At 48.1% G+C, this 142407-nt stretch overlaps 4 protein-coding genes across 4 annotated transcripts in view; 2 read left to right on the top strand and 2 right to left on the bottom strand.

Annotated features, from left to right (window-relative positions):
- The window catches only part of Znf282 (zinc finger protein 282), a 27249-nt gene extending 19532 nt beyond the window's left edge, over positions 1-7717 (bottom strand). Inside the window, exons 1-2 of the mRNA XM_052173603.1 lie at positions 6799-7717; positions 4247-4666 (exon numbers count right to left, since the gene is read on the bottom strand). Coding sequence (XP_052029563.1) covers positions 4247-4666; positions 6799-6963 — 585 coding nt within the window. The 5' untranslated portion in view covers positions 6964-7717. The remainder of the gene's footprint in view (positions 1-4246; positions 4667-6798) is intronic.
- A 2950-nt stretch (positions 7718-10667) lies between these two features.
- Znf398 (zinc finger protein 398) lies at positions 10668-41900 on the bottom strand. Its single transcript, XM_052173604.1, has 6 exons — positions 41638-41900; positions 36897-37292; positions 24270-24396; positions 23809-23922; positions 20349-20462; positions 10668-17828 (listed from the first exon to the last, which is right to left on the bottom strand). The coding sequence occupies exons 1-6, from the start codon at positions 41659-41661 to the stop codon at positions 16672-16674; spliced, it is 1932 nt and encodes a 643-aa protein (XP_052029564.1). The 5' UTR covers positions 41662-41900; the 3' UTR covers positions 10668-16671.
- Positions 41901-45755: 3855 nt separating this feature from the next.
- On the top strand, positions 45756-62166 carry Znf786 (zinc finger protein 786). The gene is made up of 5 exons (XM_052172852.1): positions 45756-45813; positions 49116-49375; positions 52253-52379; positions 54104-54259; positions 59736-62166. The coding sequence occupies exons 1-5, from the start codon at positions 45756-45758 to the stop codon at positions 61763-61765; spliced, it is 2631 nt and encodes an 876-aa protein (XP_052028812.1). The 3' UTR covers positions 61766-62166.
- A 5066-nt stretch (positions 62167-67232) lies between these two features.
- Positions 67233-85844, top strand: Pdia4 (protein disulfide isomerase family A member 4). The gene is made up of 10 exons (XM_052173602.1): positions 67233-67536; positions 72363-72546; positions 73650-73855; positions 75443-75581; positions 77991-78196; positions 78307-78465; positions 79925-80076; positions 82463-82619; positions 83323-83556; positions 85078-85844. Exons 1-10 carry the CDS (start codon positions 67449-67451, stop codon positions 85491-85493), a joined length of 1941 nt encoding a protein of 646 aa, XP_052029562.1. The 5' UTR covers positions 67233-67448; the 3' UTR covers positions 85494-85844.
- The last annotated feature ends 56563 nt before the right edge of the window (positions 85845-142407 follow it).

The raw sequence follows: 142407 nt of genomic DNA, 5'->3' as shown, positions 1-142407 counted from the left end.
GAACCCCATGGAAGTAGGGGATTGACAGAGAAGCAGGCAGATAACCAGAGAAGGAGCTTCCTGGGGAGTGTCCCTGTGGTAGGAGCACCTGGTGATGCTGGAGAACAGCGGGAGGCCAGACAGCTGGCAGGTACCCAGCAAAGGGGAGTATGATGGGGATGGGGTTAAGAATGTGGCAGACTTGGACGTTTATTCAGAACGGGCCGGGGGCGGGGCGGGGGGGGGGGGGGGAGTCCCGCAGAGGGCTGGTGCAATGGTTTAGTCACCTGCCACCAACACTGACAGCCTTAGTTCCAGCCCTGGGACCCCCATGAAAGAAGGTCAGAATCAATTCCCACAGGCTGTCCTCTGACCTCCACAGGCTGACCTCTGACCTCCACAGGCTGTCCTCTGACCTCCACAGGCTGTCCTCTGACCTCCACAGACATGCCTTGGCACATATACCTCCTCCCTCTAAATAAAATCTAATTTTAAAAGTTAACACGCGATTGCATGAAAATAAGAAGAAAAAGAAGAGAAGCCATTTGGGAGATTTAGATGGTATGGTATGATACTTTTTTTTTTTTTATCTCTGGGGTCGCCTTGAATTTACTATGTAGCCTAGGATAACCTTCAAATTCAGATTCTCCACCTCCCCTTCCAAGTGCTGTGATTAAAGGCATGTGCTGCCACGCCAAATTTTATGAGGTGCTAGGGATCAGTTTGTGCATGTTAGCGAGCACTCTCCTAACTGAGCCCCATCCTGAGGCCATAAACGAGGTATTTGCATCCATGTCACAGTGGCTATTATTTTAGGAATACACTGTAATGTGGGGCCCACCCAAGGGTGAGAACAGGAGACCAGTTGAGTGACTGAAACTATAATCAGGTAAGATGAGACTGGCTGGAAGCGAGCGATGGAGCTGGTCAGACCGCGGAGGTGCGCCAGAGGTGGGATGTGAGGAAGGCGGTAGCTGGGTGGCGCCCAGGACTTTGGTCTGAGTGACTGAAAGGATGGAATTGTCATCAGCAGAACAAGCTTCAGACAAAAGACCCAGTGTAGTGACAATTTTGGAATTTCTATTTCTTTAGAAAACACAAAAAATATTTATATAAGAATACGTTGTTTTCATTTTAATCCTGGGTATGGGAAGGTGGGGCCGCTGACTGTAATTTGTCTCATGCTCTAGCAGAGAGTTTCTGTGATTGTGTTTAGAATTTTGGGGACATAGGGTATATGGATGCTAGGGCCCCGAGAAGTGGTGGGTTGTTGGTTGTGGATTAATTGTTGTTTTTGTTTGCAGGTTGTTAAGTAGTCATGCCCAAGAAGAAATTCAATATCCTGATGGCAAAGATCAAACTTGCTCAGGAAACTCGATGCCTCTAATCAGCAGTAAATAGTCTAACAATAATATCACCCCCTGTCTATGCCTTGACTTTATTCAGGGATCTCTTTCCTTTCTTCTCTATCCTTTTTTTCTCTCTTATCTAGTTGGGGGGCGGTTAAAAGAGTGGAAGAAATGGGGTGAAAGAAAGAAAAACCCAGCAAGTGGCAAAAGAGCAGCTACAAGCCAGTGTTCAGGCTGGTCACGTTAAGTTCAGGGAGCTGCGTTAGCAGGAAGAACTGTGACTCTGACATCCAAGATGAAAACTGTGTGGGACATAGGACAGGGTGCATTTGGGAAGAGACTGCAGCGGCAGCCGTGGGTCTGGAGGACTCAGGAGTGAAGGGGTGCAGATGAGCACAGACTCTCAGGCTGGGCCAGGACCTCTCTGCAGAGACTCAGAGAATAAAAGGAGGAGGCAAAGCCAGCCAAGCAGACCGAGGAACTGCGGCTACCAGGAGAGGGAAAGAAGCGAGAGTGGGGTCTGGAAGCCACACGCAAGGTCTCCAGGGAAGGAGTGGTCCCCGCTGCCGGTGACGGAATGAAGAGGTGGCAGGCGACTAACAGCCACACACTGTGGACATAATGAGGACCAACAGGACCAACAGGGGAGAAGAATGGGGAGAAAAAGTCTGAGGGAGTTCGCTCCAGAGAGTTTTTCAGTTACCAATTTACTGGACTCCTAAGGATAGATGAGCCTGCTTACTGGGAACAGACGGTCGGGAGAGCCCAGTTTCTCCACCACACGAAGTACACAGAAGAATGAGACGTGAAGGGAGAGCCTACAGATTTCAAAAAGTTCCAGGCTGGCAAGATGGCTTAGCAGGTAAAAATGTAGTTTAACCCAGAACCTACAGTACAAGGAGAGACCCAAGTCCTGAAAACTGTTATCCAACCGTGTATGACTTTTAAAATTTTGATTCAAACAAACAAAAATGGAAAAAAGGAATCGATTGAAAAATCTGAACATTGGGGCTGGAGAGATGGCTCAGCAGTTAAGAGCTTAGAAGTCCTGAATTCAATTCCCAGCAACCACATGGTGGCTCACAACCATCTGTAATGGGATCCTTCTGGTATGTCAGTGTACTCAAATACATAAAATAAATAAATCTAAAAAGAAAGTTTGTTTTTTTTTTAAAGATAATCTGAATATCATGGTGGAGGAGACAGAGACAGGGTAATGTGGTACTTGTCATACTTTAAAATATATCCTTACATTTTTAGAGTGAAAACTGAAATATTTATGAGAAAGATGATGATGATATACTAAAATATTTACGGGTAAGATGCTGTGGGGATGGGGATGGGGATGATGATGATGATGATGATGAGGTCTCACTTGGTAGCTGTGGATGACCTGAACTCACTATGGAGACCAGACTGATCTCAAACTCAGAGATTTGCCTTTCTCTGCCCCATAAAGGCTGGAATAAATTGCATGCACCACCACATCCAGAATGAATAAAAATTACTGATGCCTAGGATTCAAAATAAAAACAAAAATTGAGAAATGAGTAGAAAAAACAGGATCAGGCAGGCATCTGATTGTTGAAGGTCATGATGGGCACTCAGGGATATATTACAATAGCCTATCTACTTGGGTGTGTATTGAAGAGCCTATATTGAAAAGACAGGGAGGGGGCTGGAGAGATGGCTCAGTGGTTAAGAGCACTGACTGCTCTTCCAGAGGTCCTAAGTTCAATTCCCAGCTCACAACCATCTACAATGGGATCTGTTTGTCTCTTCTGGTGTGTCCAAAGATAGCTTATTGGATCCAACAAATATATATAACTCTTTCAAGGCATTTTTTCCATGTTATGATGGTGAGAATGAGAATGAGGTGGAAGGAGGTGTGAGGTCCAGTACAGTGTTCATAGGATGGCGGTGGAGGAGACAGCTAAGGAAGAGGAAGGGCTAGCACAGACACTCTTGTGGGGGCAGACTCTTTGTACACCAAGACTGCAGACCAAGGAACACATTTCTACACTTCTGTTTATGGAAGCATCTTTCTGTTTGCTACATTTATTTGTGTACATATGCATATTAGAGGACAACTTGTGAGAGTCAGTTCTGGATGCTAGAAATACAACCCAGGTCCTCTAGGAGACTAGTGCTCCTAACCATTCAACCATTTCTCCAGGCTGCTTTCTGCTTTATTGAAACAATGCCTCATTCTGCAGACCTGGGCTGGCCATGAACTCATTGTGTAGCTCAGACTGCTGTTGAACACTACAGCCTCTGCTGCTGTGGTGTTTAGATTCCAGGTGTGAGCCACCACACCCAACTCCCAAAGCCTCCATTCTCTTATAGACTCAGGGCCATCAACTTGAGAATGCTGCATTGATGAACCAGGAAAAGGGTGGAAGTAGGAATAGATCTAAATCCTAGAAGCACCAGACTGAAATCGGTGATCAGAACTTGAAAATTCTTCTAGGTAGCTTGGTTCAGACAAGCACATGCATTGTCAAGTGAATAAAACCAAGCATTAAGAACCACAGTTGTTAAGAGCACTGACTGCTCTTCCAGAGGTCCTGAGTTCAAATCCCAGTGTAGCTCACATTTGTAATGGGATCTGGTGCCCTCTTCTGGTGAGTCTGAAGACAATGACTGTACTCATACAGCAAGTAAATCTTAAAACCACAGACAGACACTTAGGGAAGCTAGAGGGCAGCAAGATCAAAGACTCCAAGACAAGACAGGCACACGGGCCAGCTCTGCTGGGTTAAACGGGCAGGACCAAGTTAAGGGTCTAAGACAGGTTTGACGAAGCCACCGAGACAACGTGGAACTGGTGAAGTCTGCAGTGCTCCACAAGATGAAATTAAGGATTTGTTCGCCTGTGTCAGTCCTCACCTAGCTCTGCCTCCTATCTCACCACATACCTTGGGGGCCTCGCCCTTGCTGCCAGGGGGCAGCCGCAGGACCCAGAAGTTCCGGTTGCGTAGCAGGTTTTCCAGGTTCTCCAGGCGCCGCTGCAGCAGCCCGTACTCCTGCAGCAGGGTCCCCAGCACGGCCCACTTGCTCTCCATGTGGTTACCGAACTCCACGGCCGTCTTCTCGCAGTCAGCCAGCTTCTTCTCCGCGGTGCCTGTGCGTCCCTCCAGGTTCAGCAGCTGGCTAGCCTGGGCATCCACCTTCCTCTCTACAGCCTGGATGGCAGCCACCACGGTCCAGAGTGAGATCTCTGCTGTGGGCAACTGGGGCTCACGCATCATGCGGTCAGGAAACACAGGGGCCCTGTCTGGAAAGGGCGGGAACTGAAAAGGCATCGGCCTCCTGGTGTCCATGTCCCATTCCTGAGCCTGTGTGCAGGTGAAGAGAGTGACAGCTCAGGGTAAGAATACGTGTGCGAGAGAAGGCAACCTAACAATGGGACAACCAGGCAAGTACTATGCAGTATCTTTCTTCTACCAAGCCTCTGCCTCTGGCTAGGCTCATTAAAGACTCAGTGATAGCTGGAGCAGTCACCCACCCATCCGACTAACCACTCTTCCATTTCCTTCCTAGGAGCGTCCGGCCGGTGACTAGTTCACCGCTATCAAGTCTCGGTCACGCCCCCCACCAACATGGCACAGACCCCGTCTCTGAACAGAACAGCTGCTTTCTTCATAGACTACACTGGATGGCAAACTTCCCATTTGGCTCTCATTCTTTGTTTCAAGGTAGGAATTTCCGTGTAAGCTGACTGAAGTTAATCTTCTGAGCAATCTCTCTTGCAGGTTGGGGCAAGAATGATTATCTCTGCTTTAAAGATGATGAAATTGGGGAACAAAGCAGCAGCTGGTCATTCTGTGCCACCGCCCTGCCCTGCCGACTGGCAGGGTTCTAAGTGCCACAGGTAACACAAACACTTCACAAACATGCAATCACTGCCATTTCTAGTAGGCCTACCGGAGCACCTCGGCTGGACGGTGCACCAGGAATTGTTAAAATCCACACACAGCTACTTTTTCATAACTGTGCAAACTGAAAATAGGTTTACTAGACAATATCATTTTTTAGACAGGAAGAGGGACATTCTTCACCCCTGTGAGGGCTACAACAAAAAGCTCACGGCTCCCTTCCCTGCTTCCTGATGAGCACCCCTCCCCCCCATGGCCCAGAGCCTCCCTCTTCCTCTTCCTCTTCCTCTTCCATTAGGTATAGGCTGGGTGCTGAGCTCTAAAAAAGTGGAGGGTGGCCAGGGTGTGCTGGATGACAGCATGGGCCGGAAGACATGTCCCTTTCTTTTGGTTCTCTCTGCCTCTGCCGAAGGGGCCCTCCAGTTGGGAAAAGTGCAATCCTATTGCTTTGAAGTGAACTGGACTGGCCTTTGAACTATTCTCTCAAACTTGGAGAAGCTGTGACAGCCAGAAGACTACGACAGCGTCTAAGAATTCCTCTCCACGCGGGAGTGAGAACAGCAGGGCCCTAGGAATGCCAGCCCTTGCTGGGCCCTGGTGGCTGGATGGCTGTCAGTGCCATCCGTTGGGCTGACTGGGCTTACGGAGGCTTCACTGGGCCTTGTCCAGAGAAGGGGATAAAACTGACAATGGAAGTTTAGGAAGTCTGAGGCTGGTTGCATTTCCGCAGGTTTGAAGACCCACAGTTGGTCATTTTGCTCAAAAACAACCAACCATCTCCATGTTGACTTATCAAGTCTTAAGTCCTGATTGAGAATCAGGTGGCAACACAGGGGTGCCTTCTTTAGAACCCGGTCCCCGGGCAGCTCAGTGTCCCTTCCGAGACAGTGATGTTAAGCCACTCTAACCATTCCCCTTGTGTTTTATACCCAAGGCCGTGCCAGTTAAGTCCTAGGCACCCTGATATCGTGTACGGAGCCTAAGGAAACAACTGGAGCCTTCTCTCTCACCCCCAGGACCCCAAGACAACGCTCGGGGATGCGGTTTGGGCGTAGTCAGTTGTCTTAGGCTGCTCTGGCGATTCCAATATGCAGGCAAGTTTGCCAACCCAAGATGACAAAGTCCCCTCCCAGTCCCTTCCCTGGCTCATCCGTTCTACAGAGGAAAAGTGGGCTGCTCTTTATAGTCGGAGGAAGACAGCAATAAAACAGCTTTAAACCCTTTTATTAAACTGGCTACAGTGTAAACACGGTTAAACTGTTCCCTCTGTGGGCCAGGAATAGGCCTGCCGCAAACCCAGGCGGGTCTGACGCCAGGAGGAACCGGAGTCCCCGCTCAGTGAAGCGGCCGCCACCGCGCTAGGTCCCGGGCAACAGCCCTGGCTTCCGCATCCTGCGGGCCCTGGGACCCGGCGGCACCGGCCCGGACAGCTGCACCGTGGCAGCGCGGCAGGGCCTGGCACTCGGGGCCTGCAGCAGGCCCGCTCCGCGGTCCGCCCGGGGCCCCGGCAGCCGCGAGGCTCCCCGAGGCCCGGCCCCGCCCCGCCCCCACGGCAGCGGCGCGGCCATGGCGCCCGCGGGCGCTGCACCCACCTGCATGGGCGGCATTCCCTCGGCCATTTCCGCGCGCAGCGCCGGTTCCTGGTGGCAGACCTCCTCCGGGGGCAGAGCCTGGGCCCAGCTCCAGCTCCCGCTGTCCAGCCCCAAACCCTGGATGCCCAGCTGCTGAGGCTGCGGCCGTGTTGACACAAACTGCATCCTGGGAGTGCTGTTCCCCGCTCGGGCCGGCCAGGGAGAAGAAGAACGTTTTCCAGGCGCCTTCCCCCTTGCCGGGGCCGGACAGCTCCATCTACAGCCCGTAGGAGCAAACAGTCCCCTTCGGTGGCGCTCCCCGCCCTTCGCAGCCGGCGCGCCAGCCAATGGCCTCGGAGCTCCTGCCCGCCTGCAGGGCTGGCCGGGGCCACTCCAGGCTGGGGGCCACCGCCTCCCCCAAAGAACTGTGACGGCCACCGCAGGCCTCTAGGTCTGGCTGGGGGTGTCGATCTGCACGTCCCAAGCCATGCTGCGGCCTGGGCTGTGGGTTTGCTTTCAGTTACTTCTATGAATGCATTGGACATCCCAGGAGAAAATGGTGCCTCTCCCTTGCAAAAATTTTACCGAAATGTTTACTGAACACCTACTATGTGTCAGATTTTGATTAGGCAGAAGGTGGTTTTTTGTGGTTGCATACTCTTGGGTTTAAACTGCAACATCACCACTGGCTGTGTGTGTGTGTTTTTTTAATCATTTACTGTCTCTGAACCTATGTTCTATGTAAACAGGAGTGGGGGTGTTATGTTTGCTAGTCTTATTTTAATGTTGAAAATTAGGAACTAATGCCTGGCACATAGTAGGCTCCCAGATACTACTAACCTTTTTGCCACATGTGGTGTTGCACACTTTTTATTCCTAGCACTTGAAAGGTAGAGGTAGGTGGAATTTAGGGCCAGCCTGGTCTCCATAGTTAGTTCCAGGCCAGTCTTAAAAAAAAAAAAAAGGTAATTACCCACCAAAGATAAATTAGTTATCTGTAGTATATTGTCCACTTTGTCTTCCTAAATAACCTTGTCTGGGACTGAGCTCTCCATGATTTATCAGCTTGTGGAAGGAAAGTCAGACCTGGTGGAAACCATGAGTTCTACTACACTTAAAACTGAGAGCAGTATGAGGCTATGGGGAGGGGTGGGGTGCCAGGGGAGCTACCTTCAGAAGGACAGTTACCCAGTGCTTTGTTAGATATGCTGCCAGGATATATAAACGAGTATTTCATAGACTCATCCTCCAGAAGTCAGTGATTTCCTTGTTTCCTAGATGCAGGTTGTGCGTGCCTGCCAGTGCACATATCTCATTGTAAATATCATGTCCACTATTAGCAGAGGAGCTGAGTATGCCCAGCCTGGAAAACTCCAGGCAAATACTTTTCTACTAGCAATCCTCACCTGAGAAGACGGTTTCTGACCTATGGGATATCAACTCTGTTTCTTCTTTTCTAAAGATGGGAAACAGGCCTAAATGAGTCCCAGGCATTTAAGCTTTCTCCTCAGGATAAAACGAATACTATGTCCCTTCTTAGGTAGGTAGTGAGTCATAGCACTGTTCCTTTTCATACAGCAAGACACCAACACAGTGTGTCTAACACAGTTTCCTCTGCAGGCGGACGTTCATACAGCCATTCACACCTTTACTGTGCAGCAGCCTCTGCTTAGGATGGGGTTCCAGTTCAGTTTTATATGAATAAAAAACTCAACTTAAACAGGTTCACATGCACATTTTCATCATATTAGCATCATTTTATCACCACTAAGCCTACCAACTACAGGGAACAAAAAGCTATACAAGCAGAAGGGTGTGGGGTGACTAAGGTACACTTGTGGAAGAAAAACAAGGGCGTAATGGGGGAGGTGCTGGTGCTACCTTGGTTATGGATCCTAGAATAGGTGCTCCAATGACCAAGGGACTGAGGAGGCTGAGATAACCCAAGCTTCAAGATAGCCTGCACTGGAAGTGTCCAGTCATTTGATCAAACAGTCTCTAGCAACCACTGGTTAACTATGAGCTCCCTGAGGAGCAAAATGGACAACTGGTTAAAGTATCAGAGCTAATGTACACTTTTTGCAAGAGATAGATTCAGGCCTGGCCCTTGATTTGTCAGGTGGGCATTGACTCTTTTTCCATCTTCTCTCCTAAGAATTCTACAGCTAGTGCTCTGGACAGTGTATTTGAAATAATGGATGCAGGGGAGGACAAGAAAGGGGTCTCATACATTTTAGAACATTTATCTACCATTTCCCAAAGCTCTCTAAACCTCCCATATTATATATAAATAGGGGGTATGCTGCCTTCTTTAGTATTGAAAACTTATAAAATTAATGTCTGGCACACAGTAGGCACTCAGAAAAGGCAATTACTCTTACCCCTTTGCCAACATAGGAGTATATGCCTTTGATCCCAGCACGCTGCAGACAGAGATAGGTGGAGATTTATTTGATAAAATAAATGTTTAGGCTTACTCTCAGCTAAGTAAAGACGATAACATGTCTATCTTGATATCACCCTATGCATAACTTAACAAGTATGCTCTCCACATGTGATATCAAACACCTATAATCTCAGCACTCTGGAAGCCAAGGCAGGAAGATCAAGAGATCAAGCTAGCCTTGAGGCAGTGTCAAAAAACAGAAAAACCAACTAACCAACCAATCCAAAAAAGGCTATGGACTGCCAATGTAACCAGTGGGATTAAGAAACAAGGGCCACGTTCCTTCTGCTGGGATGTGCATGGCTGGAATCAAATTATGGCTTCTTACTATGGAGTCAAAGACCCTTTATTATTCTCTAATCCCCACTCTCTGCTCCAGGAAAGCAGGCTAACTTAGGCTATTTCCAGTTCAATAACTAACTTTCTTGTTCCATGATCTTCTAATTCTCATGGGCACTAGGCTTGAGACTTGAGAGAACTTGGAAAAAAAATCCATTCTCTGTTACAGAGCAATGAAACCATTCTAGAATGGGCCCTGGCTTTTAAATATCTCTTAAGGCCTCCAGATTATTCTCATGTTTGGCCAAGAACAAACTAGTGCAATAGTCATTTGGACATCTCCTTGTCCTTACCCCACAAGATCATAACCCTAAATCCTATAGGCTAATAACATAAGGATGGTTTAATTATCCTTAGTAACTGTTTATTCACTGAAGTTGGTTAGTAAATATTGCAATTCTTGTGCTATTTTTAAGTTAAAAACTAGTAGCCAGTTAAGCACTAATGGGTATATATTAGTTACTGAACATACTTAATTTTGAATTGTTTGGTTTAGTTAAACAAAACCACATCTCTAGGAATGTACCTGACACCTTTCTGACCTGTCATCCTCCATAGGTTTACTTATATTTATGAATATTAGATGAGGTATATAATGTGGTAGTGAGGGCCTATAATCCCAGCACTTAGGAGGTGAAGACAGGAAAATCAGGAGTTCAAAGTCATCCTTGGCTATATGTCAAGTTCACAACCATGCTGGGCTAATGAGACTGTCTTTAAAAAAGTTTTCTTGCTGGGTGGTGGTGGTGGAAGCAGCAGAGGCAAGAAGATCTTTGAGTTCGAGTCCAGCCTCTTCTTCTACACAGTGAGTTTCAGGACAACTAGAGCTACTCAGAGAAAAGCTGTTTTGAGAAACAAATCAAAACAACAAAAAACCAAACCAAACCAACAACTAAAATTTTGTTTGCAAAAATTGCAGTCCTGGAGCCCTTGTCACAGGCAGTTGTGAGCTCCCAACATGGGTGCTAGGCAAAACTCTGGTCCTCTACAAGAGCAACAGTGCTCTCAACTATTAAAGAAATGTCTCCAGCCCCATTTTTAGGACAATTTCAAGATTTTACTATAAATACTGCTTTGCTAATAAGCACACACCCACATAGTTCACTGAGGTTTATCAAGCCCTTTATTTGGAATGTAACCTGACTGATTTGAGAACCTAGGAATGCCCTGCTTTTGAGGCTGTACTATCTGCCCTCCTGGGTGGTCTTAGACATGATATGGAGGGACAGTTAACTTATCAAAGGTGACCAAGCCATCATATGTCTATGACTGTGGTCAATTCTTTAAAAAGGAGAGGCTTGGGGACTAAGTTGTAGAGTGTTTGCCTAACATGTACAAAGCTCAGGTTGATCCCTATCACTCCATAAAGCCAGGCAGAGGCAGGAGGATCAGAGTTCAAAGTAACCTAGGCTATATATCATGTTTGAAGTCAGCCTGGGATCCATGAAACCCTGTCTCAAAAAAGCAAAAATAAAAAAGGAGGAGGTGTCAAGTGGGGGAACTCATCTGTAATTCCATCACTAAGGAAGCAGAGACAAAAGTGTGAGTTTGAGGCAATCTTGGTTACACAAGTGAGACTCTGTTTTCAATAAACAACAAACAAAAATGGGAGGAGGGTCAGAAAAGAATATCAACTCTCCAGCCCTTGAGTTGAAGTGACAAGTGACTTCTTTTACAAGATAAGCAGAATCTTCTAGGTTCTTTGAACAAGGATACTAAGCTTTGGCCTTATGGTAATGCTTGTGAAGAAGAAACCTTGATGGACATTAAACAGAATCTGTCCTTTCTGGCAGCACTAAAACACTGTATTGTTCCCATTCCTGAACAGCAAGTCCACAGGCCCTGGTGCAGAGGCCAGAGGAATTTTACTGCTGACTGTAGCTGCCTGAACTAAGATGAGCATGGGAAGAGGAACTGGGCTAGATTTCCCATTACAGAATCTAAATTAAGAAAAACTTGGAAATATTTAAAAGAATATTTTAAGAAATTCTTTGTTTTACCCACAGAACCACAGAGACTGACAGCCAGGGAGCCTATGTGGGTCTGACCCAGGCCCTCTGCATATGTTATGGTTGTGTTCCCTGGTCTTCCTGTGGGACTCCTAAAAGTAGGAGCAGGGGCTGTCTTCTGACTCTTTTGACTGCTTTTGGGACCCTTTTCCTCCTACTGGTTTCTTCTTCCAATCTTAATACCAGGGGTGGTGTTCAGTTGCCCTATAACTTGATATGCCATGTTATCCATGGGAGGCCTGCCCTTTTTTGGAAGAGTGAATGGGAGCAGGGTGCAGGAAGGCTGCTGGCAGGGTAGGAGGGAGGGGGAACTGTGTTCAGAATGTAATATAAAAGAGAAGAATTTAAAAAAAATTCTTTAAGCTGGGCATTGTGGTACACAGCTTTAATTCCAGCAACTGGGAGGCAGGGGCATTCAGATTTCTGTGTGTTCAAGGCCAGCCTGGTCTACAGAATGAGTTCCAGGACCATTAGAGCTACTTAGTAGACTTTGTCTTGAAAAAATAAACAAGAATAACCAATTTTTTTTTTAATTCAGTGGCTTAGAGGACTTGTTCTTACAGAGGACCCAGGTTCAATTTCCAGCACCCACGTGGTGGCTCACAACTATCCATAATTCCAATTCTACAGGATCTAAAACCCTCTCAGACCTCTACAGGCTTCAGGCATGTATATGGTGCACCTACATACATGCAAGCAAAATACTGACACATGCAATCTAAAAAACTTAAAAGAGAAGTAGGAGAAGAAAGAAAAATCAGTAGAAAATCAGCGCCATAGGGAATTGTGGCATCAGAAACTTATGGGGAGGGTGTAGTAAATCAGTAAGAGATCATACTAAATATATACAAAAGAAGCTAGTGAACTGCTGGATCAGCTAGCAGTAATGTATTTCTGTGAAACAATTGTTTGTTTTTTTATAAAGATTTTGTTTTTATGTGTATGGGTGTTTGTTTTTTTATAAAGATTTTGTTTTTATGTGTTTTGCCTACAAGTATATATGTGTACCACATGCATGTCTAGTGGCTGCAGAGGCTAGAGGAGAGCATCCGATCTCTTAAATAGCCATGTGGGTGCTGGGAACTGAATACAGGTTCTCTGACAAAAGCAGCAAGTGCTCTTAGCACTGAGCCATCTCTTTAGCGCCTCCTCATCTCCTCCCACTTTTAAAAACAAGGCTTTCTTATGTAGGCTCTACTGGCCTTGAATTCTCAGCAATCCTCCTGTCCCAGCTTCTTAAGTAACAGAATAACAGGTGTGAGCCATCACACTTGGCCAAACCTTGGTTCTTAACACTTCCCACTTCCAGTTCAGCCTGGCTGTGTGACTGACTACCTTTCACATTGGCTCTTCTTTAAAATGTTATGCTGTAGGTTTTAAAGCTCTGAGAAGCCTTAATAACAAAATTTACCTTTCAGAAGGTAAAATATTATATTACTTGAGACTTGAATCTAAGTCTAGCATCAGAAGCCCTGCCTCTTTGCTACAGAGAACCAGAGTGAAGAGTCAAAAATATCAACTCAGACAGACACATATATGTACATAACAACATCAGATCATCATCTGAAAATGTTTCCTTGCTACCCAGGCAACTCCAGAGGCTGCTTTGTTGTCTAAGAAGCTAAAGCATAAAAGGAGGGAAGGAATGCCCCGTCTCTCTCAAGAATTATGACATAAACTTAGGTCTTTCATTCCATTGAAATAGATAAAGGAACTTAGGTACTTTTTTTTTTTCAGTGAGACTTTTTTGGGACTGAGATAGAATTTGTTATTGTTTCATAAGCCACAGGGCCTGGCTGAGATAAGTATCATCTCAAGAGAAGCCTGGGGGAGTCCCTACCAGAAACTTTATGGAGTTTACTAATGAGGAAGTAATGGAGAGCATGGCTCTCTAGAGTTCATGCCTAAGGTGTTTCCATTATCCAATTTGCAGTAGAAAGGGATCAATCATGTTTCACTTTCTAAACAATTAACCAATTTACATTTATTTTCATATCTGTGGCTGAACTTCAGGCTCATTCAATGTCCACAATCAAAAAGAATCTAGCAAGCAGTAAATTTGGTTGGTGCCAACTCCTGCATACACTCTGAGCAAGTCTTTATGCCACCACATAGGGGGCAGGTGAACAGGACTCTTCTCTACAGGGCTCCTTCTTCTCTACAGGGACTGGTCATGAGCACTACGCCCCAGGTGCCGCTTTAATTACAGGACTAAATGTATAGTTTCTCTCAAGGCACCAGGTGGCAAAGAGATTCTATTTGCTGAAAACTTTTGTTAGATGGTAGAGTTTCCAATGAGCCACTTCTGAATCTTTGACAACAAATGGGTTCTACCTGATAGAAGATTGGCTAATGGAAAAAAATAACTATACAATAGCTGAAGTCCCTGCTTTCAGTCAGACTAGTGATTAGGATCCCACATGTTTATGGGTTTTTTTGTTTGTTTTGGGGATGGCCCAGCACATTCCTTTTCACTTGGTTTTATGGCTTTTGTTTCTGCTTTTCAAGATAGGTTTCTCTGTGTAGCCCTGGCTGTCTGTCCTGGAGCTCCCTCTACACACCAGGCTGAGCTTGGATTCAGAGATCCTCCTGTTTCTGCCTCCTGTGAGCACTGGCATTAAAGGTGTGCAGCACCAACACCCAGCTGGCTGTGTGGCTCTTGTTCAGTTGTTATTTGAACTATAATCCACTTTGGCCAGTTTAGATCCCTGCTGGCTATGTCCCCTTACAGATCAGACATTAGGCTACATCTGCAGCACTCTTGCACACAGGTCTCCAACTATTAACTGTGTATATTTGGTAAATCTGTTGGGTTCAGATGAATTTTAGATGTTATCTAGTTCTCCATCACAGGTTCAGTAGGTAACACTTCCTCAGCTCTAGCAAATGCTTTCCTCATCTGTGGATGATGCTTTGACTTTTTCCGGTCCCTAAGGGTCATTAATGAACCTGGAAACCTGATTTGGGGGATTTGGTTCTTCATCCCAATTTAGTATGGCTCTACTATCAGCTGGCACCATCCATGGGGCTTTCATTGCCTACATGCTGAAAGTCATGACAGCAGACCAGGTCTCACACTGACTTCTTGTGTCTCTCAGGATCCTTGCTGCTATTAATGTCACAAAACAGAGTTTTATGTGTGTAATTATTCTGAAGACCAACATCTTCAGACAGAACTTTGCCAGGAGCACATTAATTAGGCAAACACCATTTCATACAACTGTGATTGTATTCGCTATGCAGATTGAAGGTTGGGTCTAGTGATAAGGGGAAGCACTCCTCACATCCAGAAAGTATCACGGCTAAGCAATTCCACATCTCATTCTAGACATTATACAAGACTCTGAGGTAAAGGGGGGCGTGGGAACAAAAGCTTTCTGCCCCATGTGTAGGCTTCTACATTCTCTGTCTACTTCTGGACCTAGTAAGGGAAGAACAACAAGGCAGGCTAATTCCCACCAAGTTTCTACATAAGTTCCTGCTTTGGTTTTTCTGTCTCATTTAGATTCGTCTGGTCAGAAGCAGCCCCCCTCCCCCAAAAAAAGGACAGGATTTTGGCAGAGAATTGTATCACAAGATTTTTCTTTCTTTTTAAGATTTCTAGAGGCTTACCTTTTAACAGCCTCATCTTGGGGATAAAAATGTGAGAGTTGAAAAAAGAAGACAGACACCTGGCTGCCCAGACACTTAGGGATGGAACTAGGTTCAGATGCTCTCAAATGACTAAGAAAGCCTAAGAAAAGAACATAAGGTATCCATGACCCTTCAGTGTACAACAGGTGGCTGGGCATGACAGCATGCTTTTAATCCTAGCACTCTAGATGCAAGAGACAGGTAGATCTCTGAGTTCCGAGACAGCCAGGACCCCACAGTGAAACCCTGTCTGAAAAAAATAGCACAACAAGTAAGACAGATATGATACTTAGCTCTTGGTGACTGAGAGAGGTCTCTTGTCTCCTCAACTGCCAATGAAGCAGGAGCAGACAAGGTAGAAATCCTATCCTTAAGAACATCACACTACCAATGGAACAAAAGCCCTGACCTCAGCCGCACTTTCTGAAGTGCTTGATGCCTTGAAAAAGTGCTGTGATCTTTGCTGCTGAGGACTGTAAAGAAAATTGGTTGGGAATTGTGGTACACCCAGAACAGGAGGCAGAGTCAGGCAGATTTCTGTAAGTTCAAGGCCAGCCTGGTCTACAAAGCAAAAGTTCCAGGCCAGTATACACAATGAGACCCAGTCTCAAAAGACAGAAAAAGAGAATCAAACACCAGAAATGGAAAAACAAGATTACTGGCTTGGAAAAGAGAAGGGATGAGTTGATAAAACTTTTTAGGCCATGCGATCACTGTTGTGCGTAGGATCTCTGGGATCTTTAGCTCCTAAATAAACCTGGAGAGAAAACTCTCCTAATTTCCTAACCAGGGCTGTGGTGAAGTTCTCTACTCTTTTAACAGCTGCCACAAGACTCCGAACATTTCAAATTAAGCTAGTAAAGCTAAGCTGTTCCCTTAAATAAGCTATCAAAGTCAGAGTTCTTGTTCACCAACATTAAACAAAAATGTATTAGCAGACAGAATCTGGGCCTAGGAATGCAGCCTCAGTCATCACGTTTCGGGAAAGGTGACTTCACTGGTATGAACAGAGCTTAGCTGGCTTCAGACACATGGCAACACAACAAGTGGCTAAAGCACATCCTCCAACACTCATCTCACCACTGAGCAATTAGAGAAAGGCTCTGCGCATTCTCATGCCTCTTGATGGCTTCAAGGTTTGGAGCTTTTGCCATGCACCTGTCTTTACCTAGAGGCAGTCTACTTTCACTCTGCAACTCTGACAGGATGATCAGAAGCCATATCTTCTTTTGTAACTCTGCTTTTGTGGTATCTGACAAGACAGGGGTGCTGGATTCTCTTCCAGTTTTCAAAAGATGGTATTCTTGTACTGCTGTGGATTTCCAAAGCACAAGCATGTCTTTAGGTAAGTGTAGATCTCAAATTCCTTTATGTAACAGATATAATTACTATATGTTTCTGAACTTGTGGGCTTTCTCCTGGACTTTCTACTCTGCTGTGAACATAAATAACCAAAAGGCCTCAGATCTACAAAACCACCCCTCCACTCCCTTCCCCATACCACTGACTAGATTCTAGACCTTCAGTGCTAACACCTAGGCCAGAGGTTTCCAGGGCAGTTAAGAGTGGACCAGGTGGGTCTGGTGGCTGTACAGAAGGGTCCCTATCACCCGCACAGCCTCCACTGTGACCGGTCCGTAGGTGGTCCTTGAGCGTCTGCTTGTAGCGGAAGCTCCTTCCGCACACTGCACAGGGGTATGGCCGCTCGCCTGTGTGGATGCGCTGGTGCTTCATGAGGTGGTGTTTGCGGATGAAGCTCTTGCCACAGTGCGGACACTGGAAAGGCCGCTCACCTGTGTGCAGCCTCCGGTGGTTTAACAAGTGTTCCTTACGCATGAAGCTCTTACTACAGTCTGTGCACGGGTAGGGACGCTCGCCTGTGTGGATCATCTGGTGACGAATCAACGCAGAGTGGCCATTGAAGTCAATCCCACACTGAGGACAGGAGAAGGGGCGCTCTTGTGCGTGTCCCCGCTGATGAAGCAGGAGACTGATCTTAAGACTGAAGCTACGACCACACTGTGGGCAACGGAAGGGCCTCTCAGTAGCATGAGCTCGCCGATGGCTGGTGAGTCGAGCCTGGTCTGCGAAGCGCTTGGGACAATCAGGACAGAGGAAAGGGCGCTCAGTGCTGTTGTGGACACGAAGGTGGTATGTGAGTCGTGAGGGGTGCGTGAATGTCCGCGCACAGTGAGGGCAGGTGGGTGGTGTTTCATTGGCATGATCCTGGGAGGTGCTACCGATATCTGCTTGTGGGGCGAAGTGCTTAGGACACTGGGCACAGGTTAAGGGGTGATCAGCAGTGTGGCTACACTGATGTGTCATTAACATGTCTTGACTGAGGCTCTTGCCACAATGGTGGCATGAGAACAGCTGCTCTCCACCTGGAGGTGGGAGTGGGTAGCTTCCTAACTGAGTAAAGGTCACTTGTCCCTCTGAAGCTTCAGGCAGGTCAGTGGCTGTTCGTCCAAAAGGTGCCATGGGTGTACACTGCTGGCTTTTGAAAGCTATATCTGAAAATGCATCCTTGGCTGCTGCTGGTGGTGGCACAGAGAAGGCTACTGGAACTTCAGGACACAAGGAAGCTCTAGCAAGGTCTTCAGCTTTGATGACAAGTTCTTCATCTGAAAGAAGGGGCTCAGAGTTACATCTCAACAGCCATCTCACCAGTACCTCTCACATTCCTGCCCAGCTCTTCCAGGTTGTTCTAAGCATTTAACTGGTCAGATAGGCCTGGGGAAGGGCTCTCATTACTAATAAGGCACACGTAGGCTGTGTGGTAAATCATTACAAATAAAGAGTGTACTTTGATGTTCTATTTTGAAAAGGGATAGCTTTGGCAACAATCTTCCCCACATTATTTTCTTTGCTTCACCTCTACTCAGCAGCTTTCTCTGTTGCTTGTGTGTCAGGGCCTAACATCAACTGTTCACTCCTAGTCTGCATCTTATGAGATACACCCTTCCTTGAAGTAGCTTGACTTCAAGGAAGTTTTCCCAAAAATACGACCACATTGCCATCTCTGCATCTTTGGTCATTCTGTTCTACTTTTCCAGGGAGTTCCTCATCTCCCTCCCTAAATCATAGTCAAAGCAAACTAGTCAATATTTTAGGCCCGTTCTGTCCTCACACTCTTTTAGGGGGTGGGATCAGGGAACGGGTGAGAGGGGGTTTTACAACTCAGTGTAGCCTAGAACTTACTGTAGAGCTCAGTCTAACCTTGAACTCAAGTACTAGAACTACAGGTTAGACATCCATGGTTATACATTATCTAAATACTTAAACTAAAACTGACACTTTTTTCCAAACCTCAAATGTTTTAAGTCATCCATCTAACGCACTGTGGCACCTAAAAATAGACATGCCTAGATTGGTATGTATGTCTGTGGTGTAAATTTTCTAAAGAGCAGAAACTGTGGTATTTCTCAGGTGCACTTCCCAGAATCTAAAGAAACAGAGGCACAGAAAGAACATACTAAAAACAAACAAACACCCCCAAGAATCTATTAAGCTATATAAACAACTGAATTCCTTCTGATCTTCATATTCTCTTTTGTAAAAGGAATTATTTTGAAGATAAATGTAAGCAGTGAATTAATCTGGCAGCTAAATTTCTTAACCATCTAATTCTCCAATAACCACAGAGAGGCTAAGATTTATTAAAATTGCCTTGAGCCAAATCCTAAACAATTGTTATCCATTCTAAACCTCCAGGCCGGCCAGGCTTCCTCCCAGATTATATTCCTATCTTACTTGAAAGAGTTCGTCCTTACTTGATTCCACTCTTTCTTCTGATGCTTTTCTCCACTTTCCTCCTGGCTCCTTCCCTTTTCTCTTTCTACACCCCTCCTAGAACCGGAAGTCCCACCTATTCTCTCTCTACAGCTCTGTATTGGCTTGGTGGCTTTTATTGGCAAGGCAGAGAATGAATGAGGAGCAATGTTTATACAACTTGAGACAGGTGCTTCTAAGAATAAATATAACAAAGCTAGGTTCAGATTGAAACTACTTAAGAGGGCAGAGAAATCAGCATTTGAATAACACAAGGGTAAACTTTACTTATAAATCACAGTTTTTACCTTGTGGGAGGGGACATGCGCATCCCATATGACAACCTGTAGGAGTTGGTTCTCTCTTTTCCACCACGAGAGTCTTGGGAAATCAGATTAGATGGTCATGCTTGACAACAGGTGCCTTTATCACTAGCGTCATCTCATTGGCCAAGATTCTCTTTTATAATTCAAGAGGTAAATCACAGTTGACCCCAAATCTCATTTATAGAAGGAAACATTTGTTTCTTTGCCTGCTGCCTGCTGTTACTTTATCCTTTTTTTTTTTGAGGGGCTCTTAATATTTCCATTTGCATGCTTTTAAATGGGCAATTTATTTCTGTTGCCTGTCTCTATGTCACTCCATTCTAAATAGTTGATGACTAAGGCATAGAGAGCCTTGCTGAATAACCCTGAATGGCCTAAAACTTACTAGGTAGACCAGACAATCCTCTTGCCTAAGGCAATCCTCTAGTTTAGGGTAATCCTACTTCTTCCCCCATGAGTACTGGGATTTCATGCCATCATCACACCTGGCTCTGTGATCTTCAAATGCTTTGTTTTTCTAATTCCCATATTTTTTATTCATTTATACACACTTATTTTTTTCCCTGACAATCTTATTTTTCTTTTTTAAATATGGTACTAGAGGTTGATGGGGCTTTGTGAATGTAACCACCCTTTTCTCACTGATATACCCAGTCCCAACAGTCCTAATTTAGAGTACGCTTTCTAGGCTGGTGCGATGACTCAGTGGGTAGATGCACTTGCTGTCAAGCCTGACAACCTGTGTTTAACTTCTAGGACCCACATAGTAGAAGAAGAGAACCAACTCCTACCAGCTATTCTCGGACCTGTGTATGTGCCTCCACACACACTAATAAATTAATATATTTTTAAAAATGTGTTTCCCACTTAAAATTTATCTTGGTGGCCTTTTGGTTTCATTTCTAATTTGGCTAACTGTATCTTTCTTTTCTTCCAGTCTGTTCCTCATCTTTCTAGCACCTTTTAGCTGCTAAAAAGCTGAAGCTGCTCTTCAGTCTCCCCTTGTATGATCTGGATCTGAGTATCTCTGTTTTCTCTGCTACTCACCAGCATAGGTACCTTTGTACAGATCACTCTCTTTAGACTCCTGGGGGACTCCAACCTGAGGCTCTTCCTCTTGTTTAATCCAAGACAGAATATCTGAAGTTGAAAGGCCAGGCTCTATTTGTGGAGAAAAAGAGAGAGTAGTCTTCAGGGACTTGAATTAGATGGTGAGACTGTGGAGAGCTGGCTCAATGGTTAAGACACTTATTGCACGTGCAGAGAACCTGGGTTTGATTCCTCGTACACAACCATCTGTAATTGCAGTTCCAACAGTCTCTTCTGACCTTCTTGGGCATGCAGTGCACATACATGCAGGCAAAACATTCATACACAGTCTGGAGAGATGGCTCAGCGGTTAAGAGCACTGACTGCTCTTCCAAAGGTCCTGAGTTCAATTCCCAGAAACCACATGGTGGCTCACAACCATATGTAATAAGATCTAATGCCCTCTTCTGGTGTGTCTGAAGACAGCTAAGGTGTACTCATATACATAAAATAAATCTTTAAAAAAATTCACACACATAAAATAATAAATACATCTTTTTAAAAGGTAATATAACTATGCTCATTTATTGAACATAAGATTATTGATTTTTTAAATTTTTCTTCTTTTTCTTTTTTGTTTTTGTTTTTGCTAAGTACCTCTAGCTGGCTCTGAATTCACAGAGATCCACCTGCCTTTGCTTCTGAAGTGCTAGGATTAAAGGCATGCACCACCACATCTATTTACTGCTACTTCTTTATTTTTTTTCCTTTAGAGATATGATCTCATGTAACCCAGATTGGCCTCAAACTTGTGTGGCGAACACTGAATTCCTAATTTTCCTGTCCCTGCATTACCTGTATTGCTGAGAAGAGAAGCTTGTGCCATCATGCCTGAGAAACATGATAATAAAAATCATATTTCTGATGAATAAAATTTCATTCATTTGTGACCTCTTTACAACCATCAGCCCCAATACAATTTTATTTATCTGTGTGTGCATGTGGACCTTAGAGCAAAACCTGTAGGGGCTGAATCTCTGATCTCACTGTTTAGAGGAGGAGGAAGAAGAGAGGAAGAAAAAAGAAAGGAGAGAGAAAGAGAGAGAGAAGATAGAGATTGAGATTATATGATGAAACCCTTTTGGTGGGCAGAGTACTTTCAAAAAGAATCCTTAAGTCCTAAAGAGGATTTACATCTCTCCCAAGGTTCTGAAAACAGTGACCTGTGTCATTCAACAAGAAAATGTAAGGATCAAAATAATGGTACCTTCAAAATAATTGGCCCTTAGGAAGGCTGCTAATTGCTCATCAGTTATTATTGCTTTTAGATCTTTTCAGTGGACAAGGCTACAAAAATACACCATTTAGAAAAAGAAAAGCATTTTGATTTCATTTTAATATTTTGGATTCATATTTGTTTTTGTTTTTTGGATTTGTTTTTTTTTGTTTTTGTTTTTCCCAAGACAGGGTTTCTCTGTATAGCCCTGGCTGTCCTGGAACTCACTCTGTAGACCAGGCTGGCCTCAAACTCAGAAATCCGCCTGCCTCTGCCTCCCAGAGTGCTGGGATTACAGGAGTGCGCCACCACCGCCCAGCTTGGATTCATATTTAAGATTACCAGGTGTGATAATTAGCCTTGTCAATTTGACAAAACCTAGGAAAAGTATTTTTCCTTTATTTTTTATTATTATATTCAACACAATATATATTTTTCTACCAAGTATAAAAATGATGGACATGTTATTAAATGAACAGAAAAAGATAAAGTCTTTTTGTTTGTTTTATTTTTAGTAAAAATAAAAATCTTGGCTCTTACTGAGGTACAAACCAAAAGTAAGAACAATTTTTAGACATTGGAGTTCACTGTAATAAGGCTGTACTTCAATGTCCCTCACATCACCAAAGGATTTTTACCTCTATAGTAGCTAAGAGCTGACAATTCTGCTTTGTCAAGGAATGAATTGTAGGCACAATTATTTGGATACAGATTTCCTGCTATGGTCAAAGCTATTTGACTTGAGTGATTGTCATCATTCTCAGCCCACAGGGAACAGGTTACATTCATTTAAGAAATGGTGTATGTATTAAGATAGTCTATCCATGAAGTCATTCATCAACTGTTTTAATGAACAATGGTTCTGCTTGGAGGATAGCACAGACATTAGATGGAGGTAAGATTCTAGTTTATTGGCTGTGATGATTTTGAAAAGCATTCATCTCAGGAAAAGAGTAAGGTCATCTTCTCAAAGGTCATCTTCTTCAAAGTTGATATAATAATTATAAATATGAAGCAAAACATTCAGTCTCACTCTTTGTTGTTTTCTTACAAGCCACCTCCCAAATTAACTGTCTATGTTTCTTTTGGCTGTATAAATAATTTTGAAACATGTAACTGTTCTGAAAACCATAGTATAGTTTGATATAAAAATATCAAATAAACAATCCTACTAATAGAGAGGCTGAGATAGGAGAAGCATGATTTCAAGACCATTATGTGGTACACAGCAAGACATTGTCACATACAAACAGGAAAGTCTTAATGAGGGAATGTCTACATTGAATTAGCCTGTGGTCATGCTGAACTGTGTGAAGTGAATTAGCCAAGCTGAGCATATGAAAGCAATCCTGTGCGCCTGCATGCATTCCTTCCTTTCTCTCCGCTCTTGACTCTGGATGTCATGACCAGCCAGTTTAAGCTCCACTCAGCAGCCTCTCCACAGTGATGAACTACTGCCCGAAACTGAAGCTAAAATAAACACTTTCTCCCCTAACTTGTATTTTGACAGGACATCTTATCATAGCAGTAGAAATGAAACTAGAACAAGTGGTGAGTAGTATTCCCCACTGAAAGGAACCAGGGCTCCTTCCCATTGTCAGGAGAAGGAAAATTCAGTACAAGCCAAAACCACTCACCCTAAGAGGAGCTGCTGGCAGGAATAAAGATCTGGAAAACTCTTCTTTATATACACAACAGTTTCCCTAATGACAAAAGTATCTTACTATGCCTTAACTGCTAAAAGTATGTTTTATTCTGGCTACCTGTTTTCCTTTTGGGAATCTGGAATTTGAGTATCTGTGTGATAACTCCAAGAAAACCCTAGGCACTGGGTGTCTAATGAGGTTCTATAATAGCATTTGGTATGTGTTGTCACATTCAGTGCTGGGGAATTAACAGTGCCTTGTAAGATTCCACAGTGAAGGGACTCTGGGAAACTTGTCTCTGCCTTCCTCCATGTATCTTTTGATGATGTCCATTTGCTTTAATAAATCTTAGCTGTGGGCTGGAGAGATGGCTCAGTTGTTAAGAGCACTGACTACTTTTCTTGAGGTCCTGAGTTCAATTCCCAGCAACCACATGGTGGCTCACAACCCTCTGTGGTGGGATCTATTGTTCTTCTGGTGTGTCTGAAGACAGCTACAGTGTATTCATATGAATAAATCTTTCTTAAAAGTATACAAAACCCCTTCTCTTATTTACCTTCACTGGGGTCTGCAGGGATTTCACTTGCTTCTGGTCTTGGCTGGTCATCTGTACTGTGCTCTCCTTCTGGTTGAATCTGAGATAAAACATCAGGTTGATTCATGGCATAATCTAGAAGAGGAAAATGGAAAGCAGGCATGACAAAGAGATAAATAATATGACAACTGCCATCTCGGCAGCTGAATGTTTGAGGCCCACAGTCAGGGAGTTCTTTTAGATCCTGTATCACTTCTTCCCATCTACCCAGCTCCAACTATTTACAACAGTCACTCAAGAAAGCAGGTGAAAGAAACGTAATGCATAGGAAATGCACATAGTAGGTTAGCTCTGTCCTTCTTCAGCTTGAAATCAGATTCTGCAGTGTATGAGAACAGCGAGAATGAGGACACCAAAACCGAAGTGTCTGAGCCCTCTTGGGACTGTGGCACCTCATTCAAAAGGTGCTCACTCGGCCTCACCCATGGAGATGAGAGACTCGTAGTTGCCCTTCATGATATTCTTGTAAAGCTCCTTTTGCCATTCTTCTAATTTTTCCCACTCTGGGGTGGAGAAGTAGATGGAGACATCATCAAATGCCACAGGCACCTACAATTATAATCACACGGGTTAGTTAGTCCCTCCCAGGCATTCGGTCACCCAGTAAATCCTCTCCTCCACTCACTAGCTATTTTACTTAGTTTTTACAACCTAAAGGAAGGTCAGTAAACATTCTCGGGCCAGTGAGATGACCCAGTGAGTAAAGGCACTTGCCATCCGGCCTTGTAACCCGAGTTCAACTGCCACAACCCATGGTAAAGGGAGAAGTAAGTGCCTTCTCCTAGGTATCCCTGTGCCTTTACACATGTGCTGTGGTGTATTAGCACCAGATATGCACACACAAAAAACATATAAAATTTAAAAAATACCTAAAAAAATATTCTAAGCTAGGCATAGTAACATCTACTTTTAATCCCAGAATTTGGGAAGCAGAGACAGGAGGATCTCTGAGTTCAAGGCCATCTTGGTCTACAGAGTGAGTTCCAGGACAGTCAGGGCTACAGAGAAAACCTGTCTTGAACAAACAAAACACAAAAATTTAAAATAGTTCATATTGCTTTTCTTTGAGTTTTTAAATACTATTTTTATTGAGAATTTCATACAATGTATTTTAATCACATTTCTCCCCCCTCCTCAGAGACCCATCCCTACCTTCCTACACACACAGCTTGTGTTTGCTCTCCTCATCTTCCTCTCAAAGCATCTAATTTGTGTTGCTCAAATATTCTTGGGGATGGAGCCTACCTTGGAAGCATAGTTGACCTACCAAGAGTCATTCTCTTTCTTTTAATATTCTACTTGTCAATAACAAAACCCTAAAACCCTGATACAAACACAAAATAATATGAACCAGAACCCTTCCTGAAGCCCTTTTGGCTGTCTTGTAAACAGTGTAAAAGCATTTCAGTGCTACACATTAAAACTTCAAGCTATACTATCATGTCACCTGTTTTGATCTTCCGTTTCTCAAAAACACCATTCCTTAGAATATCTGATTTCTCTAGTTTTGTGTTTGTCTCCAATTCTTCTAATCTTTTGCCAAGGAGATTTTCCCTTGATGCAGTTTCTCCTGCATATGGAAAACAGGTACATTCCATGCCTCATGACTAAAAGCCAATTAAGACTATTTTAGAATAGTATAAGTTGAACTAAAATTAAATTATAATCTATGTATCTTAAGTCTCTTTGAAGGTTTGCATATTCTTTCTTGCTGTTGCTTTTACAAACATCAATTTTATTCCATATTTGTCTTGTTTTTAGTAACTATGTAAAATCTTTCTTTTCCTTTTCCTAAGTGTTACGTGGTTCAAAATGCCAAGTCTTGATCATAATCTTCACCTTTTTGATGTCTTATCTGAATTAGCTTATATAAACACATGTTTATCCAGTAACTGTACTTTACTTGTATATTCTTGGACTAGGGTGTAGGCTCAGTTGGCAGAGTATTTACCTAGCATGTATAAAACACTGGTTTCACTCCCAGAACTACATAAAACAGTTATGGTAATATACTCTTGTAATCCCAGCACTAAGGACGGAGAAGCAGAAAATTCAAGACCCTCCTATCTAATAATTTGGAGGTCAGTCTGTTGCATGTGAATATCTCAAAAAAGAATACACATATCTTTTTTAGGTGGGTGGGTGGGGACAGGACTTCTGTTTAGCCCTTGTGTCCTAGAATTCACTCTGTAGACCAGGCTAGCCTTGAACTTAGAGATCCACCTGCCTCTGCCTCCTGAATGCTGGGATTAAAGGCGAGCGCCACCACTGCCAGGCTTCACATTTTCTTTTATACAGCTCACCCCTGGATAATACAACTCTATCTTTTACATAATTGTTGTACTTGGTTGACTCATTTGCAAAATCAAGTTTCTTCAGTGGGTGAAGGAGCTGTGGTAGGATTCCCATTAGGTTTTTGCTTCTGTTCTTATATACTAGATCTAGAAATAGAGAAGCTTTGATGTCAGCACCAGTCCCCACAACCACAGAAATTCTTGCCATTTTCAAGAGCTTGGAGAAGGAGCTCAGAAAGTCCCCTTCTCAAGACTATCTGGAATTATGTCTGTAACAGTGTCTAGCTACATAGTTTAGGCTGGCTTCTAATTCTCCATCCTCATTCATTAGCCTTTCAAATACTAGGATCACAGGCATTTGCTTTTCACTTGCCTAGGATTTTGATTTCTGAATATGTTCACCTAATCTTTTCCTTTGCATGTCTTCCAAAGACAACCACTTTATCTTACTTTCTGTTCTCCACTCAGAATTCTCATATGGGAAAGAAGATCCAGGATATGCCACTTGCTAACTTTATAGTCTTAAATGAAATGTTTCATCTATTTTTTGTTTTCCAAAACAGAGTAGCTCTGGTTGTTGTGGAACTCACTCTGTAGACCAGGCTGACCTTGAACTCATAGAGATCTTCCTGCCTCTGCCTCGAGTGCTGGGATTATAAGAGTGCACTACCACACATGGCTCTGAATTCGTTTTTAAGATTTATATTTTTATTTATGTGTATGTGCACATGAACACAGGTGCCGTTGGAGGCCAGGAGAGGGTGTGAGATCCAGAAGCAGAAGTCACAGGTGATTGTGAGTCACATTGTGTGGGTGCTGGGAACTGATTTCACCTTGGGTCCTCTGAGAGGCAGCAAGTGCTCTTGAGCTAGAGGTCTCTCCAGGCCTCTAGCTCTTTTTTTATGACTCTTTCACTTTCTCCTTCAGGCTCTTCAGTTCATGAACAGATTGTCTCTTCTAGCCACTGCAGCTCACCACACCTTGTCTTCAGCTTGACTACACACTTCTCTGATGCATTTTCTTTGAACCACTGTAGCTGTTTTTCTTTGGTGTTTTTACAACTTCTGATTACATGTTTTCAGTTTGGCTTCTTAGATTTTAGTATCCCTGTTTCACCCTCCTCCACTGTTTCCTTCAATATTTGAGTTTAGCAATTCATTCTCTAACTAAAAAAAAAAAGATGTCATGTAAATCTACAAACTATTTGCTGTTTTGGATCAGAATTTTCATTTTTTTCCATTATCAATGTGTTTTCCATTTTCTGTATTTCAATGTTTGCAATGTGTTGATGTCTAACTAACACTCTGAAGTTCCTCTCTGGCTAACTCCTATGCCACCTGAAAAAATCAACAATTGTCTTCACACTGATCTTTCTCAGATTGCTTCCAGACATCATGCTCCATTTTCATTTTCTCTAAATCGACTAAGTCGACAAATTAAAGTTTTTATTTCTTTTGGGGGTGGGGTGGAGAGAGAGTCATGGGTGATGGTAACCAAACTCTTAACAGTTTAGTTGCAGTCCTAGCCTTTAACACCTGAATCATCTCCCCAGCACTCAAATTTGTTCTCATTTGTAAATTTGCCACAATTTCTGATGAATGTCTTTTGTAGCACTTGCTTTGCATACTAATTCATAATCTGTTTTTCTTTTCAGAAATGAGGGTTTTATTATACTTCTAAGGCTTCTCTCAGACTTCTGAACTGAGGTGCTCAGAACTGCCCTAAGAATGCTGTATAGTACTCATTAGCTGATTTGAGAACTTCATTATCTGACTGTCCACTTCATCCCAAATCTTACTCCTCTCTTTCCAGTTCATGTTGAGATCTCATTACCTCCATTTTTTTGTATCTAGTTTGAATTTTTTTTTAATTTGGTTTTTTTCGAGGCAGGGTTTCTCTGTGTAGCCCTGGCTGTCCTGGAACTCACTCTTGACCAGGCTTGAACTCAGAATCCGCCTGGCAGAAATCTGCCTCCCAGAGTGCTGGGATTATAGGCATGCGCCACCACTGCCTGGCTCTAGTTTGAATTTTTTAAAAGTTCATTGAACTTTTAGTCAATGGAATTCTTGTCCAATTTTATGTGATTTACTGACTTAAAAGATATTTTGTCTGACATTCCTAACTTTTGTTTCTTGTGATACCTGGTGTTAACCCCTAGGGTACATGCTACACAATTGCTGTACCACTGAGCTACATTCCAATACTGTTTTGTAGCCTTTTTTCTCCCAAGCCTTTAATTTAGATGAGATTTTTAGTCATTAGCGAACACACTCATTATTCTCACAGTCTTTGAAGGACTGTTTGGATTGTTTTTTATAGATGGAATATTTGTAGCCTAGTCTGATCTAGAATTTGCTTTGTAGCCAAGGACGGGCTTATGTTGATGTCCCTGCCTCTACCTTCTGAGGGTTAGACTGTAGGCTCGCTCCACCAAGCCCAGCCTCTTTGGACATTTTCTACTTGAGCAGCAGAATTCTTTTTCAGCTCTTAATTCTGACACTTCCACCTCTGGACATTCTAGTTTCTAGAAGACTTAACAAGTTATTCCATTCTATTTTATTATCTATTTACTTTGCAATTGAGACAGACTCTCATATAGCGCAGACTGGCCTTAAACGCGTGGTCCCCCACCTTCAGCTCTCAAGTGCTAGAATGACAGGTATATGTCACCATGCCCAGATGACTGGAATTTTCACTGTCTTTGGGTTTTGTTTTGCTGCATTACAAGCCCACTGCTGACCTCAGGCTCTTATATGTGCTAGCTAAGGTACTCTACCTCTGAGCTACATCTAGTCACTGGTGTCAAGATTCTAATATAAGAAACATAAGCGTGAGCTGAGAAGATGGCTCAGTGGTTGAGAGCACTGACTGCTCTTCCAGAAGTCCTGAGTTCAGTTCCCAGAAACCGCATGGTGGCTCACAGCCATCTGTAATGGGACCTGATGCCCTCTTCTGATGTGTCTGAAGGCAGCTACAGTGTACTTATATAAGTAAAAATAAATCTTAAAAAGAAAGAAAGAGAGAGAGAGAGAAGGGAGGGAAGGAGGGAGGGAGGAAGGGACGAAGGGAAGGAGCAAGGGAGGGAGGGAGGGAGGAAGGGAAGGAGCAAGGGAGGGAGGGAGGGAGGAAGGGAAGGAGCAAGGGAGGGAGGGTGAGAGGGAGGGTGGGAGGGAGGGAGGCTCATAAGTGCTCAGAGAACTCATCATATTTAGTTCTGTGCTCTCTTTTGCATTTCTACACCCAGATTCCAAAACTACAGACTCTCACTAGAGCTTCTAATTCTTGTGGTTTGGGGTTTATAACAACTTCAGTTTTTATGGAGTAAGTATCTTGCAGCATCATTTCTTCTAAGACTTTAGTTTTACACTAATTCCCCGAGCTCTTCAAGCAAAACTGAGTATTTTCTTGGTGACTTTGCTTTCACCAGTAGGCATTTGAGTTCATTTTATAGAGCTGTGTGTATACTCATCCTATATCCACTTTCGGAATCTGATAGTAGTTTTTTTTTTTTTTTTTGGATTTGGTTTTTCCGAACAGGGTTTCTCTGTGTAGCCCTGGCTGTCTGGAACTCACTCTGTAGACCAGGCTGGCCTAGAACTCAGAAATCCACCTGCCTCTGCCTCCCAGAGTACTGGGATTACAGGTGTGTGCCACCACTGCCTGGCCTGATAGTAGTTTTATTTTACTCTTTGACAGATGATTACATTTCATTTCATTTCTTTTTTTTATTTTTATTTTTATTTTATTTTTGAGAACAGGTCTCATTATGTAACCCTGCCTGGCCTGGAACTTGCTATGAACTCATTGAGAGTACTGGGATTAAATGCCTGCACCAGCCACTTGATACCATTAGAACTCTTAAGAATTTGTCAACACACTCTCTCTTCCAGGAGGAAAATTATAAGGAAAGTGAGGTGACAGTCATGAAAAAAAAATTCTGGTTTTCTTATTTTTCAGGTTTTTTTCCCCAGAAGTTTTTCCCATTTCCTTCTTACTAAGACAGAACCCACAGCAGGCCAAATTGTGCCAGATTCACACAGGCTTGCCACAAGGTAGGGAAGGACACTCACATCCACTCAACCCATCTCACCAATCAGTGGGGGCTCAGCAAGGAGGCACGAGGTTAAATGATATGGTCCTATCCTGGGAAAACTGGTTCAGCCCACCATACCTGCCAGGACTCCCAACAAATAGGAGATAAAGCAAGCAAGCAAGGAGCAGAGTAGGGAGGAAGCAGAGCAGCACTATGGAGAAAGGTAGAAGAGGTAGAATAGAAAAACAAACACACAAAAACAAAAAACAAAAAAAAAAAAAACAAACAAAAAAAACTGAAGTACCAGGCTGGAGAGTGGTTCAGCGGTTAAGAGCACTGACTGCTCTTCTGAAGGTCCTGAGTTCAATTCCCAGCAACCACATAGTGGCTCACAACAATCTGTAATGGGATCTGATGCCCTCTTCTGGGGTGTCTGAAGACAGCTACAGTACTTACATAGTAAGTAAATAAATCTTTAAAAACAACAAAACCAACTATCAAAGGAACCAGAGAGGTGAGGAGGAGCAGCAAAGGGAGCCTCACAGCAACAGGAGGCAGAATTCTGAGAGCCAGGCTGCTGCCCCAGGTGGGATCCCTAGGGAGTTCTGAAGGAAGAGAAGACGCCCTTGAAGAAAAGCCCCTTCCTTCTTAGTAGACCAGCTCCCACAGGAAGCACTACCTCAGACTACTGTTCTTCCCCCCTCAACTTCCTTATTCAATAATGTTTTATTTGTTTTATTTATTATTTCAAATACAGACTGATTATATAACCTGGCTGGCCTGGAACTCACTGCACATCTTAAGTTGGCCTGGAATTCGTTATCCTCCTGTCCCGGCCTCCAGAGTATTGGGATTACAGGTCTATGTCACCACTCTTGACATCATTAAGTAAATATTAGTATCTATTTAACTGCCAAGTATTATCTGACATAATAGAAAAGATACCGGAAGATGGTTTTAGGGAACAAGGAATTAACCTGTGGAGCTCTGCGCTTTGGGACCATTGCTTATAGTCACCCAGAGTAGAAACAATTACAAAGCAGTTCTGAATATCCATACATACAAAGTTCCCCCTAAGTACCAAAATTAAAGTATGATTTTTGTTCAAAAAAGCATATGATCATAGGAAGTGGTAATAGAGACAGGAGATTTTACAAACAGATTTCTAATAGAGGTGGGATGACCCTAAAAGAGATGGAATTTGGGTTTAGTCTCTGAGTTTGAGGCTGGCCTATAGAGCGAATTGCAGGCCAGCCAATGATACATAATGATATCCTGTGTCAATAAACCAAAGACAGAGAGAATGAAGCAATGTCTCAAAAATCTCTTAAGGAAGAAGTATTTTCACAAAAATCACAGAACTAGCCAGGCAGTGGTGGCACACGCCTTTAATCCCAGCACTTGGGAGGCAGAGGCAGGTGGATTTCTGAGTCTGAGGCCAGCCTGGTCTACAGAGCGAGTTCCATGACAGCCAGGGCTACACAGAAAAACCCTGTCTTGAAAAACCAAAAAAAAAAAAAAATTTTTTTCATAGAACTAGCTAAAAAAAACCAATCTCATATTAAATTACTGTTACTCCGCATTTTTGTTGTTTCATTGTATTTTGGTATTTTTTTAGATATGGTTTTACCATGTAGCTCAGGCTAGTCTTATACTCACAGCAATCCTTCTGCCTCAGTCTCCTAAGCACTGAGATTACATGTATATAATGCTGTGTTTGACACTCCCACATTAAATTAAAGAGATTTCCTATATGAAGTATATGAAGTATGCTTCCTATGAATCTTACGCTACCACTGCCTGGCTGCATCTTTTCTTAGTAAGTTTGAGGATGTACCCAGGAAACAAATGAGTAAAACAGTGCACTGGTGCTAGAACACACTGCGTGCCATAGAGGAATGAGTAGAGGTAGTACTAGCACAAGACACGCACAGTAGACTAAGAAAGCAATGAATCCGGATTAGATTTAAGATCTGAAAAGAATCCAGAATATGAATCCAGTTCAGAAAAGGACCCCAAGAAAGAAGTCTTGGAGAAAACAGAGCCAGCCGGTGGTGGCACACGCCTTTAATTCCGTCTCTTGGGAGGCAGAGGCAGGCGGATTTCTGAGTTTGAGGCCAGCCTGGTCTACAGAGTGAGTTCCAGGACAGCCAGGGCTACACAGAGAAACCCTGTCTCAAAAACAAACAAACAAACAAACAAACAAACAGAATATGAAGTAACAAAATACACCACACTTTCAGACTTGAGAATACAGTAAAAGTATTTAGCAAAAAAGGAACATCTCTACTAAAGACACAAGAACTATGACTTTGAGCCCTTAGAGAAATGGTTGCAAGGGGAAGAGGTAGCCCAGTGGTTAGAGCACTGGCTGCTCTTCCAGAGGACCTAAGTTTGATTCCCAGCACCTATACAGCAGCTTGCAATTATTTATAACTCCAGTCCCTGGGGATCTAATACCCTCTTCTGGTCCCCTTCTGGTCCCCAACAGTCACCAAGCACAGTGTACAAACATATATACAGGCAAAACAACTGTACACAAAATAATAATAATAATAGAAACAATCTTCACACAGATGTTCTCAAACCTTTTAGTCTCAGCATCTTTAACCTCTTAAAAAGTTTACAGACTTAAGATTAAGAGAATGGAGCTGGATTCCTGGAACAAAATGATAGCGCAGTGAGAGAAATAATGAGTCTCTGCCTTAAAAACAAGGTGGAAAGAGAGAACTGACACCTGAAAAGTTGTCTTCTGACCTCTACACATGGGCTGTGGCAAATGTGTGCCCCATGCGACAAAATGTAATTAAAAAAAAACACTCATTAAAAATAAATAAATAAATAAATAAATAAGACCTTCATTAAGAGCAGGGCCTAGTACATATGAGGCAAGCACTTTACCAACAGAACCATATCTCCCAATCCAAATTTTCACTATGTTTTGATTAGAACTAAACACATTTTAATTTCATAATGAAATATCTAAAAGAAATTACATTATTTTATATATACTTTTGGAATTTAAGACAGTTTAAATGTTACGTATTTCTCTAGGCATTACACTAACTTAACTTCTAAATTAAAACTAAATTAACTGCTGTCCTATTAACAAAAACTAAATTTTAGTGATTACCAAAGACATTCGAAGGGCCCAACATATGCAAATAAAATACAAGTAGGGAATACTGTATCAAGATCCAGTTCTGCCTGTTTCAGCCTCCCAAGTGCTAGGATTAAAAGGCACACCATCATGTCCAGCCTTTTCACTTTTTTTTTCCTGAGGTAGTCTCACATAGCCCAGGCTAGCATCACACTTGCTGTATACATAAGGATGACCTGATCTTCTCTCCGTCTTTTGAATGTTGGAATTGCATGTATGTGTTGTCATATTCAGTTTTATATAGTGCCACAGCTTCATGCATGTTAGGCAACCTGTGGCAACTGAGCTATGTTTTTGTCCAGTTTGTGTGTGTGTATGTGTGTGTCTGTGTGTTGGTATTTCTGTGTAGCTATGCTATGATTGGCCTGTTATTTATTAGTAGATCAGGCTGTCCCTGATCATGTATAAAATCTCTCACCTGAGCCTACTGAATGCTGGGATTACAGATATGCGCTACCATGCCTGACTTTGGTTAAACTTCAAGCCTTCATTTCTTTGTAAAATAGTGAATCGTTATCAGATCTCACCTTAAAGGATTATTATACTAAGTGAAAATATAAAAACTCCATCAGAGCATTTAATACTTAATGAGATTCTAGCTAATACTCATGAAGAAAAGTATTTGAAGTTCCCTTTGCTCTGACACCTCGGATAGCCTTGTATGGTTTACTAAAGTCAGTAATGGTCACATCCCCATCTCAGACACCAGGATGTTAGGATTTTTTTTAATTTTTTTATTTTTTGGTTTTTCAAGACAGGGTTTCTTTGTGTAGCCCTGGCTGTCCTGGAACTCACTCTGTAGACTAGGCTGGCCTTAAACTTAGAAATCCACCTGCCTTTGCCTCCCAAGTGCTGGGATTAAAGGCGTGCGCCACCACTGCCCCGCAGTTTTTTAATTTGTTTATTTATTTATTTTATACATATGAGTACACCACCATTGCTATCTTCAGAGACAACAGAAGAGGGCACCAGACCCCATTACAGATGGTTGTGAGCCACCATGTGATTGCTGGGAATTGAACTCACGACCTCTGAAAGAGCAGTGCTCTTAATGGCTGAGCCATTTCTCCAGCAGGATTTTATAAAAATAAAACATCATACTCTAAGTAAAAACAACATGAATAATATATATTATATAAAATTAATCATGTAAAGTTATATATCTCTCTATATAATGCCATTTATGCTTATAATATACACATCTGTTACAGTATTAATAAATTCTCCCGAGAAAGATAAGGAGAAAACCAATGCGTGCTCCTGAGTAGTCTGAGAGTGTACTCTAAGCGTCTACCCTCATCTTAAACAACTGTTTCTATATGTATATAGTTACTTCACCTGCATGTACCATAGTCATGCCTTGTACCTGTGGGGACCACAGCGGATCCCCTGTAACTGTAGGGAGCTTCCATGTAAACGCTGGGAACAGAACCTGGGTCCTTGGAAACGCAGCCAGTGCTCTCCAGCCCCTTACTTTTAATAGTTCTATACTTACACCTAAGGAAGAAAGAAAAAACAAAGAAACTCTACTCCTATTATTCCTTTTCTCAGTTTCTATTTACTCTGTCTTCTGTCTTCTATCTCTATCTTGCCAGTCAAACAAATCAGGTCAAGATCTCCTCTGACAGCCATGTTGCCAATCATGTTCACTGTTATCTTTCTAGACCTCCCTGGTGTGGTAACTGGCAAATCACAACTCTACTTGAAATGCTGTTTTCCACCTTAGCCCTGTGGCACCTCCGACTTTCCAGTCTGTATTCCTGCTACCTCAGCAGGATACCCTGCTGAGGGTCCTCCGCTCACTCCTCCTCCTTCCTCTGAAGCGTGATCTCATTCTCCACGCTCACTGAGCCATCTCCATCTCATAGCCAACAATACAATTCCCATGCCAGTGCCTCGTACCCTTCCTTCATCTTCTTGAACCTCATACTGCTGAGGGTAACTACTCATTCCTTCTACCGCCCGACGTACCATGACTAAGAAAGATGCTGCAGAGGCTCCTCCATTTTATATTCTTGCTGAAGCCATTCTAAGTTTAACTAGCATCTGGTCTCCTTGATGAAGAATCCCATAGAAAACAACCCAACTTTATTCTAGGAACCAAAGGTCAAAATGTCCTAGCTAACTTATTTTCACTTTCCTAACACTGCCTGTCTGCCAGGAGCCCCTCCACTTATTTCAGCATCTGTTAAAACTGCTTGCTACAAACTGGGTACTTCTGCAGAGCTCTCTTGCAGCTGCAGAGCCAAGATGCCAGGATATAGTTTCTGCCTCTAAAAACGCCCTGTGTTCTGGACAGGGGAGGGGGGCATGGGGTTCTTAGGGAGACCTTCTCAGGCATCCATTTGGAAACAAGAACACTACAAAGCACCCAACTTTACCTTTATTTAAGTATTTAAATTTGTTTTTATGTGTTACAATTTTTTTTCTTCAGGAAAATATGTAAAACAAACAAAAATTTATTCAAGAAATACTTGATTCCAGGTATGGTGCCCTATGCCTGTAATCCCATTACTTGAGAGGCTGAGGAAAGATTCTAAGTTGTGGACAGATGTAGGCTACATATCAAAATTCTATGCCCCCTATGTAGATGGATGGATGGATAGATGGATAGATAGACAGACAGACAGACAGACAGATAGATAGATAGATAGATAGATAGATAGAGAAGAGAGAGAGAGAGCTTTGGTTTTTTTGAGACTGAGTCTCTCTCTATATTTCTGGCTATCCCAGAATTACTACATAGACCAGGCTGTCCTTTAACTCACAAAGATGCTTCTTTGCTTCCAGAGTGCTAGGAATAAAGGCATGCCTACCCCTACACACAAATAATTTTTAAAAGAATTTTTAAAAGTCTGTGTCTATGAAAAAAAATATGAGTGAACAAGTATGTTTGGAAACTAGACATATTACTGCCAACAGTGATCATCGAAACTTCCTGTTCTCTATACTAGTTCCTTCAGAAGACAGAGCACTAGCATCTCAGCATGCTTGTTCTATGACAGCCTAGGCTCACAGATGACCCTGGCCCAACATAGGCTTCCCTCTAACTTTCCACCAAAATTGTCAACGAAATTCAAATTAAGTGACTTAAATGATATTGAACTCAGTTTTTTTTCACCGAGATTGTAGCAGTTTGACAAAGAAAGAAGTGACTCCTACACATGTAAAAGAGAAAGAAATCAAGAGAAAAAAATTCATTTGCCAGAGAGCCAACTATGGATTAGCGAGAGTTTTCTCACTGGATGCTTGACACTGTAAATGTGTACTGAGCCACTGGTATCCCATGCCTGTAATCCCATGCTTGGGAGGTAGAGGCAGAAAATCAGCAGTTCAAGGCCAGCCTGGGTTACATTACTATCTCAAAAAAAAAAAAAAAAAAAAAGGAAAGAAAGGTATCATTAACACCGTATAGTTCTCAAGAGACAAACACAAAACACCTTCACAGTTCCACTAATCTAAGAAATTTTAAGAGGAAATAAAAATATCTAAGTAACTGACGGCCTCTTACTGCACGTGTCTGAGCTAGTGGTACTGCTGCAACCTCAAGTAGGGGTATTACCTTTGGGATATCTCCTTTAATACCCGGGGGCAGCCGCAGGATCCAGAAGTTCCTGTTTCTCAACAAGTTCTCCAGGTTGTCCAGCCGCCGCTGCAGCAGCCCGTACTCCTGCAGCAGGGTCCCCAGCACGGCCCACTTGCCATCCAGCTGGCTCCCAAGCTCTGTCACTGTCTTTTCACAGCCTGCTAGTTTCTTCTCTGCTGTCCCTGTCCTGCCTTCTAGGTGGAGGAGTCGACGGCTGTGGACCTCCACCTTCCTCTCTATGGCCTGCACAGCAGCCACCACTGTCCACAGGGAAATGGCTGCAGTCTGCAGATGTGCCTCATTTGCTGCTGGAGGTGTAGGAAGAGGAAGGGGCTGCAGGGATGTAAGGCATTCCGAGTCCCATTCAGAAGTCTACGTGCAATGGAGAGATGGGGCAAGACATTGCGAATTAGAAGGAATCCAGACTCTAAACTACAACCAAATAAGAACTACATAACTCCCAGGCAGTGGTGGCACAAGTTCTAATTCCAGTATTTTGTGAGGCAGAGGCAGGTAGAACTCAGTGAGTTCCAGGTCATCTGCTCTATAGAGCAAGAGCCCAGGCTACTGGAAGAAACTGTTGGGGACATGCACACGCACACACAGAACTACCTAACTGTCCAGCTGATACTAACCAAAATAGCTTTAGTACATTTACAGTGCCTATGTCCACCCTTGTGGCTCTAAAGCCTATTGCCTTCAAAAGCCAAGGAACTGTTTTGATGGTTCAAGGATGGATTGGGAAAGATAATGACTAATAAATTGTCTTTTTAAGGCTAATCTGGCCCATTTCTTCTAATATAAGGCCCAGAAGTTAAGGTTGCTTATTGCCTTCTCTATCTCTGGAAAAGGCAAATGTACACAAGAATTCTCTTTTCGCTGATCTCAGGGCTCTCTGACAAATCTCCTATAAATGGATACACTAGCCCTGTCTATCATTCAGTTTATACACTACAACTGAACCACAATTTAACAAGTCCTGTCTGGAGAAAATATGACAACTATTTTCAAGTATTTAAGGGTTATGAAACGGAAGATAGAGCAGGTTTGTTTAATCTTATACTCCAAGGACAGACTAGAAAAATACATGGAAAATTTCAGACTGGTAACAATGTTTGAATTAGATTCTTTCCAAGAAAGTCACAGGCTGTTTGTTCCTTACTGAATGTTCTTTGAAACAAAGAGTATCATAAAAGGAAGAAATCTGTACAACAAATGGGAGGTTGGACTAAGCCTCATTCTCTGAACCTGATAAACCACTCTGGCAGAGCCTTCTATGTCCACCTCATGCACTGTCTTAGTCTCGCTTCATCCGGTCTCCAACCATTTATTATTCCATTTGCTCCTGGCCTACCACCTGCACATGGCTTTGCTTTCTTCCCTGCTTGTCCACTTCAGCACTTTCAACCCCATTTCACTCCTGTCTCTAAGCCTCGCTTGCTCAGCTGACTTCCTAATTTGAATGAGCTGAACCTTTCACATTTTGTTTGCTTTTACAAACAGTAAGGCAAACCTAAAAAGAAACTCACACAACCATGTGAGATGTTGTCATCATACACCAATGGTCAGTGCTCAGTAGGGGCACTTGACACTACCTAGTACCCTCCAGGATTCTACAAACTCCCAAACTAATGTACAACAATAACTAGAAAAGACTGGGCAATCAGCCAGTGAGATGGCTTAGCAGATAAAGGCACTTGCAGCAAATAAAGCCTGATTTCTGAACTCAGTCTCTGGGAACCAAATGGCAGAAGAAGAGAATCAACTCCCCCAAGTTGTCCTCTGCATTGAGGAAACTGAGTCAAGAGAATTGCTATGTTTCAGTACAGTTTGGCTTTAGAGTAAGTACCAAGCCAGCAAGGGCTACCATAGCAAGACCTTAACCCCAAGTCCTGATCCACATCCCACCCCCCAGTCTAGTTAAAATACATATTTTCATTTAGTAGGTGTGAAACAGACGGTGTACTTTAAGCGAGCTCTTAGGTCATGGTTGCTGCATCTACTGACTTGTGGAGCACACAAACTAATCCAGACAGCATCCTTACGCTGCAGAGATGACTTGATATCTTACTGTAAGTAAGCTGAAGAAAGCCAAGTGGTAGTGGCACACACTGTTATTCCCAGCACCAGGAGGGCAGAGACAGAGGAATCTCTGTAAGTTCAAGGTCAGTCTGGTCTACAGAGAGAGTTCCAGGACAATCAGGGATACACAGAAAAACCCTGTCTCCAGAAGAAATAAAAAAAAGAAATTTGAAGTAATTAGACCTAAACTCTTTTTCTTCATACTTCTTTCCACATCAAACTTATCAGTAATAATACATGCTTTCTTTCTCAGAGAAAGACGTTTCATCTTATTTAAAGCCAGTCTTTCCACTTGAACTCTGAATACCAATCCCCTAACTTATAAGGTACATTAAAAAGCAAAACAAAAGCAAAACAAAAAGCAGCTGGTGTGGTGGCACATGCCTTTGAATCTAGCACTTGCAGAGACAGAAATACTTCTGTGAGTTCAAGCCAGCCTGATCTACATATTGGTCAGTTAGGGGTACATAGATGAGACTCTGTCTCAAAAAGACCAGTAGAAGTAGTGGTAGTAGTGGTGGTAGTGGTGGTAGGTAGGTAGGTAGTAGTGGTAGTAGCAGTAGTAGTAGTTAGTAGTAGTTGTTAGTAGTAGTAGTAGTTAGTAGTAGCAGCAGCAGCAAAAAATTGTCAACAGTAGTAAAAAATTGTCAATGAAGTACTCAACAGAAATTAGGCACCCACACCACCAGCCAAATCCCAAGGCTCAGTGAACACTGAAGAAGGGCAGGAAGATTCTGAGATCCAGGGTTGAACTGGATCACAATAGTTTCTTCTGGACATGACAGGACTACTACACTCATGAACTCATATCAGCTTTGGCTGCCTGCACGAAATCAAGCTAGTCAACACTATAGCGTTGAAATGGAGGGTCATGAGCTCCTACTCATAACTGCAGAGTTACGGACAACTGATAGCTTCCAGGGAAGGGAAAGTCCAATTTTTATGAGTGTGGCCCCTGGTAATTCAACCCCACTCCAGTGGTTGGCCTACACCAGGGAGTAGATGAGAAGCACAAATTGGACCTCATGGGTCATTTTTAAAAAAGGAAACAAAACTGGGGGGCACTATGAGGGAGGAGGGAGAGAATCTGGGAGGAGTTAGGAACGGTAGGGTGAAATGATCAAAATACATTCTACCAAATTTTCAAAGAATGAAAATATTTTAAAATCATTTAGATTTATTTATGTATATCGGTATCTTGCCTTCATGTACATATGTGACAACATGTACATGCCTGGCGCCCTCAAGGGTCAAAAGATACTTTGGAACTGAAGTTATGGATTGTTGTTAGCCACCCTGTGAATGTTAGGAACCAACCCAGGGCCCTCTGCAAGAGCAACTGGTACTTTTAACTGCTGAGCCATCTCTCCATCCCCTAAAAATATTTCTTAAAATTAAAAATATCAGAATTTCCAAATTCTTCTTCATAAAACAGACTTGCCCTGGTCAGTACCACAGCCACTGATTCCATGAGATTATTGAGGGCTTTAAATGTGGTCAGTTCAATTGAAATGTGCTGTGTATAAAATCTCATCAATAGTTTTATAATATTACTATTAAAATATTTTCATATATTAGGCTAAATAATATTTCACTGAATTCACTCTAATTTCCTCTTTCTTTTTACCTTTTTTCTTTCTCTCTCTCTTTTCTTTCTTTTTTTTTTTAAGACACAGACTCTGGCTATTTGGCCAATCATATACTAAAATTTCTGATCCTCCTCTCTCAAACTCCTGTGTGAAGCACCATGCCACCATCACAGTTTAACCTAAACACGGCTACTAGAGAACTAAAAGTATGTGCATAGTTTTCAGCACATACCTACAGCATACACGATGGGCTCTATCTTTTTTAAGGGTTGGGGGGGCGGGCTTGGGAAATTAAACTTCAAGGGTAATGGTGGTATTCCCCTACTCTATGCCCACCGCTCCCTTGGTTTCTTCTTTCTTTCTCACTTCCTATCTCCTCCTCAGCAGACCCGCCTGACTTCTGACTTATTAAAAAGTCTCTTTGAGCTGACCAGAGGCTTCTTAGGTGGCAAACAAAAGCAATACTTTCCAGTCGGAACGCTCTGTTAAACGGCCATGCCCACTTCGTTAATGGCTGTGTGCAGGGACGGTGCCGGCTGCCCCGGTTGTCCCGGCGGCCCTGGCATCTGTCTGGTGCATGCACGGCTGGGCCCACTGCAGGCCTGCAGCACACAAGCACACGCACGAGTGGCCAAGCCCACGCTCCGCCGGCCTGGCAAGGTCCCCGCAGGGCGCGCGACGCTCCCCGTCCTCCCGCGGTCCGTAAGGACTCCCCTTGGCTTCCCCCTGCGCCGCCTCGCAGGCGACGGTCCCACCGCACCTAGCAACGCCAGCTCTTGCAGCCGGGCGGAATGGCTGGCGGGCTTCTAAAACGCCTGGAGCCCGCTTCCCCGATCTGCGGGCTGACACGACGCACCGCGGCGCGGGTAGGTTAGAAACACCAGACCCGGTCCCCCGGCGTCGCCCGGCGCTGCGGTCCGCGGCGGCCCTTCAGGGCAAGCGACAGCCGCGGACCCACGCGGGCGACAAGGCCCGCGGCCGTCCCCAGCCCCCGCGCCTCCCCCGAGGCCCGGGTGACAGAGACGCCCGTGCATCCGCGTCCTTACCGGAGCGGCGGTCGCCTCAGCCATGGCCCTCCGCTGCCCGGTCCCGTCGCGGGAGTCGCCACCACACGCAGGCCCGGCTGCTCAATGCTCTCCGCAGACGGCGAAAAGCGGTCTCGCGTTGCTCGCTCTGACAGGACTCGCGCGGCAATCCGGCTTCCGGGGGCGCTGGGACGCGGCGGAGCGGAGGAACTGGCAGCCGACGCCGAACCGGCTGCAGCCGCCCCTCAGCTGGCGCTTTGTGGGCAGTGAGTACTGCAGGCGCTCTGCCGGCCTAGACGCGCCCCCCTCCGGTAGGTCCTCCCGGGCCAGCGCGCCCCCTGGCGGCCCCCGCGTCCGGAGCGCCTTCCCGGAGGTCAGCGTCTGGGAGAGAGTTTCGGGGAATGCAGACCCAACCTACTCGGTTTTCCCATCCTTCTGAGGTCTTCTCAGAGGCTAGGCAGTTTAAGGCTGGGCAGGTTAAGGCCCAGGGAGCGGTGTCTAGGCGGGACGATAGTGCAATCTACCACCAAAGGAGAAATGAGTGAGCTAGGTGGCAGTGATGGAGTTGTATCATTCGTAGAAATTACAAATATGGCTTGTATTGGCACCAGAGATTCGGATTATTTGGGTTATTGCCTCTCTTGGGCTTGGATGAGAAGTGGAATTTTTATTAAGATTTGTTTCTTTTAATTTTATATTTATAAGTGTTTGCCTATGATTGGATGTCTAGTGCCTATAGAGGCCAGAATAGGATGAAGGATAGCCTAGAACTGGAGCTACAGACAGTCGTGAGGCAAACCCAGATCCTCTGCCGAGCTCGCTCACCAGCTCTGAGAAGTGGACTATTCGATCCAACAAAAAAAAGCTTGTGGTTAGATCTACTGGATCTGGACTGAGGACCAAGGGAAGACAGAGGTGTGTGTTTAACAGCCTGTGTGGCAGAAAGATAATTACACGACCATAACTTTCCATCATTTCTCTTCTTTCAAACATGAACCAAAGTTCATACTTTATTTCAGTAAATGAATCCATATGCAATGTCCTCAACAGTAGAGTGTCTATAGTTCCCCAAAGAATAGGGATCATCCTGTTGGGCCACTACCTGTTGAGTGTACTGTGATGTTTTATAGTACACACAAAGCAATACCTTATGTGTACTTTGACTCTACCAGAGCATGAGCTGTGGTCAGATGGTGCCTAGTTGGGAGTTAAAATTAGCCTTCTCTAAACTAGAACACCACTATAATAGAATGAACTTGGAAAAGAAGAAATGAGGAAAGAGAGAGAGATACTGACCTCAGGAAAATAATAAATGATTTTATTAGTAAAAGACATAATTTTAACATGTGATCTTCTGCCTGGCAGTGGTGGCGCCCATCTTCAGTCCCAGCACTTGGGAGGCAGATGCAGGTGGATCACTATAAGTTTGAGGCCAGCCTGGTCTACAGAGTAAGTTTCTGGACAGCCAAGGCTACACAGAGAAACCCTGTCTCAAAAAAAAAAAAAAAAAAAAAGAAAAAAAAGAAAAAAATAAAAGAAAGAAAGAAAGAAAAGAAAGGAAGAAAAGAAAAGAAAAAAGAAAAAGAAAAGAAAAGAACAAAGCCTGATATGATGGCACTTGCCTTTAATCCATGCACTAAGAAGCAGAGGCAGGAAGATTTCCGTAAGTTTAAGGCTGTCCTAGATGACATAGCAAGTTCCAGGCCATTTAGAGCAGTGGAAGAGTAACTTCCAACCTCACTGTTTCCCTGTTAATTGTTATATGCTTCTATGGCCACTAAATGTGAGCATTTGTATTGCTAAGCAATCCTTGACTTATTTTAATTTTTTGAGGCATGTAGCCCAGACGTAGTGGAGGATGTTGGAAAACTCCTGATCCTCCAGCCTCTACCTCCCAAAGGTTGGATAAGTAAGACACATTCGCTCTTTCTTTCATTTTTGTTTGTTTGTTTGTTTGTTTGTTTTTGTTTTTCCAGACAGGGTTTCTCTGTGTAGCCCTGGCTGTCCTGGAACTCACTCTGTAAACCAGGCTGGCCTCAAACCCAGAAATCTGCCTGCCTCTGCCTCCCAGAGTGCTGGGATTAAAGGCATGAGCCACCATGCCCAGCAAGTAAGACACTTTCAACTGAGTTTCAACAAGTATCAGGACTAGTTCTGTGTGTTCAAAATAATGATACTATCCTGGAGCTGTTAAATGTTTCTTCCTCTAAAACAGTGATGTAGAGAGAATGTCTTGTGTGTTGTATGGATACATCACCTGTCAATTAAAAAGCCTATGGTCTTAAATAGGAGGGAGAACATCCAGGAGGCAGGAAGGACTCTGGGCATGATTTTCCCAGGAAGATGTGATAAGGGATGGATGGTACCCAAGCACAGGTAACCAGGTAACCAGCCCCATAGCAACTGCCAGTCATCCGTAACTTCGGGACTGGAATATTCAGTGGCCTCTTCTGGCCTCCACCTCCTGCACTCACATGATTCACATAAACTTAGAAAACCACACACACACACACACACACACACACACACACACAAGTAAAAAGTAAATCTGAAAAGAGACAAATGAGGTGGCTCAGTGGTTAACAGCACTCGTTGCTTTCATAGAGGCCTTGGGTTCTGTCTCCAGCATCTACAGGATCGTAACAGCCATCTGTACCTCCAGTTCCAGGGGATCTGACGACCTCTTCCGGCCTCCAGGGACACTTCATTGCACATGTATACAGACATATAGGCAGGCAAAACCAAGACACATGAAACAAAACTGAGTAAATCTTTTTAAAGGAACCTTAAATATAGCCTCGTGTCACAACACATAATTGTAGTGCAGGGTTGTCATCTCAGAGAAGTGAAAGCACGTGCTCCCCCTGTCCCCCACCCCCACCCCACCCCCGGTGGTTTGCATTGGTTTTTGTGCCAGCTAGAAACCTGAAACAACAGAATGACCCACAGAGGAGGATGGTTGCTTAAACTGGTAAACTTAATATCAGCTTTTCTCTTTACTGAAATAAAGGTCTGAGATGATTTTGGTTCATGCAGGTTTGAAAAAAGAGAAATGCTGGAAAATGGTAATGTTGCTTACCAACATAAAGGAAATAAAATATTGATAAATACCATTCTAGTATCAGTTCCTTGGTTCTGTTATTACTACATAAATACAGTGTAACCTCTGGAGGAAACTTGGTTCAGTGTACCATCTTTGTAACTCCTGTGAATCTGTCCTTATTCCAAAAGAAATAGGATTTTAAAAATTAACACACAAGGTAAGTACTGAGCCCTGTCTTGCAGGCAATGATTATTTCCCTGAATAAGGTATCTCCCTTCAGATGGAACAGATGTTCCAAGACGAGCAGTCAATTACTCTCCTTGCTTTATATGTGTCATTCTTTTATTATGTTGTTTGTTGTGTGGGACATGTTTTCTTCACACCTTTTACCTAGTTGTTCTAATTTTATGTATGTAGATGTTTTGGCTGCATGCATGTATGCACTTCCTGGGCACGCCTGGTACCTTTGGAGGCCAGAAGAGGGCCCTCAGAACTGAAGTTACAGACAGTTGCTAGACGCCATATGGGTCGTGGGAACCAGGCCCAGATCCTCTGCAAAAGCAATGCCGAAGTTACTTTTCTATTGCTGTAATAAAACTCAATGACCAAGGCAGTTTATAGAAAAAAGTGTTTATTTGCGGCTTATGATTTCAGAGGGTAGAGTCTATACCACCATGGCAGAGAGCATGGCAGCAGGTGGGCAGCGGGCAAGCATGGTGCTGGAGCAGGCGGGCAGGGGGCAAGCATGGCGCTGGAGCAGGCGGGCAGGGGGCAAGCATGGCGCTGGAGCAGGCGGGCAGGGGGCAAGCATGGCGCTGGAGCAGGCGGGCAGGGGGCAAGCATGGCGCTGGAGCAGGCGGGCAGGGGGCAAGCATGGCGCTGGAGCAGGCGGGCAGGGGGCAAGCATGGCGCTGGAGCAGGCGGGCAGGGGGCAAGCATGGCGCTGGAGCAGGCGGGCAGGGGGCAAGCATGGCGCTGGAGCAGGCGGGCGGGGGCAAGCATGGCGCTGGAGCAGGCGGGCAGGGGGCAAGCATGGCGCTGGAGCAGGCGGGCAGGGGGCAAGCATGGCGCTGGAGCAGGCGGGCAGGGGGCAAGCATGGCGCTGGAGCAGGCGGGCAGCGGGCAAGCATGGCGCTGGAGCAGGCGGGCAGCGGGCAAGCATGGCGCTGGAGCAGAGGCTGAGAACCTATATCTAGGTCTACAGAGAATGGCCAGCATCTTTTGAAACCTCAAAGCCTGCTTTTAGTGGCAGGCTTTCTTCAACGAGTCTACACCTCCGAATCCTTCCCAAATCGTTCCATTATCCGGGTTCAAACATTCAAACAAATGTACTTAGGAGGGCCATTCTCATCCAAACCACCACAAGCCACAAGTGCTCTTACCCACTCTCCATCTCTCCATCTCCCAATACTCCATTTTTTTGTTGTTGATTTGTTTTTATATTTTTGAAACGGGGTCTCTCTGTATAGCCTTGGCTGGCCTGGAACTCACTATGTAGACCAGGCTAGCTTCAAACTCATAGGGACCCATCCTTCTCTGCCTCCCACGTGCTGGGATCAGGGTGTGCACCACCACCCCCAGCTTTTACCTAGCAATTCTCCCCCCCCCCCTTACCTAGCAATTCTTCCCCCCACCCCTTACCTAGCAATTCTCCCCCCTCCTTACCTAGCAATTCTTCCCCCCCTTACCTAGCAATTCTCCCCCCCCCTTACCTAGCAATTCTTCCTCCCACCCCTTACCTAGCAATTCTCCCCCCCTTACCTAGCAATTCTTCCCCCCACCCCTTACCTAGCAATTCTTCCCCCCCCCTTACCTAGCAATTCTAACTATGAGAAAAGCGAAGTGGGATGAGGTGAGTGATAACGAATTCAGTGCTGAGCCAGGTGTGGTGGCCACGCCTTTAAGCCCAGCACCCAGAATGCAGAGGCAGGTGAATCTCTATGAGTTTAAGACCATCCTGGTCTTAATAGTGAGTTCCAGGCCAGCCAAAGCTGTATCAAGTGACTTGTCTTGGGGTGGGGGCAGGAGAGAGTTGCAGCATGATCTAATTGTCCCTTTAAGTGTGTTCTTTTTATTTCTTCAACTAATACTTTGATGCCTGCCCATGTTGCCAGAATAAGACTAATTTTCTACTTGAGGAGTAGATTAAAGAGAAATTTGGGGAAATTATACCTCGCTGCCTCTCAAACTCATTACTTCATTCTTGTACTATTAAGGCCACTTTTGCCAGGCGGTGGTGGCACACGCCTGTAATCCCAGCACTCTGGGAGGCAGAGGCAGACGGATTTCTGAGTTCGAGGCCATCCTGGTCTACAGCGTGAGTGAGTTCCAGGACAGCCAGGGCTACACAGAGAAACCCTGTCTGGAAAAACCAAATCCCCCCCCCCCACCAAAAGCCACTTTGAATGGTAAAAATTTAATAAGTAATCTTAGTCTAGCCTGAAGGTTTTATTCCTGTTTGTGGATTTATACTTCATTTTCTCAGAATTATGAATAATAATCAACAACTTGAAATCAGAAAGAAAGGAATTCTCGACAAAGAGAAGGAACAATATAAGGTCAATTGTGAAAACAGTTTTTAGGGACTGGAGACATGGCTCAGTGGTTAAGAGCACAAACTCCTCTTGCAAACTGAGTTCAATTCCCAGCACGATATCATCGGGAAACTTGCCTGTAACTTCAGGTGATCTGATATCCCTCTGACCTCCCTAGAATAGCTGTAGCCATTTGTTCCCTGCCTGCCAGCTACTTCATATTGTTGCTGTAACCTGCCTGCCAGTCATTGGCACAGAGAAGTCCACATACCCTGTTTTGTTCTCTTTGAATGTTCTGTGTGAAGTTTTCTAATCTTAAGAAACTCCACAAAGCTTTATATAGAACTCATCAAATAAGCCAGAGGCCAATATGAACTGTTAGGTCTGAACTATCTTGAGTCAGAGCTGACCATCGGGCAGCACTTCCTGCACCTGCCTATGAACTCATTGTGGGTTTTGTGGCTGACACTGAAGAATGCTACTAATAAGCCAAAAAGTTATGGCTGTAATACTCATGCTGTTATCCCAATGTTCTGAAATTCACCACCCGCCCCCACCCCCTTACCTCACTCGGGACCACTCAGCGTAAAGTTTAGCTGTTAGTGCTTTGCCTAGTGAGCCACCTGCTCCCCTCCCTGCTCTTTAAACTTTTGAACCTGGTTTTCCCTATAAGAAGCCCACCCTGAGAGCAGACTAGGACGGCAATTAGTTTCTCCTTCTCGTGGTCCTGGACGTCCAGTGTTATGGTGTGTGTTCAATAAACTATTCTTGCTTAACTGAAATTGGTGTAAAATTGGTTTATGTGACAATTTCCTGAATCCCAACAGTATGTAGACATACAGGTAGTAAACAACTCTATACATAAAATCCTTAAAAATAAAAAATAAAATTAAAAAACAAGAACATAGTAGCACATGCCTTTAATCACTAAGGAAGAATTTAAGGCTAGCCTGCGATACATCGTTAAGAACAGCCAGAGCTGTATAGTGAGACCCTGTCTTAAGAAGGAAAAAAGAAATCAGTTTTACTATACATTTAAATTCATTTTAACGGTGGGTTTTAGGTGGGGTGGGTGCTGGAGGGTGATGACCTGTGGGAGTCAGAGAACACACTGTAGAATGGTTTTTCTTTTTCATCTCTACACGAATCCCTGGAATCAAACTGAAGTTGTCGGGCAATAACAGCAAGTGTTTTTCCACAGAGCTAACTCACTGGTCCCCAGTATATTTTCTAAAAGAAACTGTTAAATTAGGAATACATAAGTGTTCATGTGCCAATTAGGTACGTGTACACTCTGACATAACTACTCAGGGACTATTTTAATTTCTCTATTTACTCTCTGCCCATGCCTTTTCTTTATGATACTTGAGTCAGACCCATAACACACCCGGAAACAATTTGAAGTTAACTGTCTGGGGATACTAGCTGTCTTCCATTTTTGCTTCTTTCTTTCTTACTCTCTTCCTGGGTTTCTCCCGCGTCCCTTCTTTATCTTTTTCTAACCCCTGTGTATTTCCCTTAGAGTCTACGGCTGAGATGCTCTGGGTACTCTGTCCGCACACCTCGGGTCCACGTGTGACCTGCGGAGGAAGCCCGGGGCATGAGCGGTCACCTTTATTTCCTAGGGCTTCTCCAGTCACGGGAGGGAACTCCACGCATGCTCAGGTCAGTGGAGTGCTCTCAACGTGGATGGACAGGATTTGTGGAAAAATACACGCCTCTGGCCCTGACCATCTGGTCCCTTGGTGGCAACCTGTTCCAAGGGGAGCCCTTTTTCTGGTCATTTTCTTGCCAGTCTTAGTCCCCACCTCCCCGTCTTGACTCCAGAGCCCACTGCAAAGATGGACACTGTGCACCCAGTGCTTGTCTCGGCCGTTCTGCAGGTCTCGGCCTTCTCTCCACTCTTGTGTTCTTTGTCACAGTAGAGAAAAGTGGGCTGTGGCCACGCGAGGCTCCGCGGCTGAGCCGTGCTGCTCCTCCTGACGGCAGGGGGCGCTGTGGGGCGGGACGACGGCCGCGTTCCCGGGCGACGGGGCCCAGCGGTGGCTTTGGGGCGATTGGGAGCGGCGACCCGGGGTCGGTGCGGAGCGAGTGCCCGCTTTGTCGCCCAGGAACGCGGGCGTCGCCGGAGCCAAGGCTCAGGCTAGGCGCGTCCGCGCTGGCCATGGCCGGACCCGCTCGGGTAAGGGCCCCGCGCAGACAGGGCTCAGGCGGGGCTGCAGCCGGACCGCGGGCGGCGGGGGCGGCGGGACCCCAACAAAGCCGCGTCCCCCGGTCGCCTGCGCCGCCGGCAGCAGCGGCCTCGTAGCCCTTTCGGGCCCGCAGGGCAAACGCCCTCGGGGGTGGCGCTCATCAGGTTTGCAGCGATGTCACGCGGGTTTACGGTGTCATAATTTAGCCGCACGCAGACCGACGCTCATTGCGTCCCCGTTGAGTGTGTGTTTACGCTAGGAGGGTAAAAACGGAGAGTAAAATCTGCTCCGAGCACCCGCTGTTTGAATATTTCTTGTTTTGTTGAAATCAGGGAGGGCGTAAAGGTTTTTTATTATGCTGGCCTTATTGCTCTACTAAACATTCTTGATTATTAAATAAGACTGAGATAAAACAGCTTGTACTTTCTCAACAAATGTACAGGTTTTTCAGGATTAAGTATGTAGAAGACAGCACATTACTCATTTATAAGCAGAATTTTGAGTGGAAGATGACCTTGCCTATAGATGGAAAAATAAGCATAAAATATTCTTTCAGTTGATATATAAAATCCTTCTCAGTTTCACGAAATGACAGATATGTGTGAATGTATTCAAGGTAGGTAATAGGGCTCATTTGCAATAGTTCTTCGTAATCCAGAGGTTATGGTATGAATCCACCCTCAGTGGATGCCTAAAATGGAGTGTAGGAGGAATTCTAACGTAATTCTTTACCATCTTACTCAAGCTCGTCCCAGTCCACTATTGCTGTGGGGCCCTTGCAGTTCAAATTATGATGGCAAAACTCGCATGAATTTGTTGTTGTTGCCGTTATCATCCTTGCAGTTTCAGAGGTTGAAGGTTTATTCTTACTACAAATTTTTATGCTAAAAAATCCTTAGCATAGGATTTTTTTTTTTAAGGTAGGAAAGTGGGAAAGTTTTACTTTACTCCTAAGGGAGACCTTTGGCAGCTGGACCCAGCACCCGGGATGCAGAAGCAGCAGGATTGGGCCAATCAGTCCTGGCGAGCAAGACATTGTTTCAAAAACCAAAACCAATTACAACCTTACAGTTTCTCTTTGATATCTTTATCTGAATCGCCCGGATTCATACTCTTGCATTTTGGTGGCATAATTAAGAAAAGTAAGTGTGTGCTCACACACACTTGATAGAGTAGGTACTTCTGTGTGGGGACGAGGGTGTGCTTTCTTAGCTGATGACCACTAGATGCCAGTAACACACCTCCTGAAATTGTTACAGTCCCGGGCTTTGTCTAATGTCCTAGGGAGTGCTCATTGTCCTGAATGAGAACCTTTAACCTAGTGTTAGAAGAAACTGCATGTAAGCAGATATAACATTTTATTTTGTCTTTCCTTAATACATCAGTAATTCGTGGGTTTTGTTTTGTTTTCTGTCTTTTGAGACAGGATTTCTCTACATAGCCCTGGCTGTCCTGGAACTCATTTTGTAGACCAGGCTGGCCTCGACTCCAGACATCAGCCTGCTGCTGCCTCCTGAGTGCTGGGAACAGAGAGAGGCATTTGTTATTACACCCGGGACAAGATTGTTTTAAAATAAATGTTATAACACAAACTTGCATTAACTTAAAATATTGGCTTTCTGATGTAAATATCAGCGAATCAATAGACTTTTAAAAATTCAATTCTAAGTACCATCTTGACTTTAACAAAAAACATGAGTATAAACTTAAAAATTGAAATAATACATATTTTCATAGCCATAGAAAACAAAGCCATACCAATATCAAATGAAGCTAAACTCATTAAAAGATCAGTATGATGTGTGATTATAGTCATATAAAGAGAGTAGTTTCAATTAACGGATATTAATTTGCATAATTGTAATTTTGAGCATCAGGAAGTATCTGTTTTTCTAGTCAGCCATGATAAGCACAAATACTTAACAGTTTTGAGCTAGGGATGTCACTCAAGGGTAGAGAAGTTGCCTAGTGTGCACAAAGTACAAGGTCCTGGGCTCAGGCTCACATAGAGAATCAATCTCTCTCTCTCTCTCTCTCTCTCTCTCTCTCTCTCTCTCTCTCTCTCTCTCCACTCATTTAGACTCTATTCTACAGCAATAAAAGTGCTAATACATAAACACAGCAGAGCATTGTTTGTAATGAAGGTAGCCAAGCACGACAGCACTGGAGAGACAGGGGGGTAGATCTCTGGGAGACCTAGGCCAGTCCCGGTCTACATAGCCTGTGAGAACCTGCCTTACAATAAATAACATTTACTGAGAGAAAAAGAAGCAGTGTACATGTGGCCCACTAGAGGGCTCTGTCTCTGTGGAATATAATGTAATAATGCAGTTTGCCACATTGTATGTTTACTCCCTTGTATTGATCTGAATAAATGACCATGACATACTAAGTGAATGAAGGTTCGCACTGATTTGGTTTTATTTTTGTAGTGAATATTCCACCCATACATACAGATATTCAGTTTGAGACGAATAGAAGATGGGTGTGATGGGGATAGCTGGGCCTCAGCTTAGATTTAGGGGAAACAAATTACCTTATTATTGAATTAAAATTTTTTTCTTCATTTTTACTTTATGCATGTAGATGTTTGTCTGCATGTGTGTCTGTATATCACATGTGTACAGAGCCTCTGGAAAGCAGAAAAGGGGACTAGATTCTCTAGGACTAGAGTCACTGGTAGTCGTGATTCCCGTGTGAGCCCTGGGCATGCTGAGCCATCTCTCCAGCCCACAGACTACTTTTGCAGAAGACTCTGCTGAGTTAAAAACAGCTGTCCACTGTGTGAGTCTCAAATTGCTGCTGAGAATGAACTGCGGTCTTTTGCTGCCTCCATGACGGTGTGTGTCTAATGTCTTTTACTTCAGTTCCCGCTGACTTTTGAGGATGTAGCCATTTTCTTCTCTGAGCAGGAGTGGCAGCACTTAGAGGTGTGGCAGAAGGAACTTTACAAGCAAGTCATGAGAACCAATTATGAGACTCTTGTCTCTCTAGGTAAGGAGCTTTCCACGTCTGTGCCGATGCTTGCAACGGGATCTTCTGAGAGGCCCGCCCCCAGGCACTTGATACTCCTGTTAGGTAGCAAGATTGCTTAGATACTAACCCAGAAGGGTCCTTTCCTCTCTTTGTTGTTAATTCTGATGTATACATTACCGGTTTTTACTTAGAGGTAGACCTCACAGCAAAGTATTTAAGACAATGTGTAATATCAGGCAGAGGTAGCTAAGATGAATGTTAAAACGTTTCCCATCACAGCTTACTCTGAGATGGCCTGATTTTCCACTGTGGAGCACACCTGCCTTGTGCCCATGAGCACCTGTGTGCCTCATCCTAGAGGTTGGCCTCCTTGCAGCTTCTCAGTGGGGTTAAAGGTCACAAGGAACGGATGGTCTCCCGCAGGGTGATTCTGGAAGAGCGCACATGGAGGTGGTAGAACGCCTGGCTCCGGTTAGGATAATGGATTTTCCCCTTCTTTACTTCTTTCTCCTCCTCCCTCTCTCTTTTCCCTCCCTCCCACCCTCCCCTTCTTGTGTGTGATTCCAGAGATGACACCCAGGTCTCTGTACGTGCCCCAAGAGCTGCACCGCTGACATACACACACAGCTCCGCCTCAGTTCCTGTTTATTGGATTTCCGTTGCTGATTTATAGTTTGTTTTTGTTTGTTTGTTTGTTTGTTTTTTGAGACAAGGTTTCATTGTATAGCTGAAGCTGCCCTGGAACTCACTATATAGACCACCCTGGCCTTGATCTCACAAAGATCTGCTTGTCTTGAGTGCAGAGGTTAAAGGTATGTACCAACCAGCCAGTTGTGGTGGTGGTGTACCCTGGTAGAATATACTGACGAGGCAGAGGCAGGAGGATTATGAGTTTGAGAGTAGCCTGTGCTATACATTTGTGGGCCACAGTGGTACACACTTTTTAATCCTAGAACTTAGGAGCCAGAGGCAAGTGGATCCCTGTGAGTTTTTAGGCCAGCCTGGTCTACATAGAGAAGTCCAGGACATGCAAGGCTACAAAGAGACCCTGCTTCAAAGGGGGTGTTCACCCTTATACCTGCTTAGTTTTTCTTATCAAATGAATTTTTAAAATGAATCTGGAGCTAGAGAGATGACTCAGTAGGTGAGAGGTAAAGCACTTGTCTTGTCAGCATGAAAGCCTGAGTTTGCACACCCAGAGTACACATGAAAAGATTAGGGCAGTGCTCACATCTGTTGTCTCAATGGGCAGGGTCAAAGGTCCAGACAGGTGGGCCCCTGGAAGAGCCTGACCTGCATGGCAAAGACTCAGGCCAATGACAGATCCTGTCACAAAATTTAAAAGATGGACGATGTCCTGAGAACCAATATCCCAGGCTGTTCGTTGACCTCCATAGCATGACATGCACCCCCCCCCCCCCCCCCGCAAGTGTTCACATGAAAATGTGTGCATAAAAATGTTTGGAGAAGCATAAAATGAACAGCTCCTGATTGATTCTGGGTTTTGTTTTTTTAGTTTACGTATATAAGTGGTTTGGTGTATGTGTGTCTGTGCAACACATGTGTGCCTGGAACCCAAGGAGGCAAGAAGAGAGTGTTATATCCCCTGCAACTGTAGTTACAGGTGATTGTGATCCAGGGTATGGATACTAGGAATTAAACTGTCATCCTCTGGAAAAATTTAAAAATGATATGCTTTAGAACACTCAAGCCAAATTACCCCCTCTGGCTTTTCTGTACAGATAATGGATTGCCCAAACCAGAACTGATATCCTGGATTGAACTTGGCAGAGAGCTCTTCTGCAGCTGGGGAGACAACCAGACACTAGACAAAGGAATTCGCTGCGCTAAGGACGGTGTGCAGGTTCATCCAGTTACTGAGGAACAGTCCCTGCAGAGTGAGTATTAGGAATGCACTTGGATGCACACCTGCAACCTCTGCACTTGGGAGGGGGTGCAGGAGGACGGTGGGAAGCTCACAGTCACCCTCACTGGCACAGTGAGTTCCAGGCCAGCCTGAACTGTATGAGACCTGTCTCAGAGGGAGGGGGGAGGGGGGAGAGAAGGAGAGAGGAGAAAAAGAGAGAAAAGAATTCACTGGCTTAACCTAAACACATCACATTTGGATTTCTTTCTTTGTTCTCCCTTCTCTGATCTTTCCTGATTGGCTGACCTGAGGCTTGGTGTTGCATATATTTAAGAGAGGGGCTGTAAAGTGTAGTAGTTAGGTGTGAGAACTCTGAAGCCTAAGTCTGAGTTCCTAAGGAGAGATCATTTTGTAGGGGACGGCCATAGTTTCTTTTCTACTGTTGTGTTAAAAACCCCATGACCAAGACAGGCATGGGGGGCGTGGCTTATGGCTGCAGGGGTTAAGAGGTTAGAGTCCATGCCCATCGTCAGGGAGTGTGGTAACAGGCAGGCAAGCACATCGCTAGAGCAGTAGCGGAGAACTCACCTCTCAGTCCACAAGCAGAGGCAGAGAGAGCCGACTGGGAATTGCATACACTTTTGAAATCTCAAGGTTCATCCCCAGTGACACACATCTTCCAGTAAAGCCACACTTTCTAATCCTTGCCAAACAGTTCTACCAACTGGCGACCAAGTATTTAAACACATGAGTCTATGGGGCCAGTCTCATTCAAAGCACCACAGTGACTTTGGGCAGAATATTTAGACTCTTGGTGTATAAAATGCAGCAAATACAAGAACCTACAACATCGTGTTAGGAAGGAATAATGTGTATAGTGCTGAAGTGGACATTGATGGAAGCTGGTCTCTGTAATGAAGGAGAAAGAACACGGCCAGGCTTGGCTTTCCCTGTCTTTGTAACTGTCTTACTCAGGGTTCCTATTCCTCCACAGACATCATGGCCAAGAGGCAAGTTGGGGAGGAAAGGGTTTATTGAGCTTACACTTCCACACAGCTGTTCGTTACCAAAGGAAGTCAGGACTGGAACTCAAGCAGGTCTTCAAGGAAGTAGAAGCTGATGCAGAAGCCATGGAGGGATGTTTCTTACTGGTTTGCTTCCCCTGGCTTGCTCAGCCTGCTCTCTTATCGAACCTAAGAGCACCAGCCCAAAGGTGGTACCACCCACAGTGGGCCCTCCCACCCTTGATCACTAATTGAGAAAATATCTTACAGCTGGATCTCATGGAGGCACTTCCTCAACTGAAACTCTTTTATGTGATAATTCCATCCTATGTCAAGTTGACACCCAAAACCAGCCAGTACAATTGACCCCTTGTCAACTTGACACACAAACACATCACTATTAAGCCTCAACGCTTACTTTCTTATTCATCCCCAAGATCTAAATAACTTTAAAAATTCCACAGTCTTTGCAAATTCTTACATATTAAAATTTCAATCCTTTTAAAATATCCAATCTCTTCTAAAATCCAAAGTCTTTTTACAATTAAAAGTCTCTTAACTGTGGGCTCCACTAAAATACTTTCTTCCTTCAAGAGGGAAAAATATCAAGTCACATTCACAATCAGAATCAAAATCAAACTCCAACTGTCCAATGTCTGGGATCCACTCAAGAATTCTGGATTCTTCTAAGGGCTTGGGTCACTGCTCCAGCTCTGCCCTTATGTAGCACACACCTAGGCTCCAGATGCCTGTACTCCACTGCTGCTGCTGTTATTGGTGGTCATCTCATGGTACTGGCATCTTTAAAACACTGTTGTCTTCCACTGTAACTAGGCTTCAATAGCCTCTCCTAGGCTCTCTTCATGGTGCCCAGCCTCAGCTCCTTTGCATGACCCCTTCAGTCCTGCACCTTCACCAATGGCCTTCCATGGCCTCTCACAGCTGCTCTTCAGGACCCCTTCAGGCCTTCAAAACCAGTACCATCTGGGTGACTCTTACACGTTATCAAGTTCTGCTGCAGCAGAGGTACACTCTGGAACACAGCTTTTTTGTGCTCTCAGAAAACACTTCCCAGAAGATGTCACCTCAATGATGTTGGTCTCTTCTTTCTTTCTTTATTATATGTGAATACACTGTAGCTGTCTTCAGACACTCTAGAGGAGGGAGACAGATCTCATTACGAATGGTCATGAGCCACCATGTGATTGCTGGGATTATGAACTCAGGACCTTCGGAAGAGCAGTCAGTGCTCTTAACCACTGAGCCAGCTCTCCAGCCCATGCTGATCTCTTCTTAATCACCACTGATTCTTAGCTCCAGCTAAGCAGCATTAATAGTCCCAGAAATGCAAAAGTTTTGCTGGAGTAGTTTTGGTATCTTATTAATTATAGCTGATTCTTCAGCTCCAGCTAACCAAAACCACAGAATCTTCACAATCAAAACAACATGGCCCTGATAAGAGTCTTTAATCTTCCATCTGAAATTTCAGAAGCCAGGCCTCCATCTTCTGCATTGTTCTCAACGTTATCTCCCAAGCTCCTTTAGAACATCCCACAGAGCTCTTAACACTGAATAGATCTTCTAGCTCAAAGTTCCAAGGTCCTCCCCAAAACATGGTCAGGTTGTCACAGGAATACCCCACTATGATGGTATCAAATTGTCTTAGTCAGGGTTTCTATTCCTGTACAAACATGACCAAGAAGCAAGTTGGGGAGGAAAGGGTTTATTCTGCTTACACTTCCACACAGCTGTTCATCACCAAAGGAAGTCAGGACTGGAACTCAAGCAGGTCTTCCAGGAAGTAGAAGCTGATGCAGAGGCCATGGAGGGATGTTTCTTACTGGTTTGCTTCCTCTGCCTTGCTCAGTTTGCTTTCTTATAGAACCCAAGACTACCAGCCCAGAGATGGTACCACCCACAATGCCCCCCAACACTAGTTGAGAAAATGCCCCACAGTTGGATTTCATGGAGGCACTTCCCCAACTGAAGCTCTTTTCTCTGTGATAACTCCATCCTGAGTCAAGTTGACACACAAAACCAGCCAGTACAGTGACCAAAGCAGTCTTTGAGTTGTGAGCCCCTATGTCAAAAGAGAAGTCACATACTACCAATATACATGGTACAATATAGCCATTCCTATTCCAGAAATGAGGGGTCTAGCAAGAAAATAGATTACCAAAGGAAGATCCATATCCAGCAGGGCAAACAGTTGACCTACACATCCAGGTCTGTCCTCTAGGGCTGTGATAGAATCATCTGGTTCCTCTGGCCTTGGGCAGCCCCGCCCCTTACAGTACACATGAACTCCCTCTCTCCTGGACCCGCTCCAGTTTGTTTCTGTGGCTTTCCTGAGTCCTGTCATCTCTAACACTCAGGGGTCTGCACTACAACCTAGGCTTACCTCCCCGGCTTCATACCATGACCTCTGAGAGTCTCTTCGCAGGAAATCAGGCCCTGCCACACACTGCCTGACCTCAGTCGCTGTCTAGAACGGTGGTGCCAGCCTTCATTACTCCTCCACTCTTGTATCATCCATGCTTGTAAACCCAGTACCACATGAAGAACACTGCCAACCTGAGATGTAGCCTGTCTCCTCTAGATCACGTTTACCACGGTGTCTGTGCTGACCGCATTTCCGGTGGCATTCGCAGTAGGATGGCCTGCTATGTCATTCTGTGGTTTCACTTGTCTGAAATGCCATACTCTTACACATTCCTTCCACAAACCAGATGCAATGGCCTAAGAACCACGTGGTCAGGTTTACTCCAGCCATGATCCCAGTCCTCTGTTCCAGTTTTCTGTGTTAGTTACTTTTCTCATTGTGACCAAATACATGACAAGAAGCAATTAAGAAATGGAGGGTTGGGGCTGGAGAGGTGGCTCAGCGATTAAAAGCACTGAGTGCTCTTCCAGAGGTCCTGAGTTCAATTCCCAGCAACCACATGGTGGCTCACAACCATCTCTTAACGGGATTCGATACCCTCTTCTGTTGTGTCTGAAGACAGCTACAGTGTACTCATAAACATAAAATAAATAAATCTTAAAAAAAAAAAAAGAAAAAAAAGAAAAGAAATGGAGGGTTTATTTGACTCATTGTTTGCAGAGATACAGTCCATCATGTGGGGAAGGCCATGGCGGCAGGAGTGATAGGTAGATAATCACATTGTTCTTCCAGTCAGGAAACAGAAACCAACAAAGGCTTGTGCTCAGTGCTCTTTGCACCCCTCCCCCACTTTCCTTTTTATTCATTCTGGGACCCCATCTGATAAAATCATGACATCCACATTCAGGGTGAGTCTTCCTTGGTTAAATCATAGAATTTGCTATATTTCTAGATTATGGCATTTGTTAGGGCTCTGTTAGGGTACTTTTGCTACCATCACATTATGGCTCCAAGGAGAATGTTTTCATAAAATGGGATGTTTGATATTCCTGCAGCTGTAATACTGTTCAACAGTTATGGAGGATACAGTAAGGCCGGTACCTTATTAACTTATTCACAATCCTCTTTATGCATTTTCGTTTTTCCATTTTTATTTAGTTTTTTAATTTATTTTGTTAGACCGAGTATGGTAGTGTATGCTTTTAATTCCAACCCTTGGGAAGCAGAGACAAGCAGATCTCTCGAATTTGAATGTAGCCTGGCCTACATAGCAAGTGCCAGGACAGCCTGGACTACATAGAGAAACTCTGTCTCAAAAAACAAAGAACCACTAATAATTTATTTTAGTATTTATGTGCATTGTGTATATGCCTGTGTGAATTTATGTGCTCCGCGTGGCTTCAGTGCCCATAAAGATCAGAAGATGGAGTTGAATCCCCTGGAATTAGGGCCATCATGTGGGTGCTAAAAACAGGACCTGGGTCCTCTACAAGAGCAGTCAGTACTCTTTGTGTGTGTGTGTGTGTGTGTGTGTGTGTGTGTGTGTGTTTGGATTTGGTTTTTTCGAGACAGGGTTTCTCTGTGTAGCCCTGGCTGTCCTGGAGCTCACTCTGTAGACCGGGCTGGCCTCAAACTCAGAAATCTGCCTGCCTCTGCCTCCCTCGCAGAGTGCTGGGATTAAAGGCGTGCGCCACCACCGCCTGGCTCAGCAGTCAGTACTCTTAAACCACCTATCTGTCTCTTCTGCCCCATTTCCCTGTTTTTATAGGATAAAGAGTCCTAAACCAGAAGCAATTAGCATGGCAAGGTTTCCATGGTGGGCAGGTGGGACTCATACCTGCGAAGTCTGTTTCCCGCCCTTAGACCTGGCCTTCGAGACTGACATTTTCATCTTTTCACTTTCATTGTAACATAGGCCTGCTCAGTTTAGTTTGTATCAGTGGTTCCTGAATGGTTCTCATTTGTCAGAAGGCAGAAGCACACACTGCGGTTTTGTAGTTGTTGGGAGCAGGGCTGCTCTGGCCAGCACAGGCTCACTGGTTTAGGACTCACGTTGTTACTGATGCTTTGCAGTCATGCCATAGATAAAAGATGTGCTGAATTTTTGTTTTCATTTTCAGGTAGCCAGCAAGCTGTGACATCAAGAGCAATCACATGCCGTTCCCAAGCAGATCCTCTTCAGGGTCAGCATTCCTTTGGACTTGCTTTAGGAGAAAGGGAAGATGTTTCCCTCAGCCGTGATCGAGGCATCAGTCTGGTAAACTCACAAATGCACTGTGGCGAGGCTTTGGTTTCAGTGGCACGTAGCTCCAGTGAGGCTGCTCAAGGAAAAGGACTCTCAAGTCACAGAGCTCTGAGTCTCCCTGGCTTGCAGAACGTTTCCTCTCGGCAGAGTACCCAGCACTCTTGTCCAGTCTGTGGGGAAAACTCTTGGGAGAAGAATCACTTAGTGAAGCAACCGAAGGGCCACTCCAAGGGCCTGTCATGTAGGGTCTGGAAGAGGTTCAGCAGACAGGCTGATGCTAAACAGCAGCGGAGCATCTCATGTCCCGAACGTGGGAAGACCTCTCTGAAGCAGTACTTGGCAAGACATTTAGGTATCCATACAAGGAAGACACCACCCCAGTGCCCTAAATGCAAAATGTGCTTCCATCAGGAGCATACCCTTTCCAGCAACGACCTCAAGCACAGTTCTTCCCAGCCCCCCAAATGTGACACGAGCTTCCTGACAGATAGCAGTGTTCACCCGGGCCAGCAGATTCAAGAGAGGCCAGCCTCCTGGAGAGAAGACACCATTGCACCCTCAAGACAGAAGCCAGGCCCCAGTCTGGACTCTGAGGACTGCTGCCACATGGGTAGCAAGCTGAAGGGCCTGCAGCGCGGCTGCATCCTAGGCCAGGACAGACCCTGCTCATGCACAGAGTGTGGCAATTGCTTCCTCTCACGGTCTAAGCAGGCAGGTCTCTGCAGGGCACACGCGGGTGAAAAATCCTTCCAGTGTCCAGAAAGCAACAAGCGCCTCTGCCTGAGAGGCCTGCAGAACGGCCATCGACATGTGTGGAGTGGAGAAAGACCATTCTTCTGTAGAAAGTGTGGTCAGGGATTCACCAAACATTGCAGACTCACAGAACACACACGAATCCTCAGCGGGGAGAAATCTTTCTGGTGTGCCCAGTGTGGAAGGAACTTCAGCCAACAGGGACAGCTGAGGCACCAGCGGCTTCACCTGGAGGAAAAACCCTTTCAATGCACAATGTGTGAGTTGCGCTTCCATCTGAAGAGCAGGCTGAGGGCCCACCAACTTCAACACGGTGGAGAAAGGCCATTCTCCTGCGGTGAGTGTGGCCGAGGCTTCACCCATCAGTGCAAGCTCAGGGAGCACTTGAGAGTGCACAGCGGAGAGAGGCCCTTCCAGTGTCCCGAGTGCCACAAGAGCTTCCGCCTAAAAGGCGTCCTGAAGGCCCATCAGCGCACCCACAGTAAGGAGAGGCCATTCTCTTGCGGGGAATGTGGCAAGGGCTTTACTAGACAGTCAAAGCTCACAGAGCACTTCCGTGTCCACAGTGGAGAGAGGCCCTTCCAGTGTCCCGAGTGTGACAGGAGCTTCCGCCTAAAGGGGCAGCTGCTTAGCCATCGGCGCCTACACACAGGAGAGAGACCCTTCCAGTGCCCGGAGTGTGGCAAGAGCTATCGTGTGAAGGCCGACATGAAGGCGCACCAGCTGCTGCACGGCGGGAGGATGCCCTTCTCTTGCCAGTGTGGGAAGGGCTTTGCCAAACAGTGTAAACTCGTGGAGCATATGAGGACACATACAGGAGAGAAGCCATTTCAGTGTCCCAAGTGTGACAAGCGCTTCCGATTGAAGGCTCAGCTGCTCAGCCACCAGGGCCTGCACACAGGCGAGAGACCTTTCCGCTGCCCGGAATGTGATAAAAACTTCCGGGAAAGGGGTCACATGCTCCGACACCAGCGCATCCACAGGCCTGAGAGGCCCTTTGCCTGCGGCGACTGTGGGAAGGGCTTCATTTACAAATCCAAACTAGCTGAGCACATCCGAGTACACACAAAATCCTGTCCGGTTCCACGTGAGCCCGACATGAAGAAGAGGCTTAGCCAACTGTTTGCAATGATAGAGGCTGACTGGAGTTGAGGTAGGCGCATGTCAGCTCGAAGAGCAAAGCTTGATTGCAGGGCAGCCTGAGGAGCCGTGGCTAAGCCTGCTGGGAAGCAGGTTTTAGGAACAGGGGTTCTACTCATCCAAAATATAAATTCAAAATGGGAAACTATGAAGGATTTTCTCTTCTGGAATCCCACCAATTATATCCTCTCCCTTGGTAAAAAGAGGTATTTGTTCTTCCTACCACGTTAGGTGCATTTCACCCAAAAGCAGTTAGTTCAAAAGCCCCATCTTAAACCAGAAGGAAATTCCTCCAGTATCACTGTCAAAGCTACAAAGGGGTGTGTGTGTGTGTGTCTATTTAATATCAGCTCTTCTCTTTTGTTCTTTCCAAAGTATAATTTGGCTAAATACAGTGAATTTTATTTCTGTTGCGATGTGCCTTTGATTCATTTATTTTGAAACCAGTAAGATGAATTCTCTGAATTTCATGTGAGTGATGAAATTTCTCCTTGGGGCTCTTGATGATTAATGTGTAGCATGGTCTTAAGAAAATGCTGATAATCTGAGTTGAGGAACCAAAAAACCAAAGTTGAGAAGTCTGGGTCCAGATCAGGGGCTGAGTCAGTGGATAGAGATTTGGGAGTTCTGGTGTTATTCAAAGCAGAAGTAAGATTCTCAAGAATGAATGAATATTTACTCGAAGCAGAAGTAAGAGTCTCAAGAATGAATGAATATTTAAGCAGCTGACTAAAGAATAGACAGAGCATAAAACAGAGGTGTCACAATATGCAAATTACGTATATTCTCACATCTTGAAGAACTGTAGAGATCAGAAAGGATTTTTTTTTAATTTATATTTTAAACTGTAATGGTATATAAAGTGTCCCCACAGCCTCAGACCCAGTTGGTGACTGTGTTGAGGTTCCACCCCCCCTCACCTGCCCCCAGAATCTCACTATATAGTCCTGATTGGCTTGGAATTCACTATATAGACCAGGCTGGCTCACCTTACAGATATCCACTGTCTCTGTCCCCAAGTACTGGAACTAAAGGTATGGCCAGGACACACAACTCACTGAAACTTTCTATAGGTCTCCTTCCAGGGCAGGGACTCTTACACTGCACTTAACTGGAAATCTAGAAACCATGTCATGCTCTGTGGATAGGAAATACCTCAAACCAAACCTAACTCCACTTGACAGAGTCAAATCCCAACCTCTTAGGATTACACTCCTTAAGTTTCTTTGTCATTAAATGCCAGAGTATTCTAAGTATTTGGTATTGTTACTAAAAAGCAAATGCTATTGGAATTTGTAGAAATGAAACATTGAAACATAAAGTACAACATATTTTTATATTAAAAACAGAAAAAAAAGTTTATGAAATCTGCTCTGGAGTCAGACTGCATGATACTGACTTTAGCAATTAGGTGCCTACAGAGGCCAGAGGAGTGTGTGTCGTACGCTCTGGATCTGGAGCTATGGACTGTTGCAAGCTGTCCTGTGGGTCCTAGAACTCAAACCCAGGTCTTCTACAAGAGCAGCAAGTATTCTTGACTGGTGAACCATTTCTCCAGCCTCCTTTATTGGTTTAATATTTACTAATTTTTCTGTGTGTGTTTGTGTATGGGACCAGTGCATGTGCCACAGTGCTTGTGTAGTTAGGGGACAACCACTGGTGCTCTCTTTCTGCCTTGTTTAGGCAGAGTCTCCCTTTATTGTCTCAGGCTGTGCACTCCAAATGAGTAGGCCCGTGAGCTTTAGGGGGATTGACCTGTCTCTGCCTCACACCTCACGGTGGGAATGCTGGGGTTGCAGACATGTACTCCGGTGTCCAGCTTTTAATTTTAAATTATTTATTTAATTATATGTACGTGTGTGGATCCACTCCACTGAGAGCCTTGCACTGGGAGGCCAGAGTCATGGGCTTCCTCTACATGCAGTAGGAGCCACCGGCTGTGAGTGCTAGGACTGGAATCCAGCTCCTCCCCAAGAGCATCGCACACTGGGCAAGAAGAGCTCTTCCTCTGAGCTAAATCCTCAGTTCGCATTGCGTACCCTTAACCATTAGCCAGCTCTCCAAATTTACATGCAGATTTTACGTGAGTTTTGAGGATCCAAACAGAGTTTGTCATGTTGAGAGCCTTAATCTGCAGAGCCATCTCCCCAGTCTAAGAATCTGACTTTAAAATGCTTCCTCAAATAGCATAAAGTATTATTAAAAATATATAATATTATACCCTGAAAACTACTTGGTTTTTAACACACAGGTTTTTAATAGATACCAAAAGCAAAATGAAGTGGTAGAGTCTAAACTAAGTTATTCAGTCCAACTCTAGAGCAGACTTAAAATTTCATGATTTTTTTGTTTTTAATATGAAAGTATGCTAGGATTTATTTATATTTCAAAGCTTCATTTCTACAAATTCCAACAGTGCTTGTCTTTTTAATAATAATGCCAAATACTTAGAATACTCTGGCATATAATAACAAAGAAACTTAAGGAGTGTAATCTTCTTAAGAGGTTGGGATTTGGCTCAGTGCACATGCAGGAGGACCTGATCTGTCCTCAGCACTGTTAAAAACAAAACAAATCTCAAGGATTAATTCATCTGGTGAGATGAAAAACATTAGTGACTACTACCTTTGGCATAAAAAAGACATTACTGAGCCAACTATTTATTTCTATGAACTTAGAAATAGCTCATCAAGAGCTATCCTCTAAAAAACAATCAGGTTGCCAGCCCTGTGTGACAGTAAGTAGCTGGGCAGACCTAAATGTGAATCTTGCCCTGTAATATCAAAGGCAGTCAGTATTTAGTGATAGGGAAATGCAATTACAATGGCATACTGAAATATTATATTGTAAAACATGAACATAGAATCTGAGTATGAAGAAAAAGAATACAGTAGGCAGGTGCAGACAGCTTCTCAGCAGCTAGTTCTGAAGGTATGAATGTCCAGAGCACATTTCAGTCTGTAATTACAATTCCAAGAGGTCAAGAGAAAGCTAGCTTCCATGATATGTTACAAGTGTAGGATTTAAAAAAAAAAAAAAGTGGGGACGGGCCTAGCAGCCCATCTCTTAATCCCAATTCTCTGAGGGCAGAAGCTTGCTGATTTCTAGGAGTTCCAGGCCAGCCTGGTCTACATAGCAAGTTCAAGGCCAGCCAGAGTTATGTTGTGAGACCTTGTCTACAAACAAACAAAAACAAAAAACCCAAAAAACAAACAAACAACCTGGGGCTGGGGAGATGGCTCAATGGTTAATACCATTTACTACTCTTGCAAAGAAATTTGAATTCTGAATTCTGTTTATAACACCCATGTTTATAATCATGTTTCACAAGACCTATAACTCCAGCCAAAGGGGGCCCAATGTCTTCTTCTGACCTTTGTGACACCTGTACTCACACGCACATACCCAACACACACATAACACATAATTTAAAAATAAAAGTGAAGAGTTAAGAGAGATCAGTCAGCTATTCTTCCAGGAGACCTCAGTTCGATTTGCAGCACCCACATAATGGGACACCTGTAACTCCAGTTCTGGGAGTTCCAGCACTTCCTTCTGACCTCCTCAGGCACCAGGCATGTAAGATGTAAGCAGTACATAGATATACATGCAAGCAAAACACATAAAATACAATAAAAATAAAAACGAAGGGCTAAGGCTGGGCCTGGTGGTACATACTTCCCAGCACTTGGAGGCAGAAGCAGGTAGATCTCTGAGTTTGAGGCCAGCCTGGTCTACAGAGTGAGTTTCAGGACAGCCAAGGCTACATTGAGACATCCTGCCTTGAAAAGCAAAACCAAACCAAAAACAACAATAACAAAACCAAAAAGGAAAAACAAACAAAACCCCACAAAACAAACAACAAACAAAACAAACGCACAAGGGGCTAGAGAGATGGCTCAAGCTTTATTCAGAAGCACCCACATTTTAGCTCCAGAAGACCTGATGCCCTCTTCTGACCTCTGAATATATCAGGCATGCATATCTACATGGGACACATGCAATGCATTCAGGCAAAACACTCTTACACATAAAATAATAAACGTTAAAAAAAATGAAATCTTAAAGAAATGAAGATATTTTTGTTTTGTGTTGAATGAGAGGTCATATGTTTATGTGTTTCTGGCTTTGTTTGTTTTGAGACAAGGCATTTCTCTCTTGTCCAGGTTGGCTTTGAATTTCTGGGCTAAATTGATCTCCTGCTTCAATCTCCAAAGTAGCTGAAGAATATAATAATAATAATAATAATAATAATAATAATAATAATAATAATGGTAGAACCATCACTGAGTTATACAGAAAAATACAAGAAACTGTAGTCATGCAGTTTAACCTAGATAGGCTCGATCATAGAAACCTCATGAGTGCAGAGCATGTAGGTTGTGTGCCTGTCTGGTCTTCTGGCTGTGGACGTGCATGCTGGAACTGTCACAGATACACCAGTAGATAGACAATATAAATGGTAAGGAACTCTCTCCCAATAGACTACTTCTCTAGAGAGCGATCTGCAGGAGTAAAGGAAAACACACATCCAAAATGGCCTAGGAACACAGCCTAATAGTGCTGAAACGACAACCCAGGGGAAAGTATAAATATAGCTCATCTTCTCCTCCCGTATACATAAGAAAATACTGCAGGACTCTCTGAGTTTATTTATTTAGCCTCATTTGTCTTCTATGTCTTATCAGATGCTAATCCACAGGTGTTAACCCTAATACCAGCACAGCCTTCTTTCCTGACATGCAAACCTAGTTTCTTCTCCAAAACACTCATGGTTAGATCTATATCTAAACCACTAGACTGGTTATCTCTCTCTCTTTTTCCCCCCCAGAAAATCATAATATAAGGCAACGTTCAGATAAGAATCTAACTTAGTCATAGACTTAGTCATGGAGTCCAAGTTTTAATTTTTCTTTTCTTTTTTCTTCTTCTTCTTCCTTTTTCCCCCCTAACAGGATATCACTAAAAGTCACAGACGTGGAGTCAGCACACCCAGTCTGAATCAATTAATCTATTTCATAGTCCTCGCCCAACCTAATATACAAGAAAGAAACTCAAACTTTTATATGCTCAACAGAAAAACCAAGAAGCCAAAGAACATGAGAACAGGTCTCTGATCTCTCTTTTTTCCAAGAGAGTAGTTGTGTCCACTTGTTCCCCTACCAGGGCAGACTCAGAAGGAAGCGCCTACACCTGCACCCCACCTTCCCCCTGAGTTTCTTACACGTGTTCTTCCTGCCAAGCTCGGCCAAAGGGAGCAGGCCAAACCCAACCCTCCGCGCGGGTGCTCAAGCCCGCCCCGGGGCCGCGCTGGGTGCCTTTGTTCTCCCGCACTCTTTCACTCTTTCCGGACCCGGACCTGGGCGCTCCGGGCAAACCGAGTGGCAGCCGGTGATTGGTGGTCGCGGTTCAGCCAATCAGAAGGGGGCACCTCACGCTAAGGCTCGGAGTTTTAAACGCCGTGCAGAGGGGCGCGCCCGAGCGCAAGGCTCGGGCAGCGGGGAGGTGCCGGCGTGGGCGGGGCGCCACGGCTCTCGCCCTGATTCGCGCGGGGATTGGACGGCCCGCGGCTTCCTTGCCTCTAGCCAATCACCGGGCTGAACTTCCTGGAGGTTTTGGTGCGCTCCGGCGTCGCTCGGGAGGTCGGCGAGTGCTGCGCGGTGGCCCGTGGCTGCAGGCCTAGCTGCACCCTATCATGAAGCTCCGGAAAGCTTGGCTGCTGCTCCTGCTCTTGGCGCTGACGCAGCTGCTGGCTGCTGCGAGCGCCGGAGATGCGCACGAAGGTGAGCGCGTGGGCGGGTCGGAGTTGGTGGGAGCAGCTCGCGTGGGTTGCAGACCTCGCTGGGGCCTGACAGGGTGCTTCGCTCACACCCCTGTGGAATTAGTGACCCTGGAGCAACGAACTTGCTGGAGTTGCAGTGTAGTGCCGAATCAAGGGGTGTGGGCCTCATTAGTTCCCACTCGAGACTAGGACATGGAGGGACATGCCGAGTGCCTGCTTCGCAACTCGTCCCTTTACCCTCACTACTGAGATTTGCCCCTTTGGTGAGTAAATTTCCTGGAGAATACTCTTGGTTTCCAAAGCCGGTTTTAGAAACGAGACATTAGCCGGATGGCCGCAAGTAGGACCTGGAAGAGGCAGTCGCAGATATTGGGCATCTACATCAAGACGTAGAAATAACCCAGGCTTTGTTTTCGTTTTTTATGGAGACTGGAGCCACCATTCCTTATACAAGCATTTTATTCAGCGCCTCTTTGCCAGTCCCTGCACTGGGTTTTGAGAGTCGAGGCTGGTGATGCTCGTATTCTAGAAGGAACAGTAGTAGGTTTAACTCCTAGACATTATGCCCACACCCTTTCTTCGAAATCTTCTCACCGAAAATATAAGAACTTTGAAATTAGGAAGTACTAGTTAAATCTCTGTTCCTAGAGATCAGGTCTGATTGACACCTCTCCTTTACCCCTCTAACCACTAACTTGTTGCCTACTAGGTTTAGTCTAATATAAACAAACCCCATTTTTAAAGTTAAGTGTGTGTGTGGGGGAATGTGAACTTTATACTCTTAGGTTGAGTAAGATTTCTGTGGATCATTGATTCATGAGTCTTTGCCCAGGTAGGAAAGAGTAGAAATGAAGAGACTCCTGAAAGGGACCAGGTCTCTGTCCTGCCTGGGAGGACATCTTGGCACTTTTATCCAAACTAGCTGATTGCTCATTTCTTATAGTGACCCAAAATACATCGAAACAGAAAGAGGGCAGACTCTGCATTTTAAGCAAAATTTTCACTTTTCATGGCAGAATAGACTGTGGGGGACACATGTAAGTTTGAGAACCAGTGTAGTTTGGTGTGTACTTTAAGAACGTGTTAAAAAGTACTTGGTTGCCGGGTGGTGGTGGTGGCGGCGGCGCATGCCTGTAATCCCAGCACTCTAGGAGGCAGAGGCAGGCAGATTTCTGAGTTCGAGGCCAGCCTGGTCTACAGAGTGAGTTCCAGGACAGCCAGGGCTAGCTACACAGAGAAACCCTGTCTGGAAAAAAACCAAATCCAAAACAAAACAAAAAAAAACAAAAAGTACTTGGTTGTGAGACAGTGGTCTGTTGTAGGGTGATGTTTGTTTGAGAAGGAGTCTCATTATATAGCTCGGAGCTCATGTAGACTTGGCTGACCCAAGAGCTCTGCCTGCCTCTATGCAGGGGTTAAAATGCCAGGTACTGTGAAAAGTGAATTCTTGAGAGGCCTTGGTGAGTGGATTTCAAAGGTTGCTTAGACTAGCCTGTGGTATATCTTTTGAGTCACTGGTGCTGTCCCTGGAGAAAAGTTTGCTCTTGGTGCACCCAGGAATCCCTGGAGTCTCTGGGCCACAGTCAGCCGTCTCAGGTTAGGTTCTCAGGTTTGGTAGGGCTGGCAGTGCGCTTTAGTGATATATCAGTTTCCTAGCATGTGCAAGGTGTTGCCCTGCAAAGGGAGGGAGATGCAGTTTCGCTCATTGTGTTTAGTCCACACTGAGTGTCATCTGTAGCGAAGGAGCAGTGGTCGGCTTTTGTTTTTTGTTGTTCACTCTATACTGTTTGAGGTTGGCTTAATGATTGTTTGTCCGGCCAATACCAGCTCCTCCTGGGCAAGGTGGAGTGTGGCCTTGCTGAAGAGGTGGGGACATCCTTACAGAAAGTAGCCACCTGTGCCTGGCCTGGCCAGGGATGCAGTGTGGTCATCAGGTTTGTTTGGTGGTTGTAGACCGGATGTGAAGATGGATGTGAAGGAGATGTTGCATTTGCTTTATGCCAAAAGAGACCGCACCCTTTCAGAAGGTACTCGGAAGTTTGGGATCTGTTTTTCTAAGCTAAAAAGTTTGACTTTAAAAGTGCAGTCCAATCAGGGGAACATAAATAGCATTAAAACACTAGTGGTTGGAGATGTCAATCAGCGGTAAAGCAGTTACCTCAGATGTGCAAGCCCCTGAATTTGATCTCTATCACAACCAGACAACCCTGAGGGCTGCAGAAATGGCTCAGTGGTTAAGAGTATGTTCTGTTCCTCCAGAGGTCCCAAGTTTGATTCCTAACAACCAACATTAGGTAACTCACAGCTCCTGTTAACTCCAGCTCCAGGACAGAGCCTGTGGGAACCTGCACTCATGCGTACGTATGTACGTACACATACTTTTAAAAATAAAACTTTAAAAACAGAAATAAACACTCAGAAGTAAAATCTCACATTAAAATTTTAAAAATTTAATCTTAGATAACCAAGCTTGCATGGTTTCAGGTTTTTGTTTTTTTTTTTTTTTTTTTTAATTCTGATTTTTTTCTTTTTATTTGTTTGTTTTTGAGATAGGAGTTCTCTGCCTTGGAAGTCACTCTGTAGACCAGGCTTGAACTTAGAGATCCCCCAGCCTCTGCCTCCTGAGTGCCAGGATTAAAGGTGTGCCCAGGCTGTGTTATTTTCACTGTACACGTAAGTCTTCCTGTAACTGGGTGGACCATCAGAATCCCCTTCCTCTCCTAGCCATGTTCCCCAGCTTGAAGAGGGGACTAAATTTCAGAATGCTTTCTCTCTAGTCCCTGACTAGAACACATAGCCTGTAGCCAGGATGAATTCCGGTGTCCATAAACCCTACCCAACTTCTCCAGCCTCCTAAATGCACAGATGCGGTGGCAAACAGGCATACGTTGCAAAGCATCCTTGCATCCAGCAGATCATTTAGGGAGAGGGAAGTACTCAGTCTTTTAGAAAGCCCCTGTGATTACGGGGCTACTCGTGTAACGTACGTGAAACTGGCCAGTAGGTGCTTCCTGTTAGGTTGTAGTAGGCAAACCTCTTGATATCCCCACAACATTGAGCTGGTGGACTTAGTGATAAATATTGAGGGTTCCAGAAGAAGGTTGCTGTGAATACCACTACAGAAGGTGTGGGTTGCCGGTCAAGGTGAGAATGGATTCAGCCCGATGAATTCAGATTGAGTGTAAGCTTAGATCACCAGCCCTCCTGGAACAGCAGCCGCGTGGCTTTGATCAATATCAACAGACTGTGTATTATGACTTAGTTCTGGTTCTTTCAAAGAAGTATGTCAGTAGACCAGGTACCATTTTCTGAGTACTACAGAGAGGAAGATTGTTGTGTTTTGTGTGGCCTGTACGTCCTCCCTGTCTCCCCAGTTCCTGAGCATCCTGGGAAGTTGTGGACAAAACCTGGTTGAGGAAGCTGTCCTCTGTTCCCTAGTGAGTTGTCCAAAAAAAAAAAAAAAAAAAAGCATGTATCATGGAAGCAGTAAATAGCTACCCTTGTACTGTCAGATGTCAAACTCAGTAGTCAGGGCCCCTCATCCTCTCTACCCTGCTCCTCCTGAGAGCCTGTCTCCTTAATTCATCTCCATCCTTAACACTTGCTTTGATGGTGCCCAGAAGGAGGTAGCAGCTGGCAAGCCGGCTTGGCTTTTACTCTGAAAGGGGGCATATTAGAGCTATTTCTCTCACCTCTAACAGAAGGAAGAATGCAGGCCTCAATTGAGGAAAGGATGTGTGAGGCTGGAAATGGTTGTGGAGTGGGGAAGTGAGTAAGATATGAGTGGTAGAGATGAGGTGGAGCCTCATTTTGTAATGATTTTGCAGATTGGTAAAGTCCATGATGATCAAAGCTAGCCAGACAATCCCAGAGCTTCAGAGCTGTGGAAGAGCAGTGCGAGGGGGTGTGGGTGAGATACAGGGGGGTCTTCATGTATCTACAGTTAGAGAGCCAGCACTGGGTTACTTCATACATTCCACAAGTCTCCCGGGTTCCCGGATCCTGGGAGCAGGTTTCAGGCCCTGCGTGCACTCGGCCCCAGACAGTAACCTAACCGGCAGTGTTCTTGACTGAGCTCCTGAAAAAAAGAACTGGCCCTTTGACACACTCTGGCTTCAGGGTGAAAGGAATAGTGTGCTTGCTCCACAAAGATCTGTTTACAGCTGGGACAGTCGGTGGAGAAACTAGTCAGGGAGACCCAGAGTTTTATGCTTTGTTGTAGCTGCAGTTTGGAAAGAACAACTTAAAAGTTAACACAATTAACACTCTCCTGCATTCTGGGGGGAAATTGCTTCCAACAAAGTATAATTTTTCATGTGTATTTGATGCACGTTAGTTCCGTAAGTCTGTAAAGTTGTCATTGTTTCAAAGTCTTTTCCTCTTGGAATATTACTCAAGGCTGGCTTTCTAAGAAAAGCATCCTTCCCATCCAGCTGTCTGCTGAAGGAGCAGCCCTGTGGGCTATTTTAAAAGAATATGAAGTGGAATGACACAGCTCTTTCAGAAGTAGGATTTATGTATGTAACAGAGAATAAATCTTGGGTATCTGTATATTTGGAGGGAATAGGCAGGTAAAGTGTCACTGGGAAAGGTTTATTGAAATTCTGGAAAACACAGGACAGTGGGCTTTGATTCCATGGCATCCCAATGCTATATCTGTGTCCCTGCTTGGAATGTAAAGTAGTCATATGGTATACAGAGGTGGAATACGATCTCTAGGGTAAGGATATACAGCCACCGTGACTTGTCGTAAGAGTTTGGTCCTCTGGCATATTGTAAAGGAGAAAGTCATGGGTTTCTTAACCAGCATGGGTCTTTTCTGGTCAGATGATGCTTCAGATACAGAAAATCCCATTGAGGATAACGAGGAGGAGGAGGAGGAGGAAGATGAAGAAGATGAAGATGACTTGGAAGTTAAAGAAGAAAACGGTGTTTGGGTCCTAAATGATGGAAACTTTGATAACTTTGTGGCTGACAAAGATACAGTGCTACTGGAGTTCTATGCACCATGGTGAGCACCGGCACCTTGGCTGGCCCCACAGCTGGACAGTTCTGTGACTGACCTCAGGCCTTCCAGGCCCCAGTGAATGAAGGGTCCGATCACAAGAGCTCCAGCTGTTCCATTTTTTTCTACTACTTTATTATTACTTTTTGTTTTTGAGATGGGGCTATTATTGTTATTAGTAGTAGTATTGCTATTATTATTATTTTGATGATTTCATTTTGTTTGTGGCATGCTTGTAGAAGTAAGGACAACTTGCCGGAGTCATTTTTCCTACCATTGTAGATCCAGAGGCTAGAACTGGGATCTTCAGTCTTGGTGGCAAGTGACTTTTACCTGCTGTGCTATCTCACCAGCTCTAGGATTTCAACTTGATGCCAGGGTGTTGGGAACCAGAGACTCGGTTCTTCCAGCTGGCATTAGGTAGCCTTAGTCAGCCCCTACCGGAGAACTGCAGTCTAGGTTTCAAGTTCTTTTCCTGTTCTACCCAGCATGCCTTTGTGCATGGGAACTGTTACACTCCTCCCACTTCTCTGTGCTGTTTTGCATTTCATAGTCCCTTCTGTTCTTTTCTCCTCCTTCTGTGCTCTCTCTGTTTCACTTCTGAGGTAGTCTCACATTATTTATCTAATGTGTGATTTAAAACTTATTTTCTACAAGTGATCCTTTTAGCAGTTTTGAGGTTTTATTTGTATTTTATATATCAGCTACTTTATATATTTTTTTAATTGCAAAAGCAATTTGTTGTCTGTATGGTATCTAAACTACAAGTCTTTCCATAAAGCTTCCTTTTTTAAAATAAGTTTTTTAAAGATTTGTTTATTTTATGTATATAATTACACTGTAGCTCTACTAGCTCTGGCCCAAAGATTTGTTTATTATTGTATGTAAGTACACTGTAGGTGTCTTCAGACACACCAGAAGAGGGCGTCAGATCTTACTATGGATGGTTGTGAGCTGGGATTTGAACTTGGGACCTTCAGGAGAGCAGTCAGTGCTCTTAACTGCTGAGCCATCTCTCTAGCTCAAAGCCTCTGGTTTTTTTCAATGCCTTGTTGTATTTCAATCTCCTTGGATACAGGTAATTCTTTCTTCTTCCTTAAACTTCTCAGGTGTGGACACTGCAAGCAGTTTGCTCCAGAATATGAGAAAATTGCCAGTACTTTGAAGGATAATGATCCTCCCATTGCTGTTGCGAAGATTGATGCAACCTCAGCATCCATGTTGGCCAGCAAATTTGATGTGAGTGGCTATCCCACCATCAAGATCCTGAAGAAGGGACAGGCTGTCGACTACGACGGCTCCAGGACCCAGGAAGGTGAGCTCTGGGACGGGAGCTGGTGGGGAATGGTACCTGAGGAACACCCTTCAAGGTTGACCTCTGGCCTCCGTACACTGGTATATATACATTTAAAAGAAAGCACACATTCTCTCACACATACAAATGGTTGTCTTTAGCCAAGGACAAGCCTTAACAACTTAAGTCCTTGGCATGCGTGTCTACCCACCCTCTTTTGAATATACGTCCATACTTGAAAAAAATATAAAGGGAGAACAAGACAATAGCCAGTTTTAATACCAGGCTTTCTGGCCTACTTTGGAACCTTTAGAGCCGCTTGTGCTAGAGTAGACTCCCCATCCCCTCTGAGTGAATTGTAATTAATGGTTGTTTCCTGGTCACCTGGCTCAGGGTCTCCGGGTGTGGGTGTGGGCAGGAGCAGGCAGTTTGTATAGTGAACCTGTGAAGATTGGTCCCCTTGACTCTTGGTGATATTTGTAGTAAAGAAGAAAGTTTACAGTTCCTTGCCCTAAGGATCACTTGTTTATTTTTTTTATTTTTATTTATTTATTGTGCTGGGGATCAAACCAGAGTAACGTACATGATAAGCAAACACTCTACCACTTGTGCTACTCCGCAGCTTGGGCCCATTTATCTATATATCTACTTATTTATATTAATTATTTTTGTTTATTTTTTATTTTTGAGACAGGGTTTCACTATGTAGCCGTGCCTGTCCTAGAACTCTCTTTGTAGACTAGGCTAGCCTTGAACTCATAGAGATCCCCGTGCCACTACCTTGGCTATTTTTATTTTTAAGGATGTATTATTTTCCCCTCCAGTTAATTTTTTTAAAAGACTTATTTATTTATTATATGTAAGTACACTGTAGCTGTCTTCAGACACCGGAAGAGGGCATGAGTGCTGGGATTTGAACTCAGGACCTTTGGAAGAGCGGCATTCGGTGCTCTTACCCACTGAGCCAGCTCTCCAACCCACTCGTTATTGACTCCATTTCTGAAATGAAGCCATAAAAACTATTACATTTTTTAATCTGCATGGGTGCTGATTATAGGCATGCTATGGTGTATATATGAAGATTAAGGACAACTTATAGGGGTTGGCTTTCCTGCCATATGTGTCCTGAGGATTGATCTCAGGTCTTGAGGTTTGGTGGCAAGTGCCTCAAGCCACTGAGCCATCCTATCAGCCCCTAGGCACATGTCCCAGGTGATTCCGCTGCAACCTTAGCTATAGGAGCTTCTACAGTTTGAAATTTTCTAGATTTTTGCCCACATTTAATGCCTGTGATCTGGTGCCAAGATGTACATGGTTGAGCATGTAAATAGTTTATACATGTTGCAGGAATGTTGCAAGATTGATTAATAAGTATCTGTCATAGTTATTGTTCTGATCCTGTGAAAAGACTCTATGACCATGGCAACTCTTAGAAAAGACATTTCGTTGGTAATTAGGGCCTTGCTTAGGGTTTCAGAGGTTTCATCCGTTATCAGCGTGGTGCAGAACAAAGGGAGAGACAGCACGCGATGGAGCGGTCGCTGAGAGGGAGACGCCCAGCCTCATCATACAATCAGTCTCATGTTTTTCTGTTATTTTATTTTTTAGAAATTGTTGCCAAAGTCAGAGAAGTTTCCCAGCCTGATTGGACACCTCCACCTGAAGTCACTCTTTCATTGACTAAAGATAACTTTGATGATGTCGTAAATAACGCAGACATCATTTTGGTGGAATTCTATGCCCCATGGTATGTTAACAGTCAGATTCATGATACTGTGATAATGAGCGTTCAGAACTCTGCTAAGCATTGGTGGAGGTTGCAGTGCCCAGCAGCGAGGTGTGCACAGAGCAAGGTCGAGGCAGCTCTGGGACTGTAAATCTTGGGAGGACCGCATATGGACGGAAGCGGGTCCTCGCCTTAAACTTCGTGTGTGTCTGTGTGTGTGTGCGCTCTCTCTCTCTCTCTCTCTCTCTCTCTCTCTCTCTCTCTCTCTCTCTCTCTCTCTCTCTCGTACATATGCAGGTATATGTATCACAGCATGTGCCCGGTGGTAAGAGCTTTGTGAAATGCTTGCTCTCTTTCCATTTTTCCTGGGGAGTTGAACTCAGGTTGTCAAGCCCTTGCATGACAAGCACTTTTACCTGCTGGACCATCTTGCCGGCCTGTTTTTTTTTGGTTTCTTAAGATGGCCCTGCTCTGTTGCCTAGATTGGCCTACAAACTTGGAGCAGTCCTCCTGCTTCAACCTCCTGAGTCCTGGAATTCAGGCATGCGTTACCACACCTGGATGAAAAAGGACTTGTAGGGAGATGAATACAGCACTGGGAGCCCCTGCACTTCCCAGGAAATAATCTGTGGCAGCATCTTGGTGAATTCTTCATTCCTTGGCCAGGGGCTTTGATTTTTGAGCAGACTTAGCATTTGTCTGGATGGGTCACTTAGACTGGAATAAAGGCTAAATTATGAACTGTGTATGTGAGCACTGGGCAAAAGAGTGATGGGGCACGCTTGTAATCCCTGGGAGGCAGAGGCAGGTGGGTCTCTGGGAATTTGAGGCCAGCATGCTCTACACAAGTTGTGTGGCCTTACGGTTCCAGAGAGAGTTCCAGAGGCTGTGGCTGATGCAGGGAGCTAGTCTACCCTGGCTGAGGCAGGGCCTGTGTGACCCAAACCTGTGGCGTTCTTGATTCTGCAGCAAAAACCGCCTTATCCGTTCATTGTTGGGTGTAAGATGAATTGACAACACAAAGGGATGCCCAAAAGGAAAACGAACTGGGGGAGAAGGAAGGAAATATCGTAGTATACTGGGAGAGCAGATAAGCCAGTGGCCCTTTGTAACCCACCTTCAGTGCTGAAGAGATGACAGTCTTTACACTACTAAAGAGGAGGCCTGACATGGTAGGTGGGACATGACATTGTACTGGTGGGTCACCTACCCACTCGGTTCTATGACTTTTACTACTATTTGCTGTGTGGAAAGATCGTGACAGAGACAGCTTATAAAAGAAGGAGTTTGTGTGGCCTTATGGTTCCAGAGAGAAAACAGACCATATTATGGCAGAGTGCAGGCCTGGCAGCAGGGGCCACCTGCTGCCCACCAGAATGAAGCAGAGAGGACAAACTAGAAAATGGTGGGAATCGTTTAACTCTGAAAGCCTACTTCTAGTGACATACCTCCTCCAACAAGGCTGCAACTTCTAAGCTTCTCCAAACAGTGTCACCAAATAGGGACCAAGCATTCAAATGGGAGACAGGGGACAGACATTTCATTCCAACCTCCACAGTGACCACTCAGGAGCTGTGTGTAGCAAACTGTGAGCATAGAAAGCTCATTAAGCACCTCATGAGCTCATGGTGCCTCAGAAGAGAGTTGTCCTTTACTCGCTGATAGTTCACGTGCACCCTCTAATTCACTGAGTTTCCCAAGGACCTGAAGAAGACAGTGTTTACATTAACTGGGATGACCTGAGAACCTGAGAGCAGATAAAAGTCATCAGGGTCTCATGGTATAGAGTATGTATGTATGTAATATTTTGTTTAGTGGTTTGTGTGCTGCCAAAGGTTAAATAAACCTGGGTGCCAGTCAGATAGGCATGTGCCCCTACACAGTCTTTGTTGATCATAATCTTAATTGCAAGTGCTTCTTGCTCCTGCTCTGGTCTGTAGGCCAAGACTCTGTTACACTCTAATCCTGTCTTTGTTCACATTGTTACCTCTCTCAGCCCCTGGATCCAGCTAATCTGTTGCCATGTCTGTACTTGATGTTAGATAAAGGCCAAAACAGCATTAGCTGTCACCTTGTCAATGAAGCCATTCCTGATTTATGTTGTTGACAGTCCCCAGATCCTAAGAAACTCTCCCTTCTTAGGATGTTGGCTCTCTTGCTTTTTTCCTTGTCTTATGTTCTACCTGTTTGCTGTGCCCCTGTCTACACACACAGGCCTCTAGGACGTGTATGCCGATGACAGGAATCTCATGTTCTAGCAGTTTAGCGTGTCTGTAGAGCCTTCTTGGCATTCTCACCTAGGAGACATTCCACGATTCGGTGGATGTGACTGAGGTCCTTGTGCCCATGGGACTGGTCTCTGCACTTCACTTAGATAATAATGAATCCGTGCTGGGACGGATTCCTGATGGCTTGACTTCCTTTCGGCAGGTGTGGGCACTGCAAGAAGCTTGCCCCTGAGTATGAGAAAGCTGCCAAGGAGCTGAGCAAGCGCTCCCCCCCAATTCCCTTAGCCAAAGTGGATGCCACCGAACAGACAGACCTGGCTAAGAGGTTCGATGTCTCTGGCTACCCTACTTTGAAAATTTTCCGCAAAGGAAGGCCTTTTGACTACAATGGCCCAAGAGAGAAATACGGTATGGCTGCTACCTCCCTCGTAGAGCGGGGAGGAAATGTCCGTTGTAGGCTGGGGCCTAGAGGATGTGGCCGGCTGCAAGGCTTTCTCAGACATTTGCTCTGCTCCTAGGAATTGTTGACTACATGGTCGAGCAGTCCGGGCCTCCCTCAAAGGAGGTCCTGACCCTGAAGCGGGTGCAGGAGTTCCTGAAGGATGGGGATGACGTAGTCATCATTGGGGTCTTTCAGGGAGACGGTGACCCGGCCTACTTGCAGTATCAGGATGCTGGTGAGTACCTGCCTGCCTCACTCCTGAGGCTTTGGGGAAGTAGGCTGTTTTGCATAAAACTAGGATTGGGTTTTTGTCTAGTATGCATGAGGTCCTGGACTCAAACTGTAGCAACAGAAAAACTGCAAATGCTCTAACATATGAGTGCATCAGTGCAGCAAATGCTTGATGGCAGAACCAGGCAAGCACTGGGGGATAAGCTTTCCAGCCTCGATCTGAGGCTGTGGCCAGGTCCTTGTGGCGTCTTAGTTGGTGGAGTGTAAGACCAGCTGCACTGTCTCCCCGTCCCACACAATCACGCTAATTAAGTAGTTTGCCTTCCTCCTCTCCTAGAAAGGGCAGCTCTGACCTTGGAACAGCACCTCTAACTTGGGCCTGGATTCAGGTCCTGGCTCTTGCTAGTTAATTAAAACTGTGGTCACACACTGACTCCATCAGGCCAGTGTTTGTGAGTTTTAAGATCCTCATCACCACCTGTTCCTCATTTCCCCCCTCACACAGGACAGGTGTAGCCTGCTTCCTTACCCTTTCAGCGTGTCACTTGTCACCTTGTGCTGATGTCTCTGCAGCATAGCAACAGTTGCGCATCCTTTCAATTCAGGCTGGTGATTTGTTTGTTTTGAGACATGACCTCTCTGTGTAGCCCTGGTTTTATTATGTAGACAAGGCTGCCCTCAAACTCACAGAGATCTGCCTGCCTCTGCCTCCCAGGTGCTGGGATTGAAGATATGATCTTTACCCAACTCAGTCTGGTGTTTTGTCAAAACTTTTGAGATGAGCTCAGTTTATTTCATGTTTCTTTGGTCTTCATTGGTTAATTATCTATCATCTGTTCTTGACTAATCAGGAAGAATTTACCCACGAAAGTCCAGCCTACCAAGGGATTTGTCTAAATGCAGAGTTCTTTTTATTTTATTTATTTATTCATTTTTTTCGAGACAGGGTTTCTCTGTATAGCCCTGGCTGTCCTGGAACTCACTCTGTAGACCAGGCTGGGCCTCGAACTCAGCTTGTCTCTACTTCCCAAGTGCTGGGATTAAAGGCGTGTGCCACCACTGCCTGGAAAATGCAAAGTTGTTAATCTCAGGATGAGAGCTCAAAACCTCTGTGAAGGGCACTAGGTATGAAACCTCAGTGTAAAGTCCTGGAATATGTGGAACTTGCATGTTCTCTGAAAGGTACTGTCGTCCTGAGCTCCAGTTTGCTACTTGTCATAGACAGAAGGAAACATTTGCTCCAAACAAATAGTTCTAAGTTTCTGTGAATGTGTTTTTGTATTTCTCACAAATTCTGAGAGTTCGTGCTGAACTCTAAAGCCAGGCTCCTTTGTGTGCTTTAGCTCTGCGTATTCTCCATTCAGGATTTACAGTGGCACTCACACTCTTCAGGCACTTGCTTGGCCAATGAGGGTCATAAAACTGTTATTTAATCAGTTTAATGTATTCTGTTAATTTGTCAGCTAACAACCTGCGAGAAGATTACAAGTTTCACCACACTTTCAGCCCTGAAATCGCCAAGTTCCTGAAAGTCTCCCAGGGGACGCTGGTGTTGATGCAGCCTGAGAAGTTCCAGTCCAAGCATGAGCCCAGGGTCCGCCTGATGGACATTCAGGTGAGTGTGGCTCTGCACAGGTGCGGTGAGCCACGCCAGTCCCTGTGCACGCATAGCATCTGGTCTTTGAAATGTGGGGAATTTTCTTTACCCACAGGGTGTGGCATACCTGTCTTAGTCACTATTCTATTGCTACGAAGAGACACCATGACCAAAGCAACTCTTTTAGGAAGGTATTCACCAGGGCTTGCCTGTGGTTTTAGAGGTGTAGTCCATTCTCACCCTGGTGGGAGCACGGTATAACATAACAGGCATTGCTGACAGGCACGTCCTGGTCCATAGGCAGACACTGGGCCTGGCACCAAGAGCTTCCAAAATCTTCAGGCCCATCCCCTCTGTGGCACACCTCACTCAGCCAGAAAAGCCAAACCTCGTACTCTGATTCTCTCGAAGAGTTCCACTCGTTTGTACTCAAACCTCCGTTCCCAGCCTTCGCTTCTCACCCCACTCTTAGGCTTCGGAGCACAGGGTGGGAGCACAGTCAGTGAATAGCTGCATTGGATTTTCCCCTGATGATGCTGATCCCAGTGTGCCGAGGCACCTGGTGTTTGAGCTCTGGGTCTTTATGAGACCCTGTGGGGCAAGTGGGCCACAGACAGAAAGTCAGGTTCTGCACTCAGCTCTTCCTCCACCTCTTCAGTCGTAGGCCGTGTGATCCAGGGGTCCTGTTAGGGGCTGTGGACCCTCATGGTCACACACTGCTCTCACGTGTGTGTGTTTGTGTGTGTGTGTGTGTTTTCCCAGGAGAGTGCCCAGATCGTTGGTGGAATGGCTGGTTGGTTGGTTGGTTGGTTGAGATTTTGAGATAAAATTGAAGTTTATTTTAAAAGGAAAGGTTTTAGTACATATTTACGTACAGGTGTTGAGGGAGAGATAAGGAAAGGATAGTAGTCTATACCCAGGAGCTTGCCAGGAGTCACCTTGGTATATTAATTACCTTTTTAAATTTTTCTTGAAATAGGGTTTCAATATGTGTCTTTGACTTTTCTGGAACTCACTATATAGAACAGGCTGGCCTTGAATTCACAGAGATCCTCTGCCTCTGCCTTTGGAATGCTGGACCTAGAGGTCACACTGCTTCTAGCACTTCAGCACATCCTAAGGGACGCTTAGCCCGGGAAGCTTGCAAGGCTGAGCAGCTCCCCGTAGTCTAGTTGGTCTGCAGCCTGCCATTGCTTCCCTGCTCCTGGCTTTGCTCCCTGAGAGAACCTCGTCTCGCTCGGGTTAAGGGCTTCGTTGGCCCGTTCCCCCTGGACCTGAGGCTTACGCCTTATGGCAGCTTCCAGGGCTGCTTGGCTTGCTTTTGCAGCACACTCGCCACTGGTGTCAGAACAGGCCCTCTTCACACCTTGCCCTGCGCACTGCTGCTTCAGCCCTGTGTGCCATCTGCTCCCTGACTTCCCCGTCTACACAGGAACCGTGGGCTCATTGTGTTCTCTGCTGTATGGCTAGTATAGAACTTTGTGAATGTGAGGTAATAAGCTTGTACACACTTCTTCAGTTAGAAAGTGGCTTTACCTACCCTCGGGTGAGAGACGGTATCTGGAAAGGGCTCGATTTGAGTCTCAAAGTGTGAGTCCTAGTGACCCCCAGTCTCCAAAACCCGGGTTCTGTGCCCCCTTAGAAACTGTCATTTGGCTGGAGAGATGGCTCAGCAGTTAAGAGCACGGCCTGCTCTTCCAGAGGTCCTGAGTTCAATTCCCAGTAACCACATGGTGGCTCACAACCATCTGTAATGGGATCCGATGCCCTCTTCTGGTGTGTCTGAAGACAGCTGCAGTGTACCCATAAATAAATGAACACATCTTTAAAAAAAAAAAAAAGAAAAGAAAAAAGAAAAGGAGTCTATTGTTGAGCCTACTTAAGTACAGCTGTTTGTGTGAATGCCACACCCTCAGCACACAGCCCAAGAGAAAAGAGGTGGACTCGGTGGTTGATCAGCTCACCAACCATGTGCTTTGACTGGCTCTAAGTTCTAATTTGAGGCTTCACTGCTCTCTAGTACAATCTGAAGATTAAAGGTGTGGCTGCTTGTGGCCAGCCGCAAAGCTTTGCCTGGCCACTTAGTAGCTGGAGTTTTATCTCACCTTGTCGTCTATAAAAGGGATCTCAGGGCCCTCGTGGAGCTCAGCTAACTGAATATGGGAAGACCTGCATGCTTCAGTCCACCTGTACTCATTGCTTAAGACCCCTACGCCTTTTCTCCTTGGGTTTGGAGTTGCAGTCAGAAGAAACAGTGATTGGATGGGGTTGAGTGAGCTCACCTGGCCCTCCTGTTCTCAACATTTCAAAACAAACATCTGTGCTTGACAGTGACTCTGAAGCCATATTCGCTAAAGCTCCTTTTCCATTGTGCTTGCTCTCATCTATGCCTTCTTTGAAACAGGGCTCCACAGAAGCATCAGCCATTAAGGACTATGTGGTGAAACACGCCTTGCCCCTGGTGGGCCATAGAAAGACTTCGAATGATGCTAAGCGATACAGCAAGCGCCCCCTGGTGGTTGTATACTACAGCGTGGACTTCAGCTTTGATTACAGAGCTGGTGAGAGACCCTGCCGATGCCTTTGTAGGGTGGGGCTACACTCCTAGAAATCTTGCTCTAGGGCCCTTAAAGGTAGTGGTGTGGGCATATTTTTGCCTCTAGCATAGGATTTTTAGTTCTGAGCTGTGTAGTGCCCTTTTCCTTCCTGATTTAGTAAAAGGGGAGCTAAGAGTCAAACCCAGGGCTAGAGAGTTGGCTCAACAGGTGAAATGAAAGTTGGCTCATTCAGTGCCAATGCTGAGGACATGAGTTCAAGCTCTAGGACCTACATGGTAGACAGAGAAGCAATTCCTACAAGTTGTTCCCTGACCTACACATTTACTTGTGTAATATACATAGTATATTTATACTATGTATAGTATAATAAAAACTAAAACAAAATAAACAACAGAGAAAATAGATGATTAGAAAAAAGTGAAGCCTAGTACCTTCTTAGAGATGACGTGGCAGACCGGGTGCTGAGCAGGCTTCTTCCCAGACAGCTGTGCTCCAGTACCCAGCTCTGCTGGGCTAAGTTGAATCTCTAAACATAAGCCACCTGCTCACACAGTGTCGCTATACCAGAAATCCTTTCCTTCTGGTTGAGGTCCCTCTGGGTCTTGGCCTTGTCAGAGAATATCAGTGGCCGAATCTTGAATCTCTCAGTTCAGGGCAGGACAGTTACTCTGTCAGCTCCTTAGTTCACAGCCTGTGTTTGCTTCAGCTACTCAGTTTTGGCGTAACAAAGTCCTGGAGGTGGCCAAGGACTTCCCTGAGTACACCTTCGCCATTGCTGACGAGGAAGACTATGCCACGGAGGTGAAGGACCTGGGACTCAGTGAGAGTGGAGAGGATGTCAACGTGGCCATCCTGGATGAGAGTGGGAAGAGGTTTGCCATGGAGCCAGAGGAGTTTGATTCAGATGTTCTCCGGGAATTTGTCACAGCTTTTAAAAAAGGTGAGTTGGAGTCATACATACCTGTGTGTCACAAAGACAGGTGACTCCCTGGAGCTTCCAAGCCAGCAAAGGACTCTTTCTCAAGAATGAATGAATAGTTAAAAAACAAAACAAGAATAAGGTAGCACATGATAGAGGGAGACACCTAGACGCCCACTCTGCTCTCCATGGCCCTGTAGATCCCGTTATCCTCTCCACGGCCCTGTAGATCCCATTATCCTCTCCACAGCCCTGTAGATCCCGTTATCCTCTCCACGGCCCTGTAGATCCCGTTATCCTCTCCACAACCCTGTAGATCCCGTTATCCTCTCCACAGCCCTGTAGATCCCGTTATCCTCTCCACAGCCCTGTAGATCCCGTTATCCTCTCCACAGCCCTGTAGATCCCGTTATCCTCTCCACAGCCCTGTAGATCCCGTTATCCTCTCCACAGCCCTGTAGATCCCGTTATCCTCTCCACAGCCCTGTAGATCCCGTTATCCTCTCCACAGCCCTGTAGATCCCGTTACTCCCCTTCCACCCCTCCCTACTCCTAAGTCCTCTCCAACTTATTCCCTGACTTAGTCACCTGAAGAAGGGCCAGTGTGCCCCTCAAACTCTGAGGCACCGAGACAACCTAAATGTTATTTTGAACATTTGGGAGGTTTAGTGTTTCCTCATTTTGGAAAGTCTTCTAGCATTTACTGTGAAAACAAACGCCAGGTGAGGGCTCATTCAGTAGCATTAGCCTAAGGAAACTACAGTTTATGGTTAGACGAGGGTTCCAGGAGGCATCTCCAGATGCGGAGTCGGTCGGTCGGGTGCAGCTGAAGCCTGTGTGACTTCAGAACGTGACTCAGAGCCTCTCTGTTGCCGACCACCTGTGCTTGGAGTCTTACTCTAGGTTTTCCCTCTCCTGTCCCTCAGGGTCGGGAGAATAGAGACAGACTCTCCGTCCTTTGCTCGTTGTCAGGCAGCTGTTACTGTAGCTGCGCGTCCCTGTGCCTCCTCAGTCCTCCTCCATCTGTTTTCAGTTTGATTGGTCGGCAGGTTTCGGTTTAATTTCTAGAAGGGGCAGGCATGACTTGGGAGCTTTTCAAAGCTCTTAGAAGCAGGCTGTGAACATGAAGAACCTGGCATGAGATTCCTGGCATGAGATTTCTTTATGGTCCTGACAGAGCAAACCGCCTAATTGCCAACCATTTGGGACATACGAGAGCGCGTATCCACTCGGGTTTGTCGTCACAACGTTGGTGTTTTCCCCACCAGGTTCTCGGACTGAGTCCTGGTGCTCTCAATAGCTCTCCTGCATTGGTCAGTGTCTCTGTTAGACTGGACTTTGTAGGGACTGGGAGAGTGAAGATATTTTTATTATAGAATATTGCCCATTGTTGGGAAAGTTTTAAAGGGGCCAAGTCCCCACCTGTGAGTGGGGCTAAGGGCTCCTGGTAGCTAGTGATTCAGGCTGCCTCTGCCTGCCTTGGGTAGAGTAGCAGGATCCACAGTGTTTTAAGTACTGACACCTCCTCTTTCTGTTTGGCAGGAAAACTAAAGCCAGTCATCAAATCACAGCCAGTACCCAAGAACAACAAGGGGCCAGTCAAGGTGGTGGTGGGGAAGACCTTTGACGCCATTGTGATGGACCCCAAAAAGGACGTCCTGATTGAATTCTATGCGCCCTGGTGTGGGCACTGCAAGCAGCTGGAGCCTGTCTACACCAACCTAGGCAAGAAGTACAAGGGCCAGAAGGACTTGGTCATCGCCAAGATGGATGCTACTGCCAATGACATCACCAACGACCGATACAAGGTGGAGGGTTTCCCCACCATCTATTTTGCCCCCAGTGGGGACAAAAAGAACCCAATTAAATTTGAAGGTGGCGACAGAGATCTGGAGCATTTGAGCAAGTTTATAGATGAACATGCCACAAAGAGGAGCAGGACCAAGGAAGAGCTTTAATGGCCTGGCCGTCCGTCCGTCCGTCCGTCCGTCTGCAGGAGGTGGGGGACCAGGCACTGTAGTGCGCTCAGCACTGGCCACCAGCGAAATGGCCGGATCTTGACTTTTTTTTTATGTTTTGTTAATGCCACCTCAAGCTCTGAATACTGAATCGCCATGAATGACTTGATAGTTTAGATCAGATTTTTATGGAGGATATGTCTTATTTTTATCATTTTGGGTCTTTTTTCTTTTTTCTTTTTTTTTTTTTAACTATTTACTTTAGTATTTCTTCAAACAAGTTTTGGATCTTCTGTTTAAGAATCTTCCCCTTTTTTTTAATTTAAAGTTTAAAAAGTCTTTGCCAAACCATGTTGTTTGCCTTTTATTTTCTTATTCAAACAACTTTTAGCTTAAAAGTATGTAACCATCGCTGTGTTTGTTTTTGATTTCTTCCTGCTGATGACACCAAGTTGAGGGCTCACACTCCCCTGCTGCCTGGCTGGGATGGTGTTTCAGCCTGATGTTAGAGCCATGTCCGATCCAGGCTGAACAGCGCCTCCTGCTGGATGGATGTCCATCCAGCATCTGGCACCCAGATGGCAGGCAGCAGTGGAGTCTGGCCACTACTGGTTCCTCAAACCAGTCCTGCTGCCAAAATAAAATGATCTCAAGCAGACTTAGAAACTTTGGGGTGGTAGAAAAGTTGTAGTAGGCTGCTAACAATGTGGGAGGGGTGAAATAACCTCAATAACTGATAGGCAGCTGGGTGTGTTGGCTCACACCTTTAATCCCTGCACAGAGGCAGGTAGATCTGAGTTCAAGGACAGCTTGGTCTATAGAGTGAGTTCTAGGATAGCTAAGGCTACACAGAGAAACCCTGTCTCAAGAAAACAAAACAAAAGAGCCAGCTTCTAAGAGATAACAACTAAGCATGACAAAATGTCAAGCTTTCTGAGTTACACCGTGTGATCTAGGAGACACTGCATAGTCAGGCTCCTCAGCCTCTGCTGGACTGACTGCCCTGCAGAGCTTCCTTGTTGGTCCTTAGAAGGCATGTTTAGCGAGTCAGTCTCCACACACCAAAATCTCTTACCTGATCCAGGAGTTGTCTGAAGAAATCATCACCTAAGGAATTTTCAGCCCTACGAGTCTTCCTGTTTGCCTTGAGTGTCTCAGGACAAGGTTACACAAAGGTTATGTTACTCTTTCAGGAAAAACAACAGACAATTGCTGTTTACAAAAGGCTACTTCCAAGCTTAGGTGCCACCACTCAGGGATTCCTGCCACATACAATGGCTCTGCTAGAATTCTACTGTAACAAAAGATGAAGCAGAAACTGTCATATTGAGGTTGGACATAGCAGCCCACCAGGAGAAAAAGAATCCCTAGAGCGGGCACAAGAGCCAGCGACCCACTTGTTTTCATAGTCAGGGGTCCCATAAAAAGACTAAGTGAACACCCCTGTTAATAATATACACACAAAGGGCCTGGTGCAGACCCGTGTGGTCGTGTGTTTGCTGCCTCAGTCTCTAAAGTGCATATGTGCCTTGCTTAGTTGATTCAGAGGCCCTTGTCCTGGTGAATCCAGTGGGATTCCCTGAGCTCTGCGGGGCTGCGATTGATGAGGACGTCCCACTTAGGCTATAATGTCTGGCTGTGGGTCTCTGAATCTGTCCCATCTAGTGACAGGAAGCCTCTCTGGCGAAGGCTGGATAAGGCGCTGATCTTCGAGTATAACAGATTATCATCAGGACTTTTTTTTTTTTAAAGACCAGTTTGTATCATATTTTGGCACCATTTGTATGGTTTGTAATCTTGAGTAGCAGGCAGGAGCCAGCTGTGGCTGGTGCCCTCTGGTGTTAGAGCACCGGTGTAGTTGCCAGCAGCAGGTCTGCCGACTCCACCCCTTTAGAGTTCTCAGGTGGCCAGAGATTCTTAGACCTCTCTCTTGCAGTTTCTGAGCAGGCTTGGTACTTGTATTTATCAGATCTTGACGGTAGCTAGTGTTAACTCCTGGTCTTGGGTATCCAAAATCTTGGCTCTAAAAGCTTGACAACTTTCTCTAATCACCAAGGCCTGTGTGCCTTGAGTCAAAAACCATGAAGTAATAAGTATGTGTTCATGTGTGTGTAAGCATCTTGTGACTGCTATGTCAGAAACATAAAACATGGATATATTTGTTTCCATGGTCATAATTATTGTCATATGTCATAATTATAACAAATTTTACTTTTTTTAAAAAAAAGGTATATTTTATGTATGTGGGTACACTGTGTCTTGTCTGTCTTCAGACACCCCAGAAGAGGGCATCAGATCCCATTACAGATGGTTGTGAGCTACCACGTGGTTGTTGGGAATTGAACTCAGTACCTCTGGAAGAGCAGCTAGTGCTCTTAACCACTGAGCCATCTCTCCAGCCCCAAATTTTCAAGGTATGTGCTTCCAAGGATAGCAGCTAGATACTACTGCTTTCTTATTAGCCTTGGCCAAGGTGAACGCAGATCCTTTATTTCCAATCTTCATTACTAATAAGAACTCTCATACGTTATACATCACGCAGTAAATCCATATGTGGATTATGTGGGTTGAAGAATGGCAACCAAGGGGTACAGAGGACAGAGCTGTGAAAAGGACCCGGAACCAAGCCGGGGAATGAGAAGCATGCAGTGTGTGTGTTCTGAAGAATCTGTAAAAGTGCCTTATTCACCTTAAGTAATGGTCGTCTTTAAGGCTTACTGTCTTCCCTCTGCTAACCTAGGCCTAGGACTGGAAGCTTCCAGCCTCCGTACAACCTAATCTATGCCTAGAATGTTTTCAGCCTCTGAGACTTGCTGCTGAGTAAGTTCACCCTTTCTTGTTCTTTCTGAACTCTGGCTGGCTGATTGAACTCAGCTGTTCTGGCTCAAACGCCTCTGCAAACAGACTGATTCGCTCTGCCTTCTCTTTTGGCCTCTCCTGAATTGCTCTGCTTGACCTCAGACTAACTCTGGCTTGTTCTGTCTTCATCTGTCTGGCTTGTTTTCTGCAAACTGTCTCTGTACGACTGTCCCAGTAAAGCTGCCCTCTAACTCCCTCCTCAACTGCCCACTAAAGTGTTTTTCCTCGCCTCGGGAGGGTTGGGCATAGCCTATTCTGTCAAATCTTTCTCTGGCTCGTCACTTTGTCTTAGACATCTCTTTCAAACATGGGTGCATCCTTCTACAAGCTAACTTTACCTTCATTGTTTGAGATTAAAAGTGTGTACTAAGGGTAGTGTCTGTGTTACAGTCAGAGGTATAAAAGGTGTGTGCTAAGGGCTGAGCCACTTAGCTAGAAACAGGTTTTTTCAGTAAATTCCACAATCTCGAGGTTCACAGTGTGATCAGATACCCTGCAACAGTAACTGGAGTAGCTCCAGTGACTGCAAGTCGTCGGGACCACTGTGTGTTGGAGGCTGGTGGGCAAGCTGCAGAAGTGAGGGGCTGGACTCACCCAGTCCTCCAAGTAAAGGAACAGGTTGAGGGATGGACGGCACGGCCCAGGCAGCGGAGCTGGACACGGGAGACACACCGTGACTAGGCCATGTCAAAATCAACCCTAGAAACAGATTTATTTTTTATTTTATGTGTGTGGGTGCTTTGCCTGCATGTATATCTGTGTGTCATGCATATGCCTGGCATCCACAGAGGCTAGAAGAGGGCATGGGACAATTTTAAGCTGTCACGTGGGTGCTGTGCATCCAACCCAGGTCCTCTGGAAGAGCAGTTAACTCAGAGCACTTAACATCTCTCAAGCCCCAGGTTGTGGTTCTTGGCAACGCCACAAACACACAGGTTTGTTGGGGCTGTTGGCATCACAGTGCTAGGTGTTTACATTTGTACGGCGTCCAGGTAGAAATGTTAAACCCTGCCCTCAGTCAGGGGTGTCCAATAAGTTCTTGGACCTGGTTTCCTGATATGACATGTACTCTGAATGTACTTCTGCAGTCTGAATTCTCCTTCTGCTCCCAGGAGTAAGTCATTTACCAATTTGTCCCACATGGGCAGTGCTGGACAGATGGGGCTATTTTATACAAGTACTCAGTCATCTCTTCTAAATGAAGTCCCAAGGCGGTTCTGCAGGTAAAAGTACTTGCTGACAAACCAATCCTTAAAGGATTTCCATAAAGTCATAGAGAGGCACAGTTTGAAAAATCACTGTTTTATACAACATAGTTACTCAGAGCAGGGCACAGGCTGATATCAGCACTCCTGGAGCCACTGGCCGGATGTGGGGAGCATTTTCACTACTAGCATGTGTTTCTTATTGAGAGCTGGAGCTCAGGAAGACAATTTTGTTTTAAACATTGGAGAGTTGGCTCAGCTGTTAAAAAGTGCTTGTTGTGCCGGGCGGTGGTGGTGCACGCCTGTAATCCCAGCACTCTGGGAGGCAGAGGCAGGCGGATTTCTGAGTTCGAGGCCACCCTGGTCTACAGAGTGAGTTCCAGGACAGCCAGGGCTACACAGAGAAACCTGTCTCGAAAAAACCAAATCCAAAAAACCAAATAAAATAAAATAAAAAGTGCTTGTTGCTTTTCCAGAGGACCCAGGTTTTGTTCCCAGCATCCACATGGCAGCCCAGTTCCAGGGGGTCCAATGGCTTCAGCAGGTACCAGGCACAGGCACGTACGTGGCATACACACACACACACACACACAATTTTTATAAAAATTTTATTTTTACTTAGGTGTATACATGTGTGTATGTGCATATTTGCGTTTGAGGCCAGTCTTGTCTATAAAGTGAGCCCAGGACAGCTAGGGCTCTGTTACACAGAGAAATCCAGTCTCAAAACAAACAAAAAAACAATTAAAAATATATAAAAACTTAAAAATGATTTAATTACTGTTGTTGTAGGGTGTATGGTGTGTGTGTGAGTGCACGCATGCCTCCACACCCCGTGGAGGCCACAGGCAACATTTCAGCAGTCTCTCTTTTGTTGGATTGTTGAGCTCAAGGCTTTCATTTTTACCTGCCAAGCCATCTCACCAGCTCCAGTGAAGAATTTTTAAGCATACAACTCAGGGACATTTATTCAATAAATTTTCAGTGCTATACAATTCCCATTTCTGCCACCAATCTTCAATCTATTTTGCTTATGCTGGACATTTCATAGAAATGCACATAATTCCATTCAACACGCGGTCTTTTTGTATCAGGTTTCTTTCATTAGCATAATGTTTTCAAACTCCACCCACAAAATATGTGTAAGAACCAGCCATGATGGACTGCTCTTAGCCCTCTACAACGTAAGCCAAAATAAAACCATTTTTTGTAAGCTGTTTTAGTCACGGTAGTCTATCACAGCAACAGAAAAATAACGAATACATCCCTCAACCTCATTTATACATTGATTCCTTCAGCCTGTTTACTGAGCACCTGCCTGTACCATATAATCTGCAATTCTGCTTTCCCAGGGTCCTCAGAGGGCTGTATGCACCGTGAGGAAGATATTTCATCAGAAGCAAACTGGATCTGACATTCTAATGCCCCCAGGTTCTAGTACCAGCGCCTTCTGTTAAAAATGATTTGCCGGGCAGTGGTGGTGCACGCCTGTAATCCCAGCACTCTGGGAGGCAGAGGCAGGCGGATTTCTGAGTTCGAGGCCAGCCTGGTCTACAGAGTGAGTTCCAGGACAGCCAGGGCTATACAGAGAAACCCTGTCTCGAAAAAACCAAAACCAAAAACAAAACAAACAAACAAACAAAAAAACCCGATGATTTACCAAGCTCGGGCTTAGTGAAATGTCGCACAGACTGTCCCGAAACTCTCTGTAGACAAGGATGACCTCAAACTCAGAGATCTGCATGCCTCTGTCCCCAAGTTCTGGAATTAAATGCACACACAACCACTGTCCAGCTGAGACAGCTCCATTTTAAAGTATTACCTATTTTTGAGATGAGACATTATCTTGGGGATTTTATGGGGCAACAGGCGTAAGATCCTTCACTCAGAAAAGCGGATTCCGAGGCTGCAGATTCTTTGACGGATTTGTAGTAGAGAAAAGCGCTTTGTTCATTGACTCCCTCAGGTTCTACTTCTCTGTTAACATCTGATTTTGCAAGTGAAAAAATGGTGTTGGGCAAAGGAAAAAGAGTCAGTGACTGTCTCCCTGGAATTTAGATGCTAGTGAGGACAGGGTGCTACAGATTAGACAAAAGGGAGCTAGCTGGCTTTGCTAGCACTGTCAGAGAAAGCCCAGCAAAGAGTAGGCTGCTTTTTCCTCCTATTATCTGGATCTTAAGTATAATAATAGTATAGTAGAGTAATATAGTATAATAATAGATAATACAGTTATATTATGTATGATAGTTATATAATACATAATAGTATAACAAAGCTATTATTATTATTATTTAAAAAAAGTTCTCACTAAATAGCCCTGGATGGCCTGAAAGTCCCTATGCTGGCCTCAAACTCACAGAAGTCTGCCTGCCTCCCCCCCCCTCTCACACACACACACACAGATGCTGTACAAATAGAGACTGCCACCATTCCCCACCTGAATAACTCATTTTTATAAATTCATTTATATTTTCCCTGTCAATTTTGTTGAGTTTTTAGGTAGGATGGGGTTCAAGAGAGGCCGAGATCATCTTTCAGGCAAAGGGATTATTAGCGATGGCTCAGAGCATCGGCGTCTATTCAGCAAACAGGTAGCACTGACTGCAGAGCACCGAGAGGGGTCTTACAAAGTCCCAGGAGGGTCCGCGGAGAGCAGAGCCCGGGAGGGAAGGAAGGATGGAGGACGCTGTGTCCCCAGGAAATGGGTGATGTTTGCTGACCTCAGCTAACTAGACGAAGAGACAGGTTTCCATTTCGGGCCGAGACAGGTGTTTGAAGAGTCCCGAGGACATTTTTGGGAAAAGGACATCTGGAATAGCAGAGCCTAGCTGGTGTGTTATGCGACAAGAGTCACTCACTACCCTTCTTCGTTTAGGGCATTGCTATCTGGAATGGCCGATGAAATTTGACAATTTTCAGCCTGTTACAACCCTGTCCTCGCTCCAGAATACCCCTACTGTCCAAATGGCTACTTTTAGCATTCAGATGAATCTCCGATCTTTTAGAGCTCTCTCTCTCTCTGGATTCCACTTGCCTTGGCTTCTGTTTTGTTTTTGCCTTCTGACCCTGTCAACTCTTAAATCCTCAGAAGTGTCCAAGCTGCCCAGGATTTAGCCTTGCCCTGGGTTAGAGGGGCTGACCGCTTGCCTGTTTTGTATGTGGGGTTTGGTCACTAAGGGCTTGGGGAAGAGCGGGCGGTGGCAGTTCTGGAAGCAGACTACCCACGCGGGAAAGTGCTTAATCTTAGGGCACACAGTTGTGCTGAAGAAGTTAGAGGTAAAAAGCTCGAAGGTCTGAACAGTGAAGCTTTCTGCCCATCGGAAGACCGACCGTGGCGGACCCACAGCAACAGGACAAAGGAGGCCATTGCACTACGTCATCCGGAAATTAACTACTGCTCAGGAGCCTTTCACAGGCCGGGAGAAACGCCCTAGTGACGAAATGCTAAATTTGCAAGTCTTTCCCAAGATGCTCAGCAAAAATCAGCGGTTTCGACTCTTGATGGCTAACAGTCATTAAATGTATTAATAAACAGATACCTCCAGAGTTTTATATATATAAGCATAATATTTATATTATGATATAAATTATACAATAAACACACACAAAAATAATCACCAACAAAAACTATCATAACTGAAAAGTAATATATCATTTGGGCTTTAATATGCTCAGAGTACACCCTCTAGTCCTGGCTGGTCCGAAGGTAGTGAGTTATCACAATTGATTGTTCACAGTCAGTTACAGATTGAACTCCTGTTCTACACTCTCCCCCCTTCTCACTACTGCACTTGACTAGTCTTTTTTTGAAATTTACATCTTCTCCAAATAGTTTTTCTAATCTTAAAAATTGTCCAAGTCAAATGGTAGTATGTTTATGGTATCACCGAGGGAGGAGTCCAGAAAAATACCTCATGATTGTTCCCCTCCAAGACAAATAGACAAGTAATAAATAAAAAGGGGTTGTTGAAATCAATCACAGGCCAAAACTAGTAATCAGACATATAATAGCAAGGACTGACAAAGGCATTACATGTCCTAAGACAGCAAAGGCAGGAGACTGGGCCACTACGAATGGCTTCCTGACCACTTTTATCTTTTCGATTTTTTTTTATTGGTATTTTTTAAGGCAAGAGGTTTTTTGTTTGGTTGGTTTTCTTCTTTTCTTTTCTTTTCTTCTTCCTTCCTTTCTTCCTTTCTTTCTTCCTTCCTTCCTTTCTTTCTTTCTTTCTTTCTTTCTTTCTTTCTTTCTTGCTTGCTTGTTTTGTTTGTTTCAAGACAGGGTTTCTCTGTGTAGCCCTGGCTGTCCTGGAACTCACTCTGTAGACCTTGAACTCAGAACTCTGCCTGCCTCTGCTTTCCAAGTGCTGGGGTTAAAGACCCCACTGCCTGGCAGCAAGAGTTGCTTTATTTAATTACTACAATGTTTGAATCATTTAGGGAAGTAAAGAGCAAAATGAAAAGCTTTGTAGACATTTAAGGGTTTTAAAGTAATATTGGTTGGGTCAAAGACTGATATTTAATAAGACTTAATAAACAATATTGAGATATTTAAAGTTAATAATCGTGTCATGTTCTAAAACAGAACTGTCACTATACATGACTCAGAAAGAAAGCTTTTTTGGAGGAGGGAAATCAAGTCCAAGAGTCTGAAAATTTAGAAAAATGTGAAAGAAGGCCAAGTTCCTTGTGGGGATATCAAGGGAAGCCTCAGAGACACTTGGAAGAGACACTTGTAAACCTGAGCTGTACCCAAAAGCCTTTGACAACCTTGAGAAAGCTAGAAGCAAGGCCCTGTATAAGAAGATTGTGGAATTGTCTCTGCTGAGGCAAAGAAAGCAGAGTATGGAGACAGTGGCACAGAGAGAAAGCCCTTACCCTTGATTGCTATTGAAGCCTCTTGGTAACAGACAAAGATTTCAGCACAATTAACAACTGTTCCAGGCCCTTCTCCCCCCTCCCCCAGGTGTAATTAAATGCTCTGGTGTACTACTACTACTACTACTACTACTACTACTACTACTATTATCATTATCATTATTCCGGCTTGCTCCTGGTAAGTACACTGTAGTTATCTTCAGACACCCCAGAAGAGGGCATCACATCTCATTACCATGTGATTACTGGAATTTGGACTCATGACCTCTGAAGAGTACTCTTAAAACCACCACTTGTGATTCATACTGACTTAACCTGAAACTCATTTCTTCCTTGAAATCACAAATCCTAGTTTGTCATGAATTGCAATTCCTACAAGATTAAAGGAACTCTTTTATGCAGTCTAGAAATAATACAGTCTAGGGGTCTTAATCAGGTCCATTTTCTCTGCCAGTTAAAGGATTAAAAAGCAGGAAAATCTGAAACACAACAGGTAGCCCCTGGGAAATCTGAAGCATCTCAGACAGAATCCGCAGATGAAGGAAGGCGTTTGATTGGGGTGAAGGAGCGCACATGAACAGCCGACGCTCAGTGAAAAGGACCCTTTGCACAACGGAAGGACTCAGAAAGCCGACAGTCCAGGCTCTTCTGGAGGCCTGAAGGTCTCCGAAGGCTCTTTCTCCCCCACTAGAGCGTTGGTCAGTTTGAAGATCCGATGATTAATCAGTCTGCAGCTTTTGTCTTTGATGTGTCCTGGTCTGGCTGGCCTAGGACTTGTTGAACCAGTCTGTGAGCAGGAGTCCTGCCTGTCAGAAACTAAAACTGCCAGACTCACTGCAAGTCAGGAGGTTGAGCAAGAAGCCGGCCCTCTTGGAAATCTTCTCCCTTTATTACCTAGCCATGTCCCTTTCCCATCTGCCTGCCTACCAGGGAGCCTGTCTAACTCTCACTCTCATCCAATGGAACTCTATGTTTGCAGTGCTGATTAGGGGGCTGCCACACAAGGGTATTTAATAAAATAGCTCAGAGAGAGCCCCAGCTCTCCTCCAGAATCAAGGCACCTGGAGACTGGATTAGAGATGAAGAAAGGAGAGTCGGTCTAAATAGAAACACACACACACACACACACACACCTGACAACCCGACTTCTATCCCCTCCACATTCACACGGAGGAAGGAGAACTTCTGTAAGTTGTATACACACTTACATGCTAAATACAAGAAAAAACATGTGAAAGAGTCTGTTGGACTTCCCACATGTTTCTTCTTCCTTCATATGCTTGAAAGAATACTACACCTTGACAAAGTAAGAGACTACGAATTAAACAGACTTCCTGGTAGGCAGACAGATAGGGTAAGGGGCCATGGCTAGGCAATAAAAGTGGTGAATTTCCAAGATGGCTGGATTTTTCTTCATCCTCCTAAGAAAAAAGCCTGACAGCTTAAAGCAAAGGCCTTTCACTTGAAGCATATGTCTTCCACCAGCTGCATTCCTGAGGACGGATCATGTCTTTCTTTTAAACTGATAAACCCAAATTAAGTCTTCAGAGACTGATAAAACAAAACAAAACACCTCTCCCAAACCTAAACAAATCAAAACAAAAACAAAAACAAAAAAACAAAGAAACAAAGGAAGTCCTTCTGCTAACCTGGAAATCTTTTTCTATGCTTGTCTGCTGTGTGTTTGTGGTTTCTTACCCTTAATAAACCCCTTTCTTCAACTGTTTCTTGTGTCTGCTGCTGTCTGAGGTGTTTGAGATTTCTCTGATACTACCTGTGGGGCCAAAGATTTTTCCTGCCCTTTAATTCTCTAACTGGTAGAGAACAAACCCCCACCCCCACCCCAGACTCTATCAAAAGGAAAGCTGGTTGATGGCTATGATCACAACTAACAAATGATGGTGATTGTGAGAAAATAAATGTGACAGCTAAAGTCAGAAAAATCTTCACAACTGTATTGTTCTTTATCAGGTACAGAATACCTTCATGTTACTTCTATAATCTATTTGCAATAATTATTTGCAATAATAATTCTTTGCAATCTAATGAGGTTAGTAGGACAAATGAGAAAGTTTGAGAGAGCAGACTGGCAGCTCATGATCTGTAGTAACCTCTTCTTCAGTAGCACTTTTTACTGCTGGTGTGTGTGTGTTGGTGTTAGGATAAAGTGGTGAAAGGGTATCTTTGGTGGTCCAAGTCCAAGGAGTGTCGCTAAGAGATCACTCTGTACAACAGATCTAACACAACCAGATAACTGGAGGGAGCAGGAGAGAGAAAGGCTGTCTCTGTATGGGGACATGAGAGAGAGGGAGGGGGAGGGGGGAGACAGACAAGACAAAGACAAAGACAAAGACAAAGACAAAGACAAAGACAAAGACAAAGACAAAGACAAAGACAAAGACAAAGAGAGACACTTGGGGTGGGAGAGACCTGCATAGGAAAAATACGCATCTCCTAGGACAGTGGAAACTCCTTGCACTTGGCAGGTGGCTGATGACACCTTAAGCTGCTGCCTCTGAGCAGGTGAAAGGAGTTGGCAAAGTGCCTAATTTATAACAGTTGGGAGTGCGCAATCCCTGTAGACTCTGTCAAACAGTGATGTCTGTAAAACAACGAATGGCCATTGCAATAATATTATCCAGTGCCCCCCTCCAAGATAATATGTTAACTCTGAAAAGTTAAGAGTTTTGTGTTGGTCTAATTGACTGATTGTCCTTGATAAGCAGGAGACTGCTGTGCAGACCAGACCTAGAGACCAGGCTGCTTATGCTCTTGGAAGCTGGATTAAAGGCATGTGGCACCACATGCAGACTAAGACGGGGCAACGGAAAATACAAGATGCATACTTTTTTTTTTTTAGAGTGTCTTATGCCACTTTAGTAAAATACTCTAGATTGGGTAATTTATGTGAATATAACTTTTTAGTACTAGGTAAAAGAGCCAGCATCTGATATGTTTTCTGTGTTCTCACAGAGCAGCTACTAGAAAGACAAAGGGTAGCTGGATTCTGTGTGCTTGAGCAGCAAAAGAAAGAGAACCTCTGCTTTGAGCTCTTTTAATAGAGTCATTAGCAATTCAAGGAGATAGAAATATCAAAATCTAAACACCCAGGACTCCTCCCAATACACAACACTTTCAAACTGGATTAAGATTTCAACCCACAAAGGTAAAGGTTCACATTCAGACCACAGCACTAGCCGAGTCTGAATTTCAGGTAATAATAGTATGCTTGGTATAATTATGTCCCTAATGTTGCATAGAAGATATCCTGCTATTGTTGCATACAAGGTACCTTGAAACAAGAATTCTGATTTGCAAAAGCCAATCATTTCAGAACAGAAGTGGAATTTTCCTTCAGTATCACAATCTTAACATTTTAAAAAAGAAAAGCTGGGAGAAGCCAAGGTCATGAACCAGAGTCCAAGAAATAAATAAGGAAACCACAGTTTCCCCACCAAGTAGAAAGGAGAATCAATTCTAGGTTAACAGTCTTGCAGGTTTCCTCCCCATCTTTTTAACTTTGCTTCAAAACAGACTTATGGAAAAGACATGCTGATTTCCTATGTGGAGTGGAAGCAAACAAGCTTTGCAACATGCAAATCTTGCGTTTTCCACTCCAGTTTGCTCTGTTTTGCCCTTTCTTTGACACTGGGGACAGGGAGATAAATAAATATGGCCCATTCTGACACATAAACCTAAGGCTTTCAGTAAACAGAAGGATCTGACACAAATAAAGGAACTTCTCTTTTCAACAAAAGGCTGGTCAAGTGAAGGAGTGGGAGTGGAGAAGGAACAAAGAAATCTGTAACTGGTTGTGATCAATTAGTTGTAAACACCACTACTCTCGGACCAACCAAAGCTGTAGCTTATAGTCATAGATATATAAGGTTTATAATAGTGACCCTTTAAAAGTCATGGTGGATTATGAGAGTAAGTTGTTAAAAAATGTCTGCGTATTCCAAATATGAACGTCACAAGTAAGAATAAAAACACGGAAAAATATTTAATTTATAAGAAAAATCTATTTACAATTCAAAGAATTTACAAGGCTTCAGGATAACGGCTGGCTCAAAGCATGCTGGGTAATCTGTATGCAAAATTGCACCACCCCCGTCCCGCCCCCGTCCCCATCCCCTACAATTGCAGGAATCCTGAGAGTATTAAAAGTGGTGAAGTAAGACCTTAATTTTCTCATCGTTTTGTCACTGACCGCGTGCGGGCGGAAGGGCGCGACCCGCTCCGGGGACGGTGCCTGGTGGGGAGTTTGACTGGAGAGCGGCAACGCGGGCGTCCCGAGGCGAGCTCAGGGAGGACAGACTGAGGGCAAGAGCTCGCTTGATCTTGGTTTTCAGTATGAATACAGGCCGTGACCGCGGGGCCTCACGGTCCTTCTGACCTTTTGGGTTTTAAGCAGGAGGTGTCAGAAAAGTTAGCACAGGGATAACTGGCTTGTGGCGGCCAAGCATTCAGAGCGTCGTCGCTTTTGTTCCTTCGATGTCGGCTCTTCCTATCGTCGTGAAGCAGAATTCACGCGCTGCTTTGTTCACCCCCGTGAGCTGGGTTTAGACGGTCCCGAGGCAGGGTTCCCAGACGGCCCTTTGGAAATCAAATGCGAGGCCAGAGCCACAGTCGTCGATAAAGCAGGGTGACGACTCACATACCATCCCACCTGGACTTCCCAAGACACGAATCAGCTCTTGATCTAGGCCTGGGTGGCAGCTGAATTGATCAACGCCGGTCTCCTATGGGAGTCTCCTATTTATACAGCCCCTGAAAGGAGCAGGGTCAACTCTCCAAAAGCCATAGAGGCTGGGGCCCCCTCACAGGTATCTGAGTGGCCTTCCAGGGTAGCAGGGACCACAAAAAAGCATGCTCTCCCTGCGTGTCTCTGTACGCATTTGGTGGGTGGAGCAAAATCTCAGGAGCTGGCTCCAAGAAGATTATTTTGTCTTTCAGCATTTTTATACCACCTGAGACAGCAGCACTCTCTCCGTGTATGACGTCCTAGCCACAAGTCATCACATAGTCTCTAAAATCCATCACCACAGAAACATACTCTTTGAACACCTGAAGAAAATCACTACACAGAAGGAAATTCCACCGAGATTCTTGATTGCATAGTTTTGACACTCACACCCAACCAAACATTTCCCATCCTTCATTCTCTCCACAAGTCGGACTTAACTCCAAAGCCATAATTCTCTTATAACTGATGAATAAAGTTTAAGCCAGCGGCTATTTTAAGAAGTTTTGTTTTGTTTTGTTTTTCTAGGCTTAGCTGCTGACAATTTGTAGTCAGCAGGAGACAGATGGCCGTATGTCCTGCGGTCTTTCTTGTTGTTCAGGTCCTCTGGCTAATCACCCATCCTCTATCCCGACACTGCACACTCGAGTGGTAGAAAGATTTACTCTTTCTTTCTAGCCGCGTCTCTTAGCGCTGCACGCCGACCCCCACGGGCCACAGGCTTTTAGATCACGAGATCCACGAAGACGGGCCCAACCTTGAACGGATGTTCTCTTTGAGCACGAACTTGTCCCAGGGCTAATTTTCTTGCTGCTCCGGTTATGTGCTCGTGAGGCCTGAAAGCTCACTGTATTGCTATTCTCGAGGATGCAGCTCGTGCTGTTCTGTGGGGAAGGGGCACCTTCTAGTCTTGATCCCCACTTCAGGCTTTCTGTCAACTACCCTAACTTCTCCCAAATTATTTAGGTCCAACTAACTTCCTAAAGCGACTTAGACCAAATCAGGCATTGCATCAGATCACGAATTCATCTTGTAAAGTACATCAGTATCTCAAAAGACGATCGGATCATCGTCCTTGCTGATCCGCAGGACTGTGGCCCAACAGAGCGGGCCATCCATCACCCGGGAAAGAAAGCAACCACACCAGGCTGTAGGCAGTGAGTGTCTTGCCTTGTCCGCTGATCAGAGCACGGGCGGACTGGGGGGAGGGGGGGTTCTAGCGATGAGAGAGGCATGAGCAGGCACACAGGAGCAGTAAGAAGGCGTCCTGGGCCAAAGGTCCCGGGGCCCTGCTTCTCCAGGATACACACACCACAGCGGAGCTCAAGGGTGGGCCGGTGGGTGGGCCGGTGGGCCGGGGTGCAGGTGGGCCGGGGTGCAGGTGGGCGGGTTCCAGGAGGCTCCATTGCCCACCACTTGCAGGTCTTCCTGCAAGGCTAGCAGGGCAGACCCAGTCCGCACGGGCGTGGGGGTCCCTAGTGTGGGGGACTCTGAGTGGGTCAAAGGGTAGGGGCCGGCTCCTGGCCCTGGAGACCGGCTGTGGTCAGGGCGGGGTTGGGGCCCGAGGCCCAGGCCTTCCCGAAAGGGCAGAGAGGAAAAGCAGAGCTGTGGGTGTTGGAGGAGCACTGGGTTGGAGGACTGGGTGCTCCCGCTGAGCCTCCCCTCCGGGCTCGCTGGAGGAGGAGTGGAGAACTGTGAGCGAGGGCTTGAGCTCCGGGAAGGCGGTAACGGGGGGCGGGGGGCGGGGGGGCGGGGGGCTGGGGGCTGGGGGCCGGTGGAGACGAAGGGCAGCGAGCGCTCAGAGTTGGCGGGTTTGGCCTCGCTGTCGTGGGTCATTCGCCAGCGAGGAAGGGCCAAGCTCGCCGAGCAGCCGGCAGCAGTCTTGCAGCTTTTTCTGAGCGCTCCCCGAGAGGGTTGTGTGCGTGCCAAGTGGGGTCCGGACGGACGGCGACAGGGCAGGAGCAAGAGGAGCATCTCGGAGCAGAGAGAGGCGCTCGCGGCTCCCGGCTCGAGGCTCGAGGCTCGAGGCCGGCTGCTGAGCGAGCGAGCGAGCAGGCGGCGGGCGTCCGGGGCGCGGCGGTGGCGGCAAGTGTCGGCCGCCAGTGGGTGGTCCGGGACGCGGGGTGTCAGTTCCCATGGCGACCGCTAGGGGTCGGGCGCGCGCCGGCGCACCGGGCGAGGCAGGCGGTGAGTGATCGAGTGAGCGAGCAAGCGAGCGAGGAAGCGGTGAAGAGAGAAGTTGATTGTTTGAAGTGGTGTGGGTCGGTAGGGAGTGTATAAGTTTGTGTTGAGTGAGAGTGTGAGTGTTAGTGTTTTTCTGTAGTGTGTGTGTGGTGTGTGCCTGCGTTGTGAGTGTGTGTTTTTTGAGTAGATGTTAGGCGCTGTGCGCTGTGCAAGGTTCGGGCGAGAAGGCTGGAGCGTGCCGGTTCGTGTGTCGTCATGGTTGGTGAGGTTGGAATATGTTTGTTTCGCAGCAGTCCGTCGCCGGTTGTGGTGGCGCACGCCGGTAGGATTTGCTGAAGGAGGCAGAGGCAGGAGGATCACGAGTTCGAGGCCAGCCTGGGCTACACATTTTTTTTTTCCTCTCCCTTACTCTCTTCCCACTTCACACACGCGCACACGCACAAATACATTAACAGTTTTCATTTACACGCTCACTAACACAACACAACGCTCCCTCCAACCTTGCCTTCTCGCCCTTACCTTCCAGCATTGATACACTAACTTCAACAACTTCATACAATGGCAGCTCACATCCTCTTGACACAACAGCACAAACAGCAACAAGACTCACACCCAGTCTAGAGCAACACACAGCGATTCACCTACTTTGCAAAAACAATACATTCTGACAAGCTTTCCATACTCGGATCAACTCTGGGCCTTCTCTGCTTGCTTCCCTGCTGCTTCATGCATGCCTGGATGCCTGGATGCCTGGATGCCTGGATGCCTGGATGCCTGGATGCCTGGATGCCTGGATGCCTGGCTTGCTTGCTGAGCTTCCTTCAAGACCAAGACATCTTCACCTGACCTCTCTGGTTCTTTTTGCCCATTAGACTGTCAAGAGACATTCATTGCCAGTGCTGACATGCTCTGATCAGGAGGAAGAAGCCAGTTGTGTGTCTGAGCTTCTGCACTAGCCTTGCCCAGCACTGCTTCCCTTGCTGGGTGTTCCTGCACTGCATGGCCTGGAGGATTCTGGGCAGTTGTCAGCTTGGGCTGGGGTCTGTGGGGTGTGGCCATTACCCAGCCCAAGCTGCTACTGCTGTTGCTGCTGCTGCTGCTGCTGCTGCTGCTGCTGCTGCTGCTGCTGCTACTTCTACTTCTGTTGCCGCTGGTGATGGTGCTGGATGCGGGTGTGGTGTGGGCGGGTGGGTAGATGAGTGGGTGGATGAATGATGAGTAGATGGAAGGCCCAAAGGAGGAGGCCTGGGCAGAAGGGAGGCCAGAGTCCTAAGGCCGGTCTGGGTCTGTAGAGGGCCTGAGGCCTGAGGTCTTTGGGCCTCCAGGTAAGCACTTGGAAGTCCTGGAACCTTAAACACCACCCCCGCACCCCCCTGCACAGGGTCGTCTCTTCCTGGGAAGGGATGTCGGCCTGTTCTCTGCCCAGGAGGCTCGGGACGGATGTAGTTCCTAGCCCGGTGAGTGGCCGGTGAGTGCGATCTGAAGGGCCTGACCACACTTGGATCCTCCCTAGGCACCCCCTCACCCCAGCCACAACCTCACTATGAAGCTGGTCTCAGGCTCTCCCTCCCAAGGCCTTCTTTCCCTTGAACACTGTTTCTCAGTCAGTAGAATGAATCCCTCCTCCTACATGGAGATGTCACACGTTGTACTGGCTGGTTTTGTGTGTCAACTTGACACAGGCTGGGGTCATCACAGAGAAAGGAGCTTCAGTTGGGGTAGCACCACAACTGGGAAGACCCAGCTGTGGGGCATTTTCTCAATTAGTGCTCAAGGGGGGGAGGGCCCCTTGTGGGTGGTCCCATCTCTGGGCTGGTATCCTTGGGTTCGACAAGAGAGCAGGCTGAGCAAGCCAGGGGAAGCAAGCCAGTAAGAAACATGCCCTCCACGGCCTTCACATCAGCTCCTGCATCCTGACCTGCTTGAGGTCCAGTCCTGACTTCCTTTGGTGATGAACAGCTGTGTGGAAGTGTAAGCAGAATAAACCCTTTCCTCCCCAACGTGCTTCTTGGCCATGATGTTTGTGCAGGAATAGAAACCCTGACTAACACACACACACACACACACACACACACACACACACACACACACACACACACTCTTACTGGCCACATGGCGCAGAACCCAGGTGGCTTCTGTGCCACCTTATGTACAGGGCCCAGCCATACCTGACTCCCCGGGGCCCGTTTGTCCATCTCAAACCTTCTCCCTAGCCCGGTGGCTCTCAGGGACCTTCCAAATGCTGTGACCTCGTGTTGTGGTAACGACGACTGACCTGAAGCCAATTTACTCCCTCTTTCCTAAGTGTTGTAACTTTGCCACTGCTCCGATCGGTCACGCACATATCCCTCTTTTCCGTTGGCCGTTGGTGGCCCCGGTGAAAGGATCCTTCCACCCACACGAGGGGTCTGGAACCACGGGTGGAGGACTGCTGCCCTAGGCCCTTGAACATTGCCTCTCGGCTAAAGGGACCCATCTTTATCAACGAGGTCATATATGGCACTTTGCAAAGAGCTTCGATGCAAACACGTCTTAAGCATCGGGATACACACGGGACTGGGTGACTGACCATCAGGAGGCACTTCCTCATACTTTTGCTGTGCACCATTATGCCTGAAAGAGATGGCCCGGCAGTCAGGACCAAGAAGCTTGGAACCAACCCCGGCTCCTGATCCCATGGAAGCGCATTTCCTCTATTGCCTTTCTCGGCTCCTTACTCTGCGCCCCCTGGAGCTTGCAGAGATCGCCCCAACCCGCCATGCCCACCCATGCACCCCCCCAACCCCAATCTCAACCCTTCAACCACTCCACCAGCCACCCGGAACTCTCACCTCTCTGGACCCAGTCAACTCTGCCTTTACCGGCTGTCGGAGGCCAGCTTGGACCCCACAGGGTTAACTGAGGAAGGCTGAGTGTGGAATTGCCTGGAGTCTGGAGGGGAGGGGGGTGGGGATGGCAACTGCTCTACACTTTTCTCTGACAAAATAAAGTTTCATTTATTAAAGGGGAGCACTCTCTGTGCCCGGGGGAGCGTACATGAGCCCCCCAAAAGGGAAGGAGTAAAAGGAGGAGGGAGCAGTCACACACACTCGAGTGAAAGCATTCTCTCTCTCTCTCTCTCTCTCTCTCTCTCTCTCTGTCTCTCTCTGTCTCTGTACACATTTGGTGGGTGGAGCAAAATCTCAGGAGCTGGCTCCAAGAAGATTATTTTGTCTCTCAGCCTTTTTATACCACCTGAGACAGCAGCACGCTCTCCGTGTATGAAAAAGTTGACCTCCTCGCCACAAGTCATCACGTAGTCTCTAAAATCTATCACCACAGAAACATACTCTTTGAACACCTGAAGAAAATCACTACACAGAAGGAAATTCCACCGGGATTATTGATTGCATAGTTTTGACACTCAAACACAACCAAACATTTCCCATCCGTCATTCTCTCCACAAGTCGGAATTAACTCCAAAGCCATAATTCTCTTATAACGGATGAATAAAGTTTAAGCCAGCGGCTCCTATTTTAAGAAGTTTTGTTTTGTTTTGTTTTGTTTGTTTTGTTTTTCTGGTCTTAGCTGCTGACAATTTGTAGTCAGCAGGAGACAGATGATCGTCTGTCCTGCGGTCTTTTCTTTTGTGGAAGTCTTGTTGTTCAGGTCCTCTGGCTAATCACCCATCCTCTATCCCGACACTGGACACTCGAGTGGTAGAAGGATTTACTCTTTCTTCCTAGGCGCGTCTCTTCGCGCTGCACGCCGACTCCTACGGGCCACAGGCTTTAGATCATAAGATTCAGGAAGTCAGGCACAACCTTGAACCTATGGATGTTCTCTTTGAGCACGAACTTGTTGTCCCAGGCCTAATTTTCTTGCTGCTCCGGTTATGTGCTCATGAGGCCTGAAAGCTCACTGTATTCCTTCTCTCGAGGATGCAGCTCGTGCTGTTCTGTGAGGAAGGGGCACCTTCTAGTCTTGATCGCGACTTTAGGCTTTCTGTCAACTACCCTAACTTCTCCCAAATTATTTAGGTCCAACTAACTTCCTAAGCGACTTAGACCAAATCGGGCATTGCATCAGATCACGAATTCATCTTGTAAAGTACATCAGTATCTCAAAAGACGATCGGATCATCGTCCGTGCTGATCCGCAGGACTGTGGCCCAACAGAGCCGGCCATCCATCACCCGGGAAAGAAAGCAACCACACCAGGCTGTAGGCAGTGAGTGTCTTGCCTTGTCCGCTGATCAGAGCACGGGCGGACTGGGGGGAGGGGGGGTTCTAGCGATGAGAGAGGCATGAGCAGGCACACAGGAGCAGTGAGAAGGCGTCCTGGGCCAAAGGTCCCGGGGCCCTGCTTCTCCAGGATACACCCACCACGGCGGAGAGCAAGGGTGGGCCGGTGGGCCTTTGGGCCGGTGGGCCGGGGTGCAGGTGGGCCGGGGTGCAGGTGGGCGGGTTCCAGGAGGCTCCATTGCCCACCACTTGCAGGTCTTCCTGCAAGGCTAGCACGGGCAGACCCAGCCCGCACGGGGCGTGGGGGGTCCCTAGTGTGGGGGACTCTGAGTGGGTCAAAGGGTAGGGGCCGGCTCCTGGCCCTGGAGACCGGCTGTGGTCAGGGCGGGGTTGGGGCCTGAGGCCCAGGCCTTCCCGAAAGGGCAGAGAGGAAAAGCAGAGCTGTGGGTGTTGGAGGAGCACTGGGTTGGAGGACTGGGTGCTCCCGCTGAGCCTCCCCTCCGGGCTCGCTGGAGGAGGAGTGGAGAACTGTGAGCGAGGGCTTGAGCTCCGGGAAGGCGGTAACGGGGGGCGGGGGGCTGGGGGCTGGGGGCCGGTGGAGACGAAGGGCAGCGAGCGCTCAGAGTTGGCGGGTTTGGCCTCGCTGTCGTGGGTCATTCGCCAGCGAGGAAGGGCCAAGCTCGCCGAGCAGCCGGCAGCAGTCTTGCAGCTTTTTCTGAGCGCTCCCCGAGAGGGTTGTGTGCGTGCCAAGTGGGGTCCGGACGGACGGCGACAGGGCAGGAGCAAGAGGAGCATCTCGGAGCAGAGAGAGGCGCTCGCGGCTCCCGGCTCGAGGCTCGAGGCTCGAGGCCGGCTGCTGAGCGAGCGAGCGAGCAGGCGGCGGGCGTCCGGGGCGCGGCGGTGGCGGCAAGTGTCGGCCGCCAGTGGGTGGTCCGGGACGCGGGGTGTCAGTTCCCATGGCGACCGCTAGGGGTCGGGCGCGCGCCGGCGCACCGGGCGAGGCAGGCGGTGAGTGATCGAGTGAGCGAGCAAGCGAGCGAGGAAGCGGTGAAGAGAGAAGTTGATTGTTTGAAGTGGTGTGGGTCGGTAGGGAGTGTATAAGTTTGTGTTGAGTGAGAGTGTGAGTGTTAGTGTTTTTCTGTAGTGTGTGTGTGGTGTGTGCCTGCGTTGTGAGTGTGCGTTTTTTGAGTAGATGTTAGGCGCTGTGCGCTGTGCAAGGTTCGGGCGAGAAGGCTGGAGCGTGCCGGTTCGTGTGTCGTCATGGTTGGTGAGGTTGGAATATGTTTGTTTCGCAGCAGTCCGTCGCCGGTTGTGGTGGCGCACGCCGGTAGGATTTGCTGAAGGAGGCAGAGGCAGGAGGATCACGAGTTCGAGGCCAGCCTGGGCTACACATTTTTTTTTTCCTCTCCCTTACTCTCTTCCCACTTCACACACGCGCACACGCACAAATACATTAACAGTTTTCATTTACACGCTCACTAACACAACACAACGCTCCCTCCAACCTTGCCTTCTCGCCCTTACCTTCCAGCATTGATACACTAACTTCAACAACTTCATACAATGGCAGCTCACATCCTCTTGACACAACAGCACAAACAGCAACAAGACTCACACCCAGTCTAGAGCAACACACGGCGATTCACCTACTTTGCAAAAACAATACATTCTGACAAGCTTTCCATACTCGGATCAACTCTGGGCCTTCTCTGCTTGCTTCCCTGCTGCTTCATGCATGCCTGGATGCCTGGATGCCTGGATGCCTGGATGCCTGGCTTGCTTGCTGAGCTTCCTTCAAGACCAAGACATCTTCACCTGACCTCTCTGGTTCTTTTTGCCCATTAGACTGTCAAGAGACATTCATTGCCAGTGCTGACATGCTCTGATCAGGAGGAAGAAGCCAGTTGTGTGTCTGAGCTTCTGCACTAGCCTTGCCCAGCACTGCTTCCCTTGCTGGGTGTTCCTGCACTGCATGGCCTGGAGGATTCTGGGCAGTTGTCAGCTTGGGCTGGGGTCTGTGGGGTGTGGCCATTACCCAGCCCAAGCTGCTACTGCTGTTGCTGCTGCTGCTGCTGCTGCTGCTGCTGCTACTTCTACTTCTGTTGCCGCTGGTGATGGTGCTGGATGCGGGTGTGGTGTGGGCGGGTGGGTAGATGAGTGGGTGGATGAATGATGAGTAGATGGAAGGCCCAAAGGAGGAGGCCTGGGCAGAAGGGAGGCCAGAGTCCTAAGGCCGGTCTGGGTCTGTAGAGGGCCTGAGGCCTGAGGTCTTTGGGCCTCCAGGTAAGCACTTGGAAGTCCTGGAACCTTAAACACCACCCCCGCACCCCCCTGCACAGGGTCGTCTCTTCCTGGGAAGGGATGTCGGCCTGTTCTCTGCCCAGGAGGCTCGGGACGGATGTAGTTCCTAGCCCGGTGAGTGGCCGGTGAGTGCGATCTGAAGGGCCTGACCACACTTGGATCCTCCCTAGGCACCCCCTCACCCCAGCCACAACCTCACTATGAAGCTGGTCTCAGGCTCTCCCTCCCAAGGCCTTCTTTCCCTTGAACACTGTTTCTCAGTCAGTAGAATGAATCCCTCCTCCTACATGGAGATGTCACACGTTGTACTGGCTGGTTTTGTGTGTCAACTTGACACAGGCTGGGGTCATCACAGAGAAAGGAGCTTCAGTTGGGGTAGCACCACAACTGGGAAGACCCAGCTGTGGGGCATTTTCTCAATTAGTGCTCAAGGGGGGGAGGGCCCCTTGTGGGTGGTCCCATCTCTGGGCTGGTATCCTTGGGTTCGACAAGAGAGCAGGCTGAGCAAGCCAGGGGAAGCAAGCCAGTAAGAAACATGCCCTCCACGGCCTTCACATCAGCTCCTGCATCCTGACCTGCTTGAGGTCCAGTCCTGACTTCCTTTGGTGATGAACAGCTGTGTGGAAGTGTAAGCAGAATAAACCCTTTCCTCCCCAACGTGCTTCTTGGCCATGATGTTTGTGCAGGAATAGAAACCCTGACTAACACACACACACACACACACACACACACACACACACACACACACTCTTACTGGCCACATGGCGCAGAACCCAGGTGGCTTCTGTGCCACCTTATGTACAGGGCCCAGCCATACCTGACTCCCCGGGGCCCGTTTGTCCATCTCAAACCTTCTCCCTAGCCCGGTGGCTCTCAGGGACCTTCCAAATGCTGTGACCTCGTGTTGTGGTAACGACGACTGACCTGAAGCCAATTTACTCCCTCTTTCCTAAGTGTTGTAACTTTGCCACTGCTCCGATCGGTCACGCACATATCCCTCTTTTCCGTTGGCCGTTGGTGGCCCCGGTGAAAGGATCCTTCCACCCACACGAGGGGTCTGGAACCACGGGTGGAGGACTGCTGCCCTAGGCCCTTGAACATTGCCTCTCGGCTAAAGGGACCCATCTTTATCAACGAGGTCATATATGGCACTTTGCAAAGAGCTTCGATGCAAACACGTCTTAAGCATCGGGATACACACGGGACTGGGTGACTGACCATCAGGAGGCACTTCCTCATACTTTTGCTGTGCACCATTATGCCTGAAAGAGATGGCCCGGCAGTCAGGACCAAGAAGCTTGGAACCAACCCCGGCTCCTGATCCCATGGAAGCGCATTTCCTCTATTGCCTTTCTCGGCTCCTTACTCTGCGCCCCCTGGAGCTTGCAGAGATCGCCCCAACCCGCCATGCCCACCCATGCACCCCCCCCAACCCCAATCTCAACCCTTCAACCACTCCACCAGCCACCCGGAACTCTCACCTCTCTGGACCCAGTCAACTCTGCCTTTACCGGCTGTCGGAGGCCAGCTTGGACCCCACAGGGTTAACTGAGGAAGGCTGAGTGTGGAATTGCCTGGAGTCTGGAGGGGAGGGGGGTGGGGATGGCAACTGCTCTACACTTTTCTCTGACAAAATAAAGTTTCATTTATTAAAGGGGAGCACTCTCTGTGCCCGGGGGAGCGTACATGAGCCCCCCAAAAGGGAAGGAGTAAAAGGAGGAGGGAGCAGTCACACACACTCGAGTGAAAGCATTCTCTCTCTCTCTCTCTCTCTCTCTCTCTCTCTCTCTCTGTCTCTCTCTGTCTCTGTACACATTTGGTGGGTGGAGCAAAATCTCAGGAGCTGGCTCCAAGAAGATTATTTTGTCTCTCAGCCTTTTTATACCACCTGAGACAGCAGCACGCTCTCCGTGTATGAAAAAGTTGACCTCCTCGCCACAAGTCATCACGTAGTCTCTAAAATCTATCACCACAGAAACATACTCTTTGAACACCTGAAGAAAATCACTACACAGAAGGAAATTCCACCGGGATTATTGATTGCATAGTTTTGACACTCAAACACAACCAAACATTTCCCATCCGTCATTCTCTCCACAAGTCGGAATTAACTCCAAAGCCATAATTCTCTTATAACGGATGAATAAAGTTTAAGCCAGCGGCTCCTATTTTAAGAAGTTTTGTTTTGTTTTGTTTTGTTTGTTTTGTTTTTCTGGTCTTAGCTGCTGACAATTTGTAGTCAGCAGGAGACAGATGATCGTCTGTCCTGCGGTCTTTTCTTTTGTGGAAGTCTTGTTGTTCAGGTCCTCTGGCTAATCACCCATCCTCTATCCCGACACTGGACACTCGAGTGGTAGAAGGATTTACTCTTTCTTCCTAGGCGCGTCTCTTCGCGCTGCACGCCGACTCCTACGGGCCACAGGCTTTAGATCATAAGATTCAGGAAGTCAGGCACAACCTTGAACCTATGGATGTTCTCTTTGAGCACGAACTTGTTGTCCCAGGCCTAATTTTCTTGCTGCTCCGGTTATGTGCTCATGAGGCCTGAAAGCTCACTGTATTCCTTCTCTCGAGGATGCAGCTCGTGCTGTTCTGTGAGGAAGGGGCACCTTCTAGTCTTGATCGCGACTTTAGGCTTTCTGTCAACTACCCTAACTTCTCCCAAATTATTTAGGTCCAACTAACTTCCTAAGCGACTTAGACCAAATCGGGCATTGCATCAGATCACGAATTCATCTTGTAAAGTACATCAGTATCTCAAAAGACGATCGGATCATCGTCCGTGCTGATCCGCAGGACTGTGGCCCAACAGAGCCGGCCATCCATCACCCGGGAAAGAAAGCAACCACACCAGGCTGTAGGCAGTGAGTGTCTTGCCTTGTCCGCTGATCAGAGCACGGGCGGACTGGGGGGAGGGGGGGTTCTAGCGATGAGAGAGGCATGAGCAGGCACACAGGAGCAGTGAGAAGGCGTCCTGGGCCAAAGGTCCCGGGGCCCTGCTTCTCCAGGATACACCCACCACGGCGGAGAGCAAGGGTGGGCCGGTGGGCCTTTGGGCCGGTGGGCCGGGGTGCAGGTGGGCCGGGGTGCAGGTGGGCGGGTTCCAGGAGGCTCCATTGCCCACCACTTGCAGGTCTTCCTGCAAGGCTAGCACGGGCAGACCCAGCCCGCACGGGGCGTGGGGGTCCCTAGTGTGGGGGACTCTGAGTGGGTCAAAGGGTAGGGGCCGGCTCCTGGCCCTGGAGACCGGCTGTGGTCAGGGCGGGGTTGGGGCCTGAGGCCCAGGCCTTCCCGAAAGGGCAGAGAGGAAAAGCAGAGCTGTGGGTGTTGGAGGAGCACTGGGTTGGAGGACTGGGTGCTCCCGCTGAGCCTCCCCTCCGGGCTCGCTGGAGGAGGAGTGGAGAACTGTGAGCGAGGGCTTGAGCTCCGGGAAGGCGGTAACGGGGGGCGGGGGGCTGGGGGCTGGGGGCCGGTGGAGACGAAGGGCAGCGAGCGCTCAGAGTTGGCGGGTTTGGCCTCGCTGTCGTGGGTCATTCGCCAGCGAGGAAGGGCCAAGCTCGCCGAGCAGCCGGCAGCAGTCTTGCAGCTTTTTCTGAGCGCTCCCCGAGAGGGTTGTGTGCGTGCCAAGTGGGGTCCGGACGGACGGCGACAGGGCAGGAGCAAGAGGAGCATCTCGGAGCAGAGAGAGGCGCTCGCGGCTCCCGGCTCGAGGCTCGAGGCTCGAGGCCGGCTGCTGAGCGAGCGAGCGAGCAGGCGGCGGGCGTCCGGGGCGCGGCGGTGGCGGCAAGTGTCGGCCGCCAGTGGGTGGTCCGGGACGCGGGGTGTCAGTTCCCATGGCGACCGCTAGGGGTCGGGCGCGCGCCGGCGCACCGGGCGAGGCAGGCGGTGAGTGATCGAGTGAGCGAGCAAGCGAGCGAGGAAGCGGTGTAGAGAGAAGTTGATTGTTTGAAGTGGTGTGGGTCGGTAGGGAGTGTATAAGTTTGTGTTGAGTGAGAGTGTGAGTGTTAGTGTTTTTCTGTAGTGTGTGTGTGGTGTGTGCCTGCGTTGTGAGTGTGCGTTTTTTGAGTAGATGTTAGGCGCTGTGCGCTGTGCAAGGTTCGGGCGAGAAGGCTGGAGCGTGCCGGTTCGTGTGTCGTCATGGTTGGTGAGGTTGGAATATGTTTGTTTCGCAGCAGTCCGTCGCCGGTTGTGGTGGCGCACGCCGGTAGGATTTGCTGAAGGAGGCAGAGGCAGGAGGATCACGAGTTCGAGGCCAGCCTGGGCTACACATTTTTTTTTTTCCTCTCCCTTACTCTCTTCCCACTTCACACACGCGCACACGCACAAATACATTAACAGTTTTCATTTACACGCTCACTAACACAACACAACGCTCCCTCCAACCTTGCCTTCTCGCCCTTACCTTCCAGCATTGATACACTAACTTCAACAACTTCATACAATGGCAGCTCACATCCTCTTGACACAACAGCACAAACAGCAACAAGACTCACACCCAGTCTAGAGCAACACACGGCGATTCACCTACTTTGCAAAAACAATACATTCTGACAAGCTTTCCATACTCGGATCAACTCTGGGCCTTCTCTGCTTGCTTCCCTGCTGCTTCATGCATGCCTGGATGCCTGGATGCCTGGATGCCTGGATGCCTGGCTTGCTTGCTGAGCTTCCTTCAAGACCAAGACATCTTCACCTGACCTCTCTGGTTCTTTTTGCCCATTAGACTGTCAAGAGACATTCATTGCCAGTGCTGACATGCTCTGATCAGGAGGAAGAAGCCAGTTGTGTGTCTGAGCTTCTGCACTAGCCTTGCCCAGCACTGCTTCCCTTGCTGGGTGTTCCTGCACTGCATGGCCTGGAGGATTCTGGGCAGTTGTCAGCTTGGGCTGGGGTCTGTGGGGTGTGGCCATTACCCAGCCCAAGCTGCTACTGCTGTTGCTGCTGCTGCTGCTGCTGCTGCTGCTGCTACTTCTACTTCTGTTGCCGCTGGTGATGGTGCTGGATGCGGGTGTGGTGTGGGCGGGTGGGTAGATGAGTGGGTGGATGAATGATGAGTAGATGGAAGGCCCAAAGGAGGAGGCCTGGGCAGAAGGGAGGCCAGAGTCCTAAGGCCGGTCTGGGTCTGTAGAGGGCCTGAGGCCTGAGGTCTTTGGGCCTCCAGGTAAGCACTTGGAAGTCCTGGAACCTTAAACACCACCCCCGCACCCCCCTGCACAGGGTCGTCTCTTCCTGGGAAGGGATGTCGGCCTGTTCTCTGCCCAGGAGGCTCGGGACGGATGTAGTTCCTAGCCCGGTGAGTGGCCGGTGAGTGCGATCTGAAGGGCCTGACCACACTTGGATCCTCCCTAGGCACCCCCTCACCCCAGCCACAACCTCACTATGAAGCTGGTCTCAGGCTCTCCCTCCCAAGGCCTTCTTTCCCTTGAACACTGTTTCTCAGTCAGTAGAATGAATCCCTCCTCCTACATGGAGATGTCACACGTTGTACTGGCTGGTTTTGTGTGTCAACTTGACACAGGCTGGGGTCATCACAGAGAAAGGAGCTTCAGTTGGGGTAGCACCACAACTGGGAAGACCCAGCTGTGGGGCATTTTCTCAATTAGTGCTCAAGGGGGGGAGGGCCCCTTGTGGGTGGTCCCATCTCTGGGCTGGTATCCTTGGGTTCGACAAGAGAGCAGGCTGAGCAAGCCAGGGGAAGCAAGCCAGTAAGAAACATGCCCTCCACGGCCTTCACATCAGCTCCTGCATCCTGACCTGCTTGAGGTCCAGTCCTGACTTCCTTTGGTGATGAACAGCTGTGTGGAAGTGTAAGCAGAATAAACCCTTTCCTCCCCAACGTGCTTCTTGGCCATGATGTTTGTGCAGGAATAGAAACCCTGACTAACACACACACACACACACACACACACACACACACACACACACACACACACACTCTTACTGGCCACATGGCGCAGAACCCAGGTGGCTTCTGTGCCACCTTATGTACAGGGCCCAGCCATACCTGACTCCCCGGGGCCCGTTTGTCCATCTCAAACCTTCTCCCTAGCCCGGTGGCTCTCAGGGACCTTCCAAATGCTGTGACCTCGTGTTGTGGTAACGACGACTGACCTGAAGCCAATTTACTCCCTCTTTCCTAAGTGTTGTAACTTTGCCACTGCTCCGATCGGTCACGCACATATCCCTCTTTTCCGTTGGCCGTTGGTGGCCCCGGTGAAAGGATCCTTCCACCCACACGAGGGGTCTGGAACCACGGGTGGAGGACTGCTGCCCTAGGCCCTTGAACATTGCCTCTCGGCTAAAGGGACCCATCTTTATCAACGAGGTCATATATGGCACTTTGCAAAGAGCTTCGATGCAAACACGTCTTAAGCATCGGGATACACACGGGACTGGGTGACTGACCATCAGGAGGCACTTCCTCATACTTTTGCTGTGCACCATTATGCCTGAAAGAGATGGCCCGGCAGTCAGGACCAAGAAGCTTGGAACCAACCCCGGCTCCTGATCCCATGGAAGCGCATTTCCTCTATTGCCTTTCTCGGCTCCTTACTCTGCGCCCCCTGGAGCTTGCAGAGATCGCCCCAACCCGCCATGCCCACCCATGCACCCCCCCAACCCCAATCTCAACCCTTCAACCACTCCACCAGCCACCCGGAACTCTCACCTCTCTGGACCCAGTCAACTCTGCCTTTACCGGCTGTCGGAGGCCAGCTTGGACCCCACAGGGTTAACTGAGGAAGGCTGAGTGTGGAATTGCCTGGAGTCTGGAGGGGAGGGGGGTGGGGATGGCAACTGCTCTACACTTTTCTCTGACAAAATAAAGTTTCATTTATTAAAGGGGAGCACTCTCTGTGCCCGGGGGAGCGTACATGAGCCCCCCAAAAGGGAAGGAGTAAAAGGAGGAGGGAGCAGTCACACACACTCGAGTGAAAGCATTCTCTCTCTCTCTCTCTCTCTCTCTCTCTCTCTCTCTGTCTCTCTCTGTCTCTGTACACATTTGGTGGGTGGAGCAAAATCTCAGGAGCTGGCTCCAAGAAGATTATTTTGTCTCTCAGCCTTTTTATACCACCTGAGACAGCAGCACGCTCTCCGTGTATGAAAAAGTTGACCTCCTCGCCACAAGTCATCACGTAGTCTCTAAAATCTATCACCACAGAAACATACTCTTTGAACACCTGAAGAAAATCACTACACAGAAGGAAATTCCACCGGGATTATTGATTGCATAGTTTTGACACTCAAACACAACCAAACATTTCCCATCCGTCATTCTCTCCACAAGTCGGAATTAACTCCAAAGCCATAATTCTCTTATAACGGATGAATAAAGTTTAAGCCAGCGGCTCCTATTTTAAGAAGTTTTGTTTTGTTTTGTTTTGTTTGTTTTGTTTTTCTGGTCTTAGCTGCTGACAATTTGTAGTCAGCAGGAGACAGATGATCGTCTGTCCTGCGGTCTTTTCTTTTGTGGAAGTCTTGTTGTTCAGGTCCTCTGGCTAATCACCCATCCTCTATCCCGACACTGGACACTCGAGTGGTAGAAGGATTTACTCTTTCTTCCTAGGCGCGTCTCTTCGCGCTGCACGCCGACTCCTACGGGCCACAGGCTTTAGATCATAAGATTCAGGAAGTCAGGCACAACCTTGAACCTATGGATGTTCTCTTTGAGCACGAACTTGTTGTCCCAGGCCTAATTTTCTTGCTGCTCCGGTTATGTGCTCATGAGGCCTGAAAGCTCACTGTATTCCTTCTCTCGAGGATGCAGCTCGTGCTGTTCTGTGAGGAAGGGGCACCTTCTAGTCTTGATCGCGACTTTAGGCTTTCTGTCAACTACCCTAACTTCTCCCAAATTATTTAGGTCCAACTAACTTCCTAAGCGACTTAGACCAAATCGGGCATTGCATCAGATCACGAATTCATCTTGTAAAGTACATCAGTATCTCAAAAGACGATCGGATCATCGTCCGTGCTGATCCGCAGGACTGTGGCCCAACAGAGCCGGCCATCCATCACCCGGGAAAGAAAGCAACCACACCAGGCTGTAGGCAGTGAGTGTCTTGCCTTGTCCGCTGATCAGAGCACGGGCGGACTGGGGGGAGGGGGGGTTCTAGCGATGAGAGAGGCATGAGCAGGCACACAGGAGCAGTGAGAAGGCGTCCTGGGCCAAAGGTCCCGGGGCCCTGCTTCTCCAGGATACACCCACCACGGCGGAGAGCAAGGGTGGGCCGGTGGGCCTTTGGGCCGGTGGGCCGGGGTGCAGGTGGGCCGGGGTGCAGGTGGGCGGGTTCCAGGAGGCTCCATTGCCCACCACTTGCAGGTCTTCCTGCAAGGCTAGCACGGGCAGACCCAGCCCGCACGGGGCGTGGGGGGTCCCTAGTGTGGGGGACTCTGAGTGGGTCAAAGGGTAGGGGCCGGCTCCTGGCCCTGGAGACCGGCTGTGGTCAGGGCGGGGTTGGGGCCTGAGGCCCAGGCCTTCCCGAAAGGGCAGAGAGGAAAAGCAGAGCTGTGGGTGTTGGAGGAGCACTGGGTTGGAGGACTGGGTGCTCCCGCTGAGCCTCCCCTCCGGGCTCGCTGGAGGAGGAGTGGAGAACTGTGAGCGAGGGCTTGAGCTCCGGGAAGGCGGTAACGGGGGGCGGGGGGCTGGGGGCTGGGGGCCGGTGGAGACGAAGGGCAGCGAGCGCTCAGAGTTGGCGGGTTTGGCCTCGCTGTCGTGGGTCATTCGCCAGCGAGGAAGGGCCAAGCTCGCCGAGCAGCCGGCAGCAGTCTTGCAGCTTTTTCTGAGCGCTCCCCGAGAGGGTTGTGTGCGTGCCAAGTGGGGTCCGGACGGACGGCGACAGGGCAGGAGCAAGAGGAGCATCTCGGAGCAGAGAGAGGCGCTCGCGGCTCCCGGCTCGAGGCTCGAGGCTCGAGGCCGGCTGCTGAGCGAGCGAGCGAGCAGGCGGCGGGCGTCCGGGGCGCGGCGGTGGCGGCAAGTGTCGGCCGCCAGTGGGTGGTCCGGGACGCGGGGTGTCAGTTCCCATGGCGACCGCTAGGGGTCGGGCGCGCGCCGGCGCACCGGGCGAGGCAGGCGGTGAGTGATCGAGTGAGCGAGCAAGCGAGCGAGGAAGCGGTGAAGAGAGAAGTTGATTGTTTGAAGTGGTGTGGGTCGGTAGGGAGTGTATAAGTTTGTGTTGAGTGAGAGTGTGAGTGTTAGTGTTTTTCTGTAGTGTGTGTGTGGTGTGTGCCTGCGTTGTGAGTGTGCGTTTTTTGAGTAGATGTTAGGCGCTGTGCGCTGTGCAAGGTTCGGGCGAGAAGGCTGGAGCGTGCCGGTTCGTGTGTCGTCATGGTTGGTGAGGTTGGAATATGTTTGTTTCGCAGCAGTCCGTCGCCGGTTGTGGTGGCGCACGCCGGTAGGATTTGCTGAAGGAGGCAGAGGCAGGAGGATCACGAGTTCGAGGCCAGCCTGGGCTACACATTTTTTTTTTCCTCTCCCTTACTCTCTTCCCACTTCACACACGCGCACACGCACAAATACATTAACAGTTTTCATTTACACGCTCACTAACACAACACAACGCTCCCTCCAACCTTGCCTTCTCGCCCTTACCTTCCAGCATTGATACACTAACTTCAACAACTTCATACAATGGCAGCTCACATCCTCTTGACACAACAGCACAAACAGCAACAAGACTCACACCCAGTCTAGAGCAACACACGGCGATTCACCTACTTTGCAAAAACAATACATTCTGACAAGCTTTCCATACTCGGATCAACTCTGGGCCTTCTCTGCTTGCTTCCCTGCTGCTTCATGCATGCCTGGATGCCTGGATGCCTGGATGCCTGGATGCCTGGATGCCTGGCTTGCTTGCTGAGCTTCCTTCAAGACCAAGACATCTTCACCTGACCTCTCTGGTTCTTTTTGCCCATTAGACTGTCAAGAGACATTCATTGCCAGTGCTGACATGCTCTGATCAGGAGGAAGAAGCCAGTTGTGTGTCTGAGCTTCTGCACTAGCCTTGCCCAGCACTGCTTCCCTTGCTGGGTGTTCCTGCACTGCATGGCCTGGAGGATTCTGGGCAGTTGTCAGCTTGGGCTGGGGTCTGTGGGGTGTGGCCATTACCCAGCCCAAGCTGCTACTGCTGTTGCTGCTGCTGCTGCTGCTGCTGCTGCTGCTGCTGCTGCTGCTGCTGCTACTTCTACTTCTGTTGCCGCTGGTGATGGTGCTGGATGCGGGTGTGGTGTGGGCGGGTGGGTAGATGAGTGGGTGGATGAATGATGAGTAGATGGAAGGCCCAAAGGAGGAGGCCTGGGCAGAAGGGAGGCCAGAGTCCTAAGGCCGGTCTGGGTCTGTAGAGGGCCTGAGGCCTGAGGTCTTTGGGCCTCCAGGTAAGCACTTGGAAGTCCTGGAACCTTAAACACCACCCCCGCACCCCCCTGCACAGGGTCGTCTCTTCCTGGGAAGGGATGTCGGCCTGTTCTCTGCCCAGGAGGCTCGGGACGGATGTAGTTCCTAGCCCGGTGAGTGGCCGGTGAGTGCGATCTGAAGGGCCTGACCACACTTGGATCCTCCCTAGGCACCCCCTCACCCCAGCCACAACCTCACTATGAAGCTGGTCTCAGGCTCTCCCTCCCAAGGCCTTCTTTCCCTTGAACACTGTTTCTCAGTCAGTAGAATGAATCCCTCCTCCTACATGGAGATGTCACACGTTGTACTGGCTGGTTTTGTGTGTCAACTTGACACAGGCTGGGGTCATCACAGAGAAAGGAGCTTCAGTTGGGGTAGCACCACAACTGGGAAGACCCAGCTGTGGGGCATTTTCTCAATTAGTGCTCAAGGGGGGGAGGGCCCCTTGTGGGTGGTCCCATCTCTGGGCTGGTATCCTTGGGTTCGACAAGAGAGCAGGCTGAGCAAGCCAGGGGAAGCAAGCCAGTAAGAAACATGCCCTCCACGGCCTTCACATCAGCTCCTGCATCCTGACCTGCTTGAGGTCCAGTCCTGACTTCCTTTGGTGATGAACAGCTGTGTGGAAGTGTAAGCAGAATAAACCCTTTCCTCCCCAACGTGCTTCTTGGCCATGATGTTTGTGCAGGAATAGAAACCCTGACTAACACACACACACACACACACACACACACACACACACACACACACACACACACACACACTCTTACTGGCCACATGGCGCAGAACCCAGGTGGCTTCTGTGCCACCTTATGTACAGGGCCCAGCCATACCTGACTCCCCGGGGCCCGTTTGTCCATCTCAAACCTTCTCCCTAGCCCGGTGGCTCTCAGGGACCTTCCAAATGCTGTGACCTCGTGTTGTGGTAACGACGACTGACCTGAAGCCAATTTACTCCCTCTTTCCTAAGTGTTGTAACTTTGCCACTGCTCCGATCGGTCACGCACATATCCCTCTTTTCCGTTGGCCGTTGGTGGCCCCGGTGAAAGGATCCTTCCACCCACACGAGGGGTCTGGAACCACGGGTGGAGGACTGCTGCCCTAGGCCCTTGAACATTGCCTCTCGGCTAAAGGGACCCATCTTTATCAACGAGGTCATATATGGCACTTTGCAAAGAGCTTCGATGCAAACACGTCTTAAGCATCGGGATACACACGGGACTGGGTGACTGACCATCAGGAGGCACTTCCTCATACTTTTGCTGTGCACCATTATGCCTGAAAGAGATGGCCCGGCAGTCAGGACCAAGAAGCTTGGAACCAACCCCGGCTCCTGATCCCATGGAAGCGCATTTCCTCTATTGCCTTTCTCGGCTCCTTACTCTGCGCCCCCTGGAGCTTGCAGAGATCGCCCCAACCCGCCATGCCCACCCATGCACCCCCCCAACCCCAATCTCAACCCTTCAACCACTCCACCAGCCACCCGGAACTCTCACCTCTCTGGACCCAGTCAACTCTGCCTTTACCGGCTGTCGGAGGCCAGCTTGGACCCCACAGGGTTAACTGAGGAAGGCTGAGTGTGGAATTGCCTGGAGTCTGGAGGGGAGGGGGGTGGGGATGGCAACTGCTCTACACTTTTCTCTGACAAAATAAAGTTTCATTTATTAAAGGGGAGCACTCTCTGTGCCCGGGGGAGCGTACATGAGCCCCCCAAAAGGGAAGGAGTAAAAGGAGGAGGGAGCAGTCACACACACTCGAGTGAAAGCATTCTCTCTCTCTCTCTCTCTCTCTCTCTCTCTCTCTCTGTCTCTCTCTGTCTCTGTACACATTTGGTGGGTGGAGCAAAATCTCAGGAGCTGGCTCCAAGAAGATTATTTTGTCTCTCAGCCTTTTTATACCACCTGAGACAGCAGCACGCTCTCCGTGTATGAAAAAGTTGACCTCCTCGCCACAAGTCATCACGTAGTCTCTAAAATCTATCACCACAGAAACATACTCTTTGAACACCTGAAGAAAATCACTACACAGAAGGAAATTCCACCGGGATTATTGATTGCATAGTTTTGACACTCAAACACAACCAAACATTTCCCATCCGTCATTCTCTCCACAAGTCGGAATTAACTCCAAAGCCATAATTCTCTTATAACGGATGAATAAAGTTTAAGCCAGCGGCTCCTATTTTAAGAAGTTTTGTTTTGTTTTGTTTTGTTTGTTTTGTTTTTCTGGTCTTAGCTGCTGACAATTTGTAGTCAGCAGGAGACAGATGATCGTCTGTCCTGCGGTCTTTTCTTTTGTGGAAGTCTTGTTGTTCAGGTCCTCTGGCTAATCACCCATCCTCTATCCCGACACTGGACACTCGAGTGGTAGAAGGATTTACTCTTTCTTCCTAGGCGCGTCTCTTCGCGCTGCACGCCGACTCCTACGGGCCACAGGCTTTAGATCATAAGATTCAGGAAGTCAGGCACAACCTTGAACCTATGGATGTTCTCTTTGAGCACGAACTTGTTGTCCCAGGCCTAATTTTCTTGCTGCTCCGGTTATGTGCTCATGAGGCCTGAAAGCTCACTGTATTCCTTCTCTCGAGGATGCAGCTCGTGCTGTTCTGTGAGGAAGGGGCACCTTCTAGTCTTGATCGCGACTTTAGGCTTTCTGTCAACTACCCTAACTTCTCCCAAATTATTTAGGTCCAACTAACTTCCTAAGCGACTTAGACCAAATCGGGCATTGCATCAGATCACGAATTCATCTTGTAAAGTACATCAGTATCTCAAAAGACGATCGGATCATCGTCCGTGCTGATCCGCAGGACTGTGGCCCAACAGAGCCGGCCATCCATCACCCGGGAAAGAAAGCAACCACACCAGGCTGTAGGCAGTGAGTGTCTTGCCTTGTCCGCTGATCAGAGCACGGGCGGACTGGGGGGAGGGGGGGTTCTAGCGATGAGAGAGGCATGAGCAGGCACACAGGAGCAGTGAGAAGGCGTCCTGGGCCAAAGGTCCCGGGGCCCTGCTTCTCCAGGATACACCCACCACGGCGGAGAGCAAGGGTGGGCCGGTGGGCCTTTGGGCCGGTGGGCCGGGGTGCAGGTGGGCCGGGGTGCAGGTGGGCGGGTTCCAGGAGGCTCCATTGCCCACCACTTGCAGGTCTTCCTGCAAGGCTAGCACGGGCAGACCCAGCCCGCACGGGGCGTGGGGGTCCCTAGTGTGGGGGACTCTGAGTGGGTCAAAGGGTAGGGGCCGGCTCCTGGCCCTGGAGACCGGCTGTGGTCAGGGCGGGGTTGGGGCCTGAGGCCCAGGCCTTCCCGAAAGGGCAGAGAGGAAAAGCAGAGCTGTGGGTGTTGGAGGAGCACTGGGTTGGAGGACTGGGTGCTCCCGCTGAGCCTCCCCTCCGGGCTCGCTGGAGGAGGAGTGGAGAACTGTGAGCGAGGGCTTGAGCTCCGGGAAGGCGGTAACGGGGGGCGGGGGGCTGGGGGCTGGGGGCCGGTGGAGACGAAGGGCAGCGAGCGCTCAGAGTTGGCGGGTTTGGCCTCGCTGTCGTGGGTCATTCGCCAGCGAGGAAGGGCCAAGCTCGCCGAGCAGCCGGCAGCAGTCTTGCAGCTTTTTCTGAGCGCTCCCCGAGAGGGTTGTGTGCGTGCCAAGTGGGGTCCGGACGGACGGCGACAGGGCAGGAGCAAGAGGAGCATCTCGGAGCAGAGAGAGGCGCTCGCGGCTCCCGGCTCGAGGCTCGAGGCTCGAGGCCGGCTGCTGAGCGAGCGAGCGAGCAGGCGGCGGGCGTCCGGGGCGCGGCGGTGGCGGCAAGTGTCGGCCGCCAGTGGGTGGTCCGGGACGCGGGGTGTCAGTTCCCATGGCGACCGCTAGGGGTCGGGCGCGCGCCGGCGCACCGGGCGAGGCAGGCGGTGAGTGATCGAGTGAGCGAGCAAGCGAGCGAGGAAGCGGTGAAGAGAGAAGTTGATTGTTTGAAGTGGTGTGGGTCGGTAGGGAGTGTATAAGTTTGTGTTGAGTGAGAGTGTGAGTGTTAGTGTTTTTCTGTAGTGTGTGTGTGGTGTGTGCCTGCGTTGTGAGTGTGCGTTTTTTGAGTAGATGTTAGGCGCTGTGCGCTGTGCAAGGTTCGGGCGAGAAGGCTGGAGCGTGCCGGTTCGTGTGTCGTCATGGTTGGTGAGGTTGGAATATGTTTGTTTCGCAGCAGTCCGTCGCCGGTTGTGGTGGCGCACGCCGGTAGGATTTGCTGAAGGAGGCAGAGGCAGGAGGATCACGAGTTCGAGGCCAGCCTGGGCTACACATTTTTTTTTTCCTCTCCCTTACTCTCTTCCCACTTCACACACGCGCACACGCACAAATACATTAACAGTTTTCATTTACACGCTCACTAACACAACACAACGCTCCCTCCAACCTTGCCTTCTCGCCCTTACCTTCCAGCATTGATACACTAACTTCAACAACTTCATACAATGGCAGCTCACATCCTCTTGACACAACAGCACAAACAGCAACAAGACTCACACCCAGTCTAGAGCAACACACGGCGATTCACCTACTTTGCAAAAACAATACATTCTGACAAGCTTTCCATACTCGGATCAACTCTGGGCCTTCTCTGCTTGCTTCCCTGCTGCTTCATGCATGCCTGGATGCCTGGATGCCTGGATGCCTGGATGCCTGGATGCCTGGCTTGCTTGCTGAGCTTCCTTCAAGACCAAGACATCTTCACCTGACCTCTCTGGTTCTTTTTGCCCATTAGACTGTCAAGAGACATTCATTGCCAGTGCTGACATGCTCTGATCAGGAGGAAGAAGCCAGTTGTGTGTCTGAGCTTCTGCACTAGCCTTGCCCAGCACTGCTTCCCTTGCTGGGTGTTCCTGCACTGCATGGCCTGGAGGATTCTGGGCAGTTGTCAGCTTGGGCTGGGGTCTGTGGGGTGTGGCCATTACCCAGCCCAAGCTGCTACTGCTGTTGCTGCTGCTGCTGCTGCTGCTGCTGCTGCTGCTGCTGCTGCTGCTGCTGCTACTTCTACTTCTGTTGCCGCTGGTGATGGTGCTGGATGCGGGTGTGGTGTGGGCGGGTGGGTAGATGAGTGGGTGGATGAATGATGAGTAGATGGAAGGCCCAAAGGAGGAGGCCTGGGCAGAAGGGAGGCCAGAGTCCTAAGGCCGGTCTGGGTCTGTAGAGGGCCTGAGGCCTGAGGTCTTTGGGCCTCCAGGTAAGCACTTGGAAGTCCTGGAACCTTAAACACCACCCCCGCACCCCCCTGCACAGGGTCGTCTCTTCCTGGGAAGGGATGTCGGCCTGTTCTCTGCCCAGGAGGCTCGGGACGGATGTAGTTCCTAGCCCGGTGAGTGGCCGGTGAGTGCGATCTGAAGGGCCTGACCACACTTGGATCCTCCCTAGGCACCCCCTCACCCCAGCCACAACCTCACTATGAAGCTGGTCTCAGGCTCTCCCTCCCAAGGCCTTCTTTCCCTTGAACACTGTTTCTCAGTCAGTAGAATGAATCCCTCCTCCTACATGGAGATGTCACACGTTGTACTGGCTGGTTTTGTGTGTCAACTTGACACAGGCTGGGGTCATCACAGAGAAAGGAGCTTCAGTTGGGGTAGCACCACAACTGGGAAGACCCAGCTGTGGGGCATTTTCTCAATTAGTGCTCAAGGGGGGGAGGGCCCCTTGTGGGTGGTCCCATCTCTGGGCTGGTATCCTTGGGTTCGACAAGAGAGCAGGCTGAGCAAGCCAGGGGAAGCAAGCCAGTAAGAAACATGCCCTCCACGGCCTTCACATCAGCTCCTGCATCCTGACCTGCTTGAGGTCCAGTCCTGACTTCCTTTGGTGATGAACAGCTGTGTGGAAGTGTAAGCAGAATAAACCCTTTCCTCCCCAACGTGCTTCTTGGCCATGATGTTTGTGCAGGAATAGAAACCCTGACTAACACACACACACACACACACACACACACACACACACACACACACACACACACTCTTACTGGCCACATGGCGCAGAACCCAGGTGGCTTCTGTGCCACCTTATGTACAGGGCCCAGCCATACCTGACTCCCCGGGGCCCGTTTGTCCATCTCAAACCTTCTCCCTAGCCCGGTGGCTCTCAGGGACCTTCCAAATGCTGTGACCTCGTGTTGTGGTAACGACGACTGACCTGAAGCCAATTTACTCCCTCTTTCCTAAGTGTTGTAACTTTGCCACTGCTCCGATCGGTCACGCACATATCCCTCTTTTCCGTTGGCCGTTGGTGGCCCCGGTGAAAGGATCCTTCCACCCACACGAGGGGTCTGGAACCACGGGTGGAGGACTGCTGCCCTAGGCCCTTGAACATTGCCTCTCGGCTAAAGGGACCCATCTTTATCAACGAGGTCATATATGGCACTTTGCAAAGAGCTTCGATGCAAACACGTCTTAAGCATCGGGATACACACGGGACTGGGTGACTGACCATCAGGAGGCACTTCCTCATACTTTTGCTGTGCACCATTATGCCTGAAAGAGATGGCCCGGCAGTCAGGACCAAGAAGCTTGGAACCAACCCCGGCTCCTGATCCCATGGAAGCGCATTTCCTCTATTGCCTTTCTCGGCTCCTTACTCTGCGCCCCCTGGAGCTTGCAGAGATCGCCCCAACCCGCCATGCCCACCCATGCACCCCCCCAACCCCAATCTCAACCCTTCAACCACTCCACCAGCCACCCGGAACTCTCACCTCTCTGGACCCAGTCAACTCTGCCTTTACCGGCTGTCGGAGGCCAGCTTGGACCCCACAGGGTTAACTGAGGAAGGCTGAGTGTGGAATTGCCTGGAGTCTGGAGGGGAGGGGGGTGGGGATGGCAACTGCTCTACACTTTTCTCTGACAAAATAAAGTTTCATTTATTAAAGGGGAGCACTCTCTGTGCCCGGGGGAGCGTACATGAGCCCCCCAAAAGGGAAGGAGTAAAAGGAGGAGGGAGCAGTCACACACACTCGAGTGAAAGCATTCTCTCTCTCTCTCTCTCTCTCTCTCTCTCTCTCTCTGTCTCTCTCTGTCTCTGTACACATTTGGTGGGTGGAGCAAAATCTCAGGAGCTGGCTCCAAGAAGATTATTTTGTCTCTCAGCCTTTTTATACCACCTGAGACAGCAGCACGCTCTCCGTGTATGAAAAAGTTGACCTCCTCGCCACAAGTCATCACGTAGTCTCTAAAATCTATCACCACAGAAACATACTCTTTGAACACCTGAAGAAAATCACTACACAGAAGGAAATTCCACCGGGATTATTGATTGCATAGTTTTGACACTCAAACACAACCAAACATTTCCCATCCGTCATTCTCTCCACAAGTCGGAATTAACTCCAAAGCCATAATTCTCTTATAACGGATGAATAAAGTTTAAGCCAGCGGCTCCTATTTTAAGAAGTTTTGTTTTGTTTTGTTTTGTTTGTTTTGTTTTTCTGGTCTTAGCTGCTGACAATTTGTAGTCAGCAGGAGACAGATGATCGTCTGTCCTGCGGTCTTTTCTTTTGTGGAAGTCTTGTTGTTCAGGTCCTCTGGCTAATCACCCATCCTCTATCCCGACACTGGACACTCGAGTGGTAGAAGGATTTACTCTTTCTTCCTAGGCGCGTCTCTTCGCGCTGCACGCCGACTCCTACGGGCCACAGGCTTTAGATCATAAGATTCAGGAAGTCAGGCACAACCTTGAACCTATGGATGTTCTCTTTGAGCACGAACTTGTTGTCCCAGGCCTAATTTTCTTGCTGCTCCGGTTATGTGCTCATGAGGCCTGAAAGCTCACTGTATTCCTTCTCTCGAGGATGCAGCTCGTGCTGTTCTGTGAGGAAGGGGCACCTTCTAGTCTTGATCGCGACTTTAGGCTTTCTGTCAACTACCCTAACTTCTCCCAAATTATTTAGGTCCAACTAACTTCCTAAGCGACTTAGACCAAATCGGGCATTGCATCAGATCACGAATTCATCTTGTAAAGTACATCAGTATCTCAAAAGACGATCGGATCATCGTCCGTGCTGATCCGCAGGACTGTGGCCCAACAGAGCCGGCCATCCATCACCCGGGAAAGAAAGCAACCACACCAGGCTGTAGGCAGTGAGTGTCTTGCCTTGTCCGCTGATCAGAGCACGGGCGGACTGGGGGGAGGGGGGGGTTCTAGCGATGAGAGAGGCATGAGCAGGCACACAGGAGCAGTGAGAAGGCGTCCTGGGCCAAAGGTCCCGGGGCCCTGCTTCTCCAGGATACACCCACCACGGCGGAGAGCAAGGGTGGGCCGGTGGGCCTTTGGGCCGGTGGGCCGGGGTGCAGGTGGGCCGGGGTGCAGGTGGGCGGGTTCCAGGAGGCTCCATTGCCCACCACTTGCAGGTCTTCCTGCAAGGCTAGCACGGGCAGACCCAGCCCGCACGGGGCGTGGGGGGTCCCTAGTGTGGGGGACTCTGAGTGGGTCAAAGGGTAGGGGCCGGCTCCTGGCCCTGGAGACCGGCTGTGGTCAGGGCGGGGTTGGGGCCTGAGGCCCAGGCCTTCCCGAAAGGGCAGAGAGGAAAAGCAGAGCTGTGGGTGTTGGAGGAGCACTGGGTTGGAGGACTGGGTGCTCCCGCTGAGCCTCCCCTCCGGGCTCGCTGGAGGAGGAGTGGAGAACTGTGAGCGAGGGCTTGAGCTCCGGGAAGGCGGTAACGGGGGGCGGGGGGCTGGGGGCTGGGGGCCGGTGGAGACGAAGGGCAGCGAGCGCTCAGAGTTGGCGGGTTTGGCCTCGCTGTCGTGGGTCATTCGCCAGCGAGGAAGGGCCAAGCTCGCCGAGCAGCCGGCAGCAGTCTTGCAGCTTTTTCTGAGCGCTCCCCGAGAGGGTTGTGTGCGTGCCAAGTGGGGTCCGGACGGACGGCGACAGGGCAGGAGCAAGAGGAGCATCTCGGAGCAGAGAGAGGCGCTCGCGGCTCCCGGCTCGAGGCTCGAGGCTCGAGGCCGGCTGCTGAGCGAGCGAGCGAGCAGGCGGCGGGCGTCCGGGGCGCGGCGGTGGCGGCAAGTGTCGGCCGCCAGTGGGTGGTCCGGGACGCGGGGTGTCAGTTCCCATGGCGACCGCTAGGGGTCGGGCGCGCGCCGGCGCACCGGGCGAGGCAGGCGGTGAGTGATCGAGTGAGCGAGCAAGCGAGCGAGGAAGCGGTGAAGAGAGAAGTTGATTGTTTGAAGTGGTGTGGGTCGGTAGGGAGTGTATAAGTTTGTGTTGAGTGAGAGTGTGAGTGTTAGTGTTTTTCTGTAGTGTGTGTGTGGTGTGTGCCTGCGTTGTGAGTGTGCGTTTTTTGAGTAGATGTTAGGCGCTGTGCGCTGTGCAAGGTTCGGGCGAGAAGGCTGGAGCGTGCCGGTTCGTGTGTCGTCATGGTTGGTGAGGTTGGAATATGTTTGTTTCGCAGCAGTCCGTCGCCGGTTGTGGTGGCGCACGCCGGTAGGATTTGCTGAAGGAGGCAGAGGCAGGAGGATCACGAGTTCGAGGCCAGCCTGGGCTACACATTTTTTTTTTCCTCTCCCTTACTCTCTTCCCACTTCACACACGCGCACACGCACAAATACATTAACAGTTTTCATTTACACGCTCACTAACACAACACAACGCTCCCTCCAACCTTGCCTTCTCGCCCTTACCTTCCAGCATTGATACACTAACTTCAACAACTTCATACAATGGCAGCTCACATCCTCTTGACACAACAGCACAAACAGCAACAAGACTCACACCCAGTCTAGAGCAACACACGGCGATTCACCTACTTTGCAAAAACAATACATTCTGACAAGCTTTCCATACTCGGATCAACTCTGGGCCTTCTCTGCTTGCTTCCCTGCTGCTTCATGCATGCCTGGATGCCTGGATGCCTGGATGCCTGGATGCCTGGATGCCTGGATGCCTGGATGCCTGGATGCCTGGATGCCTGGATGCCTGGATGCCTGGCTTGCTTGCTGAGCTTCCTTCAAGACCAAGACATCTTCACCTGACCTCTCTGGTTCTTTTTGCCCATTAGACTGTCAAGAGACATTCATTGCCAGTGCTGACATGCTCTGATCAGGAGGAAGAAGCCAGTTGTGTGTCTGAGCTTCTGCACTAGCCTTGCCCAGCACTGCTTCCCTTGCTGGGTGTTCCTGCACTGCATGGCCTGGAGGATTCTGGGCAGTTGTCAGCTTGGGCTGGGGTCTGTGGGGTGTGGCCATTACCCAGCCCAAGCTGCTACTGCTGTTGCTGCTGCTGCTGCTGCTGCTGCTGCTGCTGCTGCTACTTCTACTTCTGTTGCCGCTGGTGATGGTGCTGGATGCGGGTGTGGTGTGGGCGGGTGGGTAGATGAGTGGGTGGATGAATGATGAGTAGATGGAAGGCCCAAAGGAGGAGGCCTGGGCAGAAGGGAGGCCAGAGTCCTAAGGCCGGTCTGGGTCTGTAGAGGGCCTGAGGCCTGAGGTCTTTGGGCCTCCAGGTAAGCACTTGGAAGTCCTGGAACCTTAAACACCACCCCCGCACCCCCCTGCACAGGGTCGTCTCTTCCTGGGAAGGGATGTCGGCCTGTTCTCTGCCCAGGAGGCTCGGGACGGATGTAGTTCCTAGCCCGGTGAGTGGCCGGTGAGTGCGATCTGAAGGGCCTGACCACACTTGGATCCTCCCTAGGCACCCCCTCACCCCAGCCACAACCTCACTATGAAGCTGGTCTCAGGCTCTCCCTCCCAAGGCCTTCTTTCCCTTGAACACTGTTTCTCAGTCAGTAGAATGAATCCCTCCTCCTACATGGAGATGTCACACGTTGTACTGGCTGGTTTTGTGTGTCAACTTGACACAGGCTGGGGTCATCACAGAGAAAGGAGCTTCAGTTGGGGTAGCACCACAACTGGGAAGACCCAGCTGTGGGGCATTTTCTCAATTAGTGCTCAAGGGGGGGAGGGCCCCTTGTGGGTGGTCCCATCTCTGGGCTGGTATCCTTGGGTTCGACAAGAGAGCAGGCTGAGCAAGCCAGGGGAAGCAAGCCAGTAAGAAACATGCCCTCCACGGCCTTCACATCAGCTCCTGCATCCTGACCTGCTTGAGGTCCAGTCCTGACTTCCTTTGGTGATGAACAGCTGTGTGGAAGTGTAAGCAGAATAAACCCTTTCCTCCCCAACGTGCTTCTTGGCCATGATGTTTGTGCAGGAATAGAAACCCTGACTAACACACACACACACACACACACACACACACACACACTCTTACTGGCCACATGGCGCAGAACCCAGGTGGCTTCTGTGCCACCTTATGTACAGGGCCCAGCCATACCTGACTCCCCGGGGCCCGTTTGTCCATCTCAAACCTTCTCCCTAGCCCGGTGGCTCTCAGGGACCTTCCAAATGCTGTGACCTCGTGTTGTGGTAACGACGACTGACCTGAAGCCAATTTACTCCCTCTTTCCTAAGTGTTGTAACTTTGCCACTGCTCCGATCGGTCACGCACATATCCCTCTTTTCCGTTGGCCGTTGGTGGCCCCGGTGAAAGGATCCTTCCACCCACACGAGGGGTCTGGAACCACGGGTGGAGGACTGCTGCCCTAGGCCCTTGAACATTGCCTCTCGGCTAAAGGGACCCATCTTTATCAACGAGGTCATATATGGCACTTTGCAAAGAGCTTCGATGCAAACACGTCTTAAGCATCGGGATACACACGGGACTGGGTGACTGACCATCAGGAGGCACTTCCTCATACTTTTGCTGTGCACCATTATGCCTGAAAGAGATGGCCCGGCAGTCAGGACCAAGAAGCTTGGAACCAACCCCGGCTCCTGATCCCATGGAAGCGCATTTCCTCTATTGCCTTTCTCGGCTCCTTACTCTGCGCCCCCTGGAGCTTGCAGAGATCGCCCCAACCCGCCATGCCCACCCATGCCCCCCCCAAACCCCTATCTCAACCCTTCAACCACTCCACCAGCCACCCGGAACTCTCACCTCTCTGGACCCAGTCAACTCTGCCTTTACCGGCTGTCGGAGGCCAGCTTGGACCCCACAGGGTTAACTGAGGAAGGCTGAGTGTGGAATTGCCTGGAGTCTGGAGGGGAGGGGGGTGGGGATGGCAACTGCTCTACACTTTTCTCTGACAAAATAAAGTTTCATTTATTAAAGGGGAGCACTCTCTGTGCCCGGGGGAGCGTACATGAGCCCCCCAAAAGGGAAGGAGTAAAAGGAGGAGGGAGCAGTCACACACACTCGAGTGAAAGCATTCTCTCTCTCTCTCTCTCTCTCTCTCTCTCTCTCTCTCTCTCTCTGTCTCTCTCTGTCTCTGTACACATTTGGTGGGTGGAGCAAAATCTCAGGAGCTGGCTCCAAGAAGATTATTTTGTCTCTCAGCCTTTTTATACCACCTGAGACAGCAGCACGCTCTCCGTGTATGAAAAAGTTGACCTCCTCGCCACAAGTCATCACGTAGTCTCTAAAATCTATCACCACAGAAACATACTCTTTGAACACCTGAAGAAAATCACTACACAGAAGGAAATTCCACCGGGATTATTGATTGCATAGTTTTGACACTCAAACACAACCAAACATTTCCCATCCGTCATTCTCTCCACAAGTCGGAATTAACTCCAAAGCCATAATTCTCTTATAACGGATGAATAAAGTTTAAGCCAGCGGCTCCTATTTTAAGAAGTTTTGTTTTGTTTTGTTTTGTTTGTTTTGTTTTTCTGGTCTTAGCTGCTGACAATTTGTAGTCAGCAGGAGACAGATGATCGTCTGTCCTGCGGTCTTTTCTTTTGTGGAAGTCTTGTTGTTCAGGTCCTCTGGCTAATCACCCATCCTCTATCCCGACACTGGACACTCGAGTGGTAGAAGGATTTACTCTTTCTTCCTAGGCGCGTCTCTTCGCGCTGCACGCCGACTCCTACGGGCCACAGGCTTTAGATCATAAGATTCAGGAAGTCAGGCACAACCTTGAACCTATGGATGTTCTCTTTGAGCACGAACTTGTTGTCCCAGGCCTAATTTTCTTGCTGCTCCGGTTATGTGCTCATGAGGCCTGAAAGCTCACTGTATTCCTTCTCTCGAGGATGCAGCTCGTGCTGTTCTGTGAGGAAGGGGCACCTTCTAGTCTTGATCGCGACTTTAGGCTTTCTGTCAACTACCCTAACTTCTCCCAAATTATTTAGGTCCAACTAACTTCCTAAGCGACTTAGACCAAATCGGGCATTGCATCAGATCACGAATTCATCTTGTAAAGTACATCAGTATCTCAAAAGACGATCGGATCATCGTCCGTGCTGATCCGCAGGACTGTGGCCCAACAGAGCCGGCCATCCATCACCCGGGAAAGAAAGCAACCACACCAGGCTGTAGGCAGTGAGTGTCTTGCCTTGTCCGCTGATCAGAGCACGGGCGGACTGGGGGGAGGGGGGGTTCTAGCGATGAGAGAGGCATGAGCAGGCACACAGGAGCAGTGAGAAGGCGTCCTGGGCCAAAGGTCCCGGGGCCCTGCTTCTCCAGGATACACCCACCACGGCGGAGAGCAAGGGTGGGCCGGTGGGCCTTTGGGCCGGTGGGCCGGGGTGCAGGTGGGCCGGGGTGCAGGTGGGCGGGTTCCAGGAGGCTCCATTGCCCACCACTTGCAGGTCTTCCTGCAAGGCTAGCACGGGCAGACCCAGCCCGCACGGGGCGTGGGGGTCCCTAGTGTGGGGGACTCTGAGTGGGTCAAAGGGTAGGGGCCGGCTCCTGGCCCTGGAGACCGGCTGTGGTCAGGGCGGGGTTGGGGCCTGAGGCCCAGGCCTTCCCGAAAGGGCAGAGAGGAAAAGCAGAGCTGTGGGTGTTGGAGGAGCACTGGGTTGGAGGACTGGGTGCTCCCGCTGAGCCTCCCCTCCGGGCTCGCTGGAGGAGGAGTGGAGAACTGTGAGCGAGGGCTTGAGCTCCGGGAAGGCGGTAACGGGGGGCGGGGGGCTGGGGGCTGGGGGCCGGTGGAGACGAAGGGCAGCGAGCGCTCAGAGTTGGCGGGTTTGGCCTCGCTGTCGTGGGTCATTCGCCAGCGAGGAAGGGCCAAGCTCGCCGAGCAGCCGGCAGCAGTCTTGCAGCTTTTTCTGAGCGCTCCCCGAGAGGGTTGTGTGCGTGCCAAGTGGGGTCCGGACGGACGGCGACAGGGCAGGAGCAAGAGGAGCATCTCGGAGCAGAGAGAGGCGCTCGCGGCTCCCGGCTCGAGGCTCGAGGCTCGAGGCCGGCTGCTGAGCGAGCGAGCGAGCAGGCGGCGGGCGTCCGGGGCGCGGCGGTGGCGGCAAGTGTCGGCCGCCAGTGGGTGGTCCGGGACGCGGGGTGTCAGTTCCCATGGCGACCGCTAGGGGTCGGGCGCGCGCCGGCGCACCGGGCGAGGCAGGCGGTGAGTGATCGAGTGAGCGAGCAAGCGAGCGAGGAAGCGGTGAAGAGAGAAGTTGATTGTTTGAAGTGGTGTGGGTCGGTAGGGAGTGTATAAGTTTGTGTTGAGTGAGAGTGTGAGTGTTAGTGTTTTTCTGTAGTGTGTGTGTGGTGTGTGCCTGCGTTGTGAGTGTGCGTTTTTTGAGTAGATGTTAGGCGCTGTGCGCTGTGCAAGGTTCGGGCGAGAAGGCTGGAGCGTGCCGGTTCGTGTGTCGTCATGGTTGGTGAGGTTGGAATATGTTTGTTTCGCAGCAGTCCGTCGCCGGTTGTGGTGGCGCACGCCGGTAGGATTTGCTGAAGGAGGCAGAGGCAGGAGGATCACGAGTTCGAGGCCAGCCTGGGCTACACATTTTTTTTTTCCTCTCCCTTACTCTCTTCCCACTTCACACACGCGCACACGCACAAATACATTAACAGTTTTCATTTACACGCTCACTAACACAACACAACGCTCCCTCCAACCTTGCCTTCTCGCCCTTACCTTCCAGCATTGATACACTAACTTCAACAACTTCATACAATGGCAGCTCACATCCTCTTGACACAACAGCACAAACAGCAACAAGACTCACACCCAGTCTAGAGCAACACACGGCGATTCACCTACTTTGCAAAAACAATACATTCTGACAAGCTTTCCATACTCGGATCAACTCTGGGCCTTCTCTGCTTGCTTCCCTGCTGCTTCATGCATGCCTGGATGCCTGGATGCCTGGATGCCTGGATGCCTGGATGCCTGGATGCCTGGATGCCTGGCTTGCTTGCTGAGCTTCCTTCAAGACCAAGACATCTTCACCTGACCTCTCTGGTTCTTTTTGCCCATTAGACTGTCAAGAGACATTCATTGCCAGTGCTGACATGCTCTGATCAGGAGGAAGAAGCCAGTTGTGTGTCTGAGCTTCTGCACTAGCCTTGCCCAGCACTGCTTCCCTTGCTGGGTGTTCCTGCACTGCATGGCCTGGAGGATTCTGGGCAGTTGTCAGCTTGGGCTGGGGTCTGTGGGGTGTGGCCATTACCCAGCCCAAGCTGCTACTGCTGTTGCTGCTGCTGCTGCTGCTGCTGCTGCTGCTGCTGCTACTTCTACTTCTGTTGCCGCTGGTGATGGTGCTGGATGCGGGTGTGGTGTGGGCGGGTGGGTAGATGAGTGGGTGGATGAATGATGAGTAGATGGAAGGCCCAAAGGAGGAGGCCTGGGCAGAAGGGAGGCCAGAGTCCTAAGGCCGGTCTGGGTCTGTAGAGGGCCTGAGGCCTGAGGTCTTTGGGCCTCCAGGTAAGCACTTGGAAGTCCTGGAACCTTAAACACCACCCCCGCACCCCCCTGCACAGGGTCGTCTCTTCCTGGGAAGGGATGTCGGCCTGTTCTCTGCCCAGGAGGCTCGGGACGGATGTAGTTCCTAGCCCGGTGAGTGGCCGGTGAGTGCGATCTGAAGGGCCTGACCACACTTGGATCCTCCCTAGGCACCCCCTCACCCCAGCCACAACCTCACTATGAAGCTGGTCTCAGGCTCTCCCTCCCAAGGCCTTCTTTCCCTTGAACACTGTTTCTCAGTCAGTAGAATGAATCCCTCCTCCTACATGGAGATGTCACACGTTGTACTGGCTGGTTTTGTGTGTCAACTTGACACAGGCTGGGGTCATCACAGAGAAAGGAGCTTCAGTTGGGGTAGCGCCACAACTGGGAAGACCCAGCTGTGGGGCATTTTCTCAATTAGTGCTCAAGGGGGGGAGGCCCCCTTGTGGGTGGTCCCATCTCTGGGCTGGTATCCTTGGGTTCGACAAGAGAGCAGGCTGAGCAAGCCAGGGGAAGCAAGCCAGTAAGAAACATGCCCTCCACGGCCTTCACATCAGCTCCTGCATCCTGACCTGCTTGAGGTCCAGTCCTGACTTCCTTTGGTGATGAACAGCTGTGTGGAAGTGTAAGCAGAATAAACCCTTTCCTCCCCAACGTGCTTCTTGGCCATGATGTTTGTGCGGGAATAGAAACCCTGACTAACACACACACACACACACACACACACACACACACACACACACACACACTCTTACTGGCCACATGGCGCAGAACCCAGGTGGCTTCTGTGCCACCTTATGTACAGGGCCCAGCCATACCTGACTCCCCGGGGCCCGTTTGTCCATCTCAAACCTTCTCCCTAGCCCGGTGGCTCTCAGGGACCTTCCAAATGCTGTGACCTCGTGTTGTGGTAACGACGACTGACCTGAAGCCAATTTACTCCCTCTTTCCTAAGTGTTGTAACTTTGCCACTGCTCCGATCGGTCACGCACATATCCCTCTTTTCCGTTGGCCGTTGGTGGCCCCGGTGAAAGGATCCTTCCACCCACACGAGGGGTCTGGAACCACGGGTGGAGGACTGCTGCCCTAGGCCCTTGAGCATTGCCTCTCGGCTAAAGGGACCCATCTTTATCAACGAGGTCATATATGGCACTTTGCAAAGAGCTTCGATGCAAACACGTCTTAAGCATCGGGATACACACGGGACTGGGTGACTGACCATCAGGAGGCACTTCCTCATACTTTTGCTGTGCACCATTATGCCTGAAAGAGATGGCCCGGCAGTCAGGACCAAGAAGCTTGGAACCAACCCCGGCTCCTGATCCCATGGAAGCGCATTTCCTCTATTGCCTTTCTCGGCTCCTTACTCTGCGCCCCCTGGAGCTTGCAGAGATCGCCCCAACCCGCCATGCCCCACCCATGCACCCCCCCAACCCCAATCTCAACCCTTCAACCACTCCACCAGCCACCCGGAACTCTCACCTCTCTGGACCCAGTCAACTCTGCCTTTACCGGCTGTCGGAGGCCAGCTTGGACCCCACAGGGTTAACTGAGGAAGGCTGAGTGTGGAATTGCCTGGAGTCTGGAGGGGAGGGGGGTGGGGATGGCAACTGCTCTACACTTTTCTCTGACAAAATAAAGTTTCATTTATTAAAGGGGAGCACTCTCTGTGCCCGGGGGAGCGTACATGAGCCCCCCAAAAGGGAAGGAGTAAAAGGAGGAGGGAGCAGTCACACACACTCGAGTGAAAGCATTCTCTCTCTCTCTCTCTCTCTCTCTCTCTCTCTCTCTCTCTCTCTCTCTCTGTCTCTCTCTGTCTCTGTCTCTCTCTGTCTCTGTACACATTTGGTGGGTGGAGCAAAATCTCAGGAGCTGGCTCCAAGAAGATTATTTTGTCTCTCAGCCTTTTTATACCACCTGAGACAGCAGCACGCTCTCCGTGTATGAAAAAGTTGACCTCCTCGCCACAAGTCATCACGTAGTCTCTAAAATCTATCACCACAGAAACATACTCTTTGAACACCTGAAGAAAATCACTACACAGAAGGAAATTCCACCGGGATTATTGATTGCATAGTTTTGACACTCAAACACAACCAAACATTTCCCATCCGTCATTCTCTCCACAAGTCGGAATTAACTCCAAAGCCATAATTCTCTTATAACGGATGAATAAAGTTTAAGCCAGCGGCTCCTATTTTAAGAAGTTTTGTTTTGTTTTGTTTTGTTTGTTTTGTTTTTCTGGTCTTAGCTGCTGACAATTTGTAGTCAGCAGGAGACAGATGATCGTCTGTCCTGCGGTCTTTTCTTTTGTGGAAGTCTTGTTGTTCAGGTCCTCTGGCTAATCACCCATCCTCTATCCCGACACTGGACACTCGAGTGGTAGAAGGATTTACTCTTTCTTCCTAGGCGCGTCTCTTCGCGCTGCACGCCGACTCCTACGGGCCACGGGCTTTAGATCATAAGATTCAGGAAGTCAGGCACAACCTTGAACCTATGGATGTTCTCTTTGAGCACGAACTTGTTGTCCCAGGCCTAATTTTCTTGCTGCTCCGGTTATGTGCTCATGAGGCCTGAAAGCTCACTGTATTCCTTCTCTCGAGGATGCAGCTCGTGCTGTTCTGTGAGGAAGGGGCACCTTCTAGTCTTGATCGCGACTTTAGGCTTTCTGTCAACTACCCTAACTTCTCCCAAATTATTTAGGTCCAACTAACTTCCTAAGCGACTTAGACCAAATCGGGCATTGCATCAGATCACGAATTCATCTTGTAAAGTACATCAGTATCTCAAAAGACGATCGGATCATCGTCCGTGCTGATCCGCAGGACTGTGGCCCAACAGAGCCGGCCATCCATCACCCGGGAAAGAAAGCAACCACACCAGGCTGTAGGCAGTTGAGTGTCTTGCCTTGTCCGCTGATCAGAGCACGGGCGGACTGGGGGTAGGGGGGGTTCTAGCGATGAGAGAGGCATGAGCAGGCACACAGGAGCAGTAAGAAGGCGTCCTGGGCCAAAGGTCCCGGGGCCCTGCTTCTCCAGGATACACCCACCACGGCGGAGAGCAAGGGTGGGCCGGTGGGCCTTTGGGCCGGTGGGCCGGGGTGCAGGTGGGCCGGGGTGCAGGTGGGCGGGTTCCAGGAGGCTCCATTGCCCACCACTTGCAGGTCTTCCTGCAAGGCTAGCACGGGCAGACCCAGCCCGCACGGGGCGTGGGGGTCCCTAGTGTGGGGGACTCTGAGTGGGTCAAAGGGTAGGGGCCGGCTCCTGGCCCTGGAGACCGGCTGTGGTCAGGGCGGGGTTGGGGCCTGAGGCCCAGGCCTTCCCGAAAGGGCAGAGAGGAAAAGCAGAGCTGTGGGTGTTGGAGGAGCACTGGGTTGGAGGACTGGGTGCTCCCGCTGAGCCTCCCCTCCGGGCTCGCTGGAGGAGGAGTGGAGAACTGTGAGCGAGGGCTTGAGCTCCGGGAAGGCGGTAACGGGGGGCGGGGGGCGGGGGGCGGGGGGGCTGGGGGCTGGGGGCCGGTGGAGACGAAGGGCAGCGAGCGCTCAGAGTTGGCGGGTTTGGCCTCGCTGTCGTGGGTCATTCGCCAGCGAGGAAGGGCCAAGCTCGCCGAGCAGCCGGCAGCAGTCTTGCAGCTTTTTCTGAGCGCTCCCCGAGAGGGTTGTGTGCGTGCCAAGTGGGGTCCGGACGGACGGCGACAGGGCAGGAGCAAGAGGAGCATCTCGGAGCAGAGAGAGGCGCTCGCGGCTCCCGGCTCGAGGCTCGAGGCTCGAGGCCGGCTGCTGAGCGAGCGAGCGAGCAGGCGGCGGGCGTCCGGGGCGCGGCGGTGGCGGCAAGTGTCGGCCGCCAGTGGGTGGTCCGGGACGCGGGGGTGTCAGTTCCCATGGCGACCGCTAGGGGTCGGGCGCGCGCCGGCGCACCGGGCGAGGCAGGCGGTGAGTGATCGAGTGAGCGAGCAAGCGAGCGAGGAAGCGGTGAAGAGAGAAGTTGATTGTTTGAAGTGGTGTGGGTCGGTAGGGAGTGTATAAGTTTGTGTTGAGTGAGAGTGTGAGTGTTAGTGTTTTTCTGTAGTGTGTGTGTGGTGTGTGCCTGCCTTGTGAGTGTGTGTTTTTTGAGTAGATGTTAGGCGCTGTGCGCTGTGCAAGGTTCGGGCGAGAAGGCTGGAGCGTGCCGGTTCGTGTGTCGTCATGGTTGGTGAGGTTGGAATATGTTTGTTTCGCAGCAGTCCGTCGCCGGTTGTGGTGGCGCACGCCGGTAGGATTTGCTGAAGGAGGCAGAGGCAGGAGGATCACGAGTTCGAGGCCAGCCTGGGCTACACATTTTTTTTTTCCTCTCCCTTACTCTCTTCCCACTTCACACACGCGCACACGCACAAATACATTAACAGTTTTCATTTACACGCTCACTAACACAACACAACGCTCCCTCCAACCTTGCCTTCTCGCCCTTACCTTCCAGCATTGATACACTAACTTCAACAACTTCATACAATGGCAGCTCACATCCTCTTGACACAACAGCACAAACAGCAACAAGACTCACACCCAGTCTAGAGCAACACACGGCGATTCACCTACTTTGCAAAAACAATACATTCTGACAAGCTTTCCATACTCGGATCAACTCTGGGCCTTCTCTGCTTGCTTCCCTGCTGCTTCATGCATGCCTGGATGCCTGGATGCCTGGATGCCTGGATGCCTGGATGCCTGGATGCCTGGATGCCTGGCTTGCTTGCTGAGCTTCCTTCAAGACCAAGACATCTTCACCTGACCTCTCTGGTTCTTTTTGCCCATTAGACTGTCAAGAGACATTCATTGCCAGTGCTGACATGCTCTGATCAGGAGGAAGAAGCCAGTTGTGTGTCTGAGCTTCTGCACTAGCCTTGCCCAGCACTGCTTCCCTTGCTGGGTGTTCCTGCACTGCATGGCCTGGAGGATTCTGGGCAGTTGTCAGCTTGGGCTGGGGTCTGTGGGGTGTGGCCATTACCCAGCCCAAGCTGCTACTGCTGTTGCTGCTGCTGCTGCTGCTGCTGCTGCTGCTGCTGCTGCTACTTCTACTTCTGTTGCCGCTGGTGATGGTGCTGGATGCGGGTGTGGTGTGGGCGGGTGGGTAGATGAGTGGGTGGATGAATGATGAGTAGATGGAAGGCCCAAAGGAGGAGGCCTGGGCAGAAGGGAGGCCAGAGTCCTAAGGCCGGTCTGGGTCTGTAGAGGGCCTGAGGCCTGAGGTCTTTGGGCCTCCAGGTAAGCACTTGGAAGTCCTGGAACCTTAAACACCACCCCCGCACCCCCCTGCACAGGGTCGTCTCTTCCTGGGAAGGGATGTCGGCCTGTTCTCTGCCCAGGAGGCTCGGGACGGATGTAGTTCCTAGCCCGGTGAGTGGCCGGTGAGTGCGATCTGAAGGGCCTGACCACACTTGGATCCTCCCTAGGCACCCCCTCACCCCAGCCACAACCTCACTATGAAGCTGGTCTCAGGCTCTCCCTCCCAAGGCCTTCTTTCCCTTGAACACTGTTTCTCAGTCAGTAGAATGAATCCCTCCTCCTACATGGAGATGTCACACGTTGTACTGGCTGGTTTTGTGTGTCAACTTGACACAGGCTGGGGTCATCACAGAGAAAGGAGCTTCAGTTGGGGTAGCGCCACAACTGGGAAGACCCAGCTGTGGGGCATTTTCTCAATTAGTGCTCAAGGGGGGGAGGGCCCCTTGTGGGTGGTCCCATCTCTGGGCTGGTATCCTTGGGTTCGACAAGAGAGCAGGCTGAGCAAGCCAGGGGAAGCAAGCCAGTAAGAAACATGCCCTCCACGGCCTTCACATCAGCTCCTGCATCCTGACCTGCTTGAGGTCCAGTCCTGACTTCCTTTGGTGATGAACAGCTGTGTGGAAGTGTAAGCAGAATAAACCCTTTCCTCCCCAACGTGCTTCTTGGCCATGATGTTTGTGCGGGAATAGAAACCCTGACTAACACACACACACACACACACACACACACACACACACACACACACACTCTTACTGGCCACATGGCGCAGAACCCAGGTGGCTTCTGTGCCACCTTATGTACAGGGCCCAGCCATACCTGACTCCCCGGGGCCCGTTTGTCCATCTCAAACCTTCTCCCTAGCCCGGTGGCTCTCAGGGACCTTCCAAATGCTGTGACCTCGTGTTGTGGTAACGACGACTGACCTGAAGCCAATTTACTCCCTCTTTCCTAAGTGTTGTAACTTTGCCACTGCTCCGATCGGTCACGCACATATCCCTCTTTTCCGTTGGCCGTTGGTGGCCCCGGTGAAAGGATCCTTCCACCCACACGAGGGGTCTGGAACCACGGGTGGAGGACTGCTGCCCTAGGCCCTTGAGCATTGCCTCTCGGCTAAAGGGACCCATCTTTATCAACGAGGTCATATATGGCACTTTGCAAAGAGCTTCGATGCAAACACGTCTTAAGCATCGGGATACACACGGGACTGGGTGACTGACCATCAGGAGGCACTTCCTCATACTTTTGCTGTGCACCATTATGCCTGAAAGAGATGGCCCGGCAGTCAGGACCAAGAAGCTTGGAACCAACCCCGGCTCCTGATCCCATGGAAGCGCATTTCCTCTATTGCCTTTCTCGGCTCCTTACTCTGCGCCCCCTGGAGCTTGCAGAGATCGCCCCAACCCGCCATGCCCCACCCATGCACCCCCCCAACCCCAATCTCAACCCTTCAACCACTCCACCAGCCACCCGGAACTCTCACCTCTCTGGACCCAGTCAACTCTGCCTTTACCGGCTGTCGGAGGCCAGCTTGGACCCCACAGGGTTAACTGAGGAAGGCTGAGTGTGGAATTGCCTGGAGTCTGGAGGGGAGGGGGGTGGGGATGGCAACTGCTCTACACTTTTCTCTGACAAAATAAAGTTTCATTTATTAAAGGGGAGCACTCTCTGTGCCCGGGGGAGCGTACATGAGCCCCCCAAAAGGGAAGGAGTAAAAGGAGGAGGGAGCAGTCACACACACTCGAGTGAAAGCATTCTCTCTCTCTCTCTCTCTCTCTCTCTCTCTCTCTCTCTCTCTCTCTGTCTCTCTCTGTCTCTGTCTCTCTCTGTCTCTGTACACATTTGGTGGGTGGAGCAAAATCTCAGGAGCTGGCTCCAAGAAGATTATTTTGTCTCTCAGCCTTTTTATACCACCTGAGACAGCAGCACGCTCTCCGTGTATGAAAAAGTTGACCTCCTCGCCACAAGTCATCACGTAGTCTCTAAAATCTATCACCACAGAAACATACTCTTTGAACACCTGAAGAAAATCACTACACAGAAGGAAATTCCACCGGGATTATTGATTGCATAGTTTTGACACTCAAACACAACCAAACATTTCCCATCCGTCATTCTCTCCACAAGTCGGAATTAACTCCAAAGCCATAATTCTCTTATAACGGATGAATAAAGTTTAAGCCAGCGGCTCCTATTTTAAGAAGTTTTGTTTTGTTTTGTTTTGTTTGTTTTGTTTTTCTGGTCTTAGCTGCTGACAATTTGTAGTCAGCAGGAGACAGATGATCGTCTGTCCTGCGGTCTTTTCTTTTGTGGAAGTCTTGTTGTTCAGGTCCTCTGGCTAATCACCCATCCTCTATCCCGACACTGGACACTCGAGTGGTAGAAGGATTTACTCTTTCTTCCTAGGCGCGTCTCTTCGCGCTGCACGCCGACTCCTACGGGCCACGGGCTTTAGATCATAAGATTCAGGAAGTCAGGCACAACCTTGAACCTATGGATGTTCTCTTTGAGCACGAACTTGTTGTCCCAGGCCTAATTTTCTTGCTGCTCCGGTTATGTGCTCATGAGGCCTGAAAGCTCACTGTATTCCTTCTCTCGAGGATGCAGCTCGTGCTGTTCTGTGAGGAAGGGGCACCTTCTAGTCTTGATCGCGACTTTAGGCTTTCTGTCAACTACCCTAACTTCTCCCAAATTATTTAGGTCCAACTAACTTCCTAAGCGACTTAGACCAAATCGGGCATTGCATCAGATCACGAATTCATCTTGTAAAGTACATCAGTATCTCAAAAGACGATCGGATCATCGTCCGTGCTGATCCGCAGGACTGTGGCCCAACAGAGCCGGCCATCCATCACCCGGGAAAGAAAGCAACCACACCAGGCTGTAGGCAGTTGAGTGTCTTGCCTTGTCCGCTGATCAGAGCACGGGCGGACTGGGGGGAGGGGGGGTTCTAGCGATGAGAGAGGCATGAGCAGGCACACAGGAGCAGTAAGAAGGCGTCCTGGGCCAAAGGTCCCGGGGCCCTGCTTCTCCAGGATACACCCACCACGGCGGAGAGCAAGGGTGGGCCGGTGGGCCTTTGGGCCGGTGGGCCGGGGTGCAGGTGGGCCGGGGTGCAGGTGGGCGGGTTCCAGGAGGCTCCATTGCCCACCACTTGCAGGTCTTCCTGCAAGGCTAGCACGGGCAGACCCAGCCCGCAC

Source organism: Apodemus sylvaticus, chromosome 2, assembly GCF_947179515.1.
Source record: "Apodemus sylvaticus chromosome 2, mApoSyl1.1, whole genome shotgun sequence".
NCBI lineage: Eukaryota > Metazoa > Chordata > Mammalia > Rodentia > Muridae > Apodemus > Apodemus sylvaticus.
This window is presented reverse-complemented; position numbering and strand designations above follow the sequence as displayed.

Coding starts and splice junctions, on each gene's coding strand:
- Znf398 (XM_052173604.1), bottom strand. CDS start 41,661: ATGGCTGAGGCGACCGCCGCTCCG. Junction 37,293..41,637: donor CTGAGGCGACCGCCGCTCCG/GTAAGGACGCGG, acceptor CATTGCACGTAG/ACTTCTGAATGGGACTCGGA. Junction 17,829..20,348: donor GTACAAAGGTACCTATGCTG/GTGAGTAGCAGA, acceptor CCCTTCTTTCAG/ATGAAGAACTTGTCATCAAA.
- Znf786 (XM_052172852.1), top strand. CDS start 45,756: ATGGCGCTGGAGCAGGCGGGCAGCGGGCAAGCATGGCGCTGGAGCAGG. Junction 45,814..49,115: donor CTGGAGCAGGCGGGCAGCGG/GCAAGCATGGCG, acceptor TCTTTGTCACAG/TAGAGAAAAGTGGGCTGTGG. Junction 54,260..59,735: donor TGAGGAACAGTCCCTGCAGA/GTGAGTATTAGG, acceptor TTTCATTTTCAG/GTAGCCAGCAAGCTGTGACA.
- Pdia4 (XM_052173602.1), top strand. CDS start 67,449: ATGAAGCTCCGGAAAGCTTGGCTGCTGCTCCTGCTCTTGGCGCTGACG. Junction 72,547..73,649: donor CTGGAGTTCTATGCACCATG/GTGAGCACCGGC, acceptor TAAACTTCTCAG/GTGTGGACACTGCAAGCAGT. Junction 78,466..79,924: donor CTTGCAGTATCAGGATGCTG/GTGAGTACCTGC, acceptor TTAATTTGTCAG/CTAACAACCTGCGAGAAGAT.